Raw genomic sequence first — 144,179 nt, forward strand, 5'->3', positions numbered from 1 at the left:
CCCTGTGGCTTAGCGGTTAAGTGCACGCGCTCTGCTACTGGCAGCTCGGGTTCAGATCCCGGGCACGCACCGACGCACCGCTTCTCCGGCCTCATGGCCGCGTCCCACATACAGCAGAAGGATGTGCAACTATGTGCAACTATGACATACAACTATCTACTGGGGCTTCGGGGGGAAAAAAAAAGAAGGAGCATTGGCAATAGATGTTAGCTCAGAGCCGGTCTTCCTCAGCAAAAAGAGGAGGATTGGCATGGATGTTAGCTCAGGGCTGATCTCCCTCACACAAAAAAACAAAAAACAAAAAAAAAACAAAATAAGGGATAATAAAGCTTATACATAAAGTAATGGTCTTCTCTTATCTTTGAAATTTAAAATTTACCTTCAACATTTTCAACAGTCGATCAATGCAAACTTAGAAGGCACATTTGCAATAACAAGCGCAGTGGTCAAAATTAATAAAACTTGGAATCTGTAACTACTGTTTCAATGATGCATATCATAAAGGGTTGAGGCAAAATTTAATGACCATGTCAGATTTACAGTTGAGGTCAAAATAGTCTAAACCAGGTGCTGGCAAACTATGACAGAGGCCTGTTTTTGTTTGGCCTGAGCTAAGGATGCTGTTTACACTTTTAAAGAGTTTTAAAAAAACAAAAACAAAGAATACGCCACAATCTCTTGGTGGCTTACAAAGCCAAAAATATTTACTTTCTGGACCTTTACAGAAAAAGGGAACTTCTGAAGTTTGCCAACTTCAGACCTAAACTACAGGAACATAATAAAATATACTTAGAAGATATAGTATTTTACAAGTATGTATGTAACTACAAAACAGTGCCTATAAATAGAAAAAGTAACCAAGTCTTCACTCTTTTATCTTAGCTTCAAATGTAAAACCCATTTTTTTGCTTTTTTCTCAGAAGTCACAGATTAATACAAAGAATCACAATTTAAAAAGCAGCCAAATACATTACAAAACTGGTGACACAAAAGTGAAAAAAATGAAGGTAGTTCACAACTGTAATAAAGTCATCACAGAGGAAACTACAACATGGGAACAAGATGGGACCTTAAAACTCATCTAGCCCTCCCTCACATCTTAGAGGTGAGAAAACTGAGGCCTAGACCTGGTGAGGGACTTGCTCAAGGTCAACAGCTAATTTCCTGTAAAGCCAGAACTATAACCCAAGTCTGCTGGTAGGTCAACAGACATAGGTCAATATTATATCAAGTATATCAAATGAAAGTGATAGGTCAATATTACAATATATATTTTTTTCATTTTAACATATATGGAAGTTGGAAAAATAGGACACCTCTCACACATCTACAGAAATAAATCCTTTTATTTTATAACATTCCTTTTCTCTTTTAAGATGCATACAGTACGTGTAGCCCAAGAATTCTGAGAAAAGCTATAGAAGACCTGGCACTATTTTTGAGAATTACACAACTGGGCAGCAAAATAACACCTTTATAAATGTCAGGACATATAGAAATAAAATTTAGTGTTTGCACACAAAAAGAGGGAAGTTACATTCCACACGTTTTCTTAAACGTGTATTTAAATGTTTCCCAAAACTTTGGTCATCATGCTTTATTATAACTTCTCAAATTTTACAATTATGTAGATGATTAAACCCAAATAGGAAGCGAATATATCACATCAACACAGCAGCAAAAGCAAGCTAATACTGCACAATCATGTTAGCAGACTGATTTCAGAAATACATGTTTTCCACAAACAGCACACAAAACTTAGTTTGTGATAACATAGTTCAACGACTTTTCTTCCACTTCATAAAATAAGGCTGAGTAATGAGACATAGCAGAACATGATTACATAATAAAAAGTATATTTTTAATTACAAATCTAATTGTACATACAGGGCAACAAACTGCAGTTTCTATAGAAGAGTGCAAATGAGCAGGACTTTTCTCAAAAATATTAAAATTGGATTCATTCCATGTGCCTCAGAATTCATGAATATTAGGTTACATTAATTATTTTAGGTTTCTGTGTGATGGGAACAAGTGGTAGGGTTGATACAGGACAGATGTGTACTCATAGGCTGCAAATAAAAATAGCCATTGACTTAATTTACTGGATGAGAAGTGCAGGCACTGAAAATGTGACTCTAAAGAAGTTCCATTTGTCATCATGTAAACAGTTTTGTTCATCATATTTCATCAAAGATTCATAATTCATTTCAAATTGTCATATCCAGCAATTCCTCTAAACTCTTTTTGATATGTGGTGGCTGAGACGCAGCCTGATTTAATAGATTCTGACCCATCTGTGCAAAAAGTGCTTTGGATAATTTAGCTGTGGCTGTTCGTATATTTCCTCCAGCTCCGGGCAGAGAGCCACTATTTGTCATGTTCCCTAAGAGATGCCACAAAACAACTAACACTTTCTGTTCTGTGGCATGCGGCTTCCTTTGATAGAGTTCCATAACAATATCTGAAACATAAAAATATGGTAAACAGTGAGGTTTTAAAAAAAATAAATTCAAGTTCTGCTAATTAAAAAAGCATATAAAATATACTAAGCTTCTTCCCTATGCCATTTGTCCTAAAATGTTAGGCATTTAAAAAAAAATAAGGTCTGAAACTTTCCTCCCAAAGACTGGAATCTTCAAGTATGAGAATTCCATATAGGGGCTGGCCCTGTAGCATAGTGGTTAAGTGTGCACGCTCCGCTGCTGGCAGCCCGGGCTGGATCCTGGGCGCCCACTGACGCACCGCTTGTCAGGCCATGCTGTGGCGGTGTCCCATATAAAGTGGAGGAAGATCAGCACGGATGTTAGCTCAGGGCCAGTATTCCTCAGCAAAAAGAGGAGGATTGGCATGGATGTTAGCTCAGGGCTGATCTTCCTCAGGAAAAAAAAAAAAAAAAGAATTCCATATATAGGTCGATTAGTTCAGGCAAAAGTAGTAAAGACAGGAATCAAACCCAAAACGCATCCCAATGTTTTCCAAATCTAGTTAATTAAAAATTTGTATAATTTTTAACCCATGAACCTTAAATCAGATACATAATTTGAAATAACAGTTTTGTATGAGCATCAATATTTGATTTGAATGTCCTTTTATTTTTCCTGTACTATTTCTACTAACAGGAAGACTAAATATTTACCGGAAAAAAAAAGGATAAAATTCTTTTGAAGGAAATTTTTGGGGTAAAAGTCTTAAAAGGTCCTCTTGTGGATCAGTATACCATTTATTCCTACTTCATGGGTAATGATATTGAATTTGGTAGCTATCCCTAAAATTAAATTGAAATGCCCATCAGTTTATTGTTAGTTAATAAAATATTTCTTTAGAAATAACAATTAAAAAATATTTACCAGCAAGCTTTTCAGTCATATCCTGTTTTGCTTTTCCATTTAAAAACTGAGCTTTTGTGCAAAATGGCTGTAGAAGTAAGTAATTGTCTAAACAAAAAGAATAACACAGAGACAGATGTTTAAAGAGTTACGAGATCTTAGTTATTTTCCATTACATAGCATTGAAAGGAAAAAATATTCATGCAAATAAATGCAAATGTGCTAAAAAGATTTTTTAAGTGGTTAATCACTATTTGCAATTCTCTATAAAACCTTAACAGAGTAATATTTTTACAGCAAGTGAAAACCAAAAATACCTCACAGAATATTAAAGGAGCTATCATACAGTATAAAAAAGAAAAAGAATTGTTTATCTCTTAGGCATCTTATTCCAAATGATAGTATATAGGTTTATCAAAAAAACAGAAAAAGAATTGCTTTTTGGGGGTTGTTTTTACCTTTACTGGTTTTTTCAAAGTTTTAATTTTGAAATAACTATAGATTTACAGGAAGTTGCAAAGATAGTACAGAGAGGTCCTGTGCACGTTCCCCCAAAGGTTACGTCTTACATAATTACAGTACATATCAAAACAAAGACTCTGACATTGGTGCATTGTGTATATAGTTCTGTGTCACTTTATCATGTGTAGATTTGTGTAACCAGCACTGCAATAAGACACAGAACTATTCCATCACCACAAAGGCCTCTGCAGTGCTGCCCCTTTGTAGTCACATCTGGTCCCTCCTCCTGAACTGCCCTAAACCCTGACAACCACTAATCTGTTTTCCAGCTCTGTAATTCTGTCATTTTGAGAAGGTTATACAAATGAAATTCTACAGCATGAGATCTTTGGGGACTAGCTTTTTCCACTCAGCATAATGCCCCTGAGATCCATCCAAACTATTGTGTGTATCAATCGTTATTCCTTTTGATTGCTAAGCAGTATTCTACACTATGGATGTATCAGTTTTTTTCATGATTAACCCATTGAATTACATCTAGGTTGTTTGCAGTTTTTGGCTGTTACAAATAAAGCTGCTATGAACAATCATGTACAGGTTTTTTCATGGACGTAAGTTTTCATTTCTCTGGGATAAATGCCAGGGAATGCAACTGATCTGCTATATCTAAGTGCATGTTTAGTTTTTTAAGAAACTGCCAAACTATCTTCTAGAGTGGCTATACCATATTATTTTATATTCTCACCAGCAATGTGTGAGAGATTCAGTTTCTCTGCAACCTTGTTAGCATTCAGTGTTGTCACTATTTTTTAATTTTAGCTGTTCTGATACTTGCTATAGACTGAATATTTGTGTCCTTCCAAAATTCATATGTTGAAATCCAATCCCCAGTGTGACGGTATTTAGAGGTGAGGCCTTTGGAAGGTGATTAGGTCATGAGGGTGGGCCCTCATGAATGGGATTAGTGCCCTTATAAAAGACCCCAGAGAGCTCCCTTGCCCTTTCCACCATGTGAGGACACAACCAGAAGATGGCCTTCTGTGAACCAGGAAGTAGGCCCTCACCAGACACTGAATCTGCTGGCTCCTTGATCTTGGACTTCCCAGCCTCCAGAACTGTGAGAGATAAATGTGTGTTGTTTTTAAGCCACCAGTCACTGGTAGTTTGTTATAACAGCCTGAAAAGGCTAACACACTTGTGTAGTGATCATGGTATTAATCTGCATTGGCATTTTCCTAATGACTAGTGATGTTGAACATCTTTTCACGTGTGTATTTGCCATCCATAGATCCTCTCTGGTGAAATGTTTATTCATGTCTTTTGCCCATTTTCTAATTGGAATTTTTGTTTAATGTTGAGTTTTGAGAGTTCTTTATATATTCTAGATATGAATCTTTGTCAGATACGTGGTTTGCAAATATTTTCTCCCAATCTGTGGTTTGTCTCTTTATCCACTTAATAAGGTCTCTTGCAGGGCAAATGTTTTTAATTTTGATGAAGTCCAATTTATTGACTTTTATGGATCATGCTTTTACTGTCATGCTAATAACTCTTCACCAAGCCCAAAGTGTCCTGAGGATTTTCTTATATGTTATCTCCTAAAAGTTTTACATTTGAATCTATGATCCATTTTGAGTTAATTTTGTATCAGATGTGAGGCTGAGGTAGAAAAAAAATTGAAAAGTCAAAGATAAGGGAAGAGAAAGTCAATTTAATGGGATAATATTTAAGCACCAGAAATGATTAAAAATACTACTGAGAAAATGAAAAAATTTTATCACATTAAATGACAAAAATTGAATAGCTAGGGTTTCAGCATTATAAAAAACATGTAGAATCACAAAGTATGAAAGTAAAGGTGAAATAATTTGAGTGCCAAAGTAAGATTTCTTACCTACATGCTGACTCAGTGCCTGAACAACACTTGTGGCAGCAGCATAGATGCCTGGATTCTTGGAATTCAGATTGTTATCTACTATCGCTGGAATTAGCATGTTGATTATAGGAGACAAGCTGTCTCTAAGCAAAGGAATCATTTTGTGCATTGTTTCTAGAGCCACCAGATTTACTTTACTATTGGAATCATGAAGTCGCGATTTAAAAGCATCAAAGATCTGAAAGTAAATTGGTAAATTATTTAAAGTGAAATAATGTTTATACCTATTATATTTAAACTCTCTTTGGTATTTCATAGTATTTACCTACTAAGGGAGAAATATACTGCTTAAAAACATACACACATAAGATCTTATTATTATTATTTTATTTGTGAGGAAGATCAGCCCTGTGCTAACATCTGCCAATCCTCCTCTTTTTTTGCTGAGGAAGATTGGCCCTGGCCTAAGATCTGTGCCCATCTTCCTCCACTTTATATGGGATGCCAGCACAGCATGGCTTGACAAGTGGTGCATTGGTGCACGCCCGGGATCCGAACCGGCGAACCCTGGGCCGCCACAGCGGAGCGTGAGCACTCAACCTCTTGCACCACCGGGCTGACCCCCGTCCCCTTTTTTTTGTGAGGAAGATCAGCCCTGAGCTAACATCCATGCCAATCCCTCTCTTTTTGCTGAGGAAGACCGGCCCTGAGCTAACATCTATTGCCAATCTTCCTCCTTTTTTTTTTTTTTCCCTTTTTCTCCCCAAAGCCCCAGTAGATAGTTGTATGTCATAGCTGCACATCCTTCTAGTTGCTGTATGTGGGACACTGCCTCAGCATGGTCCGACAAGCAGTGCATCGGTGCATGCCTGGGATCAGAACCCGGGCCGCCAGTAGCAGAGCGCGTGCACTTAACCGCTAAGCCACGGTGCCGGCCCCATAAGATCTTATTTAACTTGAACTTACATAACAGGAATTTTATAAAAATTTGGATCCTAAATCTAAGTGTTAAATCTTCCTATAGCGAAAAAAGAAGGCTTCAAAAATCACCCAAAAAGACATCCTAATAAATTAAGGTTGAGAAATTTGGCTCAGGAGGCAGATGACTGACTTACTGTAAATGCAATAAAAATGCCGTTTTCTGGAAGGTACACATTAGTTTAGCTAACTCTAAGAACACAAGAAAAATTTCAGTTTTTATCTCCATTCTTAACAGAAGTAGCCACAGTAGTTTCACTGTAGAGATCTGACCTAGTTTCAGTTTAGGTTTCTCATGAGAATTTTAGATGCAATTTCTGAGTTAAATCTTTATCATTACCTCTTACCCTGATTACTTTAACAATTATTCCTTGCTCTTCAGAATTCTTAACTTTCATATATTGAAGATATAATAAAGTGAACAGCTAAGCAATTCTTTAGTGACATCAGGTGAGTGAAGAGCTATTCTGGGAGGTGGAGACGATTAACTAATAATTTCTGATATCTATATATATCAGTTAGAATTATTAGTTAATAGTTATAGCTAATATGTACAGTTATTAATTATATAATAATAATATATTAGTTATACATTAAATATAAAAACTATAATACTTTATATAAATAACATTTTTCATGTTAAAAATAGTCTTCCTAAGAGATTTATTTTCACTCAACAGATATCCAAAAATGTAACTTTCTGGTTCCCATGATATGGTAATGTGGTACTTTTCTTCTGAAAATTAAGAGGCAACACCACTGGAATTAAAAGAGTAGTTATGGTATGTTTACCACGTTTAATGCACATAATACAAATTTAAAATGGAATTGAATTAACAAATTACTAATGAAATTAACTGAACTAAACTTTGATGAAGCATAAATAATCTATGCTCTGGTACCACTAACGTTTATTACAATCTCCCTCTCTACTGCTTGTTGTCTTCCTAAAGGTACGTATACAAATTAGGATACACAGAATTTTAACCTACATATGAAAAATTTTAATATCTATTCTTAAGTAATAGCAAGTCTCTTAAAAGCCCTGGTTTTTAAACTATTTATTGATTTACCCAACATATACTTACTGAATGCCAGGTTCCAAGAGCTCAGAGAACACAGAGCTTTCAAGGAGTTACCATCTAGTGTGAGGATTTGGACAAATCAGCAGCTATATTCTCACTAATTTTTTCCCAATTATTTTGAATTGATCTAGAATGTTTTTAACATAGCAAAACCTAAGCAATCTATTCTTTTCACTTATTTCAACACTTTAAAATAACATATACAAAGTATTAAGATTTAGGGCAATTTTTTATACTAATGAACTTTATTAGCCACAGTTTGAAAATGAAAATTAATTTTCATAGATTCTTACCTTCACAATGTTTCCAACAACAAGCTCTTGATTGTTTTCAGTATCAGATAAAAGCTGCTTAATCCCATTAATACGATCACGAAAGTCTTTTGCATTTAATAAACCTGTTATGACTTTAATGTACTCAGCACTTTCTAAGGAATTGCGGGGAACTGATTTTCTGGTGACTTCACGAACTTCAGTTACCTCTCTAAAGTGAAGGAAAGGTAAATTTAATTTTGTTATTAATTTCCTATTAAAAATACAAACATACATAATTCTCATTATACATTCATTTTTCAAAAATTCACAAAATGACCTAACCCATAGCCACAATACCTGTGTTAGGGGTCCCCAGGATCTCCCCTGGGTTTGGTGATTTGCTAGGAGGACTCGGGATTCAGCATGTAGTTTTACTTACGGCTAAGATTTCTTATAGCAGAAGGATACAAAGCAAAATCAGTAAAGGGAAAAGGCGCTTGGGTCAAAGTCTGGAGGAAACCAGAGGTAAGACGCCAAGGGTCCTTTCCCAGTGGAGTCACACAGGACAAACTTAATTCCTCCAGCAACAAACCGTGACAACACCTGTGAAATGCTGTCTACCAACAAAGCTTATCAGAGGCTCAGTGCCCAGGGCTTTTATGGGGAGTTGGTCACGGTTGGTCGTCTCCTAGGACATACTAAAATTCCAGACTCCCAGAAGGAAAGCAGGTCTTCAGAGCCGGCCCCATGGCTTAGCAGTTAAGTGCGCGCGCTCCGCTGCTGGTGGCCCGGTATGGGATCCCGGGCACGCACCGACGCACTGCTTCTCCGGCCATGCTGAGGCCGTGTCCCACATACAGCAACTAGAAGGATGTGCAGCTATGACATACAACTATCTACTGGGGCTTTGGGGGAAAAAATAAATAAATAAAATTATTAAAAAAAAAAAAAAAGAAAGCAGGTCTTCAGCATAAACCATATTGTTTGCTCAAATAATTTAGGCACAGTAAACTACTATTATCAGTTAGGGAATGGTGGGAATCCTCCTAAAGTTCTAGTTCCCAGAAGCTAGCCAAAGGCTCACCCTGCAAGTGGGCCTTTCCAAGGATAGCAGTCTCAGACCTGCTGTGTTAACTCTTTTCTGCAAAATAGCCATGTGAACATGCATGGGAAAACGAGAATCTTGAGACCAGCAGGGTTTACTGTTTCACTTACTTTGTATTACAAGCATAATATTTTTCATTGCTGTAAAGGGGTGACTCAATGTGGCAGACGATGATCCCTTTAAAACTAAAGAGTCATGCAAATTGACTGGTCTTACAGACCATGGTAACAACTGCCAGTTACCACGATTTCTCTGACTAGCAGTATTAAAGTCAGTGCTCAAGTTGCCTTACAAGCAGTGATTAATGAATGACTCAGAATTATCCTGAAAGTGGACAGAAGATGGTGATCTAAAATGCAGATCCTAGATGTATTTATCCATTATTTTTAATTTGTTTAAATACATTAATCTGAGGTTATTTGTGAAATGATTAATTTTATACAATGAGAAATAAAGAGATTTAAATTTATGTTTAAACTGAAGACTATATCATACATAAAAGGTGAATAAATGAAAAGAGGAAGACAGAAGAACACCTGAAGAAGCCATCTAATTACTGAAACCTGTCTTTACTTTTTTATTATTATTTTTTTTTGGTGAGGAAGATCAGCCCTGAGCTAACATCTGTTGCCAATCCTCCTCTTTTTGTTGAGGAAAATTGGCCCCGGGCTAACATCCGTGCCCATCTTCCTCTACTTTGTATGTGGGACACATGCCACAGCATAGCTTGATGAGCGGTGTCTAGGTCCACGCCCAGGATCCAAACCTGCGAACCCCAGGCTGCCGAAGCGGAGCACGCGAACTTAACCACTAGGCCACCGGGCCAGGCCCCTGATACCTGTCTTTAAAGATGGCTTTTTTGTTGTTCAAAACAGGATGGATTTGACAGTAAAATAACACTTAATATACCTTAGGGGGAAAAGATAAAGTAACAGTCAAATAGAGAGATTCACTAGGGATATTAACATTAATAAAATTTATAAAAAAGAGAAGACATTAAAAATGATCATAGAACATAGATGCAAAAATTCCTTTTTTTTTTTTTGCCCCTTTTTCTCCCCAAAGCCCCAGTAGATAGTAGTATGTCATAGTTGCACATCCTTCTAGCTGCTGTATGTGGGATGCGGCCTCAGCATGGCTGGAGAAGCGGTGTGTCGGTGCGCGCCCGGGATCCGAACCCGGGCCACCAGTAGCAGAGCGTGCGCACTTAACTGCTAAGCCACGGGGCTGGCCCCGATTTTTTTTTTTTTTTTGTGAGGAAGACCAGCCCTGAGCTAACATCCAATGCCAATCCTCCTCTTTTTTTGCTGAGGAAGACTGGCCCTGGGCTAACATCCATGCCCACCTTCCTCCACTTTATATGGGACGCCGCCACAGCATGGCTTGACAAGTGGCGCGTCGATGCGCCCCCCCGGGATCTGAACCGGTGAACCCTGGGCCGCAGCAGCGGAGTGCGCGCACTTAACCGCTTGCGCCACTAGGCCGGCCCCCAAAAATTCTCGACAAAATATTAGCAAACTGAATTCAACAATACATTAAAAGGATCATACACAGTGACCAAGTGGGATTTATTCCAGGGATGCAAGGATGGTTCACCATCCACAAGTCAATCAATGTGATACACCACATTAACAAACTGAAGGATGAAAATCATATGATCATCTCAGTAGATGTAGAAAAAGCATTTGACAAAATTCAACATCCATTCATGATAAAAATACTCAACAAACTGGACACAGAGGGAAGGTACCTCAAAATAATAAAGGCCATATATGACAAGCCCATGGCTAACATCATACTCAAAGGTAAAAAGCTGCAAGTTTTTCCTCTAAGATCAGGAACAAGACAAGAATGCCCACTCTTGACACTCTTATTAAACACAGTACTAGAACTCCTAGCCAGAGCAATTAGGCAAGAAAAAGAAATAAAAGGCATTCAAATTGGAAAGAAAGAAGTAAAACTGTCTCTTTTTGCAGATGATATTATATATAAAATACCCTTAGACTCCACCAGAAAATTGCTAGAACTAACCAACAGATTCAGTAAAGTTGCAGGATACAAAATCAATATACAAAAATCAGTTACATTTCTATACAATAACAATGAACTATCTGAAAAGAAATTAAGAAGACAATCTCATTTATAAATGCATCAAAAAGAATAAAATACCTAGGAATACATTTAACCAAGGAGGTGAAAGATCTCTACCCTGAAAACAATAAGACATTGATGAAACAAACTGAAGACGACACAAATAAATGGAAGATATTCCATGTTTGTGGATTGGAAGAACTAATAATTGTTAAAATGTCCTTACTACCCAAAGTGATCTACAGATTCAATGCAATCCCTTTCAAAATTCTTTTCCCGCCCCCCCCCACCCCCCAGTAGATAGTCGTATGTCATAGTTGCACATCCTTCTAGTTGCTGTATGTGGGACGCGACCTCAGCATGGCCGGAGAAGCGGTGCGTCGGTGCGCGCCCAGGATCCGACCCCGGGCCGCCAGTAGCGGACTGTGCGCACTTAACTGCTAAGCCATGGGGCCGGCCCCCTTTCAAAATTCTAATGGCATTTTTCACAGGTATAGAACAAACAATCATAAAATTTGTATGGAACCACAAAAGATGTGGAATAGCCAAAGCAATCCTGAGAAAGAAGAACAAAGCTAGAGGCATCACATTTCCTGATTTCAAACTGTATTACAATGCTATAGAAATCAAAACAGTATGGTACTAGTATAAAAACAGATACATAGATCAATGAAACAGAACAGAAAGCCCAGAAATAGACCCATGCATATATGGTCAATTAATTTATGACAAAGGAGCCAAGAATATACAATGGGGGAAAGGATAGTTTCTTCACCAAATGGTGTTGGGAAAACCAAACAGCCACATGTGAAAGAGTGAAACTGGATCCCTATCTTACATCATAAACAAAAATCAACTGAAAATGGATTAAAGACTTGAATGTAAGACCTGAAATGAGAAAAATCCTAGAACAAAATATAAGAGGTGAGTTCCTTGACATTTTTTTTGAGTTTTTTGATTTGACAACAAAAACAAAGGCAAAACAAGCAAATAAACAAGTGGGACTGCATCAAACTAGAAAGCTTCTACACAATAAAATGAAAAGGAAACCTACTGAATGGGAGAAAACATTTACAAATAATATATCTGATAAAAGGTTAATATCCAAAATATATAAAGAACTCGTCTGACTCAATAGCAACAAACCCCAAACAATCTGATTGAAAAACGGAAGAGGAATTGAATAGACATATTTCCAAAGAAGACATACAAATAGCCAAGAGGTACATGAAAAGGTGCTCAACACCACTAATCATCAGGGAAATGCAAATCAAAACCACAATGAGATATTACCTTACACTTGTTAGAATGGCTATTATTAAAATGACAAGAAATAACAAGTGTTGGCAAAGATGTGGAGAAAAGGGAACCCTAGTGCACTGTTGGTGGGAATGTAAATTGGTGCAGCCATTACCGAAAACAGTATGAGTTTCCTCAAAAAATTAAAAATAGAACTACCATATGATCTAGCAACTCCACTTTTGGTTTATATATTTGAAGGAAATGAAATCACTATCTTGAAAAAATATCTGTACCCCCATGCTCACTACAGCATTATTTATATTACCCAAGACATGGAAACAACCTAAGTGTCCACTGACAGATGAATGGCTAAGGAAAATGTGGTGTATATACACAATGGAATATTATTCAGCCATAAAAAAAGAAGGAAATCCTGTCATTTGTGACAACATGGATGGGCCTTGAGGGCATTCTGCTAAGTGAAATAAGCCAGAGAAAGGCAAATACTGTATGATCTCCCTTATATGTGGAATTTAAAAAAACCAAACTTACAGATACAGAAAATAGATTGGTGGTTGCCAGAGGTGGGGGGGTGGGGGTTGGGCAAAATGGGCAACGGTGGTCAAAAGGTACAAATTTCCAGTTATAAGATAAATAAGTTCTGGGGGTCTAATGTACAGCATGGTGACTATAGGTAACCATGCTGTACTGGATATTTGAAAGTTGCTAAAAGAGTAGATCTTCAAAGTTCTCATTACAAGAAAAAAAATTTGTAACTATGTGAGATGACGGATGTTAACTAAACTTATTATGGTAATCATTTCACAATATATACATATATCAAATCATTATGTTGTACAATTCAGAGCAATACAATGTTATATGTCAATTATATCTCAATAAAATTGGGGGTAAAAAGAATGAACACAATTCATGGCAATGCTACTTACATAATACAATTTATATGATACTGACTATTCAATAATGACTAGTCAGAGCAAATATAACAATAATGTATTGTGGGTATTATAATATAGGGAGCAGTAAAATGCACGACAAAAACAGCATATAGGATGAAAGAGGAGGAATGGAAATATACGGCTGTAATTAAGGTTCTTACATTATGCCTAAAATGGTCTAACATTATTTTAAAGTAGACTATGAGAAGATAAGATCCATATTATAAAGTATGTATATTACATAGCCCAGATCAACCACTTAAAAAAAACAATGAGGAGATAAATGGAATATGAAAATAAACATATACACATACATGGGCCGGCCCCGAGGCTTAGCGGTTAAGTGCTCGCGCTCCGATGCTGGCGGCCCGGGTTCAGATCCCGGGCACACACCAACGCACCGCTTCTCTGGCCATGCTGAGGCCGCGTCCCACACACAGCAACTAGAAGGATGTGCAGCTATGACATACAACTATCTACTGGGACTTTGGGGGAAAAAATAAATAAGTAAATAAAATTATAAACAAAAAACAAAAAACATATACACATACAAACACACCTCAATCCATTCAAAAGAAGGCAGGAAGAGGAAAAAAGAAACAGAAAATATAGGACAGATTAAAAAATAATATAAAGATGATAGGCTTAAACCCAACCATATGAATAATTACATCAAATATAAATGGTGGAATATCCTAATTAAAAGGCAGAGATTGTTAGATTGGATAAAAAAGCAAGACAATCATATACTGTTTACAAAAAATAAACTTTGAAAAGACATACTGGAGATGCAAGTCAAAACTATAATGTAGCAAAGAAAAATTATTCTGCCATTTGTAAAATGAAAAAGAAGACTTCATTTAAGATTACTGCAAAAGAGGTCATGACTATTGCAATATGGGAGACAGAGTGTGTTCAACACTGAATACAGCAAAGACAACTGGGGATTTATAGCCAACAGGCAGAGTGAGGGGGTCAGTGGATGGAAAAGAAGAAGAGGACACATCAAGGTGGGGAGGTTTCTTGCTAAACTGGTCTAACAGGATTCTTGCTAAAGGCAGGCCTGGTAATTACACATCAAGGTGGAGGATAAGGAACTGGATCAGATATGGAGGGTGATCAGATATCACAGGAGAGGGAGGGACTGATTGAGCAGGATTCTTTGCTAAGACTGGCTGAGGCCCCCAAGGGCAGGGCCAAAGGAGGAGGCCTAGTGTAAAAGAGGGCTCAGAGGAGCCTGTCTAAAGTTTGGTCCAAGACAGAGCCTTTGTCAAACGAGATACCAGCTTACACCCACTTGAATAATAAGTGTTGATGACAATGTGGAAAAATTGGAACCCTCTTATTATTATTATTATATTTTTCCGAGGAAGATCAGCCCTGAGCTAACATCCATGCTAATCCTCCTCTTTTTGCTGAGGAAGACCGGCTCTGAGCTAACACCTATTGCCAATCCTCCTCCTTTTTTTTTTTTGCCCCCCAGTAGATAGTTGTATGTCATAGTCGCACATCCTGCTAGTTGCTGTATGTGGGACGCGGCCTCAGCACGGCCGGAGAGCGGTGCGTTGGTGCGCGCCTGGGATCCGAACCCGGGCCGCCAGTAGCGGAGCGTTCGCACTTAACCGCTAAGCCACAGGGCTGGCCCTGGAACCCTCTTATACTGCTGGTGTGATTGTAAAATGGTCCCACTTTGGAAAACAGTCTAGCAGTTCTTCAAAAGGTTAAACATAGAGTTATCACATGACCCAGCAATTCCACTCCTATATACCCAAGAGAATTGAAAACATATATCTACAACTAAACCCAAATATCCATCAACTGAGGAATGGATAAACAAAATGTAGTATATCCATACAATGGAATACAATTTAGCTATAAAAAGGAATGAGGTATTGATACATGCTACAACTTGGATGAATCTTAAAAACACAATGCCAAGTCTAAGAAGTCAGTCACAAAAGATCACATATCACATGATTCCATTTACATGAAATGTCCAGAATATGCAAATCCATAGAAACAGAAAGCAGATTGCCTAGGGCTGGGGAAATGAGTAGCGGCTGCAAATGATATGAGATTTCTTTTTGAGCTGATGAAAATGTTCTCAAATTGATTGGGATGATGGTTGCACATCTCAGTGAATATAATAAAAACCAATGAACTGTCTTTCCCAAATAAGTGAATTACATGCTATATGAATTATATCTTCATAATACTGTAATTGAAAAAACAAAAGGTATAGCATGCAAACAAATTACAATAAAATGGTTAATATTAGACAAAGTAGACTTCAGGAAAAGAAATATTACCAAACATAAACAGAGATACTTCATAGTGATAAAAAGGTCAATTCATCAAAAAGTCACAACTCTTCTAAATATATCTGAACTTAATCACACTGTATCAAAATACATGAAGCAAAAAGTGATAGAACTGAAAGTACAAATCCACAAATATAGCTGGAGATGTTAATATTTCTAAGTCAGCAATTGATAGAACAAGTAGACAGAAAATCAGTACGAAGAACCAAATAACATAATCAATCAACTTAACTGACTTTTTTTTTTTTAATTTTTATTTATTTATTTTTTTCCCCCAAAGCCCCAGTAGATAGTTGTATGCCATAGTTGCACAGCCTTCTAGTTGTTGTATGTGGGACGCGGCCTCAGAATGGCCAGAGAAGTGGTGCGTCGGTGCGCGCCCAGGATCCAAACCCGGGCCGCCAACAGCGGAGCACATGCACTTAACCGCTAAGCCACGGGGCCGGCCCCAACTGACATTTTATAGAACACTACGCCCAAGAAGAGTAGAATACAGATTCTTTCAAGCAGATATAAAAATATTCACTAACAGAATACATGCTGGGCCATAAAACAAAATAAATTTAAAAGAACTGAAATCATATGGAGTGAAATCAATGACACAAAAAAACTAAATTCAAAATCATTAACAAAAAGATATTTGGAAAATCTCCAAATATTTGAAAATTAAACACACTTCTAAATAGCCCCTGTATTAAAGAAGAAACCTAAGGGTATTATCTAGCGTTATTCCAATACCAAAACCAAAGACATTCCAAGACAAGAAAACTACAGACCTTGGGGCCTGCCCGGTGGCACAAGTGGTTAAGTGAGCGCGCTCCATTGTGGCGGCCTGGGGCTCACAGGTTCGGATCCCAGCTTGTCGCTGGGCTCGTCAAGCCATGCTATTGCAGAGTCCCATACAAAGTAGAGGAAGATGGGCGTGGATGCTGGCCCAGGGCCAGTCTTCCTCAGCAAAACAAGAGGAGGATTGGCAGATGTTAGCTCAGGGCCGATCTTCCTCACACACAAAAAAAAACAAAAGAAAACTACAGACCTCAAGAATATAGGCACAAAAATACCCAACTAATTTTAGCAAATCAACCACAGTGATATACGAAAAATATAATACATCATGGTCCAGTGGGACTAATCCAAGGAACACAAGTTACCTTTTTTATCATTTGAAAATCAATGACTAATTCACCATATTAACAGAATAAATATATGATTATCTTAATAGACACTGAGGAAGCATTTGACAAAATTCAACACCCATTCACAATAAAAACTCAAACTAGGAAGAGAAGGGAACGTCATCAATCTGATAGGGGGCTTCTACCAATCTCCAGCTAACATCATACTTACTGGTGCAATACTGAACGTTTTGCCCCTAAGATCAGGAACAAGGTAAAGGTGTCTGCTCTTACCGCTTTTACTCAACATTGTATTCAATGTTCTAGTGAGTGCAGTAACAACAGGGCAAGAAGAAGAAATTAAAAACATACGGATTAGAAAAGAGGAAATAAAGTACAAGATGATCCGGGAGAATCTTGTGGCGGCAGAAAGTAAGGACATGTTTGTGAGCACAGCAGCCAGCTTGAGGGAGCTCCTAGGGCGGGAGCAACTTGCAGAAGTGAATAACGATAGCACTGGATTATAACCCACAGACTATAACAAAAATCCATTAGTTTTTTATAAGTATTTGAATAAATAAATACATGGAGGAAAAAGTGGCAGTTTTCTTTACAGAAAAATTCAACTAACAAATGTAGAAGGAATAAGGGGAATAAAGAACACCATTAGACTAAAAAACACAATTGCTGTAGGCAAGATCTATGAACAGTCGCTAAAATTTGTGGGCAAATGTATGATGAGAAACAGGATATCTGTATGGTCTCAAAGTGTCTCAAGATATTGATTACTTAAAAAGGGAAAATAGCAATTTTGCAGTGGAGAAACCACCTTACCCTGGGTGATCAAGGCTAATGTTATCAGTAGTAAGACAGTGACACCATGCACCTCATGAAATGATGCACTGAGAAGGGCTCAATATCACTTTTGTGGTATTCTTACCAAAAATGCATAATCTCAATCTAACTGTGAGAAAATATCAGATAAACCCAAATTGAGAGACATCTATGAAATAAGTAACTGAATAGAAAAGGCCTGGCAGGGCTGGTCCGGTGGTGTAGTGGTTAAGTCCGTGAACTCTGCTTTTGTGGCCCGGGGTTCGTGGGCCCAGATCCTGGGCACAGACCTATGCACCGCTCGTCAAGCCATGCTGTGGTGGCATCCCACATAAAAAGTGGAGGAGGACTGGCACAGATGTTAGCTCAGGGACAATCTTCCTCAAGCAAAAAGAGGAAGATTGGCAACAGATGTTAGCTCAGGGCCAGTCTTTCTCACCAAAAAAAAAAAAAGAAAAGGCCTGGCACACTGTATACTCTCAATAAACGTTAAAAAAGCATTTTTTTTTGTTGGGTGTAAAAAATGGTTTTTGATCAAAATATCTGATCCAGGATCTTATGTGATAATCTCTTTATGTGGAAAAATGGCAAATTCTGATTCAGTAGGCCTGAGGGAGTACAAGATTTTGCATTTCTTTTTTTTTGTGAGGATGATCAGCCTTGAGCTAACATCTGATGCCAATCCTCCTTTTTTTTTTTTTTCCTGAGGAAGACTGGCCCTGAGCTAACATCCGTGTCCATCTTCCTCTACTTTATATGGGACACCACCACAGCATGGCTCAACAAGCAGTGCGTCCATGTGCGCCAGGGATCCGAACCAGCGAACCCCGGGCCACCGCAGCGGAGCACGTGCACTTAACCACTTGCGCCACCGGGCCGGCCCCAGATTTTGCATTTCTAATAAGCTCCTAGGTGATGCCCATGTGGCTGTTCTGTGGACTGTACTCTGAAAAGCAAGATCCCAAAGCATATATTTTCACATGGATTTTAATCTTTTAAAAATTTATTATTTTAGTTTATAAAATAATTTTAAAGATACACAAATACAGAAAATATGAAAGATACCTATGTATCTACTCATTTTAAAAATAATGTTTAAAATATATTTAAAAATACCAGAGATCATAATACTTTTGAAAGATTTTTTAAAATTATATAATCAACTTATTAAATGTTGTTAAACAGTTTAAACAGGTTACACAATTGTATATACTATTATATTTACAAAAATTTTAAGAGTAGTTTTTTTCTGGTTTGTGGTATTATAGTGGATTAGTTAAATTCTTCTTTTAATGCTTGTAGTTGTTTTTTTTTCTTTAGCCAAAATTATGTATTACTTTTATAATCAAGGGAAAAAACTAAAGGTTATAAATTAAAAAAAATTAATCAGAGTTGTCCAACACAGGCCTAATATTGACAAGTTTAATAACACTAAAGCTTTACTAATATTTACTGCATGTAAAAGCAAGTTGCCATAAATATATAACTGCCTTATTAAATCTAATTATCTCATACTTTCTAAGTCCTTACCAACTTTTAAAACTCCATTCAATTTTGACAAATACCCCTGGGATAGTTCATGAAAATATCCAAAAGAGACTACTATCATTGGGGAGCAATTTCTCTAATGATGTGGACTACCAAATGGTCCTACCTTTCAGCGGAGTTGAAAGCATCTCTAGAAACAGGTGATGACCTTGTATTTCCAACACTGCCAGTATGAGATCGTCTTCCTTTTGCTGAAGGAGTATCTAGCGGCATCTCTCCCAAACCCTATAAGTAAATATAAGAAAAGGCAGTGTAATAAAAGTCTTAGAACTAGTAAAGTAAAATAACTTGTATACTGTAATTTTCATAGCAGCCATTATTGATCTGTTTTATGATTAAAAGCATTTTAATAATCTGCTATGCTTATATTTTAAAGGACATCAGAATCATAAAATACCTTGTAATTAGTAGTAAATTAACAATATATGTGACCAACTAACAGGAAATGATATTGGCTTGGTAAAACTTTAAACTTTTAAAGATTAATATGCTATAATTTATTACTACTCTTCTTAAAGCTTAAAATCTATATAGCAAATATGAACACATTACATAAACAATGAATTCCTATGCAACACAAGTGTGAGAATAAACATTATGATAAGAACTATTTAAAACCTCTTTTTTTTTTTAATTTTATTTATTTATTTTTTTCCCCAAAGCCCCAGTAGATAGTTGTATGTCATAGCTGCACATCCTTCTAGTTGCTGTATGTGGGACGCGGCCTCAGCATGGCCAGAGAAGCAGTGCATAAGTGCGCGCCCGGGATCCGAACCCAGGCCGCCAGCATCGGAGCGCGCACACTTAACCGCTAAGCCACGGGGCTGGCCCCTACCTCTTTTTTTCTTGATACTTGTACTTGAAATGCCTCACAAATATGATCTGCCTCATTTTCTTTTTTTTTTTTTGTGAGGAAGATCAGCCCTGAGCTAACATCCATGCCAATCCTCCTCTTTTTGCTGAGGAAGATTGGCGCTGGGCTAACATCTGTGCCTATCTTCCTCCACTTTATATGGGACGCCGCCACAGCACGGCCTGACTAGGGTGCATTGGTGCACGCCCGGGATCCGAACCTGGGCCTCCAGCAGCGGAGCGTGAGCACTTAACTGCTACGCCACGGGGCCAGCCCTTGCCTCATTTTAATAATTTTTTGCATGGTTATTTTAATAAGTTCTATATGAATTAAGCTGAAATCTTTAAGATCAATAGGCAGAAAAAATTCTCTAAAATGTGTATTACCATATTCCGACGTATTACCCCTTCAGAACAAATCCTTTGCCCAAGATTATCAGGGATGAATAACATAAATTACCACAAAAAAAATTCTACATTATTATTATTTTTTTTTGTGAGGAAGATCAGCCCTGAGCTAACATTCATGCCAATCTTCCTCTTTTTTTTTGCTGAGGAAGACTGGCCCTGAGCTAACATCTATTGCCAATCCTCCTCCTTTTTTTTTTTCCCTTCCCTTTTTCTCCCCAAAGCCCCAGTAGATAGTTGTATGTCATAGTTGCACATCCTTCTAGTTTCTGTATGTGGGACGCGGCCTCAGCATGGCCGGAGAAGCGGTGCATTGGTGCGACCCCAGGATCTGAACCTGGGCCACCAGTAGTGGAGCGCACACACTTAACTGCTAAGCCATGGGGCTGGCCCTCCATTATTAAATTAAACATATATTTGCAAAAAATAATATGTAAATGGAACATTTTTTGGTGTGTGTGTGAGGAAGATCAGCACTGAGGTAACATCCATGCCAATCCCCCTCTTTTTGCTGAGGAAGATTGGCCCTGAGCTAATATCCATGCCCATCTTCCTCCACTTTATGTGGGACGCCGCCACAGCATGGCCTGACAAGTGGTGCATCACCGCACACCCAGGATCCGAACCCAGGCTGCCAGCAGTAGAGCGTGCACACTTAACCGCTACGCCACACGGCTGGCCCCTGGAATACTTTTCTATAAGACATTTTTCACATTTTATTTTGCGTGGTATTCCCGCAGTTACTCATTTCACACACATTTCTGAATCCCAGGATATTTTCCAGGATAAATAAGACATGGGGCTTTCCCTCAAGGAGCTCCCTATCAATGCCCTGCAGTGTGGTAGGAGTTCTAATCACGGAACTCACAAGGGAAATAAAGCAGGGACTAAGCGTGATAAACATCACCATCCTCATTTTTTTTTTTTTTGGTGAGGAAGATTGGCCCTGAGCTAACATCTGCAGCTAATCCTCTCCTGTTTTTTTTGCTTGAGGAGATTGTTCCTGAGCTAACATCCGTGCCCATCTTCCTCTATTTTGTATGAGGGATGCCTCCACAGCATGGCTTGATGAGTGGTGTGTAGGTCCCAGCCTGGGATACAAGCCTGCAAATCCTGGGCCACTGAAGCAGAGCACATGAACTTAACCACTAGGCCACTGCTCTGCCCCCACTGTCTTCATTTTATAAAAATTAAAATTCTGGTGAAAGACACGAAGTGATGTGCTAAAACGATACAGTTGCTAATTCTCAGAGATGTGATTCAAACACAAGTCTTGTAACTCCAATAAGCCACGCTACATTCTACCAAATGTCAAGCTTCTGTTCAACAAGCATTTACCGACACTGGGAATGTGTACTTAGTCCTGCAGTTGCTGAAACGCTACCAGAGATAAATTCTGAAGAGTTAACAGAGAAATAATCAAAGAAGTAATTATTTCTATCCTTTACCTTCCTGGGCAAGTGAACTTTGCTTTTAAAGTTGTTTATAAAATAAACTCTTCCCACATACCTTTTGCCGTAAGCTTTTAACAGATTCCTTAATATATGGCAAGTCTTTAGGCGGGACATACTTTTCAAGCATTTTTTCAAAGTTAGGATGACACATCATGAGGAAAAGCATCTTTCGGCCATAATACCTAAGGATATTTGAGAAATACGTAAGTATTTTACCTCTCTTCACAAGCTCAGTTGTTGTCCTCAGATGCAGTTTTTTTTGTGTGTGTGTGTGAGGAAGATTGGCCCTGAGCTAATATCTGTTGCTAATCTTCCTCTTTTTGCTTGAAGAAGATGGTTCCTGAGCTAACATCTGTGCTCATCTTCCTCTACTTTTTGTATATGGGACACCTCCACAGCATGGCTTGATGAGCAGTGGGTAGGTTCGTGCCCAGGATCCGAACCTGCGAACCTTTGGCCGCCAAAGCAGAGCACGTGAACTTAACCACTACGCCACCAGGCTGGCCCTAGTTTTCTTTTCAATAGAAAAAAACCTATCAACATCAACATTACCATCCATATCTTAAGTAAGCCACTGAAACACTAACTGTACTAGAGTATAGCACTTTCTTGCCACCCATCTTTAAAAAACACTAGCTTCAAATCTTGCAGCTATGCGTCAGATGGAGAGCCAAAAGCTTCAATTCTCTTGTTCTGGCACCGTGGGGTCCATATCAAAGCTGGCACTCGGCAGAATTGTGAGTTAGGAGAAGTCGTCTTTGTTCAGGGCTCCTTGCCCAGTGACCATTTGCTGCTCACTTGCTGCCATATGTTCCGGCTTGAGTCAACCTTCCCTAGGTTCTGTATTTCTGACCCTCTCTCTCGTTTCCCTGCCAAAACTTACCTGGGTTCCAATTCTTCAAAAACCTCTTGTCTGCTGCCTAAACTACACCCAAAGTTAGTTGATAAATCTTGGTTGATACATTAATGAATGTGTAGTGCTCTCCAAACTAGGTTTTTTATGTTATATGAATTTTAAAATAATTCTTTTAGGATAATAGCTTAAGCCAAGGTATCACTGTAATGGTAAAACCTCAGATATCGTGGAAGTGCATGTTGGAGATATTTTTGGATAGAGGGGTCTTATAGTACCTCATAATAATACCATATTATTATTCTTCAAAAAGGCTTGACTCTAAAATAAATTACAGTATATTTTTGCCTACAACTTGGAATATATGGGACTAGAAGAGTCAGAGAAGGCAAGGCTTTTGTGGGGGAGGGGTAGAGGATGCTCTCAGGATCACCTATATCAACCAGACTCCTTCAAATGTAATAAAATTACAGAAAGAGAGGTAATATCAGAGAATAAAAATTACTTTTCTCTCCCCACAACCGGAATAAGGTCTATACCCAGATAAGTAGCTCCTAATGAGTTAAAATTTCAAAGATGATTTTAACTTTTAGCCCAGAATGGTAAGGACTGTAGGTCTACCATCAGCCCTAATGATATGGGAATGGCTAAAACAAACAAGTAAACAAGCAATAGTGACAAAATGTGAGAAATATTGAAACTGGAAAGTTGTACCATTTTATAATTTTAAAACGTCAAATAAGAATCTAAGAAATGACAAAATAGACTAGAAGAATTACCATGCCATTAAAGAAAGGCTAAGATATACACAAAACCACCACTATGAACGTTTTTGTTCCTAATTAGTCTATTATGATCCAACTCTCCTAAACTGTTTTGAACTTCACTGTGGCATCCAGAACTTCTAAAACGGTTCCCCAAAGATGTCCTTCTCTAATCCTACAGTTTGTGAATATGATGAGCTATAACTTCCAGGATTACGTTATGTTATATGGTACCGCTGACTTTACGACAGGGAGATTATTGTTGGACCTAATTTAATCACACGAAGCCTTAAAACCAGAGAGCCTTCTGTGGTTAGTAGCAGCAGAGGAAGTCAGAGAGAGTCTCTGCACGAGGGGGATTCAACATGCTGTTGTTGGCTTGAGGATGGAGGGGGCTGCACGACAGGGAATTTGGGTGGCCTTAAGGAGCTGAGAGGGGACCCTGGTTGACAGCCAGCAAGGAAATGGGGACCTTAGTCCTATAAGCACAAGGAACTGAATTGGGCCAACAACCTGAATGAGTTTGGAAGGAGATTCTTCCACAGAGCCCCAAGAAAAGAGCCCAGCACTTCATCACCTTCATCTAGGTTTGGGCGACCCCAAGCAGAGAGTCGCGCCCAACTGCTAACCTAGAGTGGTAAGCTAAAAAAATCTGTGTTGCCTTCAGCCACTATGTTTGTAGTCATTTGTTACTCAGCAATAGAAGACAAAGACATTTACCTTCTACATTAGCTTTCGGTATGATGACTTCCACAAGATTAGCTCCAGTTACCTAAGGTAATGGACACTTTTGTCTTAAAAGGTTAAAAATTTGATATCCTTCACTTTGGTCTCTGTGAACTTAGGATCCTCCTTCTTCCCTTTTAATTTCCCTTCATATATAACTGCCATATATTTTTAGATTTTGTAAGGGACATTATCAATCACCTAGTCTGAACTTCCTAATTTTACAGACAAGGAAACCGAGGCTAACAGAGGTTAAGCAACTTGCTTAAGGGTAAACAGTGATTGGGTCTAGGAATTGAACCTCGGCTTCTGACTACATCCAAAATTTCTGTCACCAATACAGCTATTGTCCCATCCAAATCTTAATTATTCTGTCATCTTTCTCTGACTGTTCTTAACCTTCCTAAAACTGTTCTTCAAGTACAGCAATCAGGAATTCATGGAATTATCTAAGTGCAGATATCTCATGTTTCAGGAGATATGTTATCCATTTGTTTCCTGTATTTTTCATGTGCACCTATTTCCTTGATTTTACCTGGCTGCTTGGAAAATACATCATTTTCCCCTAAATGCATTACCTTACATTTGCCCACAATGAAGTTCTTCTGCCACTTTTCTGCGCACTCAGTCTTGTGCCATTTTCATGCAGTTCATCCCTGTGACATGGCATCTCACTACCCAGAAATATGTAGTGTCATCTGTAAATGTGGAGAATCCACTGTGCACTCCCTCAAGAGTGTTTACAAATTGGTTAAATAAGACCATTCCCAGCTCCAATCCCTGGGGAACTCACTTGTCTATTTGGAAAAATGTTCATTCTTCTTTAACCTTTGTGGCCGACTTTTATGCCCTTATACTAACAGATTCAGCAAATATTATGAGCAGCTATTCATTCACCTGGTTTCTTGCGAACTGTCCTGAGCAAATTTAGCAGCAGCTGGTAATATACGGTCAGCCATATCCTTTGTTCCAGACAAAATACGCTCTGGTTCCATAAATTCCACTACATCTGCTAAATGCTGGGCTGTACATCTTCTTACTGCAATGTGTAAATGGCTACAAGAAAACATGGTCAATTAGAACAAAGTTGATGTATGAACTATTTTCCAAAGATATACCTTTAAAGTTAAATGATTAAACTACTCCTAACCATCAACAATCATCCTCAGAGGCTAAAATGACAAATTACTTGCATTAGCTATCCCTCCCCAAGAATTAAAAAGAAAACAAAATAATTACTGACATTTATTTAGTTCTAGATCTATGAATGTAAGTAACATTATTAGAATAACAATATTATTATTCTTTGTATGCTCAGCACCTAATATGATGTTTATCACATAGGAACTATTTGTTTTTTGACTGAAATAATACTGAAATTTGCTTGTGTTCTTCCTACACCTCAGATTGCAAACAATTGCATTTTTAGTTTAAGACATGTCAAGATTATTTGGAGCGTTACCTTTGTCCTCCATTGATAAGGGAAACAACGGCCCGTGCAGGAGTTACATTGCTGACCATGGCTCTCAATGCTTTGTCAACATCTTCTCTTATAAACGTATTCGATTCTCCAGCCTTGTGCAACAAAACTTTTACTGTACTATCTAGTTCTTGATCCATGTTCTTTTTCAGGTAAGTGAAAAGATCACTTAAACAGACCACAGCAGCACGAGAAACTCCAGAGCGTAAATTTTTCACCTAAAAAAAATTTCCAAAATGTATATTTTGTTGATATTCTGAAAGAAAATCAGTAATAATGACTTTGAAATCAATTTACTATTAAAGTAACATGTTTTAATACGTATTATATTATATCCTAAAAATCAACATTTAATAAATTTTTTAAAATGTTGCAAAGTAAGGCATGAGCTACTTTACACACAAGCCTACTCATATCATTTAGTATAGAGGTTTTTTTTAAAGGTCAAGTAATGTGGCATACTTTTTCTTTGTTATTCAAACAATTCTTAACTCAACTGAAATATAAGTTTACCTCTTGAACTACAGCAAAATTTGTTTCATGCAACTTTGTAGTCAATATTTCAGAATGAAAAGCAGCTAAGCATCTAATAAAATTCAGTCCCTCTATTTTCTTCTCCCTATAGGAAAAAGAAGCAAATGACAAAATCACTCATTAAACAGGGCTCCACTGGAACAAGGGGTCAGATCTCTTCTGTGCGTATGGAACACTGCCAGTGGGGAGACCTTGCGTATTTTCCCTTATCATTTAGGAATCTCAAATAAAAAGTACGTAAAGTTTTGTTTGCTCCAATAGTTCTCTTTCATGATTCAAAAGATCTATTAAAAGCCAAACCACTATTGACCGTGACACTAAGTTCATACTTTGTAAACAAACAGGAAGACTTCTCCCTGAGTCAGAATGCCATATTCCTTCTAGAGAGAAGAAGGGAAAGGAACAGAAACAAAAGGTGAGGGAAGCAGTAAAACAAAAACGAAGGAGAAAAGCAACTGCCATCACCCTGTTGGTGAATATATAACCCAAGAGCAGAAAACCACCAATAGATGGTTCTGTAACGTGTATTTCTTTTCCACTATCTGACCTAAGGGGCCAGATGAAGGGTGGGTGGATACTAACAAGAGGATGAGATTCAAGTGGGATTCAGACATAACATTTCAAACTTGATGGTTTTCATCTTGTGGGTTTGAACAATGTGAGCTAAGATGAGTTTCCTTAGTTGGTGATATTGATGGCGGTCATTTTTTAAAGCATTTAAATCTCCAGAATTGAGTTGTGGAAAATGGAGAAAAAAGACCTAAGATTCTAAGGTGGCAAGAGTAAACCTATTCAATAGCTGTGTGGTTCAAAATTTTCATGTTTTGGATAAGCATAAAACAGTCTACAATTACAGTTTAGATGCAGAAACAATCCAATTCTATATACACAAAAGTAAATAATAGAAAGTGGAGTCAAGAAAAGAGGGAGGCAGAAAAAGAAATTAAGAAATAGTGGCTGAAATTTTCCCATATTTGATCAATACTATAAACTCTGAAATCCAAGAATAAATCCCATACAGAATAACCACAAAAAAACACAACATGGAACACCATAATCAAGTTGCTAAAAAGAGTGTTAAAGGAAGTATTCTTATAAGTAGCCATAGAAAAAAAGGCACATTACATATAGGAAAACAAAGATAATAATTACAGAAGACTTCAGGTCAGAAATATGCAAGCCAGAAACCAACTGAACAAAATCTAGGTGCCAAAAGGAAACAAACAATAAAAAAAACTTAATTTAAGGAGGAATACACAAATCTTCGATTATAGTTGGAAATTTCAAAAGCCTTTTCTTAGTAATTGATAGACTAAATGGACAGGACATCACTAAGGATATAGAAGACTTAACACTATCAACCAATCTGACCTACTTAACATTTAAAGAACACTACAACCAACGACAGCAGAATGCACATTCTTTTCAAGTTCACCTGAAATGTTCCTTTGAAAAAGATAAAATTCTCTGTTCTCATGGATCTTACAATGAGAATATATATATAAGGTCATATATATGACCATATATATGAGGTCAGGTTGAAAGATGGGATATTAAAAATAAAGTAGCACAGGTGGATGGGAGGAAGAACACTATTTTAGTTACGGTCATGATAGGCTTTTCTGAGGTGACATTTAACAGATGTTCAAATGAAGTAGAAGAGAAAGTCATCAGGAGAATGTTCAAAGAATTAAGTCCAAAGATCTTGATGTAGAAATGAGCCTGGGTGTTCAGGAAACAGCCAGACGGCTAGAGTGGATAAATAAGGCTGAGCGTGGTAGGGGATGAGGCTACAGAAAGAGGCAAGGGACAGATAATGAAGGACTTTATAAGCAATGAGAAGCAGTTAAAAACATTTTTTTCCTAGTGTTCTAGGGAGCCACTGAAGGGTTTTGCTTGGGAAAATTCCATGGTCTGATTTATGGGTTTTTTTGGGGGGGGGTGAGGAAGATTGGCCCTGAGCTAACAACTGCTACCAATCTTCCTCTATTTGCTTGAGGAACATTGTCTCTGAGCTAACAGCTGTGCCAATTTTCCTCTATTTTGTATGTGGGATACCACTACAGCATGGCTTGATGAGTGATGTGTAGGTCTGTGCCCGGAATTTGAACCCACGAACCCTGGGCCGTCGAAGCGAAGCACGCAAGCTTTACCACTACACCACCAGGCTGGCCCCCTGATTTATGTTTTAACAGCATCACTCTGGCCGATGTATGAGGGCGGCAATAATGGAAGCATGGAAACCAGTGACAACACCACTATGGCCAGATGAGAGGTGACTGTGGTTTGGATTAGAGGATCAGCAGCAGAGATTGCAGTAAGTGATTGGGTTTAGGACCATGTTCTGAAAACAGAGGAACTAATGGAATGTGAAGAAATGAAAAAAGTCAACACTGGTTTGGTACGAACAACTAAATGTTCATGGCAGGGCTATTAACTAAGATGGTGAACACTGAGGGAGAAGCAGATTTGGGATTAGGAGGCGGGGAAATAAAAAATTCTGTTTTAAGGATTTTTGCATCTATGTTCATGAGATACATTGGATATTGAACTATAGTTTGCTTTTCCTGTCTTTGTATGGTTTTGGTATCAGGGTAATATTGGCCTCCAAGAATGAGATGGGAAGAACTCCAGCCTCTTCAATGTTCTAGAATTTTGTGTAGAATTTATTTCTTCCTTAAACGTTTGTTATAATTCACCAGTGAAACCATTCGAGCCTGGAGTTTTCTTTGTGGGAAAGTTTTGAACTCAAATTCAATTTCCTTAGTAGATATTGGGTTATACAGATTATCTATTTCTTTTTAAGTGAACATTGGTAGTTTGCGTCTTTCAGGGAATTTCTTCATTTCACTAAATTGACCAATTTATGGACATAAAGCTGTTTATCTTATTCCTTTATTATTTAATAGCTGTATGATCACTGGTGATGTTCCTTCTCTCATTCCTGATGTGATAATTTGTTTCTTCTCTCTTTTTTTTCTTGATTAGTCTGATTCGAGGTTTATCAATTTTATTAATCTTCTCCAAGAACCTGCTTTTGCTTTCATTGATTTCTTCTACTGTTTGTTTTCTATTTCATTGATATCTACTCTGATCGTTATTATTTCCTTTCTTTGCTTATTTTGGGCTTCATTTGCTCTTCTGTTTCTAGTTTAAGTTGAAAGCTGAGGTCATTGACATAAAACTTTTCTTCTTTTCTAATATAGGTGTTACAGTGCTACAATTTCCGTCTAATTTAGCTGCATCCCACAAATATTGATATTTTTCATTCTTAATTTCATTAAATTCAAAATACTTCCTAATTTCCCTTTTGATTTCTTCTTAGATCCATGGGTTACTTATAAGTGTGTTCCTTAGTTTCCAGATATTTAGAGATTTTCCAGGTATCTGTTCCTAATTTCTAATTTAATTCCACTGTGGTCAGAGAACAAAATCTGTATAATCTGAACCGTTTTAAATTACTTGTTTTATGTTACAGAATATGGTCTTTCTTGGTAAATGTTCCTCGTGGACTTTAAAAGAACGTGAATTCTGCTGTTTTAGGTGGAGCGTTCTATAAATGTCAATTAGGTCAAGTTGGTCAATAGTGTGTTCAAGTCTTCTGTATCCTTACTGATTTTCTTTCTACTAGTTCTAACAATTAATGAGAGTGGGTTGTTGAAGTTCCACCTATAATTGTGGGTTTGTTTATTTCTCCTTGCAGTTCTATCAGTTTTTGCTTAATGTATTTTGAAGCTCTGTTGTATGGTAAGTAAATGTTCAGGATTGCTGTCCTCTTGATGTGTTAACCCCGACATTACTATGAAATGACTCTCTTTATTCTTGATGTGATAGACAGAATTCTAAGATGGCACCCACGACTCCTGCACCCGGTGCACATGCCCTGTATAACCCCCACCCCTTGAGGGTGAATATGATGGGATATCACTTCTCTCAATCATGTTACATTACGTGGCAAAAGGGATTTTGCAAGGTGTCCCATAGCTCACTGATTCTCTGTTCATGTCTTTCCTCTAGCTTCTTTAACACACAGAATAGAATTATAACTATAATTATAATGTCCTTGTCTACTAATTCTATCATCTGTATCATTTTTGGATTGGTTTCAATTATTTGCTTTTTTTCTTCTCATTATGGGTTGTACTTTCCTACTCCTTTGCATGCCTGGTAATTTTTTACTGGATACTAGGCATTTTGAATTTTACCTTAGATATTTTTGTATTCCTATAAATATATTTGAGCTTTTTAAAGAAAATTTATTGTTTGCTGCTTTTTTTTTTTTTGATGAAGATTGGCCCTGAGCTAACATCTGTTGCCAATCTTCCTCTTTTTCTTTTTTCTCCCCAAAGCCCCAGTTCATAGTCGTATATCCTACAACTAGGATGTGGGACACTGCCTCAGCATGGCTTGATGAGTGGTGAGTAGGTCTGTGCCCAGGATCTGAACTGGCGAACCCTGGGCCACCCAAGTGGAACGCATGAACTTAACCGCTACAACACCGGGCCGGCCCCTATATTTGAGCTTTGTTCTGGGATGTAGTTAAGTTATTTGGAAAGTCTGATCCTCTCAGCCCTTGCTTTTATGCTTTGTTAGGTGAAACCAAAGCAGTCTTTAGCCTAGGGTTTATTTTTTGTGAAACAAAACTCTTCTGGGTAATCTACCCAATGCCCTGTGAATTATGGGGCTTTCCACTCTGCTGGGAAGTACTGCTGGCCTTGCTATACACTCCAGGGATTGTTCCCTTAACTTCTTCGAGTGGTCCTTGCTCTGGCTTCGTGTAATTTACTCATACACATACCCTGACCAGTATTCAGCTAAATATTTGAGCAGAATCCTCTGAAGGTCTCTGGACTTCTTTGTGAAGCTCTATCCTCTCTGGCATTCTGCCCTGCAAACTCTGGCTACCTTGGCTTCCCCAAACTCCCAGCTCCATCTCCATCTCTGCTGGAATCTACATGGTTTTCCTCTCGTTGAGTTGTCACCCAGAAATTCTCTGCAGGACGTAAGCCAGGGCAATTGTAGGGCTCACCTCGCATGTTTCCCATCTCTCAGGGATCACCATCTTTCACTGCCTGGCCTGGTGAACAATATTTTGAAAACCATTATTTCATATATTTTGTATGATTTCTTTAGTTCTTTCGGATGTGAAGGCAAATCTAATGCCTGTTAATCCATCTTGGCAGGAAGTAGAAGATCAAGAGTTCTATTTTGGACATGCTAAATTTAAAATGTCTATGGCGTCCAAGTGGAAGTGTCAAGTAGGCAGATGGATTACAAGTCTAGAGCTCAAGAAGATACCAGGGATCCAGACACACATTTATGAGAAATCAGAGTATGGATGGAATTTAAAGCTATGAAACTGAATGAAATCATTTAAGGAAGGGGTTGGCAAACTACGGCTCGCAGAGCAAATTTTGCCCCGTTAGATATTTTTTATAAGTAAAGTTTATTGGAACACAGTCATGCTCATTTGTTTTCATACTGTCTAGGGCTGTTTCTGACTACAACAGCAAAGTTGAGTAGCTGCGACAGAGTGCCTACAAAGCCTAAAATATTTACTGTCTGGCTCTTTACCAAAAATGACTGCCAGACTGGATCTATAAAATGAATATAGACCGAGAATGCCAGTGGATTGAACGCCAGAGCACTCCTCAATTTTGAAGACAAACAAGAAAGAAGGAATCAGAACGTACTGAAGCAGGAAAAGAACCAAGAGACTAAATTTTCCAAGGCAAAATGAAAAAAAGTATATTAAGAAGAAGGGAGTATCAACTGTGTCAAACGTTGCTGAAAGGCTAAGTAGGATGAGGACTAATAAATGACCGGTGTAGATTTATCAGAATGGTCACTTTTGCAGTTTTAGGGAAGTGGTGGTTATGGTGAGGAGGGCTGAAGGCCAAATAAAGAAGGTTAAGAGAACGTGAGGTGAAAAAGTAGAGACAACGAGTCAGCCTTTTTGAGGACTTTTGCTAAAGAAGGGGGAGGAAAAAATGTGAAGATGGGGAGTTTAGTGAGGTTTTTAAAAAACAGGAGATATTATAGCACAATTTTACGTTGATGAATATGATCTAGTAGAAAAGCAAAACTGATGAAGTGTAGAATGGGGATGGAGAGAGACACTGAAGGCACAGGAGAGGAAATGCGGCAAGAGCAGACAGTGGATGCTCCAGCTGAAGCAAGTGGGACGCCACTGTCTGTCTGTTTCCCTTGAGTCACTGGCTGGGCTGGCTGGGTGGCTGCTGCTGCAGCCGTGGTAGGAACAGATAAGTATAGCCAGGACTGTTACAGGACATATTTCACACAGAAACACATGGAGAAATGGTGAGATCTGTATTCCAATACTAAAAGGTTTGTGTAATCCATAATGAAGCTAAACTATGTCCTTACGGTACATAAGTTATACTACAACTGGTAATACAGTACTATTAGGACCAGAGTTCAGCTACATTAATAAGTTGAAAAAAATTCAGACTGCCTAAGAACTAAAATAATCATTTCTAAGACTATTTTAATAGGAAATGTTTCAAGATTTTTAATAAAAAATTTATATAAAACTTTTGGAACTCAGCTTAGTTATAAGTTAAGAATGCTGAACTTACCAATCCTCATCAGCTAAAAGCCTTAGGGCTTCTGTTAGTGCTATTTCTGGTTTGGAAAATGGCCGTAGTTCTAACGAGTCCATTATTTCTGGACTGTGAGTGACAGAAGGCACCCTTTCTTTATACTGTGGAACGGCTCCAGGAGATGCCTCACCTAAAACAAAAAGCCATATAAAACAGCAGAGAACTTTGATACAAAGGGATACAAATGGTATTCTGACTACAAATTCTAAGAATATTTCCTATAGAAACTAGTACTATTAGTTTAGTCTCCAACAAAATTGTAATACCCAGATTCCAAAGCTTTTTAAAACTTTACTTTTTACATAAAAACAATTAAATTACATTGAATATAAATATATAAGTGGTTTTTCAGTCATGAGTCACGTAACAAAGTATAGCTTTAAGATAAAAGTCACTAAGAAGCATTATGATCCCATTTTGTAAAAACATGTGGATATATACCTGTTTTACTATATAGCTGACAACCGAAAATGAAGCTTCATGGCATCTCTATATAGAATTCTAGTTGAATTCTAAAAATACCAATTTTTGTTATTGGTATAGAATTAATGGTCTATTACAAATCCTAAGACCATGAACAGTAATAAGAACGACACCTACACACCACTCATTGAGCCATGCTATGGCAGCATCCTACATACAAAATAGAGGAAGATGGGCACAGATGTTAGCTCAGGGGCAATCTTCCTCAGCAAAAAGTGGAGGATTGGCAGCAGATGTTAGCTCAGGGCCAATCTTCCTCACTAAAAAAATAAATAAATAAACAAATAATAAAAAATAAAAATAATTAAAATCCAAGGCAACAAGCATTAATGCTATTAGCTAACATTTATTAAATACTTTGTGCCAGATCTTGTGATAAATACTTTACAAACTTTACTACACTTAATTCTCTCAACAAAGTTGAGGTAGAGATAGAGATAACTCTCATTATCTGTATTCTGAGCTGAGAAAATTGAGTCCTATAGACTACGAAATTTGTTCAAGGTCTCGATGCTAATGAGTGGCAAAGGCAGGACTAGCTCTACCTTTGATTTCATATAAAGAATTCTAAGACAGAATCCCTGTTTTCAAAAAATTTACCACATTCCTTGTTAAGAAGAGATAAGCAAAAAACATAAATACAATATTTTAGATTACTGTAGTGATACGTTAGTACCAGTTTTTGACCGAGTAAATCATATATAAGGAAGATGATATGACAATTAAAGAATATAATAAATAGACCTCATTTTATTTTATTTGCTGAAGAAGATTTGTCCTGAGCTAACATCTGTTGCCAATCTTCCTCTTTTTTTTTTTGCTTGAGGAAGGTTAGCCCTGAGCTAACATCTGTGCCAGTCTTTCTCTGTTTTGTATGTCACTGCCACAGCATGGCTGACGAGTGGTATAGATCCGCGCCTGGGATCCAAACCTGCGAACCTGGGCCACAAAAGCGGAGCACGCCAAACTCAACCACTACGCCACGGAGCCAGCCCCTATTTTTTTTTTGACAATTCAGATGTACCCTCATTAGGTTTCATACGTAAGACTGATATCTATAAATAAACTCCTGCAGCTTTGGAATGTCACAACCCAGAAAGAACAGCAAATAATAAATACTGCTACTACCATCATTTATTGAGATCCTGCCTGGCATTGTGTTAAGTGCTGCATTTACATCATCTCATTTGATTCATTCAACAACCCTATGTGATACTGTTTTCACCTAAAAAAAGTAAAATAAAACAAAAATATTATTCTGAAAAATCTAAAGCAGTGCTGCTCACGGGGCCGGCCCCGTGGCTTAGTGGTTAAGTGTGCGCGCTCTGCTGCTGGCGGCCCGGGTTCGGATCCTGGGTGCGCACCGACGTACTGCTTCTCTGGCCATGCTGAGGCCACGTCCCACATACAGCAACTAGAAGGATATGCAACTATTACATACAACTATCTGCTGGGGCTTTGGGGGAAAAATAAATAAAAAAAATAAAAATGAAAAAAAATAAAGCAGTGCTGCTCAAAGTTGTTTTTTTTTTTTTTTTTTAACTTCAACTCTCTTGTAGACTGATACTTTTATAAAATACAATTAAAGTGTCATGGCAGGGCCGGTCCCGTGGCTTAGCGGTTAAGTGCGTGCGCGCTCCGCTGCTGGCGACCCGGGTTTGGATCCCGGGCGCGCACCGACGCACCGCTTCTCCACCCATGCTGAGGCCGCGTCCCACATACAGCAACTAGAAGGATGTGCAGCTATGACATACAACTATCTACTGGGGCTTTGGGGGAAAAAAATAAATAAAATTATAAAATAAAAAAAAAGTGTCATGGCAATGTCAAATTGCTAAAATAGTTTCTAAAAGCTTACTCTCACTTTTTGTATTTATCTTCTCTTCAAATAATACAAGGGTGACTTCAAGGAAGCACTGTCCTTACACTTAGAAACAAAATCTATAAAGCCTATGTTATAGGTGAAAATTACGAAGTTAGTTGATGTCTCTAGCAAGAATGAATACCTAAGAATCTGTGATTTATTACTATTTGTACTATTTGCTACTATCTGTACTTCTAGTTCCCCTGCTAACAGAAGCATCCAATCTTCATATTGGCTTAGGTAAGAAGTTTTGTGGATTTTTCTCCCCTGGATTTTATGACATTAATATAGTGAAATTATTTGAGAATGCTAACAAATAGGCTTGAACTTCACAAACGCCTAAATTTAACTGGTTCTTAAGGCCATGCTTAAGCAGTAATCTTACAGGCTAATATCTCTCATCCGTCATACTCTCAACAATTACTCGTCTTGAGAATAGAGAATTTTAAAAAGTTTTCTATACTTCTTGCATTATAAAAGAAATACAAGCTAGAAGAACCTTAGACATTTATCTATTTCAAATCTCTTCTATATTTATCTTCGAGAGAGGTTAAGTATGTTATCCAAGATCACATTTATATATTTATTTTTTCTATACTTCTTGCTTTTTTTGTTGATACCTAGACTTCAGACCTAACATGAATTTAAGAATGTTTATTATAGCTAATAGTTTATTCCTTAAAACAATTAATAATAAACAAAAATAATAAGCAATAATCTTTAATGTTTATTATAGTTCATGCAATTTTTCTTTTTATAATTTTATTTATTTATTTTTTTCTCCCAAAGCCCCAGTAGATAGTTGTATGTCATAGTTGCACATTCTTCTAGTTGCTGTATGTGGGATGCGGCGTCAGCACGGCCGGAGAAGCAGTGCATCGGTGCGCACCTGGGATCCGAATCCGGGCCACCAGCATTGGAGCACGCGCACTTAACTACTAAGCCACAGGGGCCGGCCCGGTTCACGCAATGCTTCATTTCAACTTCTGATTTTTCCTAGTTGCTGCCATACCTCTGACCTATTCAATATTTTTTATTTATTTATTTATTTATTTGTGAGGAGCACTAGCCCTGAGCTAACATCTGATGCCAATCCTCCCCTTTTTTCTTGAGGAAGACTGGCCCTGGGCTAACATCCGTGCCCATCTTCCTCTACTTTATATGGGACACCGCCACAGCATGGCTTAACAAGCAGTGCATCAGTGCGCGCCCGGGATCCGAACCTGCGAACCCCAGGTTGCTGCAGTGGAGCGCACGCACTTAACCACTGTGCCACCAGGCGGCCCCTCAATATTTTTTAAAACAGCACAGGAAACATAAAGCTACTTTTGGCCAGGTATAGAACTTAGTAAGTACTCACTGGTATGCTGAATAAATGATAAACTCAATGATTTTTTTATTTTTTACTATGCTCTAATATAAACCAACTTCACCACCTCAGTCACCTTAGCATAAAATGGGATACTGTTACTCAGTGAAACAGAAATATTTGCAGGAGCATGAAAGAGATCTTTGAGATAATCCGGATCTTTGGGATAATTTAGATATTTATAGGGGCAGAAAATTGAGGCCTGTTTCCAGGTCACAAATCTAATTGAAAGGCAGAACTGATACTTAAGAAGCCAGGTCTGTCTACTGACTCCTACTAGTTTAGTGCTCTGTCTATCACCAATGCATTAAACCACATGTGGTCTCTCCAGCTTAACAAGCATTTGCAGCATTACTCTTTATATTTAAACAAGCGATTTACCTAACTCTGAAAATACTCAAGATGGTGACCTTTTTAAACTGGCCCTTCTTTACAATTGAGGGCTAAAGGCAACGTTTTCCAAAGGGGAATTCTCACTTTTTGATAGTCCCACCTCATCTCCAAAAATATTTAAGTCTAGAAGGGAGAAAAATAGTCAACTTCCTTTTTATAAGAAAGTATTAATATTTATTATAGTTAGAAGCTACTGGGTCTTGAAAATTTCAGCGTTATAGTTCCACATATTCCATTATTAGCCATATATCACCCAAGCTAAACCACAGTACACTAGCTTTAGAATATTACTCGTTAAAAAAATACACCGAAAGTTAAATTCCACTTACTTTCAGATGTCATCTTCTCAGTTCCTGTATGTTTCATTTGTTCCCAGGAATTCTGTTCCTTCTTTTCACAATCTTTAATATCAAAAAGTTCTTTTTCCTCTTTTCTCTTTTGTCTCATCTTGTCATAAGTAGATTTTGAAATAGAAACTTTAATCTGCATGAAAAAGTTGAAATATCTGAAAGTATTCAGGGAGTCTGACATTTAAAATAACTATCTTCATCTCAGACAACTCTATAGAGACATTAAATTTCTATATACAAAATAAACTATACATTTCTTAGTCCTCATCTCAGGAATTCCAAAATTGAATAGAATTACATAGTGCTAACATCCACTAAATTTGTGCCTGAGGATACTAATCTGTTACTCCTTGAATGTACCCTAGGAAAGTGTTGAATATATGTGTACACATACATATATATATATATATACACAAAGTACATCTATAGTATAAAGTACACTATATACTTTACACCAGAATGAGAATATATACGGTGGGAAAGAAGAATAACCTACTATTTAAATGATTAAGGATCAGAAATTTCAATTACACTAAAATTTCAAAAATTTTAATCAAAACACTTTCACCACCTCAAATCTGATATACACAAAACGATGTATCATAGGCTTAAATTTATCCTAATAATTAGCAAATAACCTTACATCTTTTTCATTCTCAACATCAACATACGATGGAACACTTTGCTGGACCGCTCTTCCATAAATCCCTGATGGTGGTTCAATACTTTGTTTAATTGAAAATGTATCCCCATTTTCCACTGAGGATATCACTGATTGGCTGCAGGTTGCTGGTGCTGAATTTGGACTTGCAAATACACCTGAAATCAACCAACCATCAAATTGTCATTAAGTATTTATGTGATGTCGCTCCGGATAACAAAGTTTAAGACAAGGCTCTTGCCTTCAAGAAGTAAATAATATAGTTAACAAGAAAAACATGTTATATAATCATAAAATATAAAAACCCTAACAGTACGATAATATAAGAGGTATCACAAGACGTTTCATGATAATATCAAATGACAAGTGCATATCGTTAAGTGCTAAGTTGACACAAAGGAAAGGTTGGTGTGAGGTGGGTATTTAAGATGGTTTCAAGGAGCAAGGATTTGAGCTGGGATTAGAAGACACAAAGGATTTGGATAGACAAGCGAGGAAGGAGGGGAGGACATCTTGAGATGGGGATGCTTATACGCAGAGCTGAACAAATAAAAAGCATGTAGGTGGAGTGAATAAATTAGTTCTCTTGGGCACAAGCAAATAGAGGAAAAACAGAAACTAAGTGTGCAAGAGTAGGTTGGAGCCAACCTGAGGAGGGCTTTAACTTAATGAGACTCTATCAAGCAAAGAAGTTAGGAAAGCTTTCCAAGCATTTCATTCTATTTACCAAAAATAAGATGTACACCTTCAATATCTATCAACACATTCTAGTTTTTCAATTAAAAAAGAAACTAGTTAGGATGTGTTAACTAACTTCATAGGGGGAATCTTTTCACAATGTACATGGATACCAAATCCCACTGTTGTTCACACCTTAAATATCTTACAATTTTATTTGTCAATTATATCTCAATAAAGCTGGAAAAAAACCCAATCTAATTCCAAAAGATACTTGCAAACATGTTGTTCAAAGGTCCCCTAACCCTTCTAAAATACATAACAGATGTTAATTCTGATTTGTCTAGACTTTGTACAGGAGATAATAAAATTACATTGATTACTAAGCTGATAAATAATGACTACCATTTGAATTTAAATGATGGTAAAACTCTCTTAGCAACCAAAAGTGTCTCAGAAGTACCTAAACTGCAGCTGTCACATAATATATACTTCTGAAAATTACTGACATAAATTTACTGTAGTTTCATTAGAGGATAGAAATGTGAAGTTAAGCATTTACTTCTAATTCTTTCAATTTAATAATTTTTTAAAAAGAAAGTTCTAGGCGTAGCGGTTAAGTGCGCTCTGCTTTGGCCACCCAGGGTTCGCAGGTTCAGATCCGGGCTCACACCGACGCACCACTTGTCAAGCCATGCTGTGGCGGCATCCCATATAAAGTAGAGGAAGATGGGCATGGATGCTAGCTGCGGACCAGTCTTCCTCAGCAAAAAGAGGAGGATTGGCACTGGATATTAGCTCAGCGCTACTCTTCTTCGCCAAAAAAATAAATAATAAATAAATAAAAAGAAAGTTCTATCCAATACCTGAAACACACTCTATTCTTTATTGATATGCTTTGCTTACGTGTGAAGAATACATACAATTAAAAAGCTAAATAACTTTGAAATACCTTTTCCAACAATGACTACTGAATCTTCTGATAAGGTATTTGTGGATGTGAAGTCAAAATTGGAAATTTGTTGTAAATCTGATGATGACCCTGTAAATCCTAAAGCAACACAAAAAACTGACACTTAAAAATATGCATTATATACTATTCAGCCATAAAAAAAGACAAAATTGTCTCATTTGCAACAACATGGATGGACTTGGAGGGTATTATGTTAAGTGAAATAAGCCAGACAGAGAAAGACAAACACTGTATGACCTCTCTCATATGTAGAAGATAAACTAACACATGGACAGAGAGAACAGTTCCATGGTTACCAGGGGGAAGGGAGTTGCAGCGGTGGGCACAAGGGGTGAACGGGCGCATTTATATGGTGACTGACAATAATGTACAACTGGAATCTCACAATGTTATAAACTACTATGACATCAATAAAAAAATACATATTATACAGTATTTTAGGATATTATAACAGTCTTTTAAAACTAAAAATTTATTTCATGCAAAGAATTTACATTTTATTTATTCACATATGTTCATCAATTCAATACATATTTATAATTAGAATACCTAGTATAGACTAGGCACTAAACAGAAAAGAAACCTTCCTTCCCTCACGCCAGGGCTATGAGTGGGAGGGATATACAAGAAAGTAATCACAGCAGGATAAAGGAGGGTGACAGCGAAGGAAAGCCCCTAACCCCTGAACACAGACCAATGACCTCTCACAGCAATCTATGCCTCTCCAGGCTAACTTTCACCTCAGTTTAATATCAGTTATCTAATTATTCTCTCTCTCATTAAACTGTAAGCTCTATGGGGCTAGGACCTATGTCCAGTTTTTGTTTTTTATTTTTATTTTTTTAATTTTTTAATTTATTTTAATTTTTTTTTGTGAAGAAGATTAGCCCTGAGCTAACAGCCGTTGCCAATCCTCCTCTTTTTGGCCCTGGGCTAACATCCGTGACCACCTTCCTCTACTTTATATGGGATGCCATCACAGCATGGCTTGACAAACAGTGCGTCGGTCTGTGCCTGGGATCTGAACCTGTGAACCCTGGGCTGCCAAGGCGGATCACGTGCACTTAACCTCTGCGCTACTGGGCCGGCCCTTTATTTATTTATTTATTTTTCAAATTTAATTATTTATTTATTTTTTGGAGGAAGATCAGCCCTGAGCTAACATCTGTTGCCAATCCTCCTCTTTTTGCTGAGGAAGACTGGCCCTGGGCTAACATCCATGCCCATCTTCCTCTACTTTATATGGGACGCCGCCACAGCATGGCTTGGTAAGCGGTGTGTAGGTCTGCGCCAGGATCCGAACCTTCGAATGCCGGGCCGTGGGCCGCTGAAGCGGAGCGCGTGAACTTAACCGCTACGTCACCAGGCTGGCCCCATATGTCCAGTTTTGATTGTCATTCTTTTCCAGAGCCTGTGAGTACAGTGCTTGGCACATAGTGGGTGTTCAGTAAATATACGTTAGATGAATGTTATAAGGCAGAAAAAATGAAAAGCAAAATACAATTAATTTAGGGTCAACTCCAGAAACATCACACAGCCCCAAAAGTTGTTCAGTGATAAAAGGAAGCAAATCTCAGTAAATGGAACAATTTGCTCAATAATAGTCCACAAACACAAAATCTACAAATAAACTGTCAAGAGATGATTGAATAATTAGACAAATCTCATGAGGAAATATATAAAGGACGTGTTATCTTTAAGTAGTTTAGCTTCATTTATCAGAGACACTGACATAACTAATCACTTTTAATGTTCCTTTTACTTTTTACACTGTATTTTCTTCTAAACAAAGAAATATTGAAAAAATATCACTCATTAAGTCTCAATTCTAAAATGTAAAGAAAAATATGCTTTGGGGCCGGCCCCGTGGCTTGGCGGTTGGGTGCGTGAGCTCCACTGCTGGCGGCCTGGGTTCGGATCCCGGGCGCGCACGGACGCACCACTTGTCCGGCCATCTTGGGGCGGCGTCCCACATACAGCAACTAAGAGGGATGTGCAGCTATGGCATACAGCTGCCTACTGGGGCTTTGGGGAGAAAAAGGGAAGGGGAGGAGGAGGATTGGCGGTGGATGTTGGCTCAAGGCTGTTCTTCCTCAGGAAAAAAAAGAGGAGGATTAGCATGGATGTTAGCTCAGGGCTGATCTTCCTCACACACACAAAAAAGAAAAATATGCTTAAAAGATTCTTCACATATAAACTATCCTTACATAATACCTTTTTGTTATTCTGTCAAATTCATTCAAATACAGAAAGAAGAAATATTAACCCATGGAATCTAGACTGCTACCACCCAAACACCCATCACTAATCATTTTCTTACGTCATTAATTGGGGCTCTAGGTTATTATGCTAGAAAACAGGCAGGTTCAAAGGAGCGAGCAGCAGAGGAGAGGAACGGGAAGAAGAGGTGGTTCTGAGAGCTAATCCTAAAAAAGTCTAAGGTTTCTTGCAAAACGCATCCACTTACATATATCACTCACTGTCAATATTTCTTTTGGAAGTCTTTCTATTCCCTTCAGTGTTGCACTCAATATTTTCTTTAACCTGATTATTTGGAGATGCAGTTGTTTGAGTGACTGTGCCCAAGTCTACACTATTAGTTTTGGATGGCACTGAACATCATTACTACAAAGCATAATAGGGATATACAGACGACAGTATCTTCACTTTTAAGTAACTTATACTGCTCCAGACCAGGAAAGTGGGGAAAGCTTCCTAAAGAAGTGGCTTTTAAGCCAGTATACAAAAAGCAGACACGATCTGGACACATCCACACTGGGAAAGGGCATCTAGGCAGACTGTACACTCAAACTAAGAAAACTTCTAGTATTAAGAATGCTAGAGGGGCTGGCCCTGTGGCGTAGCGGTTAAGTGTACGTGCTCCGCTGCTGGCAGCCCGGGTTTGGATCCCGGCTGCGCACTGATGCACCACTTGTCAGGCGATGCTGTGGTGGAGTCCCATATAAAGTGGAGGAAGATGGACACAGATGTTAGCCCAGGGCCAGTCTTCCTCAGCAAAAAGAGGAGGATTGGCATGGATGTTAGCTCAGGGCTGATCTTCCTCACACACAAAAAAAAGAATACCAGAGCCTAGGGCATGAAAAGAGGCACAGTGAGAGGTAATACAAGAAAGTTAAGCTGAGGCAAGATTATTAAGGGTCTTAAAAATTACGCTACAGAGTAGGAAATTTATTTTGTGGGAAACAAGGTTTTGAGTATGTTAGAGATGATGACTATACTTTAGAAAGATAGTTCTGGAAGTTTATGCAGCAGCCTGAATTAAAAAGGGATGAAAATAAGAGTCGAGATGTCTTATCAGAAGGTTACTGTAATTACCCAGGGGAGAGGTAATGAAGGTCCAAATTAAACTGAGCAGAATTGGTAGAACAGGTCCCTGCCTGAACTTGGAGGGTAAGGAGAAGTAGACAAAGGTGACTCTAAAGTTTGAAGTCTGGGGGGGAGGGAGGAGGGTGAAAGGGATAATTTGGTACATGTGTGTGGTGATGGGTTGTAATTAGTATTTTGGTGGTGAACATGGTGTGATCTATGCAGAGATAGAAGTACAATGATGTACACCTGAAATTTTTACAATGTTATAAACCAATGTTACTGCAATAAACAAAAAATTAAAAAAAAAAAAAAATAAAATAAAGTTTGAAGTCTGGACAGCGGGGAAAATGGTAACACTACTAATAAAAATGGATGACAAAGGAAGAAGAGCAGATCTGGAAAGGAAGGCAAGTTTGGTTTGAACATGTCTGTTCTTGTTGACCAGACAGATCTAGTGGGTGTTTGGTTTAGAGCTGGAAGTGGGAGTGTGAAGTAACTTTCGGGAGTAGAATTAACTGCTGATCAAAAGATATAAATATTTTTACAGTTCTGCTGTCCAAAAAACGATGCCACTAGGAGGGAATGAACATATTCAGCAATTATTTCCAAACAATTAAAAAAAAAGAAAATTAAAACATTGTATGTTAGGGTATGAATTACTTTTAGGAAGAAAAATATTTTTGTATTTGATTTTCTTTACATGAGAAATAAAATATGGAAGTAAATATGAAAAAACTCTGTGATTCTCTTTTGTAAAAGCAATGGACAACTGATCTCTTCCACAAGGAACAGATACTGAATTACATCATGGATTAAATTTTAAGAAATTTAGGAAAAAAAAAGAAAAAGTTTCTAATCTAAGTTCCCTCTTACTCAATTTGAGTTATTTCCACAAAAAATTATACATGTCCTAAAATGTCTGATTGCCTGCACATATATGACTTAAGATGATCAGAAATAACACAAGTTGACCTTGTTACAACCAAAGTTGCTACACACAAAAAAATGACAGCTCCTTACACTTACTGGTAGATTACAATGCTTCAAAACAGGTGACTTCTAATTACTCCATTTAAGTATTTATACCCTTCAAAATCCCTTCCTCTTCACCCTAAGGGACACTTTTAAAAACGTAGCTGTAATAGGATCTCTGAAAAATGGACAGAGCAGTCACAGAGGTGCAATTTACTACTAAGTTAAAAAAAAAAAAAAAGATGTAAATTGTTCACGATGGTTAGTAGTAAAACAAAGACGCCTTCCTAGGTTCTACCACAGGGAAATTATATTCCTGTTTCCACAGATTTACTCCATGGTCACAATCTAATTAGGCATCTGGCAGTCACTTACTCACATGATTTCTCCACCCCATTGTAGTGGTAAAAGGTCTCGTGAAAAATGTCTGTGTGCGCGTGTGTGTATCCTGCGGGGGTAGAGGTCAGTAGGGATTCCCTGGTTTTAACCTCTTGGGCAGTCAATTCCCTGAACTGGCCCCTCAGGCAAGCCCATACACCAATACAGGAACCTGTGTGTTCTCTTACTTGGCAAAATTATTTAAGCAACAACATATCAGCAGGGTAAGAAGAAAAATCTCAAAACCGAGAAATCTCAGTTAATTTTTCTTTATTGGCATGCTCAGGGAGGATTCTGATTTAGAGACATTCAATCTTAAAAATTAATTTGTCATGAAACTTACTAACCTTTTGTATGCTTAGAATGTCTTGGGTGTTCCTTATTTTGTATTTTTAGAACACTAGGTGAAACGTCCTGTGACCTATCATCTTCAAAATCACCACATCCAAACCCATAGCTCATACGTTGACCAATTATCCTTACATTGGATGGTGTAATCCCTATAAAATAAAATACATAAAAATATTTATTTGAATGATTTAGGTAACATTATAGATAGGTAGATATCATAGCCCCTCTAAATCTATCTTGCCTTCTAGCCTTTTAAAAAGGTTGGTAACATAATATTAGAAATTATAACATTATAGTAATTTTACAAGTTCTGTCTTATTTTAAATTTTGTAATTTTTTTACTATATTAGCAGATAACATTATAAGCTATACTACATTTTATAAAGTAGCTTTAAAATTACAATGAAATACAACTTTCAGTGTTTGAAAGAGATAATCAAATATATATATTCTTAAAATATGTTAAACTTTATAGCAAAAAAGAAAAATTTAAAAGTCTGGAATTTCTGAACTGCGCCCTGAGAGATGCCTATATTCTCCATTTCTCTCTTTTCTCCCACTCTTGTGTAATGGGGCTCCTGGCCTGGCTGGTGAGACAGTGAGCTACATAGCGACTAAGCGCTCAGAATCTGGAATCAGGCTTCCTGGCTTAAACCACAGCACCACCACTTAAACCGCTGGCAGAACCTGGGCACAGCACTTCAGCTTAGTGTAGACTGGGGCTAACAGCAGCACCTCTTCCAGAACTGCTGTGAGGATTCAATGAAGAAAACACATGTAAAGGGCTTAGCACAGTGCCTAGCACGTTGTAAAGACCCAAATCTTATATTCCTAATTAAAAATAAAACAAATCAAAATCCTAATGTAGCCTTCCTTTTTACTCTAAACTGACCACCCTATACTAATACGTACACTAATAATTTGCAGCTGTTAAAACCATAAAATGTCTATAAAATGGAAAATCCTACATATTTGAGTCACCATCCATTTTTATATATAGTTCCTATATAAACAATTAAGTAGTAACAATAAAATAGAATTTGTTTTTAATATTGTTGTGGGTATTTTAATAAAAATGGGATGGTGGGGAGAGGAAGTGGCTGGTGGCAGCTGGGCTAGAGCCGACTGTAGAGTCAAGGGCACTATAGTCAGTTCATAGAGAAAGACTCAAAAGATATCTGATGTTAAATGATAGAGAACTTCTGGGAGTAACATGGCTATCTTTCTAGGTTCTTCTTCTTCTTTTTTTATTTGCTGAGGAAGATTTGCCCCGAGCTAACATCTGTTGCCAATCTTCTTCTATTCTGTATGTGGGTCACCGTCACAGCATGGGCACTGACAGACGAGTAGTGCAGGTCTACGTCCAGGAACCGAACCTGGGCCACCAAAGGAGAGCACACCGAACTTAACCACTAGGCCACCGGGGCTGGCCCTGATTCTTCTCAGTTTTGATAGTTAATTCATAAGTAAGCCTCATAAAGATACTGGCCTTGGGTGAAAATGCTTTCTCTCTTTTTTTGTGTGTGTGTGTGAGGAAGATTAGCCCTGAGCTAACATCCAATGCCAATCCTCCTCTTTTTGCTGAGGAAGATTGGCCCTGGGCTAACATCCGTGCCCATTTTCCTCTACTTTATATGGGATGCTGCCACAGCATGGCTTGACAAGTGGTGCGTCCGTGTGTGCCCAGGATCCGAACTCGCAAACCCTGGGCTGCTGGAGTGTGCGTACTTAACCACTATGCCACCGGGCCGGTCCCAAAAATGCTTTCTCTTAATAGGTGATACTAATCTAAGGCTACAGGAAAAAACTTTAACATCATTCAGGAAATTTAGCACAATGTGCTGTAATAGGTATTGGTAGAATATATGTGGAAATATTTATTGAAAATGCTGTTGTAAAGACAGATTGAATTTACAGTTTTTACATAATTGTGTTTGCTTTTGTCTTCAGATAGTCTTTATTCTGAGCGTTATCATTTTTTTTTTTATTGATGTTTTAATGGTTTCTAACATTGTGAAATTTTGGGTTGTACATTTTTGTTTGTCCATCACCCCATATATGACTCCCTTCACCCCTTGTGCCCACCCCCCACCCCCACTGCCCGGGTAACCACAGTCCAGTTTTCTCTGTCCATGTGTTGGTTTATATTACACATATGAGTGAGATCATACAGTGTTTGTCTTTCTCTTTCTGGCTTATTTCACTTAACATAATACGCTCCAGGCCCATCCATGTTGTTGCAAATGGGACGATTTTGTCTTTTTTTATGGCTGAGTAGTATTCCATTGTATATATATACCACATTTTCTTAATCCAATCGTCAGTCGAGGGACACTTAGGTTGCTTCCACTTCTTAGCTATGGTGAATAATGCTGCAATGAACATAGGGGTGCATAAGCCTCTTTGGATTGTTGATTTCAGGTGCGTTGGACAGATTCCCAGTAGTGGGATGGCTGGATCATAGGGCATCTCTATTTTTAATTCTTTGAGGAATCTCCATACCGTTTTCCATAGAGGCTGCACCAATTTGCATTCTCACCAGCTGTGTATGAGCGTTATCATTTTTATGTTTTACCAATTAAATGACAAACTTGTAGGAATCATTTGCTTACTAAAAACAAAACAAACCTTATCCCACATAAACAAAAAATATAAACCCAAGTTTGTAAAATCCTAAACCATTAGCAACTTTACATTTTGAAAGCACATTAAATTTAACCAAGAATATCTTACAGTGAATTCAATAATAGTGTTTCCAAAACTTGATCCTAGAAATACCTAAGTTACTTGTTAAAAATATATATTTCTAACCCTGAAGACTGATTCATTAGGTATGAGCTGAGGCCCAGAATCTATGTTACATGCATCCCTGGTGATTACTAGGATTAGGCAAGTTTGGGAAACACTAAATATTGCATATAAAAGTTATAAGACCTATCACTCTACTAAAACTTAAATGACTCACGAGGTCATACAACTAGGGTCAGGGGGAAACTCAAATCTAGGTTTTCTAAATCTATTCTTTTCTAATTCCAAAGATATTCTTCCAAAAGAGGGCTCCATTTTTATAAACTAGATACAACCTAGCAATAATAAGTTTCTTCAAACTTATATAAATATTTTTAAAGTTACAAATAATTTACTAGGATGATTAGCCTTAAAAAAGGATTAAAGAATAAGTTTATGTATTATACCTCTTTGTGCCTTCCCCTTCGGGGGAACAAATACTTACCAAGTGCCCACTATGCACTAGGTGCTTTATATATGTTGTCCTTAAACATATACCTCCTCAAAGTTTACATTACCAGATGAGGGAACTGAGTGTCAAAGCAGTTAAGTAACTTGCACAGCTCATGAATATGGTTATTAAATATTAAACTAGGATTCCAGCTGGGGTCTTTCAGACTCCAAAGCACATACACACTGTCTTCCTGTGCCCAGTAGAGTAACTACCTCTTTGTTGAACACTAGCTTTGTGCAAGCCGGTATACCAGGCACACATGGTTGAGTCAGACATTCATGATTATGACAGACACTTGGTAGGTAATCAGAGCTAAGCCATCTCCGGGGATCAAGAATCAGAGAGTCCAAAAAAGTAAAATAATTGCAACCACCATAAAAATATCAGTGCAAAATGTAATGATATCATAAAAGAGGTAATAATTTTGCTTGTGAATTAGGGAAGGCTTCTCAGAGAAAGCAACTGAGCTGTTTACACAGCTAAACGGCGTGTGGCGTGGATTCCAGATTTCATCCAGAAGAAACAGTAAGTGCAACTGCAGAGAGACAGGAAATCGTGCTGAAGGTGGTCTGACTTAACTGGAGGGAAGTTAAAAATGAGGCTGGAGAGGTAGGCAGGGGCCAGATCATGGAAAAATGCCCTGAATAAATTCGGGCTGGGGAATATAGTCAGATTGGCATCGCGGGGAATGGACCGTAAGTGAATGAGACTAAAGCCGGAGATAAATCTTAGGAGGCTAGGAAGGTAAGAGTAAGAGTGATAGTGGGACTAAAAAGAGGAGATGAAATTAAGACATATTTAGGAGCAAGAAATGAAAAATCTTAGCAAATGATTAGATACATACACAGCTTTTTAGGAAGGTAATTATTATGTAAGGTAAAGTAGCCTTAAAGTTATTAGGACTTTTACACTGAGATCATGTGAAAACAAATATCACATCCCAATTTGTTACACGGCATTCATAATTCAATACAGTTTTACCAATCATAAAGAAGAATCGCATGCAGTTCCCATCCTAAATAGATCAGGATCCAAACATTTTTCTAATTGATTACTAATAACTAATATTTTCTGAAAAGTGATGTTACAGAGACTTCCAGGTTAGTTCACAAAATTCTTAAGACAAGATACACATGAACTTAACTATTAGTTAAATATTGTTCTTTTTTTTTTTTTTTTTTGGTGAGGAAGATCAGCCCTGAGCTAACATCTATTGCCAATCCTCCTCCTGTTTTTCCCTTTTTCTCCCCAAAGCCCCAGTGGATAGTTGTATTACATAGTTGCATATCCTTCTAGTTGCTGTATGTGGGACGCGGCCTCAGCATGGCCGGAGAAGCGGTGCGTCAGTGCACGCCCGGGATGTGAACCCAGGCCACCAGTAGCGGAGCTCACGCACTTAACCGCTAAGCCATGGGGCCGGCCCCTAAATACTGTTTTTAAAAGAAATTGTCTTTTGTGATGCCCAGCGGTTCCTGAACTGTGCTATTAGAACCACCTGGAGAGCTTTCAACACTCTGATGCCCAGGTTGCACTCCATATCAATGAAATCAAAATGTCTGGATGAGGGAGCCCAGCACAGGTATACCTGTGGGCTTACAGGGGGATCAATTATTTGGGTAAATACTTCTTCCAAGAATAATAGTATATTTATTCTTGCCAAAATGGCCTTTTAAGGAGTTAAAAAGAGGATTAGTCTTTTTTTTTTTTTTTTGTGAGGAAGATCAGCCCTGAGCTAACATCCATGCTAATCCTCCTCATTTTACTGAGGAAGACCGCCTCTGAGCTAACATCTGTTGCCAATCCTCCTCCTTCCCGCCCCCCCCAAAGCCCCAGTAGATAGTTGTACGTCATAGTTGCACATCCTTCTAGTTGCTGTATATGGGACGCGGCCTCAGCATGGCCGGAGAAGCGGTGCATCGGTGCGCGCCCCGGATCCGAACCCGGGCCGCCAGTAACGGAGTGTGCGCGCTTAACCGCTAAGCCACAGGGCCGGCCCGAGGATTAGTCTTAATCATAACTATAAAAATTCTAAATCTGAAATGCATTCATTATTATTTTTGACATCATTTAAAAATCACACTTTCTGTAAATCACATTTATAAAACAGTCACAGAATACCTGCACGGGTGCTCTGTTCAGCTATCTGAGGGCTTTTATTCTTTGCAGAAGAAAGTCTTGTTGGACAAGGTTTTGATCCAAATGTTGGAAATATGTCTGACCTACAATGAAACAAAGTAACTTCAATAAACATTTAAGATCTAGAGCTGTTCAACACGCTTATAACTTATGGTCAATTCTTAATCATTCACTGGAGGATTGTCAAAGGAAACGAAGACTCTCCAATTTGTACCTTATGATCTTCCATTGCGTCAAAAAGAACTGATCCAAAGAGAGTCCATTCCAAAACTACACCAAATGACTCAATTATCTAATATACTATCTACTCTCACATATAATAATACAAATAGAGACTGAGCATGTTACAAATGAGAGACTGGCAACAAGCGAGTTTCGCAAATGCTGCTTTCTTCTTGGACTACTCTTTGCTGCACCCTCCTGACATTACAAAGCCTACAGGCCTTGTTTCACAAAGAAAGCAAACTGAAGCATGTTAACTCTGAGTGTAAGGGAACTGTCTGAAACCGGTAACTGTTGTAATGTCAATAAGTCAGTGACGGGTATTATAAAGAAGAGACTTCACAAAGGAGTACAATTCTTAGGATAGTGGCTTTAGTGAGAAATCAATGTTCAATATTTTAAAAGAGTGATTTCTCTAGAATAGATGATTGTCAATTTACATTTATACCTAGTGTATTTGACTTGGATGGAAGAACATAATTCTAGAAGAGTGGTTCTCAACAATCTTCCTCCTCAACCCACTTAAGGGTGAAAGGCCTGCATGAGACAGCAGTGGCTCCCTTTGGCCATGATTCTTAAGGCAGGATGCTGGTTGAGCATAATTGCCCTAAAGCTATTAAACTTAAACGTGGAAATTCAGTAAAGGTAATTCAGTCCATAAATGAGGATACACTGAACTCCCTTCTCACAGGGCTCAACATCTGAAGAGAATAACTCCATCAGACAATAAAGAGAATAGTGAATTCTAAGTGTTATAATATAAAATGAATTTTTCTTCCCAACTGGGTTCCAAATTACTTATAGGACCTTGTAACTGTAGGAGAATATAAGATAAAATTTCACAGGGACGGCCCCGTGGCTTAGTGGTTAAGTGCGCGCACTCCGCTGCTGGCGGCCCGGGGTTTGGATCCCGGGTGCGCACCGATGCACCGCATCTCCGGCCATGCTGAGGCCGCATCCCACATACAGCGGCTGGAAGGATGTGCAGCTATGACGTACAACTATCTACTGGGGCTTTGGGGGAAAAAAATAAATAAATAAAATCTTAAAAAAAAAAAATTTCACATTCACAGAAGATAAGGGAAGGACTCTAGATCTAAAACATAAATATATATATTTGAAATGTCTGGTAACCTAATGTAAACATAGTTACTTCATCAGCCCATATAGCCATTCCAAATTCATTTTATAAATATATTACATTACTCTACCTAGGTAATTACAACAAAGGAAGTTTCAGTAAGAAAAAATTTCCAACTGTAAAATAAGCTGCTATTTAAGTTAAAAATGAAAAGGAGATCATGGGATGAGACAAATCTCACAATGGGACACAAAAATTCAGTTTAATTCTATGAACTGCTGAAACAAAACACCCTTTTTCACTGAAGTTAATAGAACACCATCTCTCCTTTGATTATGCAATCTCTATTTACCCACATTGTTAGAGGTTTCAGTTCACGGACGTGAAAATAATTTAATTTAATTTTAAATATTTACTTCTAATAGCTATATATAAACATGGTTCAGAATAAAAGCAAAGGAAAGTAAAATTAAAAAGACTGACAACAGCAAATGTTAATCAGGATGTGAAACAACTGGAACTCACATACATCGCCGGTGCGGGGGTAAAATTGCACAAGCATCTTGGGGAACTGTTTAGCAGTTATTTAAAAAGTTAAATTGGGCCGGCCCCGTGGCTTAGCGGTTAAGTGCGTGCACTCCGCTGCTGGCGGCCCGGGGTTCGGATCCCGGGCGTGCACCGACGCACCACTTCTCCGGCCATGCTGAGGCCGCGTTCCACATACAGCAACTAGAAGGATGTGCAGCTATGACATACAACTATCTACTGGGGCTTTGGAGGGAAAAATAAATAAATAGAATCTTTAAAAAAAATAAAATAAAAAGTTAAATGTACATCTCCCCTATGACCTAGCCATTAAATGTACATCTCCCCTATGACCTAGCAATTCTACTCTTAGGTTTTTGTCTAAAGTAGAGGGAAAGGAGTCCCCCAAATCCTAGAATAGGGTCAGAGAAACGCTCAGAAATCAAGGTGAGAACACTGTTTAAGACTTAGAGGTTACTCAGGTAATCTGGAAAAGTTAGTCAAACTGCTATACGGCACATCATTCTCTGTCAGTGTGGGGTGGCCAGGACTCTAGTTCCAGCACTACTGCTGTACGGAGACTCCTCAGACGGCTGCGAAAGCCATGGCATGGAACCCTAAGCTTCTACACGATAACAGAATAACAAAATACAACAGTGGGGTAACGGCTGGGTGGAGTTTACCCGTAAGTTAGAGGAGATCGATGCCGAGTTTTAAATGAAAGCAGTAATATCAGCTATAGGTCAACCTCAAGAGTCAATGATCCAGAAAAGGGCTAAAGAACAAGGAATAGGATAAATCTTAGGCAGGCAGAAGAACAACCCGGGCTTTGGGAATGGGGTTTACATTAATTTAGGTGCTCTACGTTCCAGCTGGGGCCGTGCTCTCTCTAGGTTCCAGCTGGGACCCTGTTCTCTCTCTCCGGCCCCACTCCAAAGCAAAGCCAAGCAAGGTAATATCTGTAAATTTTTCTGTTGTCTTATAAACATATTTCAACATTTTAAAAACTAAAAATTTAATGAAAGTTTTTTTCAAATGTGATATTAGGGCTTCAGACCACAAATTACAGATTAGCACTCATTTAACATGTCAAAAAAATAAAATACATTATTCTCTTCCCCTGGGGAGTTGTAGACAGAGAAGAAGTCAGTGATTCTTGGCTGTAAACTCCACTTTCACTGTAAGAGCTGACGTTTGGAGAGGAAGATCGAGACAGGGAGTCCATAGTCAAGTCGAGCTTAATCGCAGAATCAGGGCTTTCAAGATCAGAAGTACTGCCACTCAGCTTTGCTCTTTTCTTAGCTGCACTATTACGAAGGGACCTGAGAGAGCTCTGCATCTAAGAAAAAATAAAAACAATTAACTTTACAAGACAATTATATTAGTAAAAGTTATCCTTAGATTTTAAACTCCATTAACTATATCTAGCTAGCCACTTTCCAATCTAGAACTAACAAGATGGATGTTAACATGTCTGGACATAGCATAAATACAGATTTCATCCGTTAGGTATTATAACGGATTATAAACAAACTTCTAGGTTGTAAGCCTAGATCCTAAAAGGAAGGATCTAAAGCTATTATTCACCACGGTATTTACAGCACTGGGCACGAATAATCTATTGTAATCATTCAATTAATAAGCGAATCATTGAATCACACGGTGGACAGCAGAGTTGAGTCACAGGGTCCAGCTAATCTTAGGTCACTGGTGTGCTGATATGGCTACTTAGCAGTTCTATGAGAAAGTTAATAGAAAGTAATCAGTTTTCTCAAATTTGAAGTTTACATCAAGCTTGCCAGTGTTAGAGTTCAGAGAATAACAGATCACTGTATGTGACTTCTGAAGCCAAGTATTTCTAGAAATGCAGAGTAGAAATCGTTATTACAAGCTAATATATTAAGGTTGGGTATAGAACCGTGAACAGATTAAGGAACACAGAAACATACATAAGCTGTGTTTTGTCTACATTTTGATTATAACAATTACAATGCTTAATTGAATAGTATGGTCACTTCTCTAGTAAATCCTTGGAAGGTTGAATATCTAAAAACATTAGTGTCCTCTTACATTTACCAATAATTATATAGAAGAAATTACCTTTTCAATTATCCATTAAAAGAAAAAGGGCTACTTTTAAGTTATAAAAACAATGCAAAAATATGTACGATCAGATGAAATTTATGAGTTACGTAGGAAAATGCCTCTTCTATAAGTTTCTTCCCTTTAAATAAATTCTCTTCCAAGTACCACTGAAGTACAATTAAGGGAGAAAAACAAGGAAAGCATTTATGGGCCGGCCCGGTGGCGCAAGCAGTTAAGTGCGCACGCTCCGCTGTGGCGGCCAGGGGTTCGCCAGTTCGGATCCTGGGCGTGTACCGATGCACTGCTTGGCGAGCCATGTTGTGGTGGCGTCCCATATAAAGTAAAGGAAGATGGGCACGGATGTTAGCCCAGGGCCAGTCTTCCTCAGCAGAAAAAAACAGGAGGATTGGTGGATGTTAGCACAGGGCTGATTTCCTCACAAAATAAATAAATAAAGGAAAGCTTTTACAAGCAGTTAGAAGTTGGAATGACTAATTAATTCATTAAGAACCAATTTTGGTATTTTATAACTTAGTTTTACACACGCTTAACATTAAAGAAATATTTTTAAAATGAATATGCATTAATATTAACTTTATTTTATTGAGTAAACTATCAGTACGATGGTTACATCTTAAAAATAGGCTAAAATAAGACCACAGAATATCATCAAGTGTTTCAGTTTACATATTTAATGTAACTTTTTTAAATCTGAGGTCAAGCAGACTGATAGGATAAAAAGGAAGCATTTATGAAAACAGGGCTCTGGATCCAAACTAATATAACAACCACATTCCTTCTCTGACATCATTAGTATGTAAAGTTATATTGCCAATACATTTTTATAGTATTAATGGAGTGACCTGGGATTCAAAGATGAGTTTACAACATGATCTCAGTTTCATAAAGAGAAATACACTTGCACGTATACACAAGGGACATGCTCACGAATGTTCACTGCAGCACTGTTTGCAATAGCAAGAACTAGACATGAGCCAAAATCAATTATATAAATACAATATAAACATACCAAAATATTAATATATTAGTATAAAAAGTATAAAATACATAAAATATGAATTAATGGTGATAATGGTTGCCTCTGGTGAAGGAGGGAGAGGACTAGATTGGAGAGGGAACTATATTATGTTTCATTTATTTTAAAAATAGGAAACAAATATGACAAATTGTTCATTTGGGAGGGGTTAGTGCCTGGGTATATTGCTATATTATACATACTTTTAACTTAAAAAGGAATAATATATGCATTGAAGAAATACAGGAAGGAAACACATTAGAGTGTCAATGGTAAATTATTCTAGGTAGTGGGATTTGGTGTGATGAAGTTTCTTCCTAATACTTCACTATAGTTTCCACATTTTTTATAATGAACATGAAATATTTGTATAAGAAAACATGTTATGGGATAAAAAGTACTTGATTTTTCCTTCAATAACAACTATTATACTACAGAAAATCACAAGCATTTTAAAATTATTAAAAATGGTATTTGGTTCTAACCTCTTCTTGATCCAAATCTTTATCCTTGATATTTAATTCTGAAAGATCAATTTTAAGACTATCATTTTCACTCTTCCAAATATCATCAGGGTCTTTCTTTTTGCGTCCCACTGTGCTTAAATCCGCCTTATCAGGCAGAAGGCTGATTCCCCTGGGAATAGGAGGGACAGGCTTGGTCCCATTCAGGCCTCGTCGGGAAGATGGTGATCTCACCAAGGCAGGTGTAAGTTGAACTGGAGAAGGTTTTTCTTGAGAATCTTCTCCTGCATGGAAAATACATATTTTACTTTTTTTTTAATTTCAGAGAAGTTAGAGTTATAATCACAAGCGTTTGGAATATAGTGTTTTTAAATTAAAAAGCACATTATCTTTTATTAGAAACAAAGATTATTATTTAAAATGAGATAAAAGTATTAGTGTCCCCGAAATATAACAACGAGTCACTGGAAATCCTTTCATATTAAATAAAAATATTACATACCAAGTTAAATTGCTATCTTCATACACATTATCATGACTAATATTTGCATGGTAAAGTCCATAATAAGCTACAAAGGCTACTTTTCTGGCTTGATTTCATTACGTAAGCAACATTTGAACGACTACTATATGCAAAGCAGTAATACTGGGCACTGGGGAGAACAAACTGAATAAGGTCTCAGCTTTCAATACAATATTAGATCTTGTAGGACAGACAAACATAGAAAGAAATTAATAGAAGGGAATGAAGGTTCAGTGCGAGAAAGTGATAAAACTGACTGTACTATACGATAAACTGACCTTATGGCTATCACCTGGAACATTGGTGTTGCGGGGCAGTGTAAAGGTGGAACATCTGACCTCAGAGGCTGGGGATAAGAAAGTACGTGGGATATAGGGGTCACCTTTAACAGGCTTTTTATTTTGAGACGGGCTCTTTCTTGAATAAACTTATATGCTAATTTCATGATTTTGGAGTGGGCTATTGTTAAGAATATTTTAGTCTATAACAAATAATAAAAGACCCTTCAAAATAATCTTACATAAACATTTGTTAGCAGGCTCTCAGGCTGTTCATATTCATGTCTGTTATACAGCATTATTTGCCTAGTTCCGAAAAAGGACTTTGAAGTGGCAATATAAGACAGAAATGACAGGGCCAGCCCCGTGGCTTAGCGGTTAAGTGCGCACGCTCCACTACTGGTGGCCCAGGTTTGGATCCTGGTTGCGCACTGACGCACCGCTTCTCCAGCCATGCTGAGGCCATGTCCCACATACGGCAACTAGAAGGATGTGCAACTATGACATACAGCTATCTACTGGGGCTTTGGGGGAAAAATAAATAAATAAAATTATCAAAAAAAAAAAGACAGAAATGACAATTTCAATTGAATTTTAATATTACACATTTGATCTATTTAATACACTGTTAAACACTTTCCTAGCTATTTACCAATTCAGAGAAATAAAATGCAATTTACCAGCTTTTAAAGATCAAACAACCCTAACTCCAAAGTAATAATTTAAATATACAAATAAATTTGAACAAAGTATTAATTTTTACCATCGTTGCTACCTGTAGGGTCAGATGACTTTTGGCTGACAAGCTTTCTCTGCGGACTTGGCTTTGATAGTCCTTCAAAGCTTTTAAGAGGCCAGGAATTTGAGAAATTAACAGAATTATCTCGAGATTTCTTTGGAGATACGGTAAGAGATGTGTGCTTTGGACTAGTTCGAGGTGATGAGAGAGGACAGGATGGAAGCATGAAGGCTCCTGGACTTAGATTTGGACCAGAGTATGATGAAGTACGTTCTGTTTGACTACCAAGCGGCTGCTGTGTCTTACTGCCAAAATTTAGGCTAGCATACACTGTAACAAAACAAGAGAATATGTCATTTATGTACACACATCTTCTAGGAGTTTAAAGTTTTTTTGCTTTTCACATGCAGGTTTTTATCCGATCTGGCGTTTATCTTTTGTACAGTATGAATTTCACTCTTTTCCAGTGCCATTTTTTAAACCGCCCATCTTTTCCCTTTCCTCTACAAAGCTCCCACATATATATTTAGGTCTCTTCTTAGGTGCTCCCTATTGGTTCCATTAGTCTATGTTGTCTATCCCTGCACTGGTAGTACAACGTTTTATTTATCATTGCACTGATAGGATGAGTGTCCTTCCATTTTGATCTTCTTTAGAATTATCTTGGCCATTCCTGGCCTTCCATTCTTTTGTATGTATTTCAGGAGAATGTTAGTTGAGATGGTGGTGGTCCTGGCAGATTTTTTAATGTATAGCCTAGTATTAAGTTAAATCCTGACTTTAGAAGAACATAGTATCCCTTTAGTAGTTGCTCTAATAGGTATTCTGAGAGGTTATAGAAAACCAGAGTCGCTATGAAGATCTGACTAAGCACTGAGAGTGGAGGTGTCTTCAAGGTAATGTAATCATTCAGGGATATCCTGAACAGGAACAGGGTGAGCAACACAGAGAATCCTCTCTGCTTCTACTAATCACAAGTCTCAAAAGTATCTAGTCAAGATTTAGGAAATAGCTGTATCATTAAAAAAGACAGACTATTTTTATCAAAAATAACACCACAAAGAAAAACTTTATGGAGTTATGTGGCCCTATGGAGTGGGTAGAGGAAATGGTAGCTAGAATATAAGTGCTATATTAACTAAATCTTCTTTACTAATTTCAAATGACTATTACTTTTTCATTAACAAATAAAGACAGAAGTATATCCCTCAAAGAACAACCCTATCACTCAAAAAACTTTAGTAAAGGATATACAACAAAAATTAAAATATCTCTAGAAATATTTGATTTGATCCTATCTCTAAATAATAACTGATAAAGCTATTAATCAGCATGGAAATTTAAGAAACTCCTTCAAATCCAAAATTCATATGACTGACAGCTAGCCTCAAACCCTTCCTTTTCTTCTATATCTTATAGACATATAAGGTATCTGAAATGATAGCTAGTCAGGAAGTTACGGTTCCTAACAGGGGACATAATAAATTCTAAATTGCCTTAAAATTAAAAACCATTATGGAAAATAATTGTCTTCTGCTAACACAGTACTCCTTAATGGATAACGTTATTTTCAATTACTTGGTATTAAAATGCTCATCTCCACCATGAGTTTCTAAACTCTCTAATTTTAACCAGTTATGTTTATATTAAGATCTAACATTATTATAGATCTAACATTTTAGGGTAACACTTACGAAAAAATTATATTAAAGTTATTAAAAATATAACATCCTTTTCTTTTTTTGTGATAAGTATAATTACACAAAATAATATATACGCTAGATTTGGAAACCCCACATAATAGTTATGAAAAATTTGTATCCAAATAAATTTGGAATTTAAACCTTTATCTTGGTGACTATTAGCTGTCCCCAGGTACTGTAAGTCAGAATCCACACTGCCAGTTTTACTACATGTCTGTGAAAATACAAGTTGTCCACATTTCCCAGAAAAATTTGTCTGATGAGTCCCAGTGGTGCCTGTGCAAGGAAAGAAGAGAAAAACATAAAAGTAAAGGTTAACTTTACTTCATGAATACATCTAATTTCACAGATATTGGTGTCATTTGTGTGGGAATGAATATAGGAGTATATGTACAGTGAGCCAGAGAGGCAAGAAAGGGATAAAGCTTTTGCTATTGGCAGATCTGATTAGTGGCAGGGGTAAAGGACAGAAGACAGACTGGTAAAGTACAGAGAAAAGAAAAGTATATTAAAAAGTACACACAAAGGCAGTTTCTCCCTACACGCTCCCTTCTCTCACCATGAAATGTTTCTCCAGACCTGGCTTCTCCCTCTTCCCCGTATTTGTAGTGTACACTCTACCCAAAAAGTTCTACTGCAGAACTCTTCTCCTTCCTTTCCTCACATATTTATAACACAGCGTTCACATGGTTTCCAGACTTATCCAGGCACGCTTCCCAGATCCCTTTCCCTCTCCTGTGGCTGGTTAAGGTTATTCCTGGGCAGGGGAATAAGTCTGAAGAAAAGAAGATGATAATGACTCTCTGGCGTTCAGTTTATTCATCTATAAAATGAGCTGATCCCTTGTAGTTCTGAAATGATATTTTTAAATTCTCTCCCTGTGATTTCAGGCCCCTCTATCCTTCATGCACTGGCTGTCTTCTTAGCTAAGTCTCACCTCCATGCTTTGGCTGTATTTTCTGCCTACCTGCAACAGTCCCTCTTGCCTCACTGCTAATCACAGACTCTTCCCTTCTTTCAAGTCCAGCTCAAGTCTAACCTCTTTCCTGGAGTTTTCATAAACCACTTCAATACCTATGATCTTTTCCTTTCCTGAATCCCGTGGTACTTATTACAATTTGTATCATCCAATCTAGCATTAGGTTATATTTTGTCTTATTCTCCAGTTATTTAAAATCTGTACAACTAGGTAAGAGCTTCTCAATGGTACAGAAACCATTAGCCTTATAAAAATCCAAAGGAATGGTATGAGCATAACTGGATAAATTCTTGCATTTCTTTTTCTCTATTAAATAAACATTAAACTACACAATCATTATTTTCATTTTTGTCGGAAAAGATTAGGGAATTTTACTGCATAAAGGTCTATAAATTCTCCTAGGGTAACAATGTTCTCTAAATATTGTGTCTGAACTCATAGCCAACAAATTTCAATAACTGATATCATCTGGATATTAAATAAATGTTAACACTTATGACGAACTCAATCTTTCCCTTATAAACCATTTTCCCTTCCCAACTGGTTTCGTTTTGTCGACACATTACCATTTTGCTAATTACCTGGTTGCTAAGTCTTGAAATCTTTCTCTACTCCCCCGCTTCTTCACCTTTTACATCCAGTTGTCATATTTTCCTGATTATTCCTTTCTATTCTATTTGTAAACAACTTTATCACTCTAGCTTCTTTTTTCCTTAATAAAAAAAATCTCCATTAGGGCTCTATAAGTATGAGCCCAAGTTTTTGAGCCTAGCACACAAGGGTTCCCCAAATCCCAATTTATCTTTTTTTTTTTTTTTAAGATTTTATTTATTTATTTTCCCCCCAAAGTCCCAGTAGATAGTTGTCTGTCATAGCTGCACATCCTTCTAGTTGCTGTATGTGGGACACGCCTTAGCATGGCCAGAGGAGCGGTGCGTCGGTGCGCACCCGGGATCCAAACCCGGGCTGCTGGCAGCGAAGTGTGAGCACTTAACCGCTAAGCCATGGGGCCGGCCGCCAATTTATCTTTGACCATCTAAAGTGGATCTTGCCTTTACATAGCACCTAGAATATCTCAAGCCCAGTCCTAATATAAGCCTTTGCTCTCCTCATACCTCCCTCTAACTACTTGTATCACATACATCCCCAAAAGATGCAGTTCGAGTACTGTCTCCTCTTTAACGACTTTTCTAACTGATATGGCCCACAACAATGACCATGTCTTTGAACTACCATAATTTTTACTTTCTGTAACACTTAAGCAATTAAACATCTTTCCAGTTGCTCTAGCCAAAACCCTTAGGGCACTCTTGACTATTCCCTCTCTCACACTGTATACCCAATCCGTCAGCAATCACATCCACTCCACCTCTGACATATAATCAGAATCCAATCACTTTTCACGACATTCCCTGCTACCCGGTGAAAGTCTCCATCAACTCCAGCCTCTACAACAGACTCTCTGTTTTCACCCTCGCCCTCCTTAAGTCTACTTTAAACATGACATCCAAAACAAGGCTAGAGGGCCGGCTCCATGGCTTAGCGGTTAAGTGCACGTGCTCCAGTGCTAGTGGCCTGGGTTCGGATCCCGGGCGTGCACCGACGCACCGCTTCTCCGGCCATGCTGAGGCCACGTCCCACGTACAGCAACTAGAAGGATGTACAGCTATGACATACAACTATCTACTGGGGCTTTGGGGGGAAAAATTAAGTAAATAAATAAAATTATTAAAAAAACAAAAACAAAACAAAACAAGGCTAGAAAACATAAGGTAATTGATGTTGCTTCTTTCCTCAAAATATTCCTCACTGAGTAAAAGCCAAAGTTCATTCAACAGCTCACTAGGTCTTATACATAAGGACCCCTATCATCTCTTTAATTTCATTTTCTACTTCTCTTTTCCTTACTCATTTCGTTCCCGACGTACCAGCTTCTTTGATGTCCCTCAAATATGCCTCCTACCCTGCACTGACTGTTCCCTCCTCCTGGAATTACTTGCTCTTCTCTCTTGAAATCTGTGTGGTTTGCTTCAAATATTCCCTTCTGAATATGGCCTTTTTCCACCACACTAGTTAAAATAGCCTCCTCCATATTCCTCTTCTCTGCTTTATTGTTCTCTGCAGCATTTACCACCACCTAACCCACTAGCTTTTGCATCTATTTAACGTCTGCTTCGCCCCAACTAGAATGCAAGATCCATTAGGCACAAAGTTCCCCTTTTTTGTTGAATGCTATACCCCTAGTACTTAGAAAAGTACCTGATACACAGGAAATAAGTATGAGTTGTTGATTAAGCGAATATTGCCTTACATTACTGCTCAAAGCGTTTCAGTGAGAAACCTTTCCAGGGTTTTGTGAGACAATTATGTCAAAGTGTCCATTCTTATCAGATCTTTAACAAATATTTATTGAATCTGAATTGTCTAGTAGATTGTAAGTTCTATGAGCCCTTGAATGAACTATGAAGTTCAGAGAAATCTTTCACTTAGTTCAACATGTCCACTACCTGCACCTTTTACTTACCAGCAGCACATACAGGAAGAGAATCTGGGTTAAAATCCCGACTAGTCTGAAATAAGTTTCTTGACACTCTTTTTCTGCTAAAACATAAATCATCATTGACTGGAATTCCTTGAGAGGGCTTTAATTTTGGAGATGGGATGAAATCAAATGCTGAAAACTATAAGAACAGAATAATAAATTAGCAAATTTGTGTTAAGTTACTTGGTAATAAATATGACAGAATAATTTAGACCCAATTATAAAATTTAGATTAAAAGAAAAAAAATTATCAAGTATATGATACACATAAACATTCACATACAGTATGGTACACTAACAGTATTTTTCATTCCATGAGAGAAATGTTACTTTTTTCCCTCTTTCTTACTACTTCACCCCAAACTTTCTCTGTACCTTACCTTCCTACAGTACACCTCTGTTAGCTAGGAAAGAAAGAATGCAAATCACAAAAAGAGTGAAATGACAATTTAAATAGAGAAAAAAAACATTTCTGATTCAGTAGCATAGCCCCTCACACTGTGCCATCTTTGAGCATTAGACAATACATGCCAACGGAAGGTCGCTGAACCAGCAAGCATCCCACTCGCCTATTCTTCCTGAGGCAAATTTACTATCCATAATCTGCAGCCCAAATGTAAACGTACACGTGGTAACCTGTGTCATGGTTCCCTTAGGAGACTTTCTTATGATAGGTCTTCTGGTTAAAACCAAGTAAAGAATACTTTATATATGTCTACTACTTTATAGTTTCCAATTCCTTTTTCACATACTCCCTTTGATCCTTAGGATACACAAGTGCCAGGACAGAATTCTGAAGTTCTACCTAATCATAGTTAAAGAACTAAATGAAAGCATGATTCAAGTGTTCAGAATTCTTCACCAATGACAACCTCAACTGTTGTGGATCACTTCACATTCAACATGTCTATAGAATATTAAAAAAATTGAGTGAACAGACAAGAAATTATACTTACTGTCTATATATTTATTTGGAGCTTAAAGACAATCAAATCTAGACACGTGGGGAACTATAAGCCTTCTCAGTATGCTTCTTTGCAAACTTTGCCAAGTATCAAATAGCATTGAAATACAATAACATTAAAGATATGTGTATTTGAAAACTTCTTAGCTATGTGACTACTACAAGATGAGACTATAAACTACCAAATATACCTCAGGCACCTTGTTATTCCTCATCAAATTTGGTGAAAAAACTGTTAATGCCTTCAAAAATTAACCCAGAAAATACCAATTAGAAATAACGCCCCAGTTGAAAAAGGCCTGCTCGTACTTTCTAGAGAGCTAATATTACAATTTCTCTGATTGACTATATAGTAGTCAGTATTGAAAGAACACAATGGAATAAAAATGAAACCAATTACAGTCAACTTCTGATTAAATACATTAAAAGAAGACATACTAACCCAGTTAAAATAGTGAGTAATCCAGAAATAATTCATTCTCCTGTATGGAATACATTTTATATTAGATTTATGCTGTAACTAATTTCTGCCTAGAGAACAGAACGTTAGTATGTATGCCAGACGCGTAAAACAACTAGTGGTGGTGGTGGTGGTGGTGATGGGGATACTGGGGTGGGGGTAGTGGTGGGGAATGCGTGTACCAGTGTGGCTAGGAGAAGTCAGTCAGGGATTAAGTTTTTTTTTTTTATAATTTTTTTTTTTTTATAATTTTATTTATTTATTTTTCCCCCAAAGCCCCAGTAGATAGTTGTATGTCATAGCTGCACATCCTTCTAGTTGCTGTATGTGGGACGCGGGCCTCAGCATGGCCGGAGAAGCGATGCGTCGGTGTGCGCCCGGGATCCGAACCCAGGCCGCCAGCAGCGGAGCGCACACACTTAACCGCTAAGCCACGGGGCCGGCCCAGGGATTAAGTTTTGCTACAGAAAAATCTGCAAATATTTGAAAGCAAACTATAGGATACACAAATTATTATTAACATGAGAGCCCTTTTTGTTCTCTTTTAGAAGCAGTCAAATGATTTTCATCAGGATAAGCTTTGATGGGATTAAACAATGAAGAAGAGGAAAGGGAAGTGAGTTAGAGTAAAAGAGAAAAGTGCAGATATATGTTGAAAGAGCTGTGAGCTAAATTTACAAAATGTGAAGCAGTCTGTTTAGAGCACCCCATAACTCTTAGGAACATGCAACTGCACGTTTGGTCCTTGAAGTTAATACCTAATAATTTAAATAAGTTAATTCCTTAGAGTTATAGTAAATAAAAGTGATATAAAAGGCAAGTTTCACACTTAACAATGATTTGAAATTCACTTAGTCTTATCTACCATTTTAATCTTGCTGTTCATTTTTGCTTTTTTGTGTGTGTGTGAGAGGAAGATCAGCCCTGAGCTAACATCTGTTGCCAATCCTCCTGTTTTTGCTGAGGAAGATTGGCCCTGGGCTAACATCCGTGCCCATCTTCCTCTACTTTATATGGAACGAAGCCACCGCATGGCTTGACAAGTGGTGCATCGGTCTGCACCCAGGATCCAAACCTGCGAAGTCCGGGCCACTGAAGTGCAGCACGTGAACTTAACTGCTACACCACCAGGCGGGCCCCTAGTCTTGCTGTTTATTATCTCTTGACCTTTGCATTTGATTCCTTGTATATTTTTCATAAAAAGATTCCTTTGATCTAATGCATCTTATTTCAGCTCTTGGCAAGGGGTGTAAAAACACCACAAAAGTAGGGGCCAGTTCCATGGCATAGTGGTTCAGTTTGGCGTGCTCTGCTTCGGCAGCCTGGGTTCATGGCTTCAGATCCCCAGTGCGGACCTGCGCTGCTCATCAGCCATGCTGTGGCAGCAACCCATATACAAAGTAGAGGAAGACTGGCACAGATGTCAGCAGCAAATTACCAGAAACAGACCTTTTTAACTGCTAATTCTTTTTTTTTTTTTTACAAATGGCATTGACTGCAGAACACGATGGTTCCACACTTCTTTTATTTATTTATTTTTTTGAGGAAGATTGACCCTGCGCTAACATCTGTTGCCAATCTTCCTCTTTTTTTTTTTTCTCTCCAAAGCCCTAGTACATAGTTGTGTATCATAGTTGTAGAGTTATAGCTCTTCTATGTGGGACGCCGCCTCAGCATGGCTTGATGAGCGGTGAGTAGGTGCGCGCCCAGGATCTGAACCAGTGAACCCTGGGCCTCCGAAGCAGAATGTGCAAACTTCACTGCTATGCCACCAGGCTGCCCTCTAACAGCTAATTCTTTCAGAAACCACCTACACTCCTGCCTTTATTGAACTCGTACTAAACTTTACCACAACCTCTAGTTTTTGGACGCTTTCATCTTCTACCAGTTCTTTCTGGTTTTACCTGGACTCCAACTCTGTTCCTTCATGGTGGCCATTAGAAAAGTTTATTCCAATTACCCAAAGTCACCTTCTGAAACATCTTTGTGTGTTTTTTCAAATCACTTTCTATGCACACTTTAAGAAAACACAGTTGTGATACTATACATAAAGTTTTATATCCCACTTTTACACTTAATATAAGTATTTCCCATGTTGTTAAAATCTCTCATAAGTGGTATAACTTTAATTACAAAAGTAGTAACCACTTATTGTAAAAAAATGCAAACAATATAGAAGTAAGATATAAAGTCAAATTCTTTGGCAGCCCTTTCACCAGAATCCTGATAAACTCTGTTAACAGGTCTTTTTCTCTATATATACGTTCTTCAATAAGCTATTTTTAAAAAACAAACATAGACCACATAGTAAGTACTCAGCATGTTGCAGATATCCTTCCATGTTAATCCACACATATCTGTTATTCCTTTTAATGGTTGCCCAGTATTCCACATTATGGTTGGACTCATAGTTCCCTACTGATAGACATTTTCTTTGCCACAGTTTTCACTATTGCCATCTTATAGCATACATTGTTATGCACATATCCTCGTTTATGAGTTTTTCTAGAGAACAGAAATACTAAAAATGGAATTGTCAGGTCTAAGGATATAAACTATTTTTAAAGGCTGCATAATATTCCATTGACTAGACACGCCATTCTCCTATTACGGAACATTTGGGTTGCTTCCAAATTTTTTTTTTTATATTGATAAGGAAGAAATTTCAATGAGGGAAATGGTGCATACCGGGCTTAAGGTAGCAGTGCTGATAAAAGATCTGCAGACCTTAGAAAGATTGTCACATATGTTACACAACTAAAATATACTTTTTAAAACAACTAAAATGGTTTCTTTGATATCCTTAGCCTTCCTACACAAGAGCAGAATACGCAGACTGAACTCTCTGTAGCAGTCAGCTAACCAGTTTACTCATAAAACGTGCAAACAAAAGACTTGCTGTGTCCAGTCTGCAAATTTTTTTTTTCTCTTTTCTCATTCTTGGATTTCCTTGATTTAGCGTATCAGCTGATTCTCTTACATGTAAGAAAACAAACTGCAAAGTAACAACCAAATGTTTCTGACTCCTGGTTTGATGTCTATTTCTGGAGGTTTCACTACTGTACTGCCCTTCTGGGTCCCAACATGAGAATCAGACACATGGCCTGAAAGTGCACCTTTTCTGAGACTTGGGCCCTTGAGTCCTCAGTTAACCTTTCCTCATGAAACTCACTGAGCAATGTGGCTCTTGCACAGTGAATCTGATTCTTGGCAAAGCCTGCTTCTGGTTCTGATTTTGACTGACCACACAGACAACAGTTTCCACACAGATGGCAGCAGAGGTGGAAACGGGTTTTGATTTTATGGTCTGACTATTAGGTGATTAGTATCCTGGTCAAGTGGCAGCTGACAGGGAATCTGGAATCTTGTTTCTTTATTGGTGTGTTCTGTTTATGTTTTTAAATGTACTGATATGAGCTTCTTTACTCTAATAACCAAAGCCCTCTTCCTCCATCCAAAACTTAAGGTTTTTTTCATGTTTACTTACTATGGGTCCAATACGTGTCAATATCTACAAAAATCAAATTCCTATACCAAAGATGAAAGGAAAAAAAATCCATAACATTCAATGGTCAGCTTTCTTCAGTTTCTCTAAATAATTGAGTAACTGCAAATTAACATTACTTTAGAATTCTAAAGCTAAAGAAAGGATTGTAATGAACCTCATTTAACCATAAATTAGGCAAACTCAGAAAAATGAGGGTTTCCAAAAGCCAAACAAAACAATATTTAATAGTTTTCCAAACCTTAAGCAAGTTTAGCCTTTTAGAAACTAAGAAAATTCAATGCCATTATTGTACAGGATACGGACATTGAAAAAAAAAAAAGAAGGTCTCATTAAATTTCTAGAAATCACAATTCTCAATCTATTAGCTATCTATTGCTGTGTAACGAAACATCCCAAAATATAGTAGCTTAAAACAACAAACATTATTATCTCTCTTTCTGTGGATCAGGAATTTGGAAGTGACTTTACTGGATGGCTGAAATATCTCTGACGCTGCAATCAAGATGATGGCTAGGCTGCTGTCAGCTGAAGGCCTGACTGAGACTGGAGGATCACTGGAGACCACTCTGGGGGCTAATGGCAGGAGGCCTCAGTGCCTTGCCATCTGGGCCTCTCCAGAGAGCTGCTCACAACATGGCAGCTGGCTTTCTCCAGAGCAAGTGATCCAGCGGAAGCTGCAGTGCCTTTAATGACCTACTTTCTGAAGTCACACACCACTATTTCTCCTTTATTTGTCAGAAGTGAGTCATTAAGTCCAGACACATTCAAGGAACAGGGAATTGGACTCCAGCTCTTCAAGGGAAGAATCTCAGAGAATTTGTGGAAATATATTTAAAACCAATACACTCAACAATGATGCTTCCTTGATGAACCTAATCAATCTAATGGTGCTTAATTATATGTTATTGTTTCTTTAGCTAGTCAACATTCTTAATAGATTAGCACTTGCTTCTGCTGCCTTATCATAATTAGATCCTCTAAGTTATATAGAAGGTAAAATTTTTCCATACAATAAATATGAAATATTTTTTGAGCAAACAATTTGGTATATCTTTTCTATCTATAGACAGTATTAATCAGGACAAAATCAACTGGAACAAGCTCCTGTTCTAATTGGCTTACAAATATCATTATTATAAGTTAAGTGCTTATATCACAGTAAACTAAATAAACCCCAAAGATTTCTAAGATTTCCTTTACTTCTTATGATTTAAATGTACTCTCTTTAAGAAAAAAAATCGTCTTTCCAAAAGCTGTACATTCGAGGGAAAACATAGACTAGCTCTGAGTTTAATTAATGGCCTTGGTCACTAGGTTAAAGAACAGGAAAAAAAAACGTTCTTAAACAAACTGAAAAGTTTTAATATGTGGTATATAATTGTATAGCAAAAGTTCACATAAAAATTCTATTTAAAGATGACTCTTTGGAAAAATCAGACTCGTTTAAAAACAGCTACTCGTCTTTGCCCAGATTTTATTACCATGTAAAAATACTACTGGTATAACATAATTGTGCAAACTTGAAATTATCTTCTCAGGAAAAGCCTAATTAACTTAAATTTCTTAAATTTTCTCCACTGGCTTCACAGCTTGAATACATTAACATCACTCCTTTTCAAAATATAAAATTGTAATATCATACGTTCAATTAAATTTTATAATAGATAATATCTCTATTAAAAGCGATGAATTCTTAAAATGCCACAACTTATAATGCTTAATACACTAGCTTAGATTGTAATTTTCAGGCCCTTAGTTTAAGATTTTAGACTAAAATTGAATTAATGAAAAATCTTAAGATCCTGAACAATTTCTAATTAAGATAAAAATACAAATCACTGGGCCGGCCCTGTGGCTTGGTGGTTAAGTGCGTGCGCTGCGATGCTGGTGGCCCGGGTTCGGATCCCGGGTGCGCATCGAGGCACCACTTCTCCGTTCATCCTGAGGCCGAGTCCCACATACAGCAACTAGAAGGATGTGCAGCTACGACACACAACTATCCAATGGGGCTTTGGGGGGAAAAAATAAAATAAAATAAAATCTTTAAAAAAAAAAAAAAAATACAAATCACTGATCACCAAATAGGTTTTTAACTTACCCTTGTCTCTTATACTTTACAGAATAACCATCAAATGAACAGGTTAAGGAATACATAAATGCCTTTGGATAATGTTAAATACATGTTTACTTTTACCACCTAAATCATTATAAAAAGGATATGAAATGTGTACTCATGGAGAGAATGAAAAAATAGTTCCTGGTTACATAACTCTTAGTTTTTTCTGGGTCTCTGAGGAAACAAAAGTTGGTTTCTTTGGGTAAGGCTGTATTTAATATATATAGCTGACACTGCCATAGGTAAAAAAGTCACAGAGAAATAGAAATATGTGTACAAGGTAATAGACATGTTTTGTCTTATTTAATATGCTTTTAAGGTTTTTCTAAAAAATTTATTTAAAAATTATTTTTAAGTTTTTAAAAAGATCTACACTAAGAATAGATATGCTTTTGGGGTTTTCATGATTTTGACAAGCATTAAAAATAAAAGTTTTTCAAATTCTTCAGGCTCCTCAATAAAATTTTTAAAAAAATTAATGACTACTTATTGGAAACAATCCAACATCCACGGAAAATCTCAATTTTTAGGATTAAGTTCACACTAAATACATTAGTGCAACTTAATAATTTTAGGTTTTCTAGTACCTTTAAATTTGTCATATTAAGTATCCTAAATCTTTCCCACATTCTTCAAATCCCTGATCCTCTACTTTGCATCCTCAGCTTGCCTCTAAGTTTACCAGAATATGGAAGCCTAAGGTTAGAGACCTGCTCTCAAAATGTGGTTCAGAAATCAGCAGCAGCAGCAACACCGAGGAGCTCATTAGACATGCTGTCTCAGACACCACTCTAGACAAACTGAATCAGAATCTGTATTTTAACAAGATCCTGAGGCAGTTCACAGGCACATTCAAGTTTGACAAGCACTATTCTCGAGCTCATGTTTTCCTTTCTTTTGACCTAAAAAAATCCCCCAAAACACACCCTTCTTGCTCTCTCAAAATTTTTCTGTATTCTAAGTCATCTTCCTTTTGTTTTTCCTCCAGTTCCAGAGAAGTCTTTTCAACTCTGTTCCCAAGCTAACCTCTCTCTATACCCAAATGTCTTTATTTAGGGACATTAATTCCTTGCCTTCCTCTCTCAAAGATGATTACAGGGACTGAATCATATGTATCTTGCTTATCTAACATCTACCACAGTACAAGATACAGAGTAGGTGTGTTGAATTCACAGGTGGCTCCTTTCTCGGCCTCTTTCAAATCGGGTGTTTCCTATTTAAAAATAAAACACAGTAATAACTCATCCTGCTACATCTTGCTCAGTTTTTTCTTTCACTGTCACACCCTTAGATACTTTGTCACTTAACAGATATTTGTTGATACTGATTGTGGACACAGCACTATGGTTAGTACTGTTAACAAAAAGCAAAAACAAAAAAGCCAATCCCTAATGGAATCAGCTTAGACTAAGGAAATAAGAGGCTACCAGAAAACAGACTACCTCATCTACGAAATTTTTTACACAAACCTCATAGTACCCACTAAACAAATAATCAGAACAGAGACACGAATGATAAATAAAGAGAAAACTGAGAAAACCATCACAGAGAACAGCCAAACTGAACTGGCAGTCTGAAAAACAAGGGACGACAAACAAGGGAAATACAGAACAACCAGAAAACAATTGATAAGATGGCAGCATTAAGCCCTCATATATCAATAATCACTCTAAATGTAAATGGATTGAACTCACCAATCAAAGAAACAGAGTGGCTGGATAGCTTAAAAAACAAGACCCCCAATATGCTGCCTCTGGGAAACACATCTCAGCTCTAAGTGAAGGGACGGAAGATGACACTCCACGCTAACGGCAAACAAAAGAAAGCAGGTGTCGCCATACTTATATCAGACAAAGCAGACTTCAAGATAAAACAGGCAATGAGAGACAAAGGGGGGCAGTATATAATGATAAAAGGGACATTGCATCAAGAAGACATAACACTTATAAATATATATACACTCAACACAGGAGCACCAAAATACATAAAGCAACTACTAAGAAACCTAAAAGGAGATATTAACAACAACACAATAACAGTAGGGGACCTTAATGGCCCACTTACATCAATGGATAGATCATTCAGACAGAAAATCAACAAGGAAATAGTGGAATTAAACGAAAAACTAGACCGGAGGGACTTAACAGATATCTATAGAAAACTCCATCCAAAAACAGCAGAATACACATTCTTCTTATGTGCACGTGGAACATTCTCAAGGATAGACCAAATGTTGGGAAACAAGGCAAGCCTCAATAAATTTAAGAAGATTGAAATCATATCAAGCAGCTTTTCTGACCATAATGCTACAAAACTAGAAATCAACTACAAGAAAAAAACTGGGAATGTCACAAATATGTGAAGACTAAACAACATGCTACTGAACAACCAATGGATCATTAATGAAATTAAAAGAGAAATCAAAAAATATCTGGAGACAAATGAAAATGAAAGTACACAATATCAACTCATATGGGGTCAGCAAAAGCGGTCCTAAGAGGGAAATTCATAGCAATACAGGTCCATCTTAACAACCAGGAAAAATCTCAAATAAGCAATCTGAAACCACATGTAACAGAATTAGAAAAAGAAGAACAAACAAATCCCAAAGTCAGCAGAAGGAAGGAAATAATAAAAATCAGAGCAGAAATAAATAAAATTGAAACCAAAAAAACAGTAGAAAGGATCAATGAAACTAAGAGCTGGTTCTTTGAGAAGATAAACAAAATTGACAAACCCTTATCCAGACTCACCAAGAAAAAAAGAGAGAAGGCTCAAATAAATAAAATTAGAAATGAAAAAGGAGAAATTACAATGGATACCACAGCAATACAAAGGATTATAAGAGAATACTATGAAAAACTCTATGCCAACAAATTGGACAATGTAGAAGAAATGGATAAATTCTTAGATTCATACAACCTCCCAAAACTGAATCAAGAAGAAATAGAGAATCTGAATAGACCAGTCACAAGTAAAGAGATTGAACAGTAATAAAAAACCTCCCAAAAGATAAAAGTCCAGGACCAGATGGCTTCTCTGGAGAATTTTACCAAACATTCAAAGAAGATTTAACACCTATTCTTCTCAAACTATTCCAAAAAGTTGAAGACGACGGAACACTTCACAGCACATTTTACAAGGCCAACATCACCTTGATCTGAAAGCCAGACAAGGACAACACAAAGAAGGAAAATTATAGGCCAATATCACTGATGAACACAGATGCTAAAATCCTCAACAAAATATTGGCAAACCAAATACAGCAATATATTAGAAAGATCATACACCATGATGAAGTGGGATTTATACCAGGGACACAGGGATGGTTCAACATCCACAAATCAATCAATGTGATAAACCACATTAACGAAATGAGGAATAAAAACCACATGATCATATCAATAGATGCAGAGAAAACATTTGACAAGATCCAACATCCATTTATGATAAAAAGTCTCAAGAGAATGGGTATAGAAGGAAAGTATCTCAAAAATAATAAAGGCCATGTATGACAAACCCACAGCCAACATCATACCCAACAGGGGAAAACTGAAAGCCATGCTTCAGAGAACAGGAGCAAGACAAGGGTGCCCACTCTTGCCACTCTTACTCAACATAGTACTGGAGGTTTATGCCAGAGCAATTAGGAAAGAAAAAGAAATAAAAGGTACCCAAATAGGCAACGAAGAAGTGAAACTCGCTGTTGGTAGGTGACATGATTTTATATATATAAAAGCCTAAAGAATCCATCAGAAAACTATTAGAAATAATCAACAACTACAGCAAAGTCGCAGGGTACAAAATCAACTTACAAAAACCAGTTGCATTTCTATACTCTAATAATGAACCAACAGAAAGAGAAGTCAAGAATACAATCCCATTTACAATCACAACAAAAAGAATAAAATATCTAGAAATAAATTTAACCAAGGAGGTGAAAGACAATGAAAACTATAAGACATCATTGAAAGAAATCGATGATGACATAAAGAAATGGAAAGATATTCCCTGCCTATGGATTGGAAGACTAAACATAGTTAAAATGTCTATACTACCTAAACCAATCTACAGATTCAATGCAATCCTAATCAGAATCCTAATGACATTCTTCACAGAAATAGAACAAAGAATCCTAGGGCCGGCCTCGTGGCTTAGCGGTTAAGTGCACGCGCTCCGCTGCTGGCGGCCCGGGCTCGGACCTCGGGTGCACGCTGAAGCACCGCTTCTCCGGCCATGCTGAGGCCGTGTCCCACATACAGCAACTAGAAGGAAATGCAGCTATGACATACAACTATCTACTGGGGCTTTGGGGGAAAAAAATAAATAAATAAAATAAAATTAAAAAATTAAAAAAAAAAAAAGAATCTTAAAATTCATATGGGAAAAGAAAAGACTCTGAATAGCCAAAGCAATCCTGAGAAAAAGGAACAAAGCTGGAGGCATCACAATCCCCGACTTCAAAATATACTACAAAGCTATAGTAATCAAAACAGCACAGTACTGGTACAAAAACAGACACAGAGACCAACGGAACAGAACTGAAAGCCCAGAAATAAAACCACACATCTATGGACAGCTAATCTTCGACAAAGGAGCTAAGAACATAACAATGGAGAAAGGAAAGTCTCTTTGATAAACGGTGTTGGGAAAACTGGATAGCCACATGCAAAAGAATGAAAGTAGACCATTATCTTTTGCTAGACACAAGAATTAACTCAAAATGGATCAAAGACTTGAAGGTAAGACGTGAAACCATAAAAATCCTAGAAGAAAATATAGGCTGTACACTCTTTGACACCAGTCCTTGAAGGATCTTTTCGAATACCATGTCTACTTGGGCAAGGGAAACAAAAGAAAAAACAAACAGGTGGAACTTCATCAGACTAAAGAGCTTCTGCAAGGCAAATGAAACCAGGAACAAAATGAAAAGACAACCCGCCAACTGGGAGAAACTATTTGCAAATCATATATCTGACAGTATATATTTTGGGTTAATCTCCAAAATATATAAAGAACCCACACAACTCAACAACAAAAAAACAAACAACCCGATCAAAAAACGGGCAGGGGATATGAACAGACATTTTTCCAAAGAAGATGTACAGATGGCCAATAGGCACATGAAAAGATGTTCAACATCACTAATCATCAGGGAAATGCAAATCAAAACTACACTAAGATACCACCTTACACCCGTTAGAATGGCTATAATCACCAAGACAAAAAATAACAAATGTTGGAGAGGATGTGGAGAAAAGGGAACCCTCATACACTGCTGGTGGGAGTGCAAACTGGTGCAGTCACTATGGAAAACAGTATGGAGATTTCTCAAAAAATTAAAAATAGAAATACCATATGACCCAGCTATCCCACTACTGGGTATTTATCCAAAGAACTTGAAATCAACAATTCAAAGAGATTTATGCTCCCCTGTGTTCATTGCAGCATTATTCACAACAGCCAAGACATGGAAGCAACCCAAGTGCCCGCTGACTGATGATCAGATAAAGAAGATGTGGTATACATATACAATGGAATACTATTCAGCCATAAAAAAAGACAAAATCGCCACATTCTCAGTAACATGGATGGACTTTGAGGGTATTATGTTAAGCGAAATAAGCCAGACAGCAAAGACAAACACCATATGATTTCACTCATATGTGGAAGATAAAGTAACACATGGACAAAGAGGACAGATTAGTGGTTATGGCCGGCATAACCGGCAGGGGAAAGGGTTTGGGGGGTGGGCATAAAGGGTAAAGGGACACATATATACGGTGATTGACAAATAATAATGTACAACTGAAATCTCACAATGTTATAAACTTTTATGACCTCATTAAAAAAAAAAGTCCCTATCATCACAGTTCTTACCACCATTGAGGAGAAAGAAGACAGGGCTCTCATGTGCTAATTACCAAAAAGGAAAAAGTTAGGCAGTGCTTTACAGAGTAGTCTATAAACACACACTTGGCTTTGCACACAGTGGATGATCAAAAAGATGTTGAATAAATGCTTACTGCCTACATTTTCTTATCAAGTCACCTCATAAACTTTTTTTTTTTTTGTGAGGAAGATCAGCCCTGAGCTAACATCCATGCTAATCCTCCTCTTTTTGCTGAGGAAGACCGGCTCTGAGCTAACATCTATTACCAATCCTCCTCTTTTTTTTCCCCCGAGCCCCAGTAGGTAGTTGTATGTCATAGTTGCACATCCTTCTAGTTGCTGTACGTGGGACGCGGCCTCAGCATGGCTGGAGAAGCAGTGCGTCAGTGCGTGCCCGGGATCCGAACCCAGACCGCCGGTAGCGAAGCGTGCGCACTTAACCGCTAAGCCACGGGGCCGGCCATAAACTTTTAAATTTGGTCTCTGTCTATAACATTCTTCTAAAACCACTCTTTTCCATGTCCCAATGACCTCCTAATAACCAAATCTTCTACTCTGAAAAAGCTATAGACCCAGTAACTACATATGCACGGAGCAAGTATGCTCCTTACTTCTCAGACCGGGTTACTGACTACCACGACTCTTACTACACTGCAGAGAAATCTGTTAGGACAAATACAGCTAATATGGTAGCCGGCTAGGGATTACTGACGCCACTAGCCTGATTACTTGAACCTTCTAACCCATCAAAACACTCATAAAAACACAGAAAGAGGGGCCAGCTGGTGGCGTAGCAGTTAAGTGCACAAGCTCTGCTGCAGTGGCCCGGGGTTCGGATCCTGGGCGTGCACTGACACACCACTTGTCAAGCCATGCTGTGGTGGTGTCCCCTATAAAGTGGAGGAAGATGGGCACGGATTTTAGCCCAGGGCCAGTCTTCCTCAGCAAAAAAGGAGGATTGGCACGGATGTTAGCTCAGGGCTAATCTTCCTTACAAAAAAAATATATATATATAGAAAGAGACCGAAAGTTAGCATATCACAGGAATCCGGTTATTAGTCTATGATATGTCAGGGCACAAAAATAATCGACTGAATGGTGGAAACAAAAATAGAATTAAAAAGTCTAAATACTAAAAAGTAAGAGAACAGTTAAACAGACCATGATATTATATGATCTGGTATTAAACAGCCATTAAAGACCCTACTACAGATTATTTGATGTTAAAGAAAAAAATGTTCATTGTAAAGTAAGTGAAAAGGGAAGACTTTCATGTACAGAAAAAAGAATCTATACCTGTATACACGAATTGAAATGATACTTGAAGTATAGGCCACAAAATATCCACTGCAGACCTCTGTCAGTAGTGGGATTGCTGAAAAATTTAAATTTCTTCTTTGTGCTTTTTTATGTTTTCCAAATTTTCTATAATGAGCACATATAACTTTTTTACAATCAGAAGAATTATTAAAAGGAAACTAAGAAAGATAAAATTAATAGAAAAATCCCTTCAAAAATTATTTTACAAGTAGCAGGCTGAAACATACAAGAATAAGTCATGCTTTTCAGTTTTCCTTCCCCTCCATCGCTTCTGCATTCAACAGTGCTGACGTACTTCCTGAAACTCCACTTCTTCTAACACCTCCTTCTCTCTGAGTCCTCTTCCAGCTCTCAGGCACCCTTGCTCTTTGCCTTGTTTGGTTCTCTCCTACTGCTGCTCCCTACCTGGGTCTGTATGCCAAGACTGAGGCTTAAGCCCTCTGCTCTCGCTCTAAACGCCTTCACTGGAGGGCCCATCCATTCTCACAGGTGTAGCAATTACTTCTCGTACAGAACTTCCAAGACCTACATCTCGAGTTCTTCTGTGTCTCTTGAATAGCAGTCTTCAAACTCAACTGGAATATTCTATGTCCCTCCACCTAAAATTAATTTTTCCCCAAATTAACCTCCTCTTTTTGGGCCTTCCTATATATATTCATGGATCTATTATGCATTTGTCACCTCACTCAAATTTTAGAGTTATCGCTCTTTCTTTCTCTCTCCGCCAACAGTCAGTAAGTTCTTTGAAATATCTCTTACATCCATCACTTTCTTTCCAGTCTAATCCTAATAAAACTCAACACATCACACCTAAAGTAGTCCAATAAATGTAAGTCTAATTGATCTTCTAAGTCTTCAGTCCCTAGTTTCTCTAAAAAAAGAAAACAAACAAAACACAACCTATATATTGCTGCTGTTGATTAACTTTCCTAAAACATTGCTAAAAAAAAAACCAAACAAAACAACCCTGTAGTCTCAAATCACGGTCAAAATAATAGGCTAAACTCTTTAGCCTGGCTTTTAAGGTTCTCTAGTCTAGCCCCTGCCTCCCTCTGTAACCATATTTCCTACCACTACACGACAAAAATTATCCTTCCAAGCAAACTAGTCTATTTATCTTCAAAATGAGCTACAGGAGTATGGAATTAAAACATTTATGAGTTTTTCTGGAAGCTTTGCTGTTTAATGTCACCAACCAATGCTTTATGTGTATAAGACAAAAATAACAGATTAACAGCAGACTGCAAATGTTAAAGCAGAGCCTGGGCAAGAGCCAGTACAAATCAAACTAGGGGCTGTGACATTCTGGAAAAGGCAAAACTGTGGAGACAGTAAAAAGATCAGTGGTTGCCAGGAGTTAGAGAGGAAGGGAGGGATGAATAGGCAGAGCACAGAAGATTTTTAGGGCAGTGAAACTATTCTGTACAATACTACAATGGTGGATACTGGAATAGAATATATTTGTTCAAAGCCATAGAATGTACAACATCAAGAGGAAACCCTAATGTAAAACTATGGACTTTGAGTGGTAATGATGTGTCAGTGCAGGTTCATCAATTGTACCGAAGGCACCACTGTGGTGCAGGATGCAGTACGGAGGCTGTGCACGTGTAGCGGCAGAAGCATACGGGAAATCTCTGTTCTTTCTGTTCAGTTTTGCTGTGAACCTAAAACTGCTCTAAAAAATGTTTATTAATTAAAAAAATATATATATATACTTTTAAAAACTGCACACCTAAAACTATTTAAATATTTAATTTCTGTCCTCCATTAAGATACAGACCATTTCTGAGCAAGAAAGTATAACTTCATTTCTGGGATAAGTCCTAATTTCACCTCAGCATCTTTCAAAAGCAAGATATGTCTACACAGGAATTTCAGAAAAGCACATATTTTCAGATTCTTAGTGTTTTGGCCAGCACCAGAACCTTCTTAATACAATAACATTTTATTTTAGACTTGACACATAACGAGCAGTGTTAAAATCAATGCTTTCAGAAAATAATTTACTACCAGTTAATGTTTACAATACACAAGAATAACCATGTAACTAGATTACATAAATGTGAAAATTATTTCAAAAAATTGAAAAATTATGGAACTGGAAGGAACAAGAAAGAACACTCAGTTTACCTCCATCCATTGAGGTCTACTGCAAAAAGTACAAACTCCTTATCTGCAAAAATAATCTCCATACTTTGCCCTGTCTGTGTTTCTAGTATCATCTGCTACTTCCCACCAAATGCCTTGTTTCAGATGTGCAGAAACTCAGCATTTCTTATTAATTTGCTAAGTCCTTTCATAACTCTGTGTCTCTGAACATATACCCACCCACACTTAGCAAACTCCTATCATCTTCTGTCACACTGTCTGAATCATAATCACCCAGAAAACATTTAAGAAAAGTTTGAACACAGAACTCTTACTGTGGGATAATTCTAACCAGAAAAAAAACTGCCAAGAAATGCTGAACTTTAGTAGGTAGGTAGTTGTTGTGTTATTGGTATATTAATTATTTTTTGTGTATTGTAGGATATAGCATATGAATAAATATGATTGATGCTGGGAACCAGGGTTTTATTGCAGGAAAAAGGAGATACAAATATGAACTAAAGGAAGATGAGGCAGAACTCTGTGGTGCTCAGTTGACTTGGAGGTACCAGTATGAACTCATTAAAAAAATAAAAGGTACTCCCTGGTTCTGTCCAATGAAATGGCCAATCCACAATGGTAAGCAATAGCAATGAGAATATCTATACCCAGACTTTGGTTTTTTTTTTTTTTTTTAAATTTTATTTATTTATTTATTTTCCCCCCAAAGCCCCAGTAGATAGTTGTATGTCATAGTGCACATCCTTCTAGTTGCTGTATGTGGGACGCGGCCTCAGCATAGCGGGAGAAGCGGTGCGTCGGTGCGAGCCCGGGATCCGAACCCAGGCCGCCAGCAGCGGAGCGCGCGCACTTAACCGCTAAGCCATGGGGCTGGCCCAGACTTTGGTTTTTAAATTCCATTTTTCCACTAAAAAAAGCAGTCCTAGGGCTCTTGAAAAAATGGTTGTTTCCAGGTCTGGAGCAAGAAAAGTACAAGGCAAGCCTGGGCATCATGTTGTATTTAAGTGAAGGAAGTGTTCAAAGACTAAGAGTCATGTCAAAGGATAAAGGAGCCAGCCACTAGTCAAATCTGAAACAATTTTAGCATCAAAAGGAATAGTGATGTACCTAGTTACTACACAGAATAAAAAATAGTGTCAGGTAACAAATATAGAAGAAATGTCAGAATTTCTTTTAAAAAGTTATCCTTTTTTGTAGCCCCCAACGTAATAAATGATACAGGTCAGGATCATTAGTGGATGCTAAGAACAGTGGGTGAAGTTGTTGGGGTATTCACAGGGTCTCAAACGATCATCCTACGGATCACGTGCTAATTATAAAAAGGAAAATAAACCTTTACAATGGAGTGATCTGGCTATCACCACTTCAACCAAGTGACAAAAGTTAGCATCACCAATAGTAGGAAAACCTGATATTATATGCCTCGTGATGCGATGTAATGTGAAGTTCACAACATCTCCTATGCGAGATTTTCCCTAACACTGTTTACCTTGAGTGTAATCATAAGGAAACAATCAGATAAATTAAGAACACGGGAAATTCTACAAAACTACCGCAGAGTCTTCAAAAAAGTCAATGTCACTGAAAAACAAAGAAAACAGGTGGGCATATTACTCTAGATAAAAGAAACATATTAACAAACTTTGATTGGATCCTGGATGATAAAAGTAAAACAAATACTATAAAACACATTTTGAGGACAATTGGAGAAATGTAAACACAGGCTATATGTTAGATAGTACTGAATTACTGTTGATATTCTGAGGTGTGGTAACGGCATGATGGTTACAAAGGAGAACATCATTCTTAGGAGACATAGGGGAAATGTTCAGGAGTGAAATGTCAAGATATCTGCACTTACTTTCAAATGGTTCAGCAAATATGGAGCACACGCGGCAAGATGATAACAACTGGTGAAAACAGATGAAGTATGTGGCTATTCGTTACACTATTAAGTTGTTTGTAGATTTGGAATTTTCAAAATAAAAACTTTAGGGGAAAAAAATCTCAGTTCAGATGTCACATCTTCTCAGAAGGTTTTTTTGACTTTTCTAGGGGAATTATTTTTTTCTATTTCCAGTATTCCCACAGGACTCTTCATTCTTCTATTTTAGCACTTAACAGGTGCTAAACTGACTTTCTCCCTAAACTTCGTGGGACCGGTCTCATCTTCACTCCCAGAACTCAGCTGTTTATCTGGCACCTACTAGGTATTTAGTCTTGGTTGTATGAATGAGATAACTGCTATGCCAAAGTGACAGGCCAAAACCGAAATCCAGGTATCGTCTCTTATCACATTGTGCCTCAAATTTAATCAAATCCATCAATCAGGAAGCCTACTAAACGTTTCTACGTGATCTGTACCATTATAATAGATACCCATATCACCATTCAAATTGATTTTAAAACAGTATAACAACCCTCAAGCAGCCTCATCCTTAAATCATTACAGGCATATTTTCATTTTAAATTTTCATAGTTTTGACTAAGAAAATTAGAGAAGATGCATACCTGTTCTATATCCTTAGAGTTGGAGGTCTGGTTTTCTCCCATGACTCCAGCTTGCTCATTTTCCCATGGTAATTTATTTCTTCCTTTTCCTGCACTTAACACTCTTCGGGTACAGATAGTTGGACTGTAAGATCCATAAATTTGCATGCTATCCCTCGTGTGGTCACCACAGTGACAGTGTGCACTCTGAGTTCTATTACCAGCCAAAAGCCAGTCTGTATCTGCTCCATGTGCCAAATGGCTTGACCTACCCTGGGCAGATGATGGCATGAGTATTGCGTATTCCACAAATCCCTCTTCTGTTAACCTTGGGAGGGTTTTCCTAGCCAGTCTGGCCTGCACAGCATTCATCACTCCATCTCCATTATCTTGCAGTTCAACAGTATCCACAGCTTTGAAAAGGATGCTGGCTTTACCTAAACCCATTGATGATGCCAACACAGCAAAGGCTTCGAGAGCTGCTTGGCGTACCCTGCGTTTGCTGTCTACAAGAGCTGGGGCAAGATCAAAAGACAGTTTGGGTAGGTCAAAATCCTCACTGGGATAGGTCAGGAGGGAGCAGATGCAAATGTTCACCACCTCCTCTCTCACTCTAGAATGCTTATGTTTGAGATGTTCCAGGAGTAAACAAAGCACCTGTTGAGGACCTACTTCTTTCATTAGCTTGAGGAAGATTTTCATGTATTCTTGTTTGATCACCAACTTGTTGTCTGCCAGCACTTTGACAGAAGCTGCTATAACTGGTCCCAAGAACTGCTGTACCTGTTCTCCGAGGCGAATAACCAGTAGATGAAGGACTTGAAGTGTGCCATGGACCACTTTGAAGTTAGAATCGTCTAACAAATTATACAGCAAGCTAATGAAACCGACAAGACTACAATGAGGGACAGAGGTAGGGTTAAATCTTCCCATCACCTGCTTCAATTCCTCAACGGCCTGAGTCCGGTTCTTATAGTCTTCCTGATCCAACAATCTTGAATGCAGCTCCTGAGGAATAATCCCAAATTTAAGATTGCTGTTAAAATCCTCCACTGCACAGGGAAGGGGGTCTTCAGGAAATCCAGAGGCCTCAAGTTCCAAATAATAGGGAACCTGACTTCCAAACTGGGACTCCAGGCGGCGGTTGTAGTGTCTCCTCAGAGCAGACGGCAGGCGAGAGATATAGGATTGAAACCTCTCTTGGCCAAGTCGCTCCCCAATTTGTTGAAGAGCAGAGAAAGCTGTCTCAGATTCTTTCTCTGTCTCCTGATCGCCAAGCTTTCGGGCCAGAGATATTATCACCTCGGTAAGATCCAGGCCGAGCAACAAATCCTCAGGAGTAAGCAAGACAGGAAAGAGCAGTGCTGTGGAAGCCCTCAGCCGGGCATCGCTGCTTTCCAGTCCCTGCTGTATAAGCGTTCTCAGCACCTGGCCAGAACTCCGTTTCAGGCAGATGTGCAGGATCTGCAGCGCATCCTTCCGCAGGGCTGGATTCTCTTCTCGTAAGGAGACGACCAGTTGAGGCAGAAGTGCGAGGCTGAAGGCCTCTTCCAGCTGGCCTGCCTCCCCCTGACCGCGGAGAACGTCGGAGAGGAGCTGCAGACAGAGCCGCTTCTCATCACCGCCTCCTTCCACCAGCACCCGGCCCAGGGCCCGATACAAGGCTTCCTTCCGTCGAGGGAAGCCCAGCCGGCCGCCCCGCCGCGGCAAGGCAGCCTGCAAAGCCTGGAAGGCCTCGGAAGGGTCCGGCGCAGCCCGGAGGAGCTGAAGGAGCCGGCTCTCCTCTTCGTCCCCCCCTGACAAACCCCCTCCAGACCCAGACCAACTGCTTGAGATGGCCTCCGCGGGCATCAGGAGGGTCGGGGCCAGAGGCGAGGGCGTCGGGGGGCAGGAGCCGTGGTCCCCGGCAGCCCCACGGCAGCAGTAGCTTTTCTCGCCTCTCATGGTGCCCCCACCTCGACTGTCATCACTCTCTGGGGCGGAGGGATGACTGCGGCTCTCGAGGCGATAGGCACGGAGGGCTGGCAGGGGAGGCAGCAGAAGCAGCGCGGAGCGCGCGGCCGCCATGGAGGGTAGTCAAGTGGCGGCGGCCGGAGGAAAGCATCGTCTTCCAAGGGCTCGACGAGCGCAGCCTTCCTGTTCCCCTCCAAGCCTCAAATGCAGAGGAGGAAAAGCAGCAGCTCCAGCCAGCTGCCAGGCCAGCCCTGGCTCCGCCAGACTGCCTTCGGCAAAATGGCCCCCGCCTGCGCCCCGGCCCCCGCAGCTGCCACCGGGCGTAACCAGGGGCACCACGTGACCAAACCGATCGCTTCCATGGAGATGGACCCAGCGAGGACCCCTTGACCCGGAAATCAACCTGTGGTGGTGCACGCTGGGTCATGTAGTCCACGTCAGTGTGAGGCGTAGGCAGAGGCTCCTGGGAGAGGAAGTGAGAACGTAGCGAACGTAGCGAGCGTATCTGGCGCGGCGCAGGCGAGGAAGGGAGCCGGCATCGGGCGGAAGTGACGCTGTCCCCGCTCAGGGCAGAAGTTCCCCGCCCCAGCCGTAAGAATTGGGGTTTGACGAAAGGCGAGCGAGGCTCCCGCCCGGTCTCCAGTTGTCCACGGCTCCTCCTCCTGTCGCGGCCGGCGGGATTCCGGGGACTCAGGTGCGTGCCTTTTGCTGCGCTCCTGCGGCGCGGGCTCCGGCAGCGTCGTGCCGCGAGCCGCTGGAGGGAGCGGTGCGGAGACGCAGGGGCGCGAGCGGGGACAGCGAGGACAGCGGCGACATCTTCTCGTGCGGGGCTCGTTGCCGCGCCGAAGGCGCTGCTCCGCAGCCCCGACCGGGACAGGAGGTCCCACCGACTCCAGGCTCAGGGCTCGCGTACTTTCTTCCAATTCCGGTCTTTGGGGCCCGTGCTCTCCCCGCCGTCCCCCGACCCCCTTGCCCTACTTCGCTTACCCTCGGGCCGTGGAGGTTACTGCTCTGCTGTCGTTTTTCCTTACCCTCATCTCTGAGTTCTCTCTGAAAACGTAGTCCATCGGGGGGCGTCTGTTTGCCCGCAGCCGAGCGCCTCTCCCTGTGCGTCCTCGGAGGCTCCGATGCGGTTCCCCTGGGGGGCCCAGCCCTGCCCTGCCCCCCGCGCCCTGCGCCCCCGCCTCCCCGCAGGCTCCGCGCGGCTCTGCAGCCTTGAGGCTCCTGGAGACCGAGACTGCAAAGACGGCTTCAGTGGCGGGGGAAGTTCTCGGCATCACCGTCCTAAGCGAGTTCTGCCTTGTAGATTTAGGGCTGATAGATCGACGTTTCTTTGTCTTAGGCGAACTGTGGATTTGGGGAGCATTTTCTCCTTGTAAATGAAACTTAAGCGGACACAATTGGAGACCTGGAGGGTCTGGTGAGAGGCAGAATGTTTTGGAGTTGGAAGACCGAGTTTTTTTGATGGAATAATACAATTACTTTGAATGACCCGGTGAGAAAAGTCTGAGTTAGCATTTGAAGTCTCCAGTGTATGCACTTTAAATGCAAGTGTTCCCACCCTGCTCTGTACCACGTGGGGTGTCTTTTAAATACTTTCCTAAGTCTTAGAATAATTGAGTCACATATGCCAAACCACTTGATAAATAATGTTGCTGGAAAACGCAAGTTCAGAAATAATTTCTGGATGTTGTCTTAAAGGACAATTTGAATATCATGGTTTTTTTTTCTTCTTTTGGCAGTAGAGTAAATGTAAACGAAGCTTATGTAAACATGCATCCTTATATTTTGGTTTAAGTTCTAAGTTGTTATTTTGATTTTAATTAGTCATTTTGGTGTTTAGATGAATCTGCCTAAATTTGCTTTGGCTATTTTTCAGTACACCAAGAAAAACCCCACAACAAATCATTTTCTTATTCATTTTTTATTTTAGGGGCAGAGTAAGGGCAGGGAGTGAAAACCAAGAGATGATTGTAGCAGTTGTCAGTGACTTGGAATGTCTGGTTTTCAACGTAAGAAGCTCAGATTTGTACTTCCACTCATGTATGCTCAGACTTCAGGAACCCGGTTCAAACTAAACTAAATAAGAGAATGATGTACACATTAGAATGTACACATTAGAATGCTAGTTTATGTTGGAATAAAAGATAAGCCTTTTCAGTGATCAGAATTTTCAAGTTGAAAATCCAGTGCGCTCTTGCCTGTATCCAAGAACTTGGGAAGCCAAGTTAGTGAGTAGAGATTGTGTGGTGATCGTGGAGGCAAAGAAAAGGAACTTGGAAAGTCTTGAATGATATTTCATCATCAAAGTTATGGTAGAAGCTTAAGAATTACCCTTTATTTCTATAGAGAATACTTTCCAAAGGGAAAGTATCATGTTCTTTTCCTTGGAACAAAGCCAGATGAGTCTTCATTTTGACCCGGGTTCTCAGAGCCCTGTAGATCACTATGTTATTGATTGCAACTTATTTTGTATCTATTACATTTAATTTCCTTGATGAAAACTTGGAAGATGCGTTAGTCTCCATGGTGGATATTTAGAAAATGGGACCTTATCAGCATCACACATCATACTAATTATCTTTTAGGGTTATTTGTGGAAGATAAATCTTGCATATACATTTAATGCATGTTCTGCTTATTTCTTTTACAAAGCAGATTTTTAAAAAATCTTGGAGGGGCCGGCCCGGTGGCGCAAGCGGTTAAGTGCGCGCGCTCCGCTGCGGCGGCCTGGGGTTCGCTGGTTCGGATCCCGGGCGCGCACCGACGCACTGCTTGGTAAGCCATGCTGTGGCGGCGTCCCATATAAAGTGGAGGAAGATGGGCACAGATGTTAGCCCAGGGCCGTCTTCCTCAGCAAAAAAAAAGAGGAGAATTGGCGGATGTTAGCTCAGGGCTGATCTCCTCACAAAAAAAAAAAAAAAAAAAAAAAAAATCTTGGAATCCAGGGAATTCCAGGAATTGTATATTGACTAGAAAAGCCTTTTAACAACAAACACAAAGATACTGAGAACAGATTGGTGGTTACCAGAGGGGAAGGGGAGAGAGTGAAAGGGGTAAAGGGGCGCATGTGTATGGTGACAGATGGTAATTAGACTTTTGGTGTGAACACGATGTAGTCTATACTGAAGTCGAAATATAGTGATGTACACCTGAAATTTATATAATGTTATAAACCAGTGTTACCTCAAGAAAGTTTTTCAAAAAACAACTTAAAAAAAGCCTTTTATATTTAATCATTGATAGAGATAGGATAAAAATTGTTTAATCAAATTCCAGAATAGTGGAATACGCTATTAGGTGTATTGATAGTACCTCTGTGAAAGTTGAAAGGAGGTAATTAAGGATACATTGGAAATAGCAAATTCTGGTAAAACAAGTTAAAAATATTTAAAAGTAATTTCAAAAAAGTGTAGTTAAATTAATGGATTACAGGAGTATTTGTGATACATACCTTGATTTTTTTTGTGCTGAACTTAAGCAAGATAAATCCAATTGCCCTAAGAACATCCTCTATTTCCACAGTCAGATATAAGATATTAATTGGTTGGGTGAACCATTATAGTTTTTCCTGTGTTCTTACTCAAATTTTACAGACATCCAGGAATATTGGAAATCAATGTGAATTCTGTAAACTGTTAAAGAATTTTGTATAGTTTGAGAAGTTGCTGTGAAGAAATGCTATACAAATGAAAGGTGCTATTAATATTAATAAGTAATTATAATAATATTACCACTTATTGAGTGTATGCTATGTGCTGTACACTGTGCTGGGTACTTAATGAATATTAGCTCATTTAATCCTCAACCATTTTTTGAGGTTATATCTTTACGTTTGTACTGTGGCATATTTTATGGATGTTTCCATGGGAAAGTAATTGGATAGAGAAAGTAAGTAAAATTCAAATTAGTTAACTTAGCTACTTAGAGCTTTGGAAAAGTTTTGGTGGGGGAGAGTGTTGAAACTATAGGATAAAATTAGATTTTTTTCATTATTAATCATTCATATCTTTTATTATGTATTATTTGATTATCTTAACCTTTTTTGGGTTTCTGTTCCGAACGTTTTTAGTTTCTTCTTTCAGTCAAAACTTAAATATGGTTAAGAAATTGTGATCTTATTTTTATACATGTGGGATTAAACAGGTTTTATTAAAGTATATCAGTGATGCATTTTCATTTACTTAGGTTTATGTTCCAAAGCCATTGTGCATGTCTGAGTCAAAACTATAATTTTAAAAATCCAATTTTTGTTGCATTTTAAGCACTAATCTGTATGAATTAACAGGATTTCACATCCATTGCAACCAGTTTTTCAGGGAATGGGTTATTATGTAACTTAGAGCTTTTACTGGATGTGGTAATGGCTTTGGGGACTTGCTTTCTTCTGTGTTATTTTTGAATCCATGATATAATGATTCATATTATAATGGACTTCTAATTTTACTTTTGTTTCTGATATAATGAAAGTTAATTGCAGAGAAAAGTTGTTCCATAGGCTCACTGATAGAATCATATGGCATCGTTAGTTGAATTCTTCCGTGATGAGAGTTGAACTGTGAGAAACAAATTTAAGAAAAGAGCTGATATGATAAAATATTCTCCTAATTTCATAAATCACACATTTGACGGAAAAGTATGCGTGTGTTTGGATTTTTTTTTTTTTTAAACAATCCTCGTTTCTCATCGCCATTTGCTCTCATTGCAGCAGATAATTGCCTCCCAGCTGATTTCAGCACCACTGTTTTGTAGCTCAGGTGTCAATTAAGTAGTCACTAGACTCAGGGCGTGACCTTTCTTTGCTTCCTTTCAGAACCAGAAGTTGTGAAGCTGCCATAGACTATGGAAAGTTTGATTTTGTTTTAATTTTATCTAACATTATCTTTATATTGTGGATATTTATGTAACAAATGTGATTAGAAGTGAAGTACAATACTATACTTTTTTCAGACTTTTCAAGTGGATACTGTTTATTCAAGATTGACTAATCCAGTTGCCTGGATTTATTTATTTATTATAATTTTATTTATTTATTTATTTTCCCCCCAAAGCCCCAGTAGATAGTTGTATGTCATAGCTGCACATACGTCTAGTTGCTGTATGTGGGACGCAGCCTCAGCATGGCCAGAGAAGCGGTGTGTCGGTGCGCGCCCGGGATCCGAACCCCGGGCCGCCAGCAGCGGAGCACGCGCTCTTAACCACTAAGCCACTGGGCCGGCCTGAGTTGCCTGGATTTAAAGTAAACTCCTAAGTCTTTATTTTCTGGTACCAAAGTTAAAAACCAAAAAGGATGGCGAGGATGTGGGGAAGAAGGATCCACCCTGCTCTTATACAGATAACAGAAGGGAGTGGTTGTGTCATGGATCACTCTCTATATTGTTTTAAAGCCCTCATGCACTTTTGTGTGTGATCCACCTGGTGCGTGTATATATTTTATATATATGTAGATGTATGTTATCTTATCCTATTTGCGTTTCTCTTCTGCACCTGTTTAGTTTTTTGTTTAAGTTAAAACTTTAATAAGATTAAGAAATTATGAGCTTATAAATGAGCCAGTATAACAGTATTTAGGAGCTCAGGAGACAGAGAGCCAAGGTTTAAATCTTACTTTGGGCTTAATATTTCTGTGCCTCAGATTTCTTCATCTGTAAAACGGGAATAAGAATAACAACAGTGCCTGTCTCATGGTGTTACTGTGAGGATGAAAGGAGTTAATACATGTACAAACTTAGAACAGTAACTGGTACATTATGACCACCACACAAAGGTATTTGGATACTCTTTATAGAATAATTTAGTCTTCTCAAGAGTGGCAACAATTATAAATTGGTTCAGTAAATATTTTAAGCTGGTCAGTACTGTTCAGCATTGTAATTTTTGGAACGTAATGTGTAGAGAACATTGTTCTAAGATTAAGAAAACATAGTCCTAGTAATGTCTCTTACTAATTGTGTGATCTTGTTAATTTATTTAAACTCTCTGAACTTCAGATTCTTCGTCTATAAGTCTTACTCTGCCAAGTTTAGTGCCTTATATATATTTTTTCTCTTTTCCTGTGCAATATTTCAAAAACATGCAAAAGTAGAATAATATGAAGAACCCTCATGTACCTATCACTTGGCTTCAACAGATATCAACTCATGACATCATCTACATCTCCATACACTCCCTCATCTCATATTAGTTTGAAGCAAATCTCTGACATATTATTTTATCTATAAATATTTCAGTATATATTTGTAAAAAAATAAAAAAAAACGGTGATTAGTTGATATAATCAATGATCTAGTCAGTGTACAAATTTCTCCTAAATGTCGTATATGTATGCATGCTTGAGCATGTGCCTGTATGGTTCACAGGTTCTATTTGGTTGATATGTCTCTTAAGTTTATTTTAATCAGTAGGTTCATTCTCTTTATTTCTTTGTTTATTTGTTGAAGCATCTAGGTATTTATTGTTTATTTGTTGAAGCATCTAGGTATTTATTCCATAAAATTTCTCACAGTCAAGATGTTTTTGCCTCTTGCATCCTTCTGTTATAGTTTTTATATGCTCTTTCTGTTCTCTGTATTTCTTGTAAATTAATAGTTGGATCTAGACTGTTGACTACATGTTTGATTTTGGTGTGTAGGGTAGGAGGTGAAAGAATATTCTTAGGTGGTATTATGGTCTTCCATCAGAAGGCCCTGATGTCTGCTTGTCTCTTTTTGTGATGTTAGCAGCCCTTCATAATCAATGCCTACCTCCATCAATTCATTAAGATTGCAAAATGGTGATCTATCATTCCTTCTTTATTTATTAACTGGAGTACTTTTATAAAGAGAAACTTTCCGTCATCTATTTGGTAACCCAGTTAGTATAGGAAAGGCATGATAAATGCTTGACTCTTTCCCTTTATTTACTAGGTTTCAAATAATGAGTTCATTCATTAGCATCCTCCAGTGGTGATCAGTTAGGACTTTTAAAAAATTATAATTTTATTTTCATTATGAACTCATGGATTTAAGCATATCTGCTGTGTTTTAATCAATTGCAGTTATTATTATTGATGATCAGTTTGTCGTATCTTTGACTGACAGGCTATTCAGTTTGACTCAAGTTTTTTATGAGTTTAGTTGTCATTGATAGCTTTCTTGCTACCTGGTATGTAAAGATTCCAAATTTATCTTGACATTCTCTGCCCCAGGCCTGGAATCAGTCATTTGTCCAAGGAGTTCTGTTGCCTTGGAGGGAAACGATATGTTGGGACCACATCTGGGTGCTAAGAGAGCTTTTTGCCACTGGGTTGCTCATAGTTGCTAGCCCTTTTCAGTAGACAGAGCCAGGAAATATTTCTTTTTTCCTGAAAATAATATCATATATATTTTATACATTTGTGTATCTCATATGTATTTTACATGTTGTATACATAAATTATGTATTAGTATACAGTCATGCGTTGCTTAATGACGGGGATGCATTCTAAAAAATGTGTCATTAGACGATTTTGTCGTTGTGTGAACGTCATAGCGTATACTTACACCAACGTAGATGGTACAGCCTACGACACACCTAGGCTGTATGGTACTAATTTTATGGGACCACCGTCATATATTTGGTTGGTTATTGACCGAAACGTCATTATGCTGTGTGTGTCTGTATATAAGTAATATTGTTTATATATATATATATTTATTCAGATACTTTTAATTCAAAATCACACTTCAAGGTTTATATTTAATGTCTCAGTCTTACTTCTTTATCTCTTTTCTCCCATACTGAGAATCCCACATGGCAGTGACCCTAGGGGTGATAAAATTACAAATGTCAGGTAATTATGCATTTGCAGCAATGTGCATGTAACAGTTTCAGAATACAGTTAATGTCTTTACTAACAATGTAATTACTGAAAACGGTGTAAGTTTTTTTTAGGGCATATCACTAGGGATGGACAATCAAAGTACTGTTTTAAAGTTATTTGGAAAGGTATGGTTAGGCCACTAACTAGATGAACACTGGGTTCCTTTGCTTCATTTTATTTTCAAATTTCTTATGGACTGTGTTTCTAAGATTTAATTTTGCTTTATAATTATGTGAGATACTTTCCTGGTTCAATAGTCAAATCTATAAAACAGGGTATGTTCAAAGAAGTCTCGGGACCGGCCCAGTTGCGCAGCGGTTAGGTGTGCATGCTCTGCTTCTGTGGCCCAGAGTGTGCAGGTTCAGGTCCGGGGCGCGCACCGACGTACCACTTGTCAAGCCATGCTGTGACGGCATCCCATATAAAGTAGAGGAAGATGGGCACAGATGTTATCCCAGGGCCAGTCTTCCTCAGCAAAAAGAGGAGGATTGGCGTTGTACCTTAGCTCAGGGCCAATCTTCCTCACCAAAAAAAAAAAAAAAGATGTCTAGCTTCTATCTCCATCCCCTCCACTCTGTTCCTTCCCTCTTCCTAGGTAACCTCTTAAAAAGTATACTATGTAATATTTCCTTGTTTTTTTTTATAGAAGTAGATATATGTATTTGTAACCTCCCCTTTCTTAGATAAATGATGACATACGGTGCACACATTTCTCTTCCTTGCTTGGATCGAGGAGATCCATGCAGAGTAGTGTATACAGATTCCTCATTCCTTTTCACAGCTGCATAGCACTCCATTGTGAGCATGTGCCGTAGTTTTTTCCAGCCATTCTTTTTGGTGGGCGTTAGAGTTGTTTTAAAATTTGTGGTCATTTGCCTCTTGGTCTCTCAAGTATGAAAATAAGAAGCATAAAGTATTATTCTTTTGCTTTTACAAATAGACCTACAATTATTAGCCTTAAGCATTTGTCTTTATATATTTTTTGCCGGTGTACTTTTTGGATAAATTCTTAGAAGTAGGATTATTGGGTCAAAGGGTAAATGCAAGTGTAATTTTGCTGGAACTTCCAGATTTGCCTCCAGAGGTCTTCTGTCATTTAACATTCCCACAGTAGTGCGTGCGTGCCTGTTTTTCACAGCCTCACTGACAGGGTGTATTGTCAAGAGAGAAATATGAACTCCATGTAGTTTTAATTTATTTGATTATAAGTGAAGTTGAGCAGTTTTTCATTTAATTACAGACCTTTTGCATTTTTTAGCCATCTGTTGATTTCTTCAGACTATTTTTTCTTTAGGGCTAGAGTATTTTAGAAATGTTTTATATATTACTGATATATGTTTTTTACATATTGTGAATATTTTTCTCTCATATTTTTCCTTTGCTTATGATTTCTTTAGCTATTCAGAGGTTTTTTTTTTTTTTTAAAGATTTTATTTATTTATTTTTCCCCCAAAGCCCCAGTAGATAGTTGTATGTCACAGCTGCACATCCTTCTAGTTGCTGTATGTGGGACGCGGCCTCAGCATGACCTGAAAAGTGGTGTGTCGGTGCGCGCCCGGGATCCGAACCCGGGCCGCCAGCAGCGGAGCGCGCGCACTTAACCGCTAAGCCACGGGGCCGTATTCAGAGGTTTTTTAATGTAATCAATTTGGTCTCTCTTTTCGCTTATTGCTTCTGGGTTTTGTGTCGTAGTGAGGAAACTGTTCCCTAATCTCAGGTTATAGAGGAGTTCACCTTGTTTTGTCCTAGTACTTGTGTGATTTCATTTATTACGTTTATAACTCTGATCCCTTAGGAATTTATTCTGGTGCAGATATGTGGAAGGGATCTAATTTTATCTATTTTTATAGGGCTATTCAGTTTTCCCAACATGTTTATTTTAGAAGTCCCTCTTTTCCTCACTGATTTTAAGATGGTGCCTTTATCATAAACTAAATTTGCGTGTGTTAAATTATCTATTTCTGTAGTTTCTATTCTTCTCCATTGGTTTGTTTCTCCAAACCAAACATTCCGTTTAATCCACAACAAATTTACAAATGAGAAAGTTCAAATGTAGAATAAGTAATTTGCCCAAAGTCAGACAGATATAAGTAGTCAAATGTAGACTTGAGCCCCAAATCTCTCTGGCTTTGAAATTCATCCTTTTACTTACTGTTCTTTCCTGTTTTCCATGGTACTTTCCCTTCTTTCTGCACAGGGTTATTATTGAGATAAGTAAAACTGTCAATGTAAAATTTACAAAGTTTAGGTTTTGAAGATTATAAATTATGCTCCTTTGAATTATTTTTAGCCATTTATGGGTAAATAGCTGAGAACCAAATATAGTCACAGTTGTAATTCATAATTTTGAAGGAGTTACAGTTAACATTTGCAATAATTTTTAAGCAGTTACACTTGTGCTGAAATATTTTAACTGGTCTCAGACATTAGCATGCATAAGAGTTGCCTGGGGAGCTTAAAACACAGATTGCTGCCCCTTCCTCTCTCTGTAGTTTCTGATTCCTTAGATGTGTGGTTGGGCTCAAGAATTTGTGTTTCTAGCAGGTCCCAGGTGATGCTGATCCTGTTGGAACAAGGATCATATTTTGAGAACCATTGTTTTAAAGCTCTCTGTTTGAAAAAGTTAAAGTTCTGTGAATGTGTCTTAAGTTAGATTTCTTGAGGGAGGAAAGGGGTCAAATTAAAAATTTTAAGAATGGTGTTATACACTCCAGTGTAATTCATTTTAAGTTCCCTATTTTTACCTTGCCCTTGTAAAGTTTTTAGCTGAAATTGGTTAAGCATTAAAAGTATAATCTCTTGGGGCCGGCCCGGTGGCGCAAGCGGTTGGGTGCGCGCGCTCCGCTGCGGCGGCCCGGGGTTCGCTGGTTCGGATCCCGGGCGCGCACCAACGCACTGCTTGGTAAGCCATGCTATGGCGGCGTCCCATATAAAGTGGAGGAAGATGGGCACGGATGTTAGCCCAGGGCCATCTTCCTCAGCAAAAAAAGAGGAGGATTGGCGGATGTTAGCTCAGGGCTGATCTCCTCACAAAAAAAAAAAAAAAAAAAAAAAAAAGTATAATCTCTTTACTTAAACTTTATTCTGCATGGTTCTTAAAGGGAATGAACTCCAGGTCATTTGTATGCAGTACAATGATTGAGGTATGAATGGATGTTCTTTTACAAAGTCATCTTTACCGGTACCCTTTCTTTGAGTGGTTTTTAAAACTTTGATGATTTTTATTATTTGGGGGGAAATAGGAAAGTGAGATAAAGCAGAAATACCGTAGAGGGTAGGGTAGTGTAGGGGAACAGCTTCATCATGACACCTGGTGACCTTCTATGTGTCCACAGAGGCAAAAGCTTGGACCGCAGGACCACAGCTTTTCTGAGTCTTGAAACGCCTTGTGCTTCTCCTGGAACATGACAGGAATGGGAGGCCTGTAAGGAGCTGCACAAGGGTGTCTCCCACTTGCTTCTCTGTCACCCCAGGAGTCTGTCATGAGACAGTTCCCCTTCACCTCCCTGCTTGTGATGAGGCCCTGGGGCCTTCATGTCCCCCTGCCACACAGAATAGACAAATGCTTAGCTGCAGTCTGTTCGGGTCTTCACAACTTGTGTTGCCCTCATCCAGCCCCTTTTGTTTTGGTGTGTAGGACAAGGATCCTGGGAGCTGAGTCTCTGGCTTACTCTTCTTTTCACTGTCTATAAGTAATAAACTGTCTGGATTTAAACCTGCTCATTGTATCACTTCTGGTCAGATTAGTCAGGCGTTGGCCTTGTGCTGGTTCTATTTGTTCGCTTGACAGTGGGTAAGCTTTGTTCCTTTTTTGGTGAGCAGGGAAGGAAGTCACGTGGGTTTAACCTTTTTAAGGGTGGTAATGATAATAATAAATAGCATCTGACAGTTATTGAGTGCTTACGTGTACTGTTTGGTCTGTGTTTTACAGATGAGAAAACTGAGACTTTAAGCTCACTTCCCAAGGTCACATTGCTGTTAAATAGTACAGACAGTATTGTAATCCTAGGAGCCTGATTCCAGAGCCCAATCTCTTGAAATTATACTGTCCTGCATATCTGGACGTGTCTCATGTATATACACACGTGTGTGTGTGTGTGTGTGTATGTGTTGTGTATGTACATATGTATGTGTGTATGTATATTTACAAATCAATATTGTATCATGCTTTCATATGATATGTTAATGTTTATTTACCAGTCTTGAATTAAATACACAAAAGTTAGTTTAATATAAGGATCTATCACTATATGATTCCTCTTTATACTAAAAATGAATCTAACTTATTAAGTTGACTTGTGAGTCAGCGATTCTGCAGTACTTTTGTGGCCCAGGATGTCTGTGGTACAGAGTGGATTTCTTACCTAGTAGTGAGAGACGGTGCAGCATAGAAAGCAGAATACCTCTTAAGCAGACAACTTTAAACATGGATGGGCTAACATCCATGCCAATCTTCCTCCACTTTCTATGGGACGCTGCCGCAGCATGGCCTGACAAGTGGTGCATCGGTGCACGCCCGGGATCCAAGCCCGGGATCCAAACCTAGGCCGCCAGCAGCTGAGTGCACGCACTTAACCGCTATGCCAGGGGGCCAGCCCATGTCATTGTTGTTTTAATATGCAATTCCCTAATAATGTAGGATCTTGAAAATCTTTTCATATGCTTACTTGCCATCGGTATATGTTCTCCAGTGAGGTGTCTGTTAAGGTCTATTATCCATTTTTTAATCAGGTTGTTCATTTTCTTAGTGTAGAATTTTAAGAGTTCTTTGTTTATTTTGAGTAACAGTCCTTTATGAGATGTGTCTTTTGCAAATATTTTCTCCCAGTTTGCGGCTTGTCTTCTCATTCTGTTGGCATTGTCTTTCTCGGAGCAGAAGTTTTTTATTTTACTGACTAGATCTAGCTTATCAATTCTTTCTTTCATGGATTGTGCCTTTGGTGTCGTATCTAAAAAGTCATTGCCATACCCAAGGTCATCTAGATTTTTCTCCTATGTTATCTTCTAGGTGTTTTATAGTTTTGTGTTTTATATTTAGGTCTGTGATCCATTTTGAGTTAAATTTTGTGAAGAGTGTAAAGTCTGTGTCGATGCATTTTTTTACATGTGGATATCCAGTTGTTCCAGCACCATTTGTTGAAAAGACTGTCTTTCCTCCGTTGTAGTGCCTTTGCTGCTTTATTAAAGTTGGCTGTAGGTCTATTTCTAGGCTCTCTGTAGTCATGCACTGCATAACGACGTTTTGGTCAACAATGGATTGCATATACGATGGTGGTCCCATAAGATTAGTACCATTAAGCCTAGGTGTGTAGTAGGCTATACCATCTAGGTTTGTGTAAGTACACTCTATCATGTTCACACAACCATGAAATCGACTAACGACGCATTTCCCAGAACGTATACCCATTGTTAAGCGACGCGTGACTGTATTCTGTTCCATTGGTCTTTTTGTTCTTTCACCAGTGCCACACTGTCTTGATTACTGTAGCTTTATAATACTTCTTGAAGTTGGGTAAGTCCTTCGACGTGGTTCTTCTTTTTCAAAATTGAGTTGGCTATTCTGGGTCTTTTGCCTCTCCATATAAGCTTTAGAATCAGTTTGTGATGTCCACAAAATAGCTTGCTGGAATTTTGATTGGCATTGCATTGAATCTATAGTTCAAGATGGGAACAACTAACATCTTGATAATACTAAGTCTTCCTATCCATGAACATGGAATATGTCTCCATTTATTTGGTTAGTTCTTTGATTTCTTTCGTTAGAATTTCATAGTTTTCTTCATATAGATCTTGTACATATTTTGTTAGATTTATATCTAAATATTTTACTTTTTAGGTGTTAATGTAAATGGTAATATGTTTTTAATTTCAAATTCCACTTGTTCATTGCTAGTATATAGGAAAGTGATTGACTTTTGTATATTAACTTTGTATCTTGCAACCTTACTGTAATTGCTTATTAGTTCCAGGAGTTTTTTTGTTGTTTCAGATTTTCTACATAGACAATCATGTTGTCTGCCAACAAACAGACATAAATATAAAACAACAGTTTTATTTCTTCCTGTCCAATCAGTATACCTTTTATTTCCCTTTCTTGTCTCATTGCATTAGCTAGATCTCCTTTTTCAATCCCTTCTCTTATTTTCTATATCCATTCACCTTTCCTGTTTATTCTTCACTTTTCAGTCTGAATAACATTCTCCTTGTTAAATTAGACAAATGAGAGTTGAGAGGGGTGTGTTTAACAAAACAGCACGTATAATTAATTGCATGTAAAGGAATTGAGTACTTAAATGTTTATAGACTTCCAGGGGAAGTTAGTTTTGACCCAGCCTTTTGAGAATTTGAATTGGATGAAAAGATGATGAGAGAGGAGAAAGGCTATAGGCAAAATCTGGCATATCATAAGAAAATATTTGTATAGGCTATAGTAATTACATGAGCTTTATTGGAGTGAAAGGTCATTGTGGAAAGAATGGGAATTAGTGAAAGTGGGGATCATGGGAAGAGGCAATTTAATAAAATGAGACTTCAGTGCTGTATTTATAGCGTCTCAACTTGTGTGGAACTTACACTTTACAAAAGTAACCTTCTGAGATGGATGGGAGATACTCTTATTTTATGAATGAAAACATTAATACTTAGATTAAGAAATGTACCAATTCCATATGACAGTATGTGACCCAGATAGGACTAAAAGTCATTATCTTATATTTTCAAGATCTCTGTTCTTTGCTGATATTGCTACACCTCTGTTGCCTCACCATAGTCCCCTATACTTGTAACTCACAGTTTATCGTGTTTTCATGTGCACTGTCTGATTGGATCCTCAAAAACCTTGTGAGGTATACAGTTCAGGTATTGTTATGATCTCATTTTACAAATAAGGAAAATGAAGATGAGCGAAGGTAAAGTCAACTAGATGTCCAAGTAGCTAGGACTGCTTTCTTTCTTTCTTTTTTTTTTTTTTTGTGAGTAATGTCAGCCCTGAGCTAACATCCATGCTAATCCTCCTCTTTTTGCTGAGGAAGACCGGCTCTGAGCTAACATCTGTTGCCAATCTTCCTCCTTTTTTTTTTCCCCCCAAAGCCCCAGTAGGTAGTTGTATGTCATAGTTGCACATCCTTCTAGTTGCTGCACGTGGGACGTGGCCACAGCATGGCCGGAGAAGCGGTGTGTCGGTGCGCGCCAGGGATCTGAACCCCGGGCCGCCAGTAGCAGAGCGTGCGCAGTTAACCACTAAGCCATGGGGCAGCCCTAGGACTGCCTTCTTAATCCCATCACTTATTTTCTTTATCTACTTGCCTTTTCTATTGTTCATTTTTCACTTTTTAGTGTAAAGATTAACTTTTCGCATAAATTCAGGCTAAAAGAAGTTAAATAGGTTAAAAGGGTCAACACTATACTAAGTTAAATAACAGATTCAGGTCTAAATTTATGCCTTCTGGTTGCTGTCTTCTTACCAATTTTCTGTTCTGGAATAAAATACCTCCTGGAAGACCCAGAAATTTCTTGAGACTTGATCATACCATGATTGAGAATTATTCTGGTAGATGTGTGTAGGATTATTTGGAGAGATCAGAGGTGGAGCTGTAAGGTGGTCATGTTAACATGATTTGTTAATGGAGTTATTTTTTTTTTTTTTTAATTTTTTTTGTGAGGAAGATCAGCCCTGAGCTAACAGCCATGCTAATCCTCCTCTTTTTGCTGAGGAAGACCGGCTCTGAGCTAACATCTATTGCCAATCCTCTTCCCTTCTTCTTTCCCCCAAAGGCCCAGTAGATAGTTGTAGGTCATAGCTGCTCATCCTTCTAGTTGCTGTATGTGGGACGCGGCCTCAGCATGGCCGGAGAAGCGGTGCATTGGTGCGTGCCCAGGATCCGAACCCGGGCCGCCAGCAGCAGAGCGCGTGCACTTAACCACTAAGCCACGGGGCCAGCCCGGTTAACAACCTTAAAATTCACTCGAAACAGGTGTGAAATTAAGAAGTTCTTGATGAAGATAAAAGTTTCAGTATTTGGATATTTTCACTTAAAAATGCACAGGAATCAAGTACCATACTCTCCCAGTCCTACCAATATTTACATTATTTAATAGTATTTTGGATGTTTTAATTTATTTAATAATACTTTCAAAACAGGAACCAAATTCTCTATTTTTCTATTATCCCCGTAACTTGTGTTTGAGATGTGAATGAGACAGAAAGGAAACAGTTCGTATTGTGTAGATATCTTATGTTCCTTTATCTGTTCTAAGTAGCTGCTCCAATCCATTCTGAAGTATCCATGTATTAATATCTTATGGCTGCTGTAACAAGTTACCACAAACTCACTTGCTTAAAACAACTGAAATTTATTCTCTCACAGCTCAGGAGGCCAAAAGTCTGAAATTAATATCACTGGGCTGAAATGTTAGCAGGGCCGTTCTCCCTCCAGAGGCTCTAGAGGAGAATCTATTCTCACGTCTTCCAGCTTCGGGTGGCTGCATCACTCCAATCTCTGCCTCTGTGGTCACACTATCTTCTCCTCTTCTGTCTGTGTCACATCTCCTTCTGCCTTCTTTTTATAAGGTACATGTTATGACATTTAGGGCTCACCTGGATAATTCAGGGTAATCTCCCCATCTCAAAATCCTGCATCATATCTGCAGAGTCGTTTTTTGCCGTACAAAGTAACATTCAGAGGTTCCAGGGGTTAGGCTGTGAATATCTTTTTGGGGAGCCATTATTCAGCCTACCACAGTCTTTATTGCCCCTCACTTTTCTTCTTTTTCATCTCTCCTGTTTTTATTCTTTTTTATCTTCCAGAAGCACAAAGTGGCAAGTAGATTGAATGGGTATGATCTAAAGTTAGGATCAAGAGTTGAGTAGATATGATCTAGATCAGGAAGTGAGCCTTGTTACCCTCACTGTAGAACATCAGATTGTGTTCACATTAACTTTTTGTTGTCATTGAATTAGTTGACAGTAATGGTACTTTTGTTAAATTCGGCACCCTTTATCAAGGTAATTATTGAATCTTTGGGTAAAGTGTGTGAGTTAACCTGGAATTTCTTTCCAATTAAAGCATCTGTTGATTAGATTGGCAGGCATTGATATTGTTATTGAGAAAATAGCCAAATAGATACTAGCATTGTTTCAAAACTGATTTTCCTTTGAGTAAGTATTTTTTTTTCACATTTGCATTTTGTTTAAGTGATAGCTCAGACTTGAATTTAATGAAGGGAAACAGTAGAGTTGGTAAAATTCTGATCCAGAAGTCTGTTGTCAAGTGTCCTTTGTGATTTGGGACATATTACATAACTTTTGGGTCTCTGTTTGCTAATACCTATTATATGATTATTAACATCCATTCTTAATTCTAAAAGCCTCAGTCTAGTGTTTAGTATTTAAAAACCAACAGGCAAATAAACAACAAGTCTCATTTATTTTGTACTGTTTGAAAAAGCAATCATAGTGGCAAGATTAGTTTTAAATAACTGTTCGTGCTTCTTGTTTTTCTGTAGATGGACCACACATCCCCGACCTACATGCTTGCTAACTTAACCCACTTACATTCTGAACAGCTTCTGCACGGCTTGAATCTTCTTCGTCAGCATCACGAACTCTGTGACATCATTCTTCGAGTAGGTGATGTTAAAATCCATGCTCACAAAGTGGTACTTGCCAGCATCAGCCCGTATTTCAAAGCTATGTTCACTGGAAACCTTTCTGAGAAAGAGAACAGTGAGGTTGAGTTTCGGTGCATTGATGAAACCGCTCTCCAGGCCATTGTGGAATATGCCTATACAGGGACCGTTTTTATTTCTCAGGACACAGTTGAATCTCTCCTTCCAGCAGCAAACCTACTCCAGATAAAACTTGTCCTGAAAGAATGTTGTGCATTTCTTGAAAGCCAACTTGATCCTGGTAATTGTATTGGAATTTCTCGTTTTGCAGAGACATATGGTTGTCATGACCTTTCTCTGGCAGCCACTAAATACATATGCCAGAATTTTGAAGCTGTTTGCCAGACTGAAGAGTTTTTTGAGCTAACGCATGCTGATTTGGATGAAATTGTTTCCAATGACTGTTTGAACGTAGCTACTGAAGAGACTGTTTTTTATGCACTCGAGTCTTGGATCAAGTATGATGTACAAGAACGCCAGAAATACTTAGCACAGCTACTTAACAGTGTGCGATTACCGTTGCTGAGTGTTAAGTTTCTCACTAGACTGTATGAAGCAAACCATCTTATTCGTGATGATCGCACTTGTAAACATCTGTTGAATGAAGCCCTAAAGTACCACTTTATGCCTGAACATAGACTCTCTCATCAGACAGTCTTGATGACACGACCTCGCTGTGCTCCCAAAGTACTTTGTGCAGTAGGAGGAAAATCTGGACTGTTTGCCTGTTTGGATAGGTAAATAGAAAGCTTTCTTAAACACTTGATGCTAATAGATTTTATACTTGTTAAATGGACTAATTTTCTATATTTTTTAAATAGTTTTATTTTCCTATTTACTTTATTTGCTGCTTTGTGTTTTTTCTCTTCTTCCTAAAATACTTATCTGGTTGTTTTAATCACATTGTCATCCATTCTCTACAATACTCTCAATTATTAACACCCACCCCTTCCTCCCAGTGCACAAACCTTATCCATCCTGGTTACTCACTAACTTTTCTTCCATTTTATGTCTTTTTTTTTTTCTTTGTGCAACCATTTACATCTTTATTTGAGTCAGATTAGGTCAGAGGGGATTTATTATTGCTAGCTATATCAGAAGATTCTAAAGAGGAGAGCTAGGAATCTGTGGTGAGGGCAGACTGGTGACAAGAATGCGTTTGAATGAATAAAGTTAATTAGAAGAACCACCAAAGAAATAAGAAGAAATAGGATATTGATACAATCATGGACTTTACATGCAATTTATTTTCTTCAGTGTAAATATTTTTTAATGACAGTAGTAAAAAGTGCTTTCTTTTCTAATAACTTAGAGTGGGAGTTGTCAGACTTTTTCTATAAAGAGCCACATAGTCAAAATTTCAGACTCTGTGGCCATATGGCCCCTGTCATAACTCGTCAACTCTGCCATTGTAGTGCGAGAGCAGCCATAGACAATACATAAATGAATGAGCATGGCTGGTTCCAATAAAACTCTATTCACAAAAGTAGCTGGTGGGGCAGAATTGGGCCAATAGCCATAGTTTGCCAATCCCTGATTTAGGGCATTATACAAGTAACTTTTATACGTTGAAAATATAGCTGGATGTTATCTTTGCTTTTCCTTTGAATGGGATTGCTTCGTGAAAACTTTTGTGTTTGATATATTTCTTTAATGCTGTGGATTTCTTTGTGGCCATTTCCAAAAATTTGGTAGGTTGCTTTTCCCCCCTCCAAAGGTAGGAAACTATTGATGTTTTATCAGTGTTAACTGATATATTCTGTATCTTTTAAAAAGTCTCAGTGTACATCTTAATTGTAGTCTAAAACTGGTATTGTTGAGATTTGGGTACAGGTAGAACATTAATTATGGTGACTACATTAGTTGATTGTTTACTCATTCTTAAAGTCATTGATTATTGTTAGTCAAATGTCGTGAAAAAAAAATTCTGTGGCCCTGTGGCGTAGTGGTTAAGTCCGGCTCACTCTGCTTCAGCGGCCTGGGTTCACCGGTTTGGATCTCTGGCATGGACCTACGCCATTGATCAGCCATGCGGTGGCAGCAACCCATGTATAAAATGCAGGAAGATTGGCACAGATGTTAGCTCAGGGCTAATCTGCCTCAACAACAACAAAAAAATTCCAAACATGAATTTACATTGCAAAAATTCTTGAGCAATTGCCTCTTGGTCTCAAGTATTAAAAATAACAGACATTATTGAAGAGTCATAAGAACTACTCATATCTTTAGACCCAGTAATCTTTCATCTTAAAATATATCATAAGAAAAAAATTTTAAGTGTCATTTGCACACTTATTGCAGTATTATTTATAACTATGGAAGAATTGGAATCAACCTGAATAATTATTGTTTAATTCCACAAAAAATATGAAACACCTTAGTATCAGACACACTGTGCTGGATAATCCATCTTCAACAAGTTCATAATTTAGTAAAGGAGACACATTTAAATAGATAATTATAATACATAGTGTTAATGCAGTGATAAAGATAATTCCATGGAGGTATTGAGGAGAGGCATTTATCCCATTTCGGTGATTTAGGGAAGATATTGTGGAGGAGTTCGTGTCCAAGCTGAGTGTTGAAGGCCAAGCAAGAGCCAAGCGAAAAATGGTGGGAAGGTCACAGGAAGTGCACAGAGTCAGAACGGCGTGATACTGTATAGGATATGCAGGAGACTGAAAGCTGTTTGGCATTCCGAAGTATAAAGTTCTAACCGGTAAGAAGCAAGCAGTGGTCAATATGGGCCAAGTCAAAGAAGGTATTGTGTACCATGATGAAGCGAGGATTTTTATTATGTGGGTTGAAAAACTGTTTTAAGGAGGATAGTGAAATGATCAGATTTGTATATTAGATCATTCTTGGCTGCATTATGGAGAAAGTTGGAGGGGGCCAGGATTCGTGTCAGTGTGATTAGAAGCTGCTTTCTTGCCACAGTTGGCAGCACGTCAGTCTTACAATCTGAAGGTCCTGAGTATCAGAGTGATTAGGAAAGAGGTTATTGTAAAGGTACAGGCAAGAGATTACGGGGTCCTGAATTGGGGTAGAAGTAGTAAAGATAGAAAATGGGGCATTAATTTAAGAAATGTATTGAGAGAGAAAATTGACAGGATTTGGTTGAATGGATATGGGGAGGGTGGTGAGAAGGAAGATGAGTGAGATTTCTTGGTTAGATATTGGATGAATGGTTATATACCGAGAGAGAAAAGCATAGGAGAAGGAGCCATTTTAGGGGGAAAATAATGTGTTTAGTTTGGGACATACTGAGTTTGAAGTGCCTGTTAGATATCCAGTGAAGGATGTCCTACTACTAGCTGGATATCATTGCAAAGCTCAAAGAAGAGATTAGGGCTGGAAATTTGTGTTATCAGTATATACTATAATTTAGAGGTATATTGGGCCGGCCCCGTGGCTTAGCGGTTAAGTGCGCGCGCTCCGCTGCTGGCAGCCTGGGTTTGGATCCTGGGCGCGCACCAACGCACCGCTTCTCGGGCCATGCTGAGGCCACGTCCCACATACAGCAACTAGAAGGATGTGCAACTATGACATACAACTATGTACTGGCGCTTTGGGGGGAAAAAAAATTTAGAGGTATAAATTAAAACTATGAAGTCTTCTGGACTTCTTAACTGGTTTAAAATGTCCTCCTTTCTGCCCAGTGAGAACATAGAGAAAGCAAAAAAGGATTGATTCACAAATGAACGTCTGGGGAACATTAATAGTCAAGATGAGGGCAGCAGGAACAATCTTAAGAGGTAGGAGAATCCAGAGAGAATAGCGTCGTGAAAGTCAAGGAATTTAAATGTGTCAAGAAGGAAGGAGTGTGATTAACAATGTAAAATCCAATGGAAAGATCCAGATAGATAAGGATGGAAAGATGGCCGTTAGACTTGGCAATATGGAGATCATTAATGACTTTTGGTGAAGTAATTTCAGCAGAGTTATAAGAATGCCGTAGATAGATTACAGTGGGTTGAGAAGTGTATAAAGATTGAGGAAATAGACTGTGCAGACTGTTCTTTTAAGAATCTTGGCTGAGATGAGAAGGAGAGAGATAAGGCAGAAACTGATAGAGTCAGGGGAAGTTCTTGTTTGTTTTTATTGTGTTCTTGAAGAGAGAGACATGAGTCTATTTATTATCAGATGCCAGTAGAGAGAAATAGGGTGAAGATACAGGATAGAGGAATGGTCATTGATAGTGCATGATTTTAGAGGAAATCAAAAAGGGATGGTATCAAAAGCAAGAGTGGTAGGTCTTGAATAGGAGGAGAAGGGTCTCTTCATGCCCCAAGATCACAGCGTGAGGGCAGGTTTACTGGAGGGGACTGTGGGGCTTTAATTAGATCCTATCCAAGAGCCTCAGGTTTTTCCTTTAACTAGGAGAGGTCCGCTAGAGAGGGAGGTGGGGATTGGGTAGGTGGAAACTATTATTAAGGAAACTCGGGAAGCTCTGAGAACGGCATTGTTTCTTCTTATGCATACGAAGTCATCAGGATGGCAATATGCTGAAAGCGATTTTGAATAGTTGTGCAAAAATGTTAAATGGAATTTTAGCCACACCACTCACCTCAATGCTATAAACTACAGATGTAATTCCAAGACAAGCTCTCGTTACAACTGATTATCCGTTTGCCCTCAAAGACCATAAGGACTAAGCTCTTTATATTTTGTATCTCTGTTTACCTGTATCATCTCCAGAAATCCATCACTTCTAGAAAATCCATCACAACTGAACTCTTACTATCATTGAGAGGTTTTTTTTCCTTGCGTCACCCAGTGCTCCACTTCTCCAACACTAGCTGGATATCCAGTAATTCAATTCAATTCTGACACTTAGTATCCAGATTTTCCCAGACCCCACAGATTAATGGCTCAATCCCACAAGACTGTACCCACTTCAGATGCTGGCCACAAATGGGTTGCCCAGGGTACCCACATTTCTACCTGCAGAAATGTGGACTGCAAATTCAGGGGTTCCTACAACACCCCTTCAGGTTTGGTAATTTGCTAGGACAGCTCTTAGAACTCAGGAAAGTGCTTTACTTACTACTACCAGTTTATTACAAAGGCTGCAACTCAGGAACAACCAAATAAAAGAGATGCATCTGCAAGGTATGGTATAGGAAAGGGCAGAGCATGCCCTCTTTGGGCATGCCATCCTCCCAGCATCTAAATGTGTTCACCAGCCTGGAAGCTCCCTGAACCCCATTGTTTAGGGGTTTTTATGGCGATTTCATTACATAGGCATGATTGATGAAATCATTGGCCATTGATGATTAAGTGCAACCTCCAGCCTGCTAATTACATGGTTGGTATGTCTGGCTGCCAGCCCCCATCCTGAAGCTATCTAAGGACCCATCAGTAGTCACCTCATTAGCTCATATGAATAACAAAAGACATTCCTGTCATTCAGGAAGTTCCAAGGAGTTCAGGAACCCTGTGCTAGAAACCTGGGACAAAAACCAAATATGTTTTTTATTACAGCATTATTGTATAACCCTATATATCATCTAATTTAACCTACTTGCCCAGCCTTTTTTTTTTGACTCCTCGAATCTATCTGCCATGTCCTCTAGAACTCATATTCTCTCATAAGAAAAATCTCCTTTATCCTCAACTTTTGTTCTAATGAAATATGGCTGATGCCTAAGGATACTGTTTTTGCTAGGCCCTCTCAAAACTGTTCTGTTTTTCCCCCATACCTCATGTATCACAGATCCTAAGGGTTGGATAAATGTTTTCTTTTTTTCTTTTAGCCACTTAGAGAATTTTTTCATCTCCTCTCCCTCAAAAACCTCAACTCATTTCAAGCATTTACTAGCAGGCTATAACACAGGCTATGTCTGCTGTCCCTTTAGTAACTTCATTTACTGAAGATTTGTATAGCTGGCTTACTGTCTTTCTCGTCATTCTACATACGTAATGATTGATGTCAGCATCCACATAGTACAGTGCAGAGTTAACAACACCTTCGCCTCTCTTCTTGATCTCCCTGCTAACAGTCTTCTGCCTGACCTTAGGCACCTGTTCTCGTGATCATACCCTCAGCGTTGTTGTTACCAGCGACGTCAGCCCTTTCACAATCTTGGTTTTTGACTTTCCACTCTGACCACCACCTCCTCTCTCACCAGCTTATTTATTTCAGTATGCCCACTGCAGCCGTTCTTTGATCCCTTCAAGGCTTTTAATCCTTGGGCCCTATGATCAGTTAGTAAAACTTACTGCTCACCAACCACCACATGTCCTCACCCTCACTCCTTACCCAGCTTGGGTTCCAGGAACATCACTGTCGTCATTCCTTTGAATACACCCAGGGCTCCCTTGCCCTTCTTTCCTTCCCTCATGCTCATCTGGTTAAATTGAGTTCTCCTCTTTTGGCATGGCAGCACCTGAGCAGTGGAGTGTGGCTAGAGAAACACATACCCATCTTACCTGGTCTCATCTGGGGCCTTCAGCAATCCCAGCAACCCCTTTACCTTTCCCTCATCAGTGTACCCTCTCACCTCCTTGGAGGACTGTTTTACACCTTCTGCCGTCTCCGTAAAACCATGCAAAGCCCCTTCCCCTCACCTTCCAACTCTCGGCTGATGACCTTGTCTCTTACTCTGCTGAGATAGAAGCAATCAGAAGAGAACTACCTCGTCTTGCCATCAGCAGATCTACCAAGTTATTTCTGTCTAAACCAACCCCTCTACCTCTCTTCTTATTCACTGGCTCCCATGGCCTTTCCTCTACACAAGGCCTTTGCTCCTGCGGTTTCCCTCTCTCTCCTGTATCACCACCTTCGCCCACTATACTACATCATTGCCATCAGCAGGCGAGCCAGTTTTGGTTTAAGCTCCCAGATTAAATGAATCTTCCATGGACTCCATGGTCTTTCTCTGCACTTATAGCTGCCTCTTCATATCTATTTTACTCTTTTTAATAAAATCCTTGGAAGAGTGGTCTACACCCACTGTTTGCACTTCCTCATCTCCCATCTCTCTTGAACCACTCAAGATTTGTCCCCACCACCTCATTGAAACTGCTCTCAAGGTCAAATAGTTTATCATTCTCATTGTAACAAGTTCACATTTTTAAAATAAGCAGTATAACAAAACTGATTGTACGTAGGCATTCAATAACTATTGAAGGAATGAGTGTACTTTGATCATACTGGTAGAGAATACATATTTTTATGCTATTGCATTATTGAGTTTGGGGACATTTGCCTACTTTTTCCCAACTTTTTTTGTAATGAAATACATATACATGCAAGAGACTGTATATAATATCCACGCAAGGTATAAAGAATGAATACCCAAGTACCTCTCAACCAGCTTAAGAAATAGGCTATTAACAGTACCTTTAAAGTCCCCTCGTGCCTGTCCTTGATGCCATCTCCTTCCCCCTGGAAGTAACCACTATTCTGAATTTCCTAGGTATTATTCCTCTGCTTTTTGTTGTAATTTTGCAACATATTATAGGTGCCCCAATATATTGTTAGGTTTTACACATTGTTATATAAATGTAGTAATACAGTATATATTCTTCGGAAATGTGTTTTCTCGCTGAACAGTAAGTTTCTGAAATTCATCTCTGAGATTGCATAAGGAAAAGGTTCATTTAGTTTCACTGGTGTATAGTATTATAGTATATGGGCATAATACAGTATTTTCTTTCTACAATGAACGTGTTAATTATAAAAATTAGTTGAAGTGTTACATACATCCAGAAAAGTGCACAGATCCCAAGTGTACAGCTGAGTGAATTATCACAAAATAAACAATACAAGCCAGTTCAAGAAATAGAACATGACCAACACCCAGAAACCACCCTTGAGTTCCCGCCCTGTCCTCCCCAAAGGTAACCACCATCCTCATTGCTAATCCGGCAATTAGAAATGTTTCTAAACTAATATAAATGAAACTATACAGAATGTGTTCTTTTGAATTTGGCTTCTTTCTCTCAACATTATGTGGGTAAGATTCATCCCTGTTGCACATAGCTGTAATTTGTTCAGTTCATTGCTGTATAGTATTCTCTTATGTGATATGACACAATTTATCCATTTTATGGTTGATGAACGTTTGGGTTGTTTCCAGTTTTTGACTATTACAAATAATGCTGCTGTGGATATCCTTCTGTATATATGTTTGCACATTTCTCTTAGGTATACATCTAGGAATGAAATTGCTCAGTCATAGGGTGGATACACCACATCTTATTTATACATTCTCCTTTAGATGAGGGATTGTGTTGTGCTGCTATGAAAATTTCTGTAAATGTGTCCTGGTGCAAAACTGACTGTAATAGGCTTTCAGTAGAGTAGATACACAGGAGTGAAATTGCTGAGTCATAACACGTGTATAGCTTCAGTTTTGCCAGATAATGTGAATTTTTTTCTGGAGTAGTTTGTACTAGTTTATGCTCTCACCAACAGAGTATGCATTCCTTGCTTCACATTCTTGCCAGTAGTTGTTGTTATCGGATTTTAAATGTTTGCCAATCCACAAAGTGTGTTGTGATTTGTTGTGGTTTTAATTTGCATGTCCCTGATTACTAATGAGAATAAACATTTTTATTTGTTTATGGGCCATTTTGATTTTTAATATTTAATTTTTTCTGCTTATTCTTTAGTGTGGAGATGTACTTTCCTCAGAATGACTCTTGGATTGGTTTGGCACCCCTAAACATTCCTCGCTATGAATTTGGAATATGCGTTTTAGACCAAAAAGTGTATGTTATAGGTGGTATTGAAACTAATGTGCGTCCTGGCATCACTATCAGAAAACATGAAAATTCAGTAGAATGCTGGAATCCTGATACCAATACCTGGACTTCTCTGGAGAGGATGAATGAGAGCCGAAGTACCCTTGGAGTAGTAGTACTTGCGGGAGAACTCTATGCTTTAGGTGGCTATGATGGACAGTCTTATTTACAGTCTGTAGAGAAGTATATTCCCAAAGTGAGGAAGTGGCACCCTGTGGCACCGATGACTACAACAAGGAGTTGTTTTGCCGCAGCTGTGTTGGATGGAATGATTTATGCCATTGGTGGCTATGGTCCTGCCCACATGAACAGGTATTTACCTTAATCAAGCTGTGTGTGCTTGTGGGTATTTGAAAGTGTCATTAACAATGATTTCTGGGTTTTAAACGATTTGTGTGTATGAATGAACTTCTCTTTTTAATTTTTAGAGTAATATTCATAGGCACTGGGGAAATTTAATCTGCTTCGTGAGTATAATTGTAATTATTTTACGTGAGGATTTAATACAAACCTAAGAATTAAATCCCTCTTATTAAATTTTACATTAATTCATTCAATATAAATGATGTAAATTTTAAAATTCAGAAATCTGAAAATAAGGTGAAGTTAGACAACTTTAGATTTTTGGGTGGTGTATATATATATATAAATGTGTGTGTGTGTAAATGGTCTGTTATTGCATTGCTTAATAGAATAAAAAAGTGAAAAATGTAATTCTATATGCTTGCACAATATTATAATGCATCATAAACTTAATGCCTTATTTAAATATTTCTGGATTCTTATTCTGTAATCATACATGTATCATTATGTATCTGAGTTGTGCTGGAGTATGAATTTGAGATTTCTGTATTTTGTAGTATTCTCTGAATAAAGGAGAAATATATATGAGAAAAATTAAAAGCATAAAGTGACTGCTTATATGGAAAATTAATCATACTTCTGAACCTTTGTTGAAAATTGATCATTCCTTTATCTCTAACAGTAATTAGAGTGATATGTGTTTTGATTGTGAGCATTTTAGTGAAAGAGTATATCGTGGTTTGTTAACTGAGAAACTGATGACACAAGAGCGTTTCATCTGTTATTTTTATTTCTGTGTAAGCTAAAGTATTGCCCCTTTTTATTGCTCCCTTAGTTGAAGGAAAAGTACCTGGGGCCCAGACGTGAATTTCTATTCTTTGAAAAGCTGCTGGCAGCAATTTATAAGATAAAAGGTTAAGCATTTTAATTTTGAGATAATGCTCCTGAGGTTTAAGTTCTTGCCGCAGTGTATCAACTCCTCTTGTCCAGTGATTTTGCTCCGGTGGTGGTCATCCTGGTGTCCTTTCAGAAGCAGTTAGAGTTCAGTCTGTATGCAGTCTAGTCTGCAGTCTGATCTCTGTTCTGAACTGCAGAATTGTGTCACGGACTCTCACCTGCTGTAGGCTTGTTTGAGAAGTGAGGTTGGGACCAAAACAAGCTCAGCATGCTTGCCTTTGTGCCCGTTAGGGCAAAGGATAGTAAAGGCCTTCTGGGACTTTTTCTGGGAAAAAAGCTTTCTAGGGAAGCTTTTTTGGAAATTCCGATTTGATTTGGATTTCCATAATAATTTGGATTTCTGCAGCTTGGAAATGCCCAGGGTTCTCTGGAATCCAGACTTGACTTAATCCCTGCATTCTTTTACATCACTCTGAGACTGTTATGATGAGCCAGTTTGTGTTATGAAAATCAGCAGTGTTTGCTTTGTAGTAAACCACCATGAATTCTCCTATATGACAGACAATTCCCCTTCTGTCCTTCTCTTCATCTTCCCTTTTCCTTAGCCATGTAGAAGATCCTTAGTATCCTTAGAAAACGGCTGTATTCAGTTTGGGATTTTCAAAGTCCTTTCACATGCACACTCATTTGACTTTGTTCTTACATGAATCCTTTGAGGTTATAGTATCCCCATTTCTGGAGGTGAGAGGAAATGACTTATCCAGGATTACACAAATCCAGAGCGGTAGGGCTAGGGTTCATGCAGCCCTGGGTATGCAGCATTAGTGCTTAAACCCAGGTTTTCTGACTCCAAAAGTTTTATGCCCTTAGTGTACCTTGCTGCCTGTACAATACAATGGAAAAGCATATGGCTGTTATTGCACCCAGTCCACAAGGTAAGCTTTTATCCCTGCAATTTTCTCAGCAAAATCTAAACATTTGGGACAAACTGTTCTTGTTTTATATCTGTCTGTTCATTAGAACTTTTAAAACTATGGTGGGTTTTAGTTTTGCTTTAGTAGGAAGAGTGACACAAAGGATATGTGAATTAATTCTTTCTTTTGTGAATATTTGCAGTGTGGAGCGTTATGATCCCAGTAAGGACTCCTGGGAGATGGTTGCATCTATGGCAGATAAAAGGATTCACTTTGGTGTGGGTGTCATGCTAGGCTTTATTTTTGTAGTGGGTGGACATAATGGTGTCTCACATTTGTCAAGCATTGAAAGATACGACCCTCATCAAAATCAGTGGACTGTGTGTAGACCAATGAAAGAACCCAGGACAGGTAATAATAACTTACGAATTTCTAAACATATAGGACAATATTTTTTATAGTAGTGTCCTCAGAATAATAGTTTCTTGGAATATAGTAAGAGTATTACTTGTCCAGAAAAAAAAAACTGTTTTGTGGTAAACTTGAGAGACAACTAGATTAGACAAAACTATCTAATTTCTTTACTATGATTTGAATATGCCAGTGTGCATATTATCGTTTCTTAAACTTGGGGAACACATTTTGAGAAAGGCTGGTCATAAGATGTGTTTTACAGAAGCTCTTTTTGTCTGTATAACAGATGTCATCTTTTTATATGTTACGTAACATGCACACAGAATTCTTTGTACATAACAGTCTCTATGTTCACTTTCAAAGGTTCTCTCCTCCTCGAGGGGGATAGTTGATCAAGAGAGGGTTGGATTTCGGGGTTCCTAGAGAAAAACAAGTATGTCTGAGGAAAAGGAGAAATTATCTTGGAACCCAAACTCAAATTACATTATTTTAAGGCAAGGGTTTTAAGTTTAACTGATGGAAGTGCTTTAGGAATATTCCTTCCATTTATGATTTAAGAAACGCCTAAAACATAAAGATTCATAGGAAACTGAAAGGACAAAATGGAATGAACTAGTTGTTTACTATAGCTAGTTTCTGTGGTATCATGGAGAGGGAAAGCCATGAAACAATGAGAATGTAGAAAATTTGGGTAGCCTTGTTCTTTGTAGAACTATATATAATAATATATAGAGTAGAATTTTTAAAGCATAAATTATATGGTTCAATATATTTCAAATATTTCACTATACATTTAAAACCTGATAAAAATGAACAGTTTCTTTAAAAATATATGTAAATATAAATTGAGAAGAAAGCATAAGGAAAGATAGATACTCCATTCTTAGTAGTGTTTTCCTATGGTGGAGGAGAAGGAAGGTAGGATTGGGGAGGAGAGACTTCAACTCTTAATGTTATGTTAAGGGATTTTTTTTTTTCCTTAAGGACGTATTGCTATATTGCTTGTGTGATTAATAATAGGTTGTTGAAATGTATTTTAAGAAAACATTATGATACGAATTCATACATTTTTAGTAGGAAGTCTACTTCATGGTTAACATGTTTTTTCTCCATTTTTACCCACGTTTTCTAGGAGTCGGTGCTGCAGTGATTGATAATTACCTTTATGTGGTGGGTGGTCACTCAGGCTCTTCCTATCTGAATACTGTGCAGAAATACGACCCTATCTCAGATACGTGGCTGGACTCAGCTGGCATGATATACTGTCGCTGCAACTTCGGATTGACTGCACTGTGACCCGTTTGGGCCATGGAAGCTGTGGTGATGGACCCTGTGCTGCATGGAAGGATGCCCAGTTTTCTGAAGCCCAAAAGCTGCATTGCTTTCTTTTTAACTTGAAATGGCATGAAGACTCCAAGTTTTGTTGGGTACTTTGAACTAAAAGTAGTTTTGGTTGCTCTTGATTACACAGTGAATCAATAATCAAAAAAAAAAAACAAAAAGGAAAGATCTTGCCCATTGAATCGTGCACTTTTTTTCCTAATGCTGAGATAGAGTAGTTTTATGTTCCTCAGTGTACATGTGGAGAAAATCTTGCTGCTTTTTTTTTTTTAGCTCTCTCCCTCCTCCTTGATATGCACTAGAATTTACTGGGATGAGAGACGCTTAGATGCTGGAGTGTATTGAATGACTGAACAGAGTGCTGATACTGTCTGTTGGACATAAATTCATATGCTTCACATTTTCAACAAATAAAGGGCTGCTTTTTTTCCGGTACTTTTAAGGGTTGTAAATTACATGCTATGGTGAGTCACCCGGATATTTTTCCTGCTAAATGGCTTTAGAGCTGGGGATGTAATAAGTTTGCAAGACAAATGCTTTTACTATCATGATATTTGGGGGCCTATTTTAAGAGAAAGTCACATATTTACTGTTTATGCCTTTTTTATATGGGCAGGTTAATGCGGGCTGAATTTAATCCCATCTATGGGATGCTATGCTAAGCATGGATAGAAAGAGTTAAGCATATCAGTTTCAGCTTTTTTTGTTAATTTAGTACAGCAGGCTTCCTAGTGTTGATGTAAATACTTGACAAATGTTTAGTACCACCCTTAGTGCATATTAATTTTTCGTATATCCTTATAATAATTTTAATTTTTTAAGACCTTTGCTTTTTCAAAGTGTTCAGATATAAAAATGGTGCTAACTGTAGGATCCATAACAAGGCTATAACAATGTTCTTTGAGATGTTCAGTATGAGATATGCATGACATGTTTTGATAGTATTTTTCATTTTTACTGGCTTGGTTCATTTGTGCTTATTAAAAATGTTAGTGATTATGCTAATGTTAACATCCAAAAATCCTCTAAATGGCCTGTGTTATGCTGTTCATGGTTCCTGAGTAGTGATTTAAAGAAAGATACATTTTTGATCTTCTTTCTTCTTGTGCTAGATATTATATATCCTTCTTAAAAACAGGAATATATGCATTAAATATAAAGCACTAGGCAGTTGTGCATTACTTTATACATTTCTTAGGTAACTGAATATTTTAAAGTTATTGAGGAAAACTGGAACTCAATGTTTACTTGAGTAATGATTCTAAATTTGGTTCTACTTTGACTAAAGAAATGATCTTTTAAAGCAAAATTGTTTGCTGTAGTTAAGTGACAGCTTATTTAAAAGAAATTGATAACTCATTTTGTTTTAGCATGTTTTCGTAAAGTCTGTTGTTAGTCTTGAACACATTACTTTGCATTTTATTAAGTTGTTGATAGTACTTATATTTTTGGTACTGTAGTCACTTTGTTTTCTTTTCCTTGATTTTTTTTTTTACCTGCCCACTGTCTCTCTATAGGGTCTGCAAAACCAGTGTATATTTGTTTCCTACGAAAAAATGCATACTGCATTCTTAAGTGCCATGAAGGTCTAAACTGTTGTTAAGAAGCCATTTGTAATTATAAAGCATAGGTTCATTTGTTAGCATATATGTTATTTCTTGAAAACTATTTACAGCTGGGCAATCTGCAGCTGTCCTTGTTCTTCCATAAACTGCCAGTTGTAGATTTAAATATATACTACAAATCTATGTAAAATCATCTTTAATCATAAAAGTAATATCATGCTTTATGAATATTTGCACAGATTATAAAACCTTGCAAGTGATTTTTAGTCTCTTCTAATTAAGAACTCAACAGGAGTTGAGTTCTCAACTCAACAGGAGCTACTCATAAAATTGACAGGCTGAGTATTTTCTATGTTGCTTGTTTGACTAGCATAATGATATATAGCAATAACTTTTTAATTGATTTGAATAAATCTATTGAATAGAAACAAGGTGCACTATTGTGATTGGCCTAGACTTTATTTAAAGAAAAGAAATTTAAAATAGATTCCATCACATACTTAATTTTAAACCCCCAACTCAATTTTCTGTTTATATCAACCAAATTGTTAAATAAGTCGTATTACAGTTTTTTTGTTTTTTGTTTTTTTTGGTGAGGAAGATTGGCCCTGAGCACACATCTATTGCCAGTCTTCCTCTTTTTGCTTGAGGGAGATTGTCGCTGAGCTAACATCTGTGCTAATCCTCCTCTATTTTGTATATGGGATGCTGCCACAGCATGGCTTGATGAGCAGTGCATAGGTCTGTGCCCGGGATCCGAACTGGTGGATCCTGGGCCGCCGAAGCAGAGCACATAAACTTAACCACTACACCACAGGGCTGGCCCCCTTGTATTACACTTTTTAATCCCCTCCCCACAGAAGATAAGGGAAGTTGAAAGACTATAGAAATTCATTTTAATTATAAACAGATCTATACATTTTGTTTTAACAATGTTTTACTCATGTATCATCCCCACTGTCAAATTAGTATAAAATATATAATCACTTGGTAAATTAGACAAAGGCGTATATTGATCATTGCTTTGGAAAAATCGAAATTTCATCTTGGTGAAGACTAAATGTGAAACATCTTGGACAGTAATAGGAGCCATAACCAGAGAACACATTGTGAAAACTGGTGAAAGGAAGAGAAAAAACCCCCACATATGGAAATACTTATTTTAGGTTTGCTAAACCGACTGTACTGTTCGTAACCAGAGGTGTTGTGACCTGACGACTGACAGCTTTACAATAGAGCCTTCTCATACAGGTTTGTGAGAAGTTTCATCAGGAGTACTTAGCTGACAAATTGTGAATTTAAAGCCACATGTTCCTTATGTTAGGATCAAAATGTTTGATTATAAATTCCCAGGGTTAAAGATATTAGAAATAATTTTATATACTCAGGCAAGGAGGAGGAAGCTAATTAAGATTGCCCAGAAATGTTTTAGAAAAACGTGACAGTGAGAAATAGAAATTAATCAAATCAGTTGGAAGATAATTGCCTCCTCTAATTATGTTATGAAAACTTAATCTGTTAGGAATGTTTGGCTATTTAATGTTTGTTGAATGTAGTAATAGAACTGAAGTGATTTTTAATTTAGCCCAAAAGATATTGATAAGTTCCGTATGTTCTAGCTAATATGGTTTTAAATATGAATGAATATTGAATTACAGGAAGTGGCATCGAGTGTTAGGAAAATGGCGTTATGTTTTAAAACATTATTTTGATAGCTTGACAAACAGGGAGAATCTACCATATGTACAAGATGTTGTGCTCTGCTGTGGGGGCTAGAAATATAAAGCTACAGTCCTTTCACTCGGGGTAAAAGTGAGGGAGACCTGTATCCAGACAACTGTTATGGTGAAGTGTGAATCTAATTCCTTATCTCCAACATCATAAGACGTGATTAGAGACCCAGTTCTACATTTTTGTCCTTTAGTGTCCAATTAGGTTTTATTGACATGAAAAAGAATTATAAAAAACCTAATATTTATAGAACTCCAAATTTCCTGGAATTGGTTAATATATTTTCTAGAAGAAAAACAAAATTATAGAAACTTTAAAACGATCATTTACTATATTATCAAGGCTCTGGGTAATGTTGAAGGAAATATTTGTACATATAATGCTGTGTTTATTTTCAGTTTTGGTGTTGGATTTCTGGTATTGTCACCTAAGTGCTCATTTTCAGGAAAATCAGATTCTACAATAAATATACTGCTTAAAGTTCAATAAACTTGTGATAACCTCTATAACCTCTGTAGTCTGAAAGTTAAGAAATTATAAGATGTCACATGTCAAGTTAACATCCAGTTCTACTACTTAACCTTTTTTTCCTTTGTAAACAGCACTTTATGATTTAATTAGATATGATTATTCTGTGGCTGGATATATATTGGATTTTCACTTACAGTATATTGATTCAGTGTTGATACACATTTGAAAAGACTGAGGAATACAGTAAGTTTTAAACACTAGGTTTACAGGTTTTCTTGCTGGTGTGAATATGGAGTCAAATAAAAATCCAGTTTACATCTCTGCAGAGAGAAGAATTGTTATCCATATATATGTCTTTTGTATTACACATATTTAACAAGATAATTTATTGTTAATTTTGTCAAGTTATCATGTGTAAGTCCCATTTATTTTAAAACACTAAGCAAAAAGTTCCAAGTTTGCCTTAAAATACAAGTGAAATTAAAGAACTGGATGATAATGCCTATATTTTTGCCTTATGAATTGTGCTGTATCATAAACCAGAGATGATTTTGATTTTAACAGGATTCTGAAGTTGTGTAGATGTAGAGTACTAATATTTGTACTCCCTTGCAAAGAATGTGATCTAGTTGTGGATTATGTTAATGTTTAAGTGTTTTTGTATATGTATTTTACCTCTGAATATGTATCTTTTAAGCATCAGGGTTTTATTTTATTTTTTGTTTACATAGTAAAGTGGCATTTAACTTGTTGAAGGTTGTATTCTTTTGTCTTTTATTTTAAAAGTTCTTTGTGTGTAATATTGTGGTAATGCTCCATAATGACTATGGTTAAATTTCATTTAATGTGAAATGTGTAAAATAAATTTGAAAAACTTGACTTTTTGTGCGCCAGTTGTTGTGAACTTACCCAAGCTACCTGTGTCGTGCTCGACTCTTAGGCTCTTCATGGTAGATAGCTGGTGGCCAGGAAAGTTGAGGTGGTTGTGGGAGGGACACTCCTTTACATCCTCGTTGCCAGGTTATCATGTGGCTAAATTCTGCCACACGTTCAGACACTCACTAAAGGGACAGTCATTAGAAAAGCAGGCACAAAAGAGTTCAGCAAGTTCAGTGCAGTCCTAGCTTTCTGTTCTTTTCGATTCTCTAATCAGCCTCCTGGGAGGGGTTTACTTGAGGCAGACAAGGCAGCTTTCCAGAAGGTTCTGCTACTAATATGGCCAGCATCAGGTAAGCAGCAGTCCTTCTAAAGAAAGAGCTGTACACGAGGGATTGAGCCCCAGGTGCTGTCAGTAAGGAAGTTGTAAACTACAGGCCTGGGTGGATTCAGATATCCTGTCCATACAAGGATGGAAATGTCTCTCATTTTTACACAATTCACATATCTTGAAACGTTTCAATTTCACCAGTAAGAGCAACTTTATTGATATCATGTTAGTCTGTGAGCCACTATTCCCCATTAAGTGTCCTTGACATTTAATATTCTAATTAGCAAAACCTTGAATGTTGATCAAATTATGGATAACAGAAGTATTTGGGACTGTCTTGAGTACAGGTTTCCTAGTTAGAATGCTGGCTAACCATCCCTCAGCTGCATTCTTAATGAGGGCTAGTAGAAACTTAACAGATACTTGCTGAAGTGTTTCAAGTATTGTGTTTATGCACTTGAGTACATATTAATATAATTAGGATTTCTTGACTGAGTGGTTGCTTTTGAGGTTCTGCTTTTTAATTCTAAGGCATGCACAGATAGCTTTCACGCTACCAAGAAGTAAAATCTGTGCACAGACACTTGAGAGCTGGGTATGTGTGACACGTGGTGGAAGGTGGAAGGGAGTAACAAGCCATAATCTACACTCCGCTGGAGGAATGAGCAACACCTCTGTTTTTGTTTTCAGGGAGGGAGAATAGAAGAAAGAGTGCAGCTCTGGCAGAAGCCTAGCTGTGCCTTTTGTGTTCTTTCACAAAATTACTAAATGGTTCTCTTGTTTGGGGCCAGTGCATCACTGGGAGTGGAAGCTTCAACTCTCATGTGGAAGATGGTGCAATGAGTGGATTGTAGGGGTCGGCGATAGACTTGTAGGGGCATACATACAAAGAGCTGTTCCGCCGGAGAGCCCAAACTCCGTAAGGCTAAGAGGAAAATCGGTTCTGTGAGAAGATGGTATTACAGCAGCTCAAGTGGGTTTTGATATGTCTTCTGGGCTTTTTTTTTTTTTTTTTTCTTCTTTTTAATAGGGAATCTGCACGTACCCATCACTCAGCTTCAATTTTGCTAATCCTGCTTCATCTATTCACTTTACATTTTTTTCTTTTTTTGCTGAAATATTTTAAAGAGAATCCCAAACATGCAATATAATATGACTGGTAAATAATTGAGGCTATATCTCTAAGTGATAAGGACACTTAAAAATTTCATTCTATAAGCCACACTGATAGAATCACACTTAAAAATTTACTACTTTTATAATGTTTAGTACACAGTCTATATTCAAATTTCCCTGATTGTCTCAAAATTTTTTTGTTAGTTGGTTAAGATCTAAGTAAGGTTGATACGTTGCGTTTGACTGTTAACGTCTCTAAGTCCCTTTCAGTCTCTACCAGTCACTGCCCTTCTGCCCTTATTCGTGCCATTTAGTGGCTAACAAATGAGATCCTTTGTCTGGTAGGTTGTCCCACGTTCTAGATTTGGCTGATTGCTTTTTTGTGGTATTGTTTAACTTCCTGTCCTATTCAAATTTTCTATTAACTGGTAGCTGTAGAGTCTTGATTAGATTCAGGTCTTTTTTTTTGGCAAGCATAGTTGCTCCTGTGTGTACTTCCTCCTCTATCGCATCTGAGGAATATTATGTCTGGTTATCCCACCTTTAGTAATGCTAACATGAATCACGGTTTGGGTTCAGGTGTTGTCAACCTGATCCCTTCATCATCAAGTTCCCCATCAAACTCTCACCTGAGGGTTTTAGCAGCCATTGATGATACTGCTGGATCCATTATTATATGGAGTTGCAAAACAGTGATATTCTAACTCTGCCATCCTTCTGCATTTATTAGCTGGAACTCTATATCCTCATCACTTAGTTGCTTACCCTGAGATAAGGCCTGTATCGGAAAGGCTGGGGAAAATGTTTGATTCATTCCTTTCTCAACCTTTAAAGTAATGAATTGGTGCCCTAGAAACCTCCACAGGTGATCGAGTATCATGAACTCATAATTTTTTATATATTTGTTTCAATCAATAGTCCCATCTTAGGCCTGCAGTTACCTGCATTAAGTTCCATTGAAAGCCTCCTTTTAAAAAATTTCATAAAAAAATTATTTTGATATAATTTAAAATGTCAGAGAAGTAATAATAATACTGAGAACTCTTGTATGCCTTTACCAAATTTCACCAATTTTTAACATTTCACCATGTTTGTCTTATCCTTTCATTTTTTCTGAGTCATTTGAAAGGAGGTTGCGTACGTTCTGTCCTCGTCTCCCTTAATACTTAAGCACATATGTTCCAAGAATAAGGATACTCATTCTCTTATGTAACCACAGTTCAGGTGTCAAATTCAAGCTTCATTGTGTTTTGGCTTTTCCTTTACATTTTCTTTGTCAGATCTAGAATCAGCCGTTTCTCCAAGGGACCCTGGCACCTTTTGCTGGGAAATGGTATTTAGAGATCCCGACGTTTGCTAGTGGTGCTTTCTGCTACTGCGTTGTCGTTGCTTGTAGGCTATTCAATAGGCAGAGTGGGGGATTGCGTCCTTTTTTATTTTAAAAAAGAAAAGGGGCTTTTTTTTTTGGGGCCGGCCCCGTGGCTTAGCGGTTAAGTGCGCGCGCTCCGCTGCTGGCGGCCCGGGTTCGGATCCTGGGTGCGCACCGACCACCGCTTCTCCGGCCCTGCTGAGGCTGTGTCCCACATACAGCAACTAGAAGGATGTGCAGCTATGACATACAACTATCTACGGGGGCTTTGGGGGAAAATAAATAAATAAATAAAAAATTATTAAGAAAAGGGGCCTTTACTTAAATTCTTGGATTTTAATGTTTTTTTTCTTAGCCTGAAGATCTTGGTTTCTATCAACAATAACATAATTACCTATTTGAATTATCTTCAAAATAACAATTTGATTTATCTTTCAAAATAACAATACTGGTATAAATAGTAAGACCAATGAATGCAGTTAACAGTCCTTTGTGATTCTCTTTTGTCCTTAGAATATATTTCACAAGGATAAACAATAAAAACTCCAGTTTTAGAGTCAAATGAAGAATATGTTTATTTGGTTAAAGCATAATTGATTAAGGTACAGTTGGGTTATTTTAATTCAGGTTTTAATTTTTAGGGATGTACTTTTTGATTTTATTTTTTAATTATATAAAATATTTACTTGACCCTAAAGTTGAAACTATATGAGAAGATGCATTCACAGAAGTTTTGTCTGCGTTTCCATCTCTTCCACTCTGTTCATTTTTATTCCTCTATAGGTAATCGTTTTTATTAGATGTTGGTTCCATTGTTTCATTTTGAAAATTCTCCATTTTCTTACAAAAAAGATAGTATACTGTAAAAACACTGTTTTTCAACTTTTTTTCACTGAATATATTCTGGAGATTATTCCATATCAATATGTGGAGATAATTCCTAATCCTTTTTACAGCTGCATAGTACCTCATTGTGGATATACCATAGGACTTTTAACTAGTCTCCTGCTGATGGACATTTGGGTTGTTTCCAGACTTTGGCATTTACTAATAATGCCACAATGAATAGCCTTGTGCATTTGTCATTTTGTGTTTTGGGCATGAATTTTTAGAAGTGGAATTGCCAGGCCAAAGGGTAAGATGATATGTCATTTTGCTAGATATTTTGCTTGTTTTAGTCAGTTCAGGCTGCTATAACAAAATACCATAGATTGGGTGTCTTATAAACAACAGAAATTTATTTCTCACAGTTCTAGAGGCTAGAAGTCCAAGCCCAGGGTGCCAGCAGGGTTGGGTTCTGGTGAGACCCTCTTCAGGGTTGCAGTCTGCCGACTTCTCATTGTATCCTCACGTGGCAGAGAGTACAGAGGAGGAGAAAGCTCTCTCACGACTCGCATGAGGACACTAACCCCATTCATGAGGGCTGCATCTTCATGACCTTATCTAATCCTAATTACCTCCCAAAGACCCCACCTCCTAATACCATCACAAGGAGGGGCGTAGCGTTTCAGTACATGAATGTTGGGGGGAGACAGACAGTCAGTCCATAACATTGACCAACTCGCTGAAGAGGTTGTACCATTCTGCATTCCCCTCAACAATAGACAAGAGTACATTATAGGCTGTTTTTATTAGTTTACCTACTCAGGGTCTTATTAAAAGGTAACACTTGGCCTTACGTTCTTTTTGGCTCAAATTATGTCTAACATGAAAATATAATTAAAGAAATGAAAAGTTTCTTATTTTTTAATGTACATGAAAATCGGCTTTAAATTCCTTGAGTAAGTAAGGCAGGATCTACATAAGGATGGTCCCATCACTTTTTTTGTCCTGATCAGGAAGAAAGTCTTGGAAAGGATATTCTTGCGTGTGCCCTGAGGAGTTAAGAGTTTAAATAGGCAGAGGTCCTAGAATCTAATAGTGTAGGTGGTTACCAATGAATAGAGGACTATGTCTCAAAAAGTTTTAGAACCAGATGGCTGATAAACTATTTTGGACAATATCTGGTGGATGAATGATTTTGAGCAGGAACAACATGTGATATTTCATTATTATTTAGTACCTAGGAAAATTTAGGCTATTTGCTTTCCTCCATCTTTACATTTTACTTTTTACATTTTAAAAATGTTTTCCAGTAAAACATTTTTACTTCTGCTTTGTTTTTGCATTTCAAACTAATTCATGAATTTAACACTTTTTTTACTGTTTTAATATTATAATTTTTTCTGTGAGCTTTATTGCTACAAAAATACCAGCAGTGGTTTTCAGCCAACAAACATGAAATATTCACACAGAATTTAGTTCATTGTCTGCAGCAGCACTACTGAGCTACTAATTTTTTTTTTTTTTTTTTGTGAGGGAGATCAGCCCTGAGGTAACATCTGTGCTAATCCTCCTCTTTTTGCTGAGGAAGACCGGCTCTGAGCTAACATCTACTGCCAATCCTCCTCCTTTTTTTCTTCCCCAAAGCCCCAGTAGATAGTTGTATGTCATAGTTGCACATCCTTCTAGTTGCTGTATGTGGGATGCGGCCTCAGCATGGTCTGACAAGCCGTGCGTTGGTGCGCGCCCAGGATCCAAACCTGGGCCACCAGTAGCGGAGTGAGCGCACTTAACCGCTAAGCCACCAGGCCAGCCCGAGCTACTAATTTTATTTCTTAATAAAATATTGAAAGAGGAATCAACAATATCATGGTGTGTGCCAGGCACTAAGTGCTATGCATAATAGTTCATTAAATCCTCACCACCACCGTATGAGATATAGTCCATTATTATCTCCATTTTACAGTTAGGAAACTGGGGGACAGAAGGCCTAAGTAATAGACCCGAAGCCATAAAACCAGTGACAGAGTTGGAATTTGAACCCAGGCAATCTGGCTTCAGAGTCTAGGTGTTGGACCACCGTCCTCTGGCCTCTCCTTGACAGCGTGACAATCAGTAGTTGAGAACTGATGATAATAGAGATAATCCAGTGGTAATGTGATGACAATCACGATTCACTTCGAAAGTCTGCAATCTCATTATCTTTTTCTGGGGTGAAAAATGTCAATCCTGAATCAGGTCTTCTGGCATTTCCATAAGCTCTCTAGGGCCAGGGGTTCCTAACTCTTTTCAAAAGAGGTGGAGAAAGCAGAGAGGAGTCCAGAAACCGTGAGCATTGGGGAAGCAGAGGAAGAAACCCCAGGGGTCAATTTATAAACATTATTTGAGCTGGGGTGTTGCTGGCAGAGAGCGTAGCCAACCTTATCAAAGGTGTCACCACTGTATGTTATCCCCAAGCTACGAGTGTGCGTGGTGTCATAGAACAGAAGGAAACTGGACTTGCCTCACCCAAGTTATAAAGTAGGTTAATACTTGAAGGCCAGAAAGTGCAGGTAGGGTTCTCTCCAGTTCCTCTGTATTCCATACCGAGGAGCTCCTGCCACCTAGTGTCCACATAGAAAACGGCAAGTGTTGGGAATCATCAATCCTGTCCCTCCACAGGTCCAGCTGACAACTCATTCACGAAGTATATAAAGAGGACTCATCCCAATGGCCCTCTCACTTTCCTCTCAGGTATCTTCCCTCCTATCAGAAATAGAAAATAGTTGAGATTATTAATCCTTGTGGATTACTTTAGCTACAATAAATTTTAAATCTGATGGTGTTTGAAATTTGTTTTAGCTTTCATTTTAAGGGTATAGCTTTCTAATGGAAATTAAACATGCTCAGGCTTTGGGGGTTGAAGTAGAGGCAATAGGACCTTACAGTTGCCCTGGAAATCACGAATTGGACAATCTGTAGTCTCTTTCCTCCACAAGCCTTCTCCTGGGATGCTGGGCAGCAACTGTGAAAGGCCTGTTTCAAAGACCTCGCAGTATTTGTCTGTAGAGCTGCCCCTCCTCTGGACTCTCAAAGCCCGAGATGCTTACCCTGCTGAGTACTTCTCTCTGTACAGTCCTCACCAATTGACTCATCTTTCTCCTTTTCTAGATATGTGCGCACCTCCAGCGCAGAAATCATATCTAATTCTACTAGCAAATAGCAGAAAGTGTCTATTCAATGAACCCTGCAGAGAAAGTATGTCTGCTATTAACTTGTAGTTCGTAGCCCCCAAATCAAGCTGAGCCTTCTTGGGTAGGGATTTCCCTAGCCAGCCAGCCGTTTCCTCTAAGCCTTAACCTGGTCTCTTCTTGACCTGGGCACAGTCAGCTCTCCTGCCTCCCACCTTCCTCTCTCTGCCTCTCCTCCCCCCCTGCCCTGAAATTCCCAGAGGCTGGGTGTGCAGCACTATTTATTGTGCCTGTTTCCTCCTCTTCACAAACTCCCTCAGCGAGCTTTGTCCTACTCTATTCTTAAAGCAAGCTAATTATGCCCAGTGTATTTTAATCTTTTTTTTTTATACTCCTCTGTTAGGTTAACAGGGGAACAGAGTAAATCTATTTGTTGTATCTGCTTTGGAACAATTTATACCATCAGGGTCTTGCTTCCCAACTCTGGCACCTGGGATGCTGGTTTTGAGATGTAGGTGGCTGAACAAAAAGGAATGACATCCTTCATAAAATAAAATAATGAGTCCTTGGAGGTTTGAGAAGATGGGAGCTTCTTAAGGCAAGTGTCAGGTAGAAAGAGATGTCTGGACAGGTGGCGACAGCAGTCTTCTCCAGGCGCTCTTTCCTCTCCACGTTTGCTCGTGCTGATCACCTCTCTCACCACTGTGTTGGCCCCCAGGGGTACACACTTCTTTCTTCAAAACCCCCCGCTCTTTGGTTCTTGGTTCTCAGTACTATGGAGGCTTGCTGGGCTTTTCAAAAAGGCTTTACCAGCATGAGCCAATGTTTCACTGGGTGGAGAAATCGTGGATGATCATTTTCTTCTTTACACTTTTTTTGGGTTTACTGATTTATATATTACTTTTATAATCATATTAAAAATGAAACTTGACAAAATTCAAATGGAAAACAAGCAAGTAATGAAAATATAGCTAAGCATAGAAACAGCAGGTTTCTAATTCTACCACGGCCAACTTGTCTACACAGCTCATTTGCTCCCCAGGCTCCTGTTCCATTCCACATCATTTTTGAGGGTCCTGCCAGAGCAGCTCACTCTTTCATTTTCAAGTGATATTCCTCTTGATAGCTTGCAGAAGACCTCACTGAGAAAACAATGCATGGAGTATGGAACTGACTGCTCATTGAGGGTAAATAATCTGATATACATCTTTAGGTAGATATCAGCATATAAAGAAATCATCTAGCCTCAGAGGCCTCCCCACTGACTTCCACCTCAACTTCCCAGGGATAGAGGAAAAGGTTATGTTTTCCCTGGGGTCAAGTTAAATTTGAGGTTAAAGGCTGTCCAAGTGACCAGATGGTGAACCCTGGGCCAGGTGGGTGGGTAGGAACCCCTGTTAGTAAGGCATCAGGTCATTAAGATGAACTTCAAAAGCTATGTGATTGTAGCTTTTCAAGAAGAATTTGATGCTGATCTTGAATGCTAGAGCTTTAACCAAGGCAGATGAGAAGAAGGTCGATGTTTGCTCTGGCTGCAGTTCAGTGGTACTAGTTGCACTCGTGTTTACACAAACTGCTTACCCTTTCCGCTACGTACAGTGCATTACAATTATTTTCAAATAATTAAATGTCACTGAGTTATTTAATTATAAAACTAAACTGTCGACACGCTCAGCACGACAGCTGTTGTGTGTGTGTCACAGCAGGTGCCCGCTTAAGCAGCTTGGGCGCTCGCTCCGAGGGTGGCGTGGAAGGCGGTTCCCCCCCGTGAGCAGGCCCGTGTGGGAAGACTTGTCTGCTTCCCCTCCTCTTTGACGGGATCAGATCCAGCTGACGATGCCTCAGCTATTAAATCAACCCTAACTAATAATGAGAAGCTACTTTAAAGGATAAATCTAAGGAAGTTTGTTTGCTAAGTTGGGGGGAAAGGTTTCTCTGAAGAGAAGCTGGCGATTCCTCTTTAAACTTGCTTTACTTGTCCTGTATCCCCTGGTTGAGGCCAGGGTTCTACCACCATGTTTGCTCCTCAGAGGCATAGTTGTGGTTTGTGGCATTTTGATTAAAAATACGTTCTGATTATTCCCTCCTGTCTTTTGCCCCCTCCCACAGTATTGCCATTTCTCCAAGAGTGTTTAAGGTTAGGAATGATTTTCCATGACCTCACCTTCACATGCTGCAGATGATCTAGTTTAGTTTGTTTTTTTTCACCCATTTTCTACTCACTATCTGGTCAGCAGGGGATAATTTCTTCTTTTGACCAACCAACCACCGTAACAATAAACCACCTGTTATCCTTCAGCCTCCGTCATCTGGGGTCCAGAAGGCATCCTTAAATTCCATTACACATTAAAGCCTTTACTGCTATGAACTACTGCCTAAGTAAATCATTAACAAAAAAGATCTGAAAAGTTTATTAGTAAGAGAGAATCTGGGAGACTTGCCTATACATGAAAGAGGTAGAAAAAATAAGTTTTTTATTAGCATGTTCAAGGTAGTCAAGGTTTTAACAAACATCGTAATCCTCACAACAACCCTGTGAGGTAGGTAAGTTCTTGTTTCGTGATAAACCAGTATTATTCCAAATAAAGTGCAATTCCTAAAAGAATAAATCTGCATTAGAAATATTTTTGTTAATACCATTTATGTATATGCTAATATTTGTATTTTTGTAAACTTTGAGTCATATAATAAGGTGTCCCCAGAAAAATTTACTGTAAATCAATCCTATTTAAATACACGGGGAACTATTTAAATAAATCCTGGGGTGAATTTTTTTGTAAAATAAATCACTATTTTTTGTCATATATAAAAAAGGAATTTTCATAGTATTTGCTCAAAGTGAGGCATTTCCAGCATCGTTGCACTGACATTTATCCATTCTTCAGTAAGTTATCTCAACATGGCACAGGCCAGTATAAGACTCAATTTTTAAAATTAAACCTTAGCAATGTGGTATATGGCAGTGAACTGTGTTATGCAGAAATCTCCAAATATATTGCACTCAATCTCAACCCCAAACCTAAGGTGGACTGTTTACTGAAATGCAAACACTAAATAAATGGTGATCAATTTCAAAAAGTAGTTTCCCTTGAGAATATGACCTAATTTTTTCCTTTAAATTGCAAAAGGGAGAGAGACCTTCGGGTTTTTGAAAAGAAGTATTGTGAGAACTATAAAATTCTAGTGATTTATATTGCAAATCAACTCATGCTATCAATTTACTACTTAAAAGGGAGCCAGCAGATGTTACTCCAAAAATTTAAGTATTTTTTTCTCTGCGCCAATATGACTTCTAGGAAAAGAAATATTCCCAGGCACCCATTTTCTTTTAAATATATATTTAAAGTAGATTTCTATTGTTAATCCAACATTAGTAAACGTCCTGTTGTCTCAAATGTTTTTTATAGTTGTCTTACCTGAAAACAAATTTTTATTAGAGAATTTTCATTACTTTTAATTATAAGAGAAGTATTTAGATTAGTTATATAATTTATTTGTAATAATAACTTTAATTAAGCTTGGGAGCTTATATAATATTTAAAATCCACTGGCAGGTTTATAAAACTTTAGCAAGTGGTTAAAGTAATTTGCCTTTATAAAGAAATAATTCAAGATCAGAAAAACATTCTCACCAAAGTATTTTTAAAAACTGCTACAAGGAAATTACGCAAATCAACAGATAAAATAGACTAAGCCATTTATAAGCTGTACATTCAAATCCATACTAGATCCAACAGTGCACTATGGATTATAGTGAGGTAGGGCAAAGAAATATAGTCAGATACCTTTGGAACTGTTAAATTTACATAAACTGAAATACTCACTGGTACCCCTGCTTTATTTGGATATCCAAAAAGAAAACTTGAGAATTCGAATGACAAAGTATTTTTTTGGATTCAAAGACAGAATTGTAAAAAAACCTTCCAGGTACATATAAATAAAAAATACAAAAGCTACAAGATATATTTTATTTCAACATAAAATATGCTTGTATAAAAATAACCCAGGATATAGAAAAAAGAAATACAAACATTTTGCATAGATTCTCTATATAAAACATTTACCTGGGGTAAACACTGGAAAATACACCTCTGAAACTAGTGTAGTTGAACCATTTCCTTGGATACCAAGTATATACAAAATAAAAGCCCTTCATCTGGGGAGCATGGGCAGGAGGGAAAACAATGTAATTTAGCATCAGTCTAGATTTATTTCTCTGTTGCTCGAATATAAACCAATGATGACAAGAGGAGAAACTCTGGGGGTTTATTTAACAAAATTAAATTCACATTTCTGAGGCCATCATAGTGCATCCAATGTCCATCAATCTGGAAAGCTGCAGAGTAATGATGTTCCTCTTTGTTAAATAACGTGGCACCTTCCAACAAATACCTGCAGGTTAAATGAAAAGGTGTAGCAGAAAATTACAATACTTTGTTCTTAAGATAAATGTTCCTGAAATTCTTAACTATGGGATAAAAAAAAATTGAGATTGTTTCTATTCCCTGCAAAAGACATCCATTTGTAAAAATCATGGACTACAATTGGTAATTTGGAGTAAAATGTTTAATTTTTAAAATTGATATACTTTAAGAATTTTTAAAAATATATTTTAACAGATTAACTCATAACCTGTACGGTTCTATGAAATAAGAGAAAACACACACAAAAAAACTTTTAAAGGCAAAAAGTTAAAAGAATCCTGTATGTCCTAATTTGTGTGCAGATACTTTTATCTATAATGATGACAGTAACATTTTATGTTTAAACGATGACATCATTCTATACACTAGTTTGACCTGAAATAACAGTAAGTATAGACTGTTCACCATGTGTCAGGTACTATCCTAACACCTGACATGTGCCGTCTCATTAAATCCTCACAATAATGGCACCAGATAGATACTGTCACCTCTGTTTTATAGATAAGAAAACTGATGTGTAAACTGGTTAAGTTACTAGCCCAAGGTCACAGCTTATAAAAGGAGGGGCTGGGATTTGAAGGCAATTCTGTCCATCCCATAGTCCAAGCACCAACCACTATACACACTGCCAGCGACTGACCCCTGTAGTAGATTCTGATCTTAGGACACATAAATTTAGAGATAGTTATGATTTTTTTCAACAATATTTCCTTAAGGGTTCATCAGAATCATGATAGAACAGCAGAAAAATATAAAATAAATTTATTTTTTACTAGTTTTATAAAAAAAAAAAACTACCTACTTGTGATCAGATAAATCCAAGTAATAGGGTACATATGCCAGATCTTCAGATCTCCAATGCTGCATATTTAAGACAACAAAAGGGGGTGCCCCGTGGCAGAAAACTCGCTGGGAAAATTCTCTCAAGCCACCACACCTAAAATTGAAAATAGGCATGAACTTGACTACACTTGGGACAAAGCTGCCTTTTATCACTTTTGGCTGATCTTTATTACTTAATTTCATAAGAAGCATAATTATCTATTTTAGGTTTGGGTAATGGCGTCGCTCTATTAAGAGCTTCTATACCTATTCCCAGAAGTTTATAAGCTGTGGGATTCTATATACGAAAAATAATACTTTCAAAACTCGAGGAAAAGCTAGCTATTTTTATCTAAGCTTATAAAAGCATGTAGTCTTTTGAACTGACAGAAAAGCTTTTATTCGTAGATATATTTTTCCTTCTGTAAGTTGGTTTCAAAGGGGAAAACGGCAGAGAGGGGAGTGACATGACTCTTACAGCTCCCTTTAGACTGCAGAAAGTTCCCTAATTGCTTCCTTGTGCCATTAGGATGAAGCAAATTCTGTTTCCTTAGAAGAACCAGGTATTAAGCATATGGAGCAGAATACAACAAACACAATTATACAGTAAAATCTCGATTAACCGGAATGCTCAGGGCACGGAATTTTGGCTAACAAACATTATCGACTAAATTAAGTTAACCAGAAAACCATTTTGTTTCAGTATTTGTTGCTAAAATACATTAGTTCATTTTCTGGACTTAAGTACAATTAACTGAATATATTTTATTCTTTCCTTCTTTTGTGATTAATTAGCTGTAGGATCATCGTTTTAAACATTGATTCTCATTGTACAATACTGTAGCTACAGAAATTGTTAAGAGATTGGGATGAATATGTTCTGCCCTTTTGGAGTTTTTTTTTTTACTATGTTAATTTTTTTTGGTCGTCATTTACCTCTTTCTTCTAAATGAGGAGTGCAGGAAAAAATCCAGTTAATTGAGGGTCCTGGTTAGCGGGGTTCCGGTTAACCGAGGTTTTATTGTACCTACTCAGCAGCAGGGAGAAAAATGAAAGGCATTTGCTTTGTACTCATCAACTAACCGTAGTATTATATTCTTTTTTTTTTTTTTTGCTGAGGAAGATTGGCCCTGAGCTAACATCCATGCCCATTTTCCTCTCACTTTATACATAGGACGCCTGCCACAGCATGGCCTGAGAAGCAGTGCATAGGTCTGTGCCCGCGATCCGAACCTGCGAATGCTGGGCTGTTGAAGCAGAGCTACTACGCCACTGGGCCAGCCCCTAGTATTATATTCTATATAGTGATAGTTGATAATGACAACACAGCATAAGTTGGCACAGTAAACTAGAAGGTGTTAAGATTCCAAAAAGGTTAGGTTTCCTAAATACTTATGGAGTTGCTATTTAATAAAGTATTAATATCAAAGAGCATATCGGTCCAGGTTTCTTTATAAAAAACACAGAAATACTTTCATCGTAAATGTCTATCATATACTCACCCACGCTCTTCACACAGTTCAATCCTGGAACAGAATAACTCATCCACAGCCAGTCGTATCAAGTTTCCATGTGGGATTTCTTGGGGAGGACTACAACAATTGCAAAACACAGCTAGGAAGTGCTTCAGCATTTTACATGTAAATACATTATCAGGATAACAAACTCTACAGGTCAATTCATTATTAGCAAACCAAGTATAAAAGTATAACCTTTGTTATTCATCTTTGTATTTCCTATAGATAGTATAGAAACAAGATGAACTTAATAAACATTAATGCATGAAACTTTCCAAGAACATTAAATCTTTCTGTAAATTGACCCTGAAATATGCAGTTGTTTTACTTTAAGAAATTTTCGAGAGGATTCCATAGAGGGGATTCTGGTCTGGTGGGAAGAAAACAGGACCCAGAATTGGCAGAGCAGCCGATTAGTTACCTGACTAAACGCAGGTTACAGACTTTGCTGGCCTCAGTTATCTGATTTGTTAAAAAAAATTTTTCCCACATACTTCAGAGGTTGTTTTAAATATAGGACTAAAAAAATAAGCAAAAGCTTTAAAAAGTTATATAGAGTATGATGAACAATATTTTATTGAGAAGCATAAAATATTAGTATTAATATAAGATTATATTTCATTATAGTTTCAAAACATACAAATTAAAAGATACTAGTTTTTAAAAAACAAGACAATTTTCTCAAACACTTTTTAGTCCATTATGATTTAGAGTAACAGAACTTTATCCCCTGACCGCAATTTCAAAACCCACATCATCACATCAGCAATACAGGAAAACGGACAAAGTGTACTTCAGAACAAGAGAGATGGTGATCGGTAGACTCCAAAAAGAATACATTATCTTCAGCTTTCCACGAGTACTGTGATGTTATAATATTAAACTAAGTATGCTACAAAGAAACACGAATTTAATCAGTTAGGGTACCTGACGTACATTCCCCAAAGGGAACAATCTATTAGGCTGTTTTTCTGGACCACAGGGTCCAGATACACTGTCCGACAACAATGTGTTTAGGTCTGTTTTTCTGTCCTGTTTTTTTCCACTGGCACTCTTCCCCTTTCCAGCTCATGTCCCCCGGGGGCATTAGTGTTTCCCGACACTCCACTAGGGCCTGCCAGTTTGGCCTTCCTCCCTGTCAGTTACCAGCGCAGAGGCCTGCCTTCTCTCTGAAAGCCAGAAATACTCACAGGCTACCAGCACCTTCCTAGTCAGTCACATCCTCGTCCTCTCCAGGTGCTAAGATTCCAAGTTTGGGGTTTCTGTCTATGATGATGCCCTGGCCATGACGTGGGGTGCCTTCAATCTTGTTCACACAGAACTAGCCTACCCGACAGAGACCCATTCAAGGGGTGAAACATTCCTACTATTGCTCATTATAGTAATGAGTGTTCTTCAAGAGGCTAAGTTTGTGACACAAGGAATTAATTATCTACATAGTCATATTAGTAAATTCAAAGCAAGAGTAAAACATTTTGCATACTGAATAATTCATTACTTTGCAAGTGAAATAGTTATCAGTTGGTTTTGTAAAGTAAATTCTAAGATGTTTGGATGTAATAGACTAACATTTTTGTCATGGGACCTACTAGAGAGTCTTGCATTTGTGTGGTTGCTCAATGTGTAAGTAATTACACAGGCTCTGTACTTTAAGAAGTACTTTGACTATATATATATTTATAGCAATATTCATTTTTAAAAAGTATACTATTTTTGCTAAAAGTGACCAAACAGACTTTGGAGCAACTTACTTTATATTAATTGTGCGCTGCTGATCTTCCTGCACTCGAGTTGGGCATCGCCAGTTGGAACAGTAACTCTCTTGTATGGTAGACATGAGATTTTCGAGATTTTTTGTAAAATTATCATGCTCATTCCCAAACAAATCAATTATCAATGAAACTTTGTGAACTTCAGATTTGTATTGCTGTTTTTCCATCTTGTCCCAAATCCAAAGTAGCTTCACAGTTGTAAAACTGTAGGTGTCCATTAAATAAAGAAAACAGTCTACAAACTCTCGACCTAAATGAAGAGCCAGTTCCCTGGGGAAATTTTCGTTTTCATTAAGAATGACATATAATAACATCAAGAATCCATCTATGGTGCAGGTATTTTTCAGTCTTATTTCAACATAGAGTGGTGTACAGGACACTGCTTTGCGGCCAGCTTTGATAGTAAAAACACCTCCCCAAGGAAGAACAGGCCTCCAGAACGAGCGATCTTGGTTATAGTTATTTTTAATTGATGCTTTGATCTCTTCAAACAGTGTCTTCATCCTGCGTTTTAAAAGTTTAAAATAGAACATGTAAATTTGTGACTTCATATGTTCAATGCATGAGATATGTTTAAATGAAAATAAAGCTATCTAAAGACTCAAATTAAATTTGGTTAGATGGCCTTCCAATATAACAAAAAAATTTAAAACAATTCAAGCACTGAGCCATTTTTTTGGCAATATGCATGGCCTCTGGAAAGACCATTTAAGAAGCTGCAACCTTTTTTTGAGGTACAGAATGGTCATTTGATAGGCCTTTATATTAATTATACTGTAGATTTTATCTTTGATATAGGAAAACACTGTAATAAAAAAATCCTAAATGAAAATAAAGCTATTCAAAGATACGATCTAAATTTGGTCGGGTGTATTCCTCATGTAAACCTCTTCCTCCCTCCAAAATACAAGCTGTGCTTCATTTTCTTGTTAATATGTGTGGTTCCACTTATAAAACTGATATAATGGAATTCTTAGTTGGGCTACAGAATAATGGCCAATTAGCTTTGAAAGACAACATATGAAGAGCAATTGTGAGAACTTAACTGAATAGTCACACAGCTAATACAAAAATCATTTCTATGCACTTTGGGATTGTTACTTCCAATTTAGGACCCTGCTAGCTATCCTACAATTTTAACTACAGAGCCCATGCTGTGAAGATTGGATTCAGAACTTGGTGGTATCCCAACTGCCCTCTCTGCGTGTTTTGGGAATGAACTGAGGTGTCCTCCCGATTTAAAATGGCACCTATCCTTCTCCTAACGTTGAGGAGAGCTAAGCATTTTGTTTCTAAAGTCATTGACAGTATTCTAATAAACATGTTTGTGTCATATGTACGTTACATGAAGCAAAATTTAAAAAAATTAAAGAATGAGGTCCTAATGAAAGTGATTTGAAAAAATGGCTTTATGTTACTTGAGACAAACATATGTCTAAACTAAAAACAGAGGGTATCCCAATATATTGCCTTTATGGAAAAGTATATTTTCATGAAAAAGGGAAGCATCTGATGAATGGAAAGAGAAGACAGTGACTGAGGTCAGTGTCTTCTTCTGACTGTCTTTTCTGGTGCCATGTCCTCCCAAGCACAACCTGAATCCAGCACTCAACATTGCAGACCTATGTGTTTTGTGTGAGAAATTAAGTTCAAACCGATTCTGCAATAGTAGCAGACTAAAAATTCAAGTTCTACGATATATTAAACCCATGCACACACAGAGTATTTTCGGCTTGAGGCAAGACACTGTGGAGTCTAAAATATTCAACACTATATTTAGTCTGAAGTGTAGATGTTTATATATAGTCGGTAACATGCTGGCTCTAGTCAAGCACTTAGAAATAGGAGGGTGTCACAAATCTGGAGACTAGGAAAACACAAACTCAGTTTCTCTTTCATAGAAAATGACATGTTGCCGGAGCAGATTTTTTAAAAATCATAAGGCATTCAAATACTTTAAAAATGAAAATAACTTTCTTCATGGTTTGATTTATTTCTGTTGGATTTTAAAGAGCTTTTGTAGTAAGGTCATAAAAATAAGAGGCTGAATTCAGATTCCTAAATATTGCATTGGAAAGGAACGGTAAATCTCGGTAGTATTTTTCTTCCAAGTATCTTTTAGACACGACCAAATGAAGAGTAAGTATAGCTCTGTAAGGCAATAGTTATACTCTAAGAGAATTAAACTACAATTTTATATCTATATCCATCTATCACGTCCACATATAATGAAACTAACTTCCTTAGCCTTTTTCTGAAAAAAAAAAAAAAAAAAAGGAAAGAAACGGAGTGGGCAGAGGCGACTGGAAGAACCAGAGGACACTTAACCTAGTTTCAAAGTAAACTACAATAAAAACGACTAAAAAGAGAATCGGCTGCAAAGAGCTTTACTGCAACTTGTCAGTTTTCGCCAGGCCGTGGGAAAGACCGGCTCGGCGCTGTCTGGGGGCCGGGAGGAGGCACCCGCAGGCTCCCTCCTGCCCGCACCGGCCCTCCAGCTTGCACAAACCTGCAAAACTCCCCCGACCTCTATTTCCTCGGCAAAACGACACCTTCCTTTTGCGGCCATTGCCAAGGGTGACAATCTGCACTCCACGCCGGTCGTGAGCGCCAGACCGCCCGCCCCAGGCGCTGACCGCCGGGCTCCCTAAGCGCTCGGGGCTCCTGAGGGCCCCCCCGCGAACCGGCGCCCCGAAACCCTCCGGAGACCGGCGGCGCGGGGCGCGGGGCCGGCCCGCCGGGCGCGCGGTGGGCGTCTCTCCGGGCCCGCGCTCCGGCCGCGCCCCCCGCCCGGCCCGCCGCGCCCGGAGGGCCCGGCCCCGAGGGCGGGGCCCGGACCGGGGGCCCGCGAGACGCCGCCCGCGCGGGCAGTGGCCCCGCCGAGCGCCCGGGACTGCGGGCGAGGGGCGGCGCGGGCCGCGGACGGCGACCCCGCACCGGCCGGTCTCCGTCCCCCAGGAAGCCGAGTCCTCGTACCTCCCCGGGGACCGAAAACCGCCGGTGCCGCCGCCCCCGTCGCCGCCGCCGCTCGCTCATGGAGAGCCCGTGCATCTACGAGCACCGCCGGCGGTCTCGGCCTCCCCCGGCGTGAGCGCCGGGCTCCGGCACGGCCTCCATCGCGCCCGCCGCGGTGGCAGCCACCGCCGCGCCAGCGCCCAGGCCCGATCCGCCCGGAGCCGCGGAGCCAGGACCGCGGGGCGCGCAGCTTCTTATTACGGAGGAAGATTCGGCCTGACCTCCGCCCCCCTGCCCCGGCCCAGTGCCCCGCTGCCCGGCGGCGCTGCTGCGCAGGCGCGGACACGCCCCTGCCAGGCGTGCGGGTGTCGGGTGTGTTTACAGCGTCCAGATTCGCCCAATGGCAAGCAGGATCAGGTGCGGGGGGCGGGACCTGGCGGAGGGGGCGGGGTCCCGGTGCCTGGGGGTGGGTGGGGCAGCCGGAAGTGGGCAGGGTTTGCACGGAGGCGGGGCTTTATGGGCAAACCCGCTTGGGTTTTTGAGGTTTGTACCGTTTTAGGACTTTGATTTTAGTTTGCTTCTTAGTCGTCTTCTCAAGTTCTTAACTCGGACAGGGACAGTTTGGTTTTCTCAGTAAATTATAATTATTCAAGCTTTTGACTTAAGTATATATTTAGAAAGAAGTTGAATTAGTGTAAGTGCTATCTTTAGTGTTGAAGGTAACAATTGGCCAATGTGCTGTAATTTGTAATGGAAGTTAATATTTAAAGAAATTAGATACCGTTAGCTCCATTGTAGAGATGGAAAAATTGAGTTTTGGAGATGATTAAACTCCCACACGTTAAGTGACAGCTGGAAATTGAAGCAAGAGCTGCTTAATGCTAGAGTCTGTGGGCTCGACCACTCTTCCTGTTCGGGTCCTAGTTCTTGCATCCTCGCGTGAAGAGTCAAAGCCCACATGGCTGTGCTCCCGGAGAACACAGGCCACCCTGGAAACTGCCTCCACCCTCAGTTAGAAATGGAGATGCTGTTGAGATATTCCCCATCTAGCTGGTCAACAAATATTGGTTGTCTGGAAAGTGACGCTCAACCTTCGGAATACACAGTGCAGAGAGCTCAAGGCCAGCCCAGCCCAGCCCATTGGTGTGGTCCCCAGTCACAGATGAGTCTGCTGGAGGCTGGACGCCTTCTTGAATAATGTGATGGCCAGGCCAGTGCTGTGGCAGGGACCTTTCTTGTGGACCTCTCTCTCTAGGAGTCTAGTGATAGAGGGATGGAGGCTTGAGAGAAGCTTGGCTGAAGATGATTACTGCTGGTGGAGATGGGAAGAAATGGATGTCTCTCAGAGCGGAGGGGGAAGAAAGAGGCTCTGTTCAAAAAGGAAGAATTAATACTCTGGCAAAGTCTGCTCTTTTTAGTTTCCCGGTTTTTCTTATTTCTTATGGCATTTCACAGATGAGGAAACCGAGGCTCTGAAAGATTATTTAAATAATTAGTGTCTGTACTGGGATTCACATGCAAAAAGTTCACTTTCAGTATTAACACTATTCTGCAAGTAGAAAGCGTTTTAAAAATCTTTATAAATGTGGATTATATGTTTAATTGACAGTCTCTCACAAGACATGGAATTCATTTTATACTGATTGGGTCATTCTCTTCCTGAAAACAGACCCAGTAGTGGTAGTTGTCACCATTTCTGGAAAATAGCAGGGAGTTGGCTCATGAAACTCTGCGGAGGCTTGGATAGGCCGAGGCTGCATGGATTCCTTGCGTACTTGGGTAATTCACAACCCTCACTGAGGCCTTTAACCAAGATTTCCATTCTGCTGCTTTCTGCTCCCCTCAAAATCTGACAGCTGAGTCGCAGTTGTTTTTTCAGATAGCTTTATTGAGGTATAATTGACATCTAATATACAGAGCATATTAAAAGTATATAATCTGATAAGTTTTGACATATGTATACCCCCTTGAAACCATCACTACAATCAAGGGACTATATCCATCATCCTCAAGTCTCCTCACACCCCTTTGTAATTTCTTCCACTCATCCCTGCCTGCCTCCCACACCTAAGCAACCGCTGATCTACTTTCTGTCATTATAGAGTCATTTGCATTTTCTAAAGTTTTATTTATTTATTTATTTTTTGTGAGGAAGATCAGCCCTGAGCTAACATCCATGCCAATCCTCTTTTTTGCCGAGGAAGACTGGCCCTGGGCTAACATCTGTGCCTATCTTCCTCCACTTTATATGGGAGGCCGCCACAGCATGGCCTGACAAGCAGTGCCTCGGTGCACGCCTGGGATCCGAACCCTGGGCCGCCAGCAGTGGAGTGCGCACACTTAACTGCTACACCACGGGGCCGGCGCCTCTAAAGTTTTATATAAATAAAATCAGACAGTGTGTATTCTTTTTTTTTTTTTTTTTGGTCTGGTTTGTTTTACTCAGTATCATTATCTTGACATTCATCTATGTTGTTCTGTGTACCAGTAGTTCATTCCTTTTTATTGCCAAGTATATTCCATTATATGGATGTACTGCAATTTATGTATCCACTCATCTATTGATGGACATTTGGATTGTGTCTAATTTTGGGCTATTACCAATAAAGCTACTATGAACATTTGTGTAAAAGTCTTTGTGTGGGCATATATTTCCTTTTTTTCTTGGGTAAAAGTCTAGAAGGGGAGTGGTTGGATCATATGGTAGATGCATGTTTCACTTCTTAAGAAACTGCTAAACTGTTTTCCAGAGTGGTTGTACCATTTTGTGTTCTCACCAGGAGTGTAGGCTGGTTCCGTTTCTTCCACATGCTCACCGGCACTTGGTATAGTCAGTCATTTTTAATTTTAGCCATTCCAATAGGTATGTAGTGGTATCTTCGGGTTTTAATTTGTATTTTCCTGATGACTAATGATGTTGAGCATCTTTTGAGCTTATTTGCTGTCTGTACATCTTTTTTGGTGAAGTGTCCTTTCAGATCTTTCTTCCATTTTTAAAAAAAATTTTTAAAAATTTTGTTTTCTTAAGTTTTGAGAGTTCTTTATATATTCTGGATAGAAGCTCTTTATCAGATATATACTTTGCAAAGATTTTCTTCCAGTATGTGGCTTGTCTTTTCACTTTCTTAATAGTGTATCTTGAAGAGCAGAATTTTTTTTTAATCTTGTGTTGTTTCTTTTTTTTTTTTAATTTTATTCATTTTATTTTTTTCCCCCAAAGCCCCAGTAGATAGTTGTATGTCATAGCTGCACATCCTTCTAGTTGCTGTATGTGGGACGTGGCCTCAGCATGGCCGGACAAGCGGTGCGTCAGTGCGCGCCCGGGATCCGAACCCGGGCTGCTGGCAGCGGAGCGCGCGCACTTAACCGCTAAGCCACGGGGCTGGCCCAGAAGTTTTAAATTTTAATAAAACCCAGTCTATTCTTTTACGGATTGTGCTTTTAGTGTCATTTCTAAGAAATCTTTGCCTACGCTAAGCTCCCAAGACCTTTTCTTATGTTTTCTTCTAGCAGTTTTACAGTTTAGGCTGTATATTTAGGTCTATGATGCATTTTGACTTAATTTTTATTCATGGTTTGAGGCATGGATCTAAGTCCGTATGTATTATGTATGGATACCCAATTGCTCCAGCAATATTTGCTGAAAAGGCTATTCTTTTCCACTGGGTTGCCTTTGTGCTTTTGTGAAAAATCAGCTGTCCAATGTTATTTTATAAACATTTTGTTTGATGTTTATTCATCACCAACTCTATATCAGACAGTGTGCTAGCACTGGAGACACGTATCAGTAAGCGTTCTTTGGTTGCAAAGACTAGAGACCAAATATTGCCAGCTTAAATAAAATAAGACATTTATTGGAAGGATGTGAGGTATAATAGAATTAAAGACAAAGCTGAACAATCAGGTCTCAACTACCTTAACTGATGAGAAAGAAGGTGGTTCCCCAAAGGGCAATGAGACACTCTTAGCAGAAGAAGAGGGAATGGTGCTAGGCAGATATCTCCTGTAGCAGAGCTTCCCAAAGAGTTTACATCCACACACGATAAATGATCAGAATTGGGCAGTGTGTAAGGGTAAACTGACGGAGATTAGGAGGTGGCTGTATGGAGTGTGGTGAAAAAATCATTACATTTTCTCTACATTATGTAATTGTAAGAAAAAGGTCAAGTATTAGGGAGATATGAAATATTGAATTTATATAAAACTTCTCAATAAAATCTATTTAAAAATTTGATGAGAAACTTGAGCTTGTCTCCATGATATGATTTTTATTTCAAACCTTTATTCAAAACTAATTATAATATACATAAGGAAAAGTATATATATTATAATTATGCAGCTTGATGAATTTTCACAAAGTGAGCACACCTGTTGTGTGTTCTAGTTACATGTACTTGCATCACAAGGCATCCCTAAACTTAGTGGCTTAAAATAGCAACATTTATTTTGCTTATGAATTTGTAATTTGGGCAGGGCTTGGTTGGGATAACTTAAAGGCTGGGGTCTGGAATCCTCTGAAGGCTCCTTCACTTACATGTTTGGCTGTTGATGCTACCTGTTGACCAGGACCTTAGCTCTGTCTGCGACCAGAATACTTCCACACGGCCTTTCCACATGACCACTTGACTTTGCCATAGCATAGTGGCTGGGTACCGAGGGAGAGCGTCCCGGGAAAGGCACCCAGGTGGAAGCTCTCCTGCCTTTTCTCACCTACCATTGGAAGTCATGCAGAGTCAGTTCCAGTGCATTCTGTTTGCTAGAGGTGAGTTACTAAGGCCATCCCATATTGAAGGGGAGGGAATTGGACTTCACCTTTTGATGGGAGGAGGGTCTGTTTTTACAAGTTTTTTTTTTTTTTGTGAGGAAGATTGGCCCTCAGCTAACATCTGTTGCCCATCTTCCTCTACTTTGTATGTGGGATGCTGCCACAGTATGGCTTGATGAGTGGTGTGTAGGTCCATGCCCAGGATCTGAACCCATGAACTCCAGGCCACCTAAGCAGAGCACACAAACTTAACCACTACACCACCAGGCCAGCCCTGTGGATATGTCTTTAAACCATCACACTTACCTAACTAGCTCCCTGATCAAGAAGCAGGACATTCCCAGCCGCAACCTCACCTTCCTGCCATTACCTGCTGCCCCAAGGGTAGCTGCTCTCCTGACTTCTCACAGCATAGATGAGTGTTGCCTGTTTTTGTACTTTATGTAAATAGAATTACACAGTATGTGCTCTTCTGTGTCTAGCTTCTTTCTCTCAGCATTGTTTGTGAGATTCATTTATGTTTTTCCTCGTAGGTTGTTCTTATTACTGTTTAGTGTTGTATTTTGTAAATAGCATACAATTTATTTGTCTAATTTATTGGTGATAGACATTTGGGTAGTTTCCAATTTGGGGCTAATATGAGAAGTTATGACTAAATTCTAGTACATGTCTTTTGGTACTTATGTATGTAATACACACATATATACGTGTGTAATTTGTTGAGAATATGTGTAGGAGTAAAATTACTGAGTTTAGGGTATGCAAATGTTCAGCTTTAGTAGATACTGCCAAACAGTTTTCCAAACTGTGCCATCTGCAGTGAGTAATCATGAACATGATTTATTAGTACTAGGTTTTATGCTTGAAATGACTATATACAATCCCCTTTCAAGACCTACTAGTAATGATATCCTCAGATTTTTGATAGTTACCATTGACAGAAGAAGGCTGGTCTCAGCTGGCTCTGTTGATCATTACGTGGCTTCTCCAGCATGGTGTCTTCTTACGTGGTGGCTCAGGGCTGTAAGAGCAAGTGTTCAGTGAACAAGGCAGACTTTGCATGGCCTTTTATGACCTAAGCTCAGAAACCTAGCCCAGTCTTTGTACACATAAGTAGGTGATGGCAAATAGCAGAAGACAATTTATTTTTCTTCAATTGACAGAACATCTTTTATTGTCGTCAATCAGAATTCAGATAATTTCATCTTTTAAAATTGTACTCTAAATCTAATAGCTCTTTCGCTGACAAGTCTAAGGTTGAAATTCCTTCTAAAAATGAGAAGGGGTTCACACTCCATTCAAATATTTCATGTCAAGTACTTCAAAATAATAATGATGTTATTCCTTAAACATATACAGATGTTGATTTACTAGTCTTAATAAGTATTATTTAGGATTCAAATTATTATTAGTGAGCTATTTTTAATATCACTTTTCCAAAAGTTGAATTCTTGTTTTGAATCTATGAACTTTGTTGGTAGATGTTAAAATAAGTCCAGAGTCTACCACAAGGGATAATGGAGTGAGTTCCCTGGAGTAGTAAGAGGGCCTGAAAAGGTGAGAGAGAGGATGACCTTGATCTCTGAACCTGGAGACAGAGAGCCTATTTGAAGAGGCCATCTTACAGAAAACACTAGCCCATGGTGACCTCTCAAGAAGAGACCTGGGGGAATAAATACCCTGATATCATTCTCCTTCCCCCTCTGATATTGTGATGTGTTGTCAATACTTCTACTGTTGTATTATTTTAAAGTGGCACCTTTTCGATCTCCCTTGCTTCATTGGTTAAGAGTATTGACAATTTCCATGCCAGTTGATAAAATGAGTTGATTCTGCAATTGCATAAGATCAGATCCATTTTACTCCTGTCTTTTGTGTTGTGGTTGTTATATATATATATATATATATTTTTTTTTTTTTTTTAAAGATTTTATTTATTTATTTTCCCCCCAAAGCCCCAGTAGATAGTTGTATGTCATAGCTGCACATCCTTCTAGTTGCTGTATGTGGGACGCGGCCTCAGCATGGCCGGAGAAGCGGTGCGCCAGTGCACGCCCGGGATCCGAACCCGGGCCGCCAGCAGCGGAGCACGCGCACTTAATCGCTAAGCCACGGGGCCAGCCCATGTTATATATTTTTACTGCTACATGGGAACTTAAGAAATAAGAAAAAAAGTCCTTTTTATTTACCTACATGTTTGCCATTTCTGGTGCTCTTCATCCTTTTGTGTAGATATAAGTTTCTGTCTGGTATCATTTCACATCAGCCTGAAGAACTTCCTTTAACATTTTCTGGAGTACATATCTGCTATGTTGGTTTTTAAAAATGGCTGCACATTCTTTGATACTTTTCACTGAGACATTGGATCTCTATCCCTTCCTCTTGAATCTGGGTAGGCTAGTGATTTCTTTGACTTACATAGTACAGCAGAAATGAAACACTATGACTTCTGAACCTAGGTCATAAAAGACCTTACTCACTTGAACACTTGCTCTCAGAGCCCTGAGCCACCATGTGAGAAGACCACCATGCTGGAGAGGCCCCATTCTGGTGAACAGAGCCAGCTGTGCCCATGGTCTAGTCATCCCTGCATGGTACCAGATATGTGAGTGAAGCTGTCTCCAACCGTCCAAACCTCTCATTCACCAGGTAAATACCACTGACTTCCCTTGATGCCACAAGGAATAGAATGATTACCTAGCTGAAACTTGCCCAAATACCTGATTTTCTTAATTGTGAGATATAATAAAATCATTGTTAAGCAACTCTTTTTTAGAGTAGTTATACAGCATTAGATAAGTGGAACAAAATTTGAGGTGCTGTTGTAACAAAAATCTAAAGCATAGGGGGCATTGGCTTTGGGACAAGATGTCAGGCTTAAGTTGAAAGGGCTTCGAGAAGACTGTTAGGCATTGAAGAGGGTGTCAATGAGGGCTTAAAGGAAAATGAGGAAAATGTTATTGGAAGCCAGAGGAAAGGAGGATCATATGTCATGACAGATGGTTTAGGAAATGTGATAACACGGATAATTATAAAATGTATTTAATGAACTGATGAATCTGGTTTAGGAGATTTCCAGGTAGAATGTTGAAAGTGTCAACTGTTTTTTGTTTATTTGTTCTTAAATTATGTATCATAAGGTATAGATAGACAAAGCTGTATCAAAGAAGGCTTATTTAATTTTCAAACAGAATTTAGAGGAACGATGTAGGAACAAGATCTGAAAATGAAACCATTTCTCATTCTTCGTTTCTCCCAGCAGAAGATACTTGAAGTAACAGAG

The 144,179-nt window shown here is 38.4% G+C and overlaps 3 protein-coding genes across 12 annotated transcripts; 1 reads left to right on the forward strand and 2 right to left on the reverse strand.

Moving 5' to 3' along the window:
- Positions 1-1,328: 1,328 nt before the first annotated feature.
- TOGARAM1 (TOG array regulator of axonemal microtubules 1) lies at positions 1,329-83,280 on the reverse strand. 7 transcript variants are annotated; one of them, XM_058540658.1, is made up of 21 exons: positions 81,133-83,279; positions 62,232-62,388; positions 58,870-59,004; positions 57,062-57,355; positions 55,507-55,769; positions 53,007-53,239; positions 50,055-50,155; positions 44,692-44,844; positions 39,644-39,742; positions 37,996-38,171; positions 37,332-37,485; positions 32,870-33,023; positions 26,250-26,355; positions 25,719-25,954; positions 25,154-25,312; positions 21,969-22,095; positions 19,306-19,424; positions 8,024-8,213; positions 5,686-5,905; positions 3,351-3,437; positions 1,329-2,464 (listed from the first exon to the last, which is right to left on the reverse strand). In XM_058540658.1, exons 1-21 carry the CDS (start codon positions 83,176-83,178, stop codon positions 2,211-2,213), a joined length of 5,463 nt encoding a protein of 1,820 aa, XP_058396641.1. In that variant the 5' UTR covers positions 83,179-83,279; the 3' UTR covers positions 1,329-2,210. The 7 variants fall into 7 exon arrangements, with proteins under 7 accessions (XP_058396641.1, XP_058396646.1, XP_058396643.1 ...); XM_058540664.1 differs by having other exon boundaries at positions 2,377-2,464; positions 5,690-5,905; positions 81,133-83,280; XM_058540663.1 differs by lacking the exon at positions 57,062-57,355 and having other exon boundaries at positions 81,133-83,280.
- Positions 83,281-83,666: 386 nt separating this feature from the next.
- On the forward strand, positions 83,667-113,455 carry KLHL28 (kelch like family member 28). Of its 2 annotated transcripts, none has more exons than XM_058540666.1 (5): positions 83,667-83,758; positions 100,409-101,307; positions 109,190-109,633; positions 111,638-111,846; positions 112,982-113,455. In XM_058540666.1, the coding sequence occupies exons 2-5, from the start codon at positions 100,409-100,411 to the stop codon at positions 113,143-113,145; spliced, it is 1,716 nt and encodes a 571-aa protein (XP_058396649.1). In that variant the 5' UTR covers positions 83,667-83,758; the 3' UTR covers positions 113,146-113,455. The 2 variants fall into 2 exon arrangements, with proteins under 2 accessions (XP_058396649.1, XP_058396650.1); XM_058540667.1 differs by lacking the exon at positions 112,982-113,455 and adding an exon at positions 111,392-111,456 and having other exon boundaries at positions 111,638-111,819.
- A 13,594-nt stretch (positions 113,456-127,049) lies between these two features.
- On the reverse strand, positions 127,050-136,357 carry C5H14orf28 (chromosome 5 C14orf28 homolog). Of its 3 annotated transcripts, XM_058540670.1 has the most exons (5): positions 136,153-136,357; positions 133,156-133,680; positions 131,390-131,479; positions 129,868-130,002; positions 127,050-129,033 (listed from the first exon to the last, which is right to left on the reverse strand). In XM_058540670.1, exons 2-5 carry the CDS (start codon positions 133,677-133,679, stop codon positions 128,850-128,852), a joined length of 933 nt encoding a protein of 310 aa, XP_058396653.1. In that variant the 5' UTR covers position 133,680; positions 136,153-136,357; the 3' UTR covers positions 127,050-128,849. The 3 variants fall into 3 exon arrangements, with proteins under 3 accessions (XP_058396653.1, XP_058396651.1, XP_058396654.1); XM_058540668.1 differs by lacking the exon at positions 136,153-136,357 and having other exon boundaries at positions 133,156-135,831; XM_058540671.1 differs by lacking the exons at positions 129,868-130,002; positions 136,153-136,357 and having other exon boundaries at positions 133,156-135,831.
- Positions 136,358-144,179: the final 7,822 nt, after the last annotated feature.

The sequence above is a fragment of the Diceros bicornis genome, chromosome 5 (genome assembly GCF_020826845.1).
Source record: "Diceros bicornis minor isolate mBicDic1 chromosome 5, mDicBic1.mat.cur, whole genome shotgun sequence".
Lineage (NCBI taxonomy): Eukaryota > Metazoa > Chordata > Mammalia > Perissodactyla > Rhinocerotidae > Diceros > Diceros bicornis.

What these genes read in the sequence shown, in the direction of transcription:
- TOGARAM1 (XM_058540658.1), bottom strand. Translation starts at nt 83,178, where the DNA reads ATGGCGGCCGCGCGCTCCGCGCTGCTTCTGCTGCCTCCCCTGCCAGCC. An exon ending in ATTTTGCTGTAGTTCAAGAG is followed by an intron (nt 25,955 to 26,249) that starts GTAAACTTATAT and finishes AATTTTTTTTAG; the next exon opens with GTGAAAAATTTACGCTCTGG. An exon ending in GCTTTCAACTCCGCTGAAAG is followed by an intron (nt 8,214 to 19,305) that starts GTAGGACCATTT and finishes CCTTCACTTTAG; the next exon opens with AGAGGTAACTGAAGTTCGTG.
- KLHL28 (XM_058540666.1), top strand. Translation starts at nt 100,409, where the DNA reads ATGGACCACACATCCCCGACCTACATGCTTGCTAACTTAACCCACTTA. An exon ending in CTGTTTGCCTGTTTGGATAG is followed by an intron (nt 101,308 to 109,189) that starts GTAAATAGAAAG and finishes CTTATTCTTTAG; the next exon opens with TGTGGAGATGTACTTTCCTC. An exon ending in AATGAAAGAACCCAGGACAG is followed by an intron (nt 111,847 to 112,981) that starts GTAATAATAACT and finishes CACGTTTTCTAG; the next exon opens with GAGTCGGTGCTGCAGTGATT.
- C5H14orf28 (XM_058540668.1), bottom strand. Translation starts at nt 133,727, where the DNA reads ATGAAGTCACAAATTTACATGTTCTATTTTAAACTTTTAAAACGCAGG. An exon ending in CAGCGCACAATTAATATAAA is followed by an intron (nt 131,480 to 133,155) that starts GTAAGTTGCTCC and finishes CAATTGTTGTAG; the next exon opens with TCCTCCCCAAGAAATCCCAC. An exon ending in GAACTGTGTGAAGAGCGTGG is followed by an intron (nt 130,003 to 131,389) that starts GTGAGTATATGA and finishes TTTCAATTTTAG; the next exon opens with GTGTGGTGGCTTGAGAGAAT.